Here is a 127,328-nt window from a genome sequence, read left to right as displayed (position 1 = left end):
GTTTGTAGAAACTTCTAACCAAAGCGGTCCATCAGTAACCTATGTGGGGCCCATAGACACACAAACAAGAAGTTTTTACAAATGCATCTGTCTTATTTCCATCTAGTTGGCATCACCTGTAAACTAGCAATACCTTGAAGGCAAATTGCTTAAATATAACAGAATTTCCTTCAATCATAAGAGACTTTACTGAAAAATCTACCATGCAAAGGTACTAATGTCCAAAACTTTAAAAGCTGTAAAGGCTGTGAATGAGGGAAGAAGGGGGGACTGAAAAACTTTGGTAATTTAAAACCACATCAGGGTTTGAAGCAAATAAGAATCTTTTACTACAGCGTTCACTTAAGTTAAACATCATAAGACTGTTTTTTTGCTTCTGCTTACCAGCCTCTGGGTTAGGTCATGATTTGGACAAATGTTTGTTTAGCTGCTTGGCAGCCATTTTGAAAAGTTAGTTGAAACCATTGTGAGTGAAAGGGGTGTCTTTCTCTTCTCTGGTTTAGTTAATGTGAAACCTCCCCCCCAGAACTGGTTTGAACCAACTGAGGGGGGCATAACACCTTTTTGTTCAATGAAGAGGGTGAAAAAAAAAACTTTATCCCGACTTAACAATCCAAGATTACTGAAAAAACAAAACAAAAGTTGTTGAAGAACCACCGTTAAAAAGAGGTTGTTTTTTTTTACATGTTCTTGTAGAATTTTTCTTTTGACTGACATGTATAAAGAAAATTAAGTTTAAAATTGCATTTCTGAGTACTTCTTTATTCAAATGGTTGTGAATCAGGAACAGATCCCCCAAAAAAAGCGCGTTTAAAAAAGATTGTATTTGCAATATAGAAGCGACAACTGTGGGCCACAAGCTCCCTGCTCTGCTCCATTCTGATGCATCCACTTGTAAACCAATACCTCTTCTGTTTTCCTCGGCTGAGCTGTCATCTTGTTCGAAACCCTACAGGTGGATAGCTCCAAAATTGCTTGCAATTTTTTTTGTACCAGTAATGTTAGGTTGGGGTTGTGAGGGGCTGTAAGCTAGCGGGAGAGAGTGTGTAAACAAAGGGACCATGGGAAATGGGGGCGGGGTTATTCTGGACAAGGGTCATACCTACAACTCAGAGGCAAATTTCTATTCAATTCAATTCAATTCAATTCAATTCAATTCAATTCAATACACTTCAATTCAATTCAATTCAATTCAATTCAATTTTATTTGTATAGCCCAAATTCACAACAACAGTCGTCTCGATGGGCTTCGTATCAGTAATTGAAAAAGTAAAACATAAAATCAAAAGGATCATGAGTACATAGAATTCAATGGGAAAATACCAAATTGAACTAACAAACTGACTAAGCCATACTGGCATCCCTGCCCTTAGACCCCCCTTCGCGGTAAGGAAGAACCCCCACAAAAAACGGATTCCGGAAAAAACGAAGAAACCCCAGGGTTGCTCACATGAAGGAAATGATCCTCCCCCAGGACAGACAGGCGATTTACCAGAACTCTTAGAGAAGAATTAACTTACTTAACTCTACAACTAAAGTCCAGCAGACAAGCTTCATCCAAATGGTGTTGGGGGGACAGTCGGGGGCGCGAGTCGAGCCGTAGACAGGATCCACAGCCAGGTGTAGGAGCGGGAGCAGAGACGAGGTAAACAGTCAGGAACAGGAGCACGGATGTGCCAACTTGAGTCTGGAAGCACTCCCACTCCCCAGGAGGGGAAAGAGGGAAAGAGGGACAATACATGAATCGCACTGCACCAAACAGAGGCATGGAGAACTAAATGATGAATAATGATCAAGAATAGAGAACAGAGAAAGGATAGAAGTAGATGAGAAAAGAGCACAGAACCCCAGTGCACCATAGTTACCCCAGCTTCAACTTCTAACAGCCTACTAACAACTAATTGTTATTGTCGCTCTGCAGAAACTATGTCCTAAAAAACAAAACAAGTTTTTATATTTTGATATAGACTGGGTGGTGGCGGTAATTCACTACAAAGCTGTCTGCCTTTTGCCATTAGGCAACAATAGAAAGATAAGTAGAGAGGGAGGGTTTATAAATTTGGAAAACTCTGGTCGGTAAAAGATAACATTAGCTTTTCCTCAAAAAAGCTCAGACTGGTCACTTGAACACATCACTTTTATTTGCAGGTTTAAAACATTGTTGCTTTAATCAATTCATTTTGAAATTCCTTTAAAGTCCTTCTATCTTGAAGCCTGACATTGTAAGGATGATGTGTAAACAGCTGAAATGGATGAAGAATTGGAAGCAAAACTTGAAAAGCTGATCAAGTTTTAAAAATTGGGAATGCTATTCGGGTAGTTCATGCAGCAGCTGGGAAAGGATCCAGAGAATTTATCATGAATACTGATGACTATGATGAGTTGCACGATTGCGTCCCCTTTTCCTCTTTACCAGGGTTTTTGTTTGAGCCCTCTTTGGTAAATGGTAAATGGCATATACTTATATAGCGCTTTTTAATCTAATGGAATCTTTAACCGATTCCATTTATTTCACGTCCGTTAACAAAATAAAACATCGTTTGGTAAATGCGAGTTTACCAAACTCATAAAGTTTTATGAGTTTCATAAACTGACGCAGATCTCTTGAATGTATGAAGGGTACACCACCATGTGACTAAAATGACTTTGCTTCAAAATGAAGTTTGAGTCTTTCAACCGGGAAGGGGAAAAAGAAAAAGCACATTTCGTTCTTCCACAGGCCTTGCTATTATTAATAAATGGAGCAGGAAAGAGCGGGCCAGCACATTACAGACCTGGTGAGCAGGTGGACTATTTTAGCCCACCTCATTTATCATTAAAACAAGCTACTGTATACGCAGACATGTCGAATGATCCGCTGATGGATGGGCGGACGGTGAGACAGCAAAGTGAAAGATGGCGAGCAGCCAGTTGGGTCCGTAATGAAACAAGATTTACAATGAAAAAGTTCAACAAGGTAAAGTTTTTCACTTTTGCCGGCCAAGCGGACACTCTTGCTGCTTTACAGCACACTGGCTCACTTGTTGTCACCTTATCATTAATGAATGATCGAGTCTGGCCAGGAGATGAGTGGAGTTAAAGCATCAGGTTCACACAGCCTGCATCCATTCCACTCATCTATAAACCATAGAAAGCCTCCCATTATCCACTGTATCCTGATTAATATTTCACCATCTATTTTGCACTCCCTCTCTAACTGACTGTCACAGGTCTTTCCCTGTGCTGCTGTGTGCCCGTGTCTGTGATGTACATGTTTTATACCATGGTTCAGGTGAATACTCGATTCTGATTGGCTGCTGGGTGTGCGTTAAAACCGGATAACTGCACGGTGAAAAAAAAAGTTCCGGTCACCTAGCTTAAATGTTTTGTATCACTGCGTCGGCTCCTTTAAAACAACCTTTTGCTTCATCATTTGGACAAAAACAAGCGGTAAGAGGTGCACTTTCTCTCTGAACTGATGCTTTATTCAACCCATCAAAAAGATCAGCATATATATATATCGCCGAATCTTGACTGCAGCGGTGGTGCGGCACGACGCAGACTATTTGTTACGTGATGCCGCGCATCGATCCAAATCGTAAAAAAAACAAGAATTAAGGACTAAAAATTGGTTAATAAGTATTGCTTTTGTTAGTGACCATGGTAAAAGTGGGTTAATGGCCTTCGAAGTGTGCGTTATTACTTTTTAATGCGCTTCGCGGAAGCATTAACTTCGAGTCGGACGGTTCAGGCTTCCACGGCGTGCGTTAAAAAGTAATAACGCACACTTCATCGGCCATTAACCCTTACATAATGCACGTTTTAATTAACCCATCAATTTACCAAACTCTCCAAACTCTGCTTTCTGGTGTGTTTGGTGTGACTACAGAGTTATCACACAGTGGATTGTTCTTTTTTACAGGCAAATGTCATCATGTGACACCCCAAGAGTCAGTCAGTCCCGTCCGTCAGAACCTGCCATATCCCTTTTGGGGTCACAGGGTTGATGGAACCACTACTGTGGGGGTGTTAAGGTGGGGTACACCCTGAACATGTCAAGCGCAAAAATAAATAAATAAAATAAAGAAATCACATTCAAGAAGGTTTAAGTTTTAAAATAAATCAATTGCAGGTCTTCAAGCATTTTATTAGTGAGAAAATCCATTTCCTAAAAATACATCACTGATTTATTCACATCATTCTCGGTGCACAAGTTTGTGGAGATATTTATATGTATGTGCCTATTTCTTGATCTTTTTTACTTTTTTATTTTCCATTCAATTCACGAATATTTTTCCTAAGTTTGATTTTTTTTTAACTCTTGTCTTCCTTTTTTGTTTTTGTTTTTAACCGATTGAAATAAACCAATGACGACTCCATGAACACGGTGGCCCTGAAGAGCAAATCACATCAAAATCACTCAGTGCAAATAGGAAAACAAGTAATACAACAAATAACATCACATTTCATTCATTTTCTGAACCCGTTTGAACCCTTATGGGGTCATGGGACCGCTGGAGCCTAACCCAGCCTCTGTGGGGCTGAGGGGGGGGGGCACCCTGGACAGGTCACCAGTCTGTTGCAGGGTCATAGTTTAGCAATCAAAGCTTCATTCCAGAAATCAAAAACACTATTCCAAAGAAAATAAAGCAAACTTTTCAGAAAATCACAGTAATTTCCAGAAATCAAGATGAAATGTTAAAAATGAACACAATAAGAAACTAAAAGAGGGAGGAATTATGGGATACCATTGATTGGATGATGATGTTTGTCCATCATGAAGCGATACTGGATATGCTCCGTACTAATTATTAGACTAATTAGTATGCAGATATTAAAGTCGCGTTTGAAAAAATTCAAACGTCATCATCCAGTCAGCAGTTTCCCATGGAACCAACTTTTTCCGGTTTCTGATTGTATTTTATTTTTAACGATTCATTTTGATTTCTGGAAATTACTTTGGTTTACTAAAACGTGTCATTTTTATCCGGTTTCCTTTTTTTTGGAATTGTATTTTGAATTCTGGAAATTTGTTTTGATTTTTAAAACATAATGTTCCTTTTTTTGTTCCTAGTCGATTTTAAACATCAAATGAATAAAACTGTAAAACTATCAAATGGATGAACTCAGTAGGGGTGGGATTTTATAAGCTTGCTTCTTCCCACTCCTTTCCAAGCAATAAATCAAACTCTACTTATACTTTAGTTAATGATCACTGTTTTTAATTAATTAAATTAAATTATTAAATTTAATCAAGTGCCATTTTTGTTTTGTTTTCTGTATTTTTAATCAATGCATTTCATTATTTCTGTAATGACTTTGAAAAATATGTGTAAATTCTTTATTGCTTTGACTGCAATGCTTGAAATAAATCAATAAATCAAATCAAATCAAAAATCAAACATGTTTTTATGTTGAGTGATTTGCACTCCTGGGCCCACCGTACATGAAGGTTTGAAAATGACTATATATGACATTTTTTGCAGTGTTTCTATTGATTAAATGTGCGACACAATCAGAGTTTAGACATGCAATCACATGCGATATGTAACTGAAATTGTTTATTCTTTAAAACAAACATTCAAAAATGTGTTTATCTCAAAAATAAACAAACAGAAAGACACAATGATTTTTTAACTTTTGTTTTGGCTTTAAGGATTTTTTAACACATGAGAAATGCAGTAGCCCATATAATCTTTTTTATTATCAAAGAAATGTAAGAAATACATAAACCATAATGTTACCTTAAGGGATTAACACACCACAGTGTGCATGTTTGTGTGTTAATCTCTATTACTGCCCTTGAAGGCTCCAGGGCATCATGTCACCCTAAAAGGTTGCTGTTTGAACATATGCTAACAACAACAAAAAAACATACATATTTATGATGACAGCATAAAATACAGAAATAACCCGGCTGCAAAATGCAAAACAGATTCATTCCAGTGAAGAAAGAAGCTCCATCTGACATTCTTAAGGCTTTACGTCTGAAACCAACATTTTCAAGTGTTTACCAGAACACTAATTCACATAAATATTGCAAACATGGATGAACAAAAATGGAGACAACCTTGTTTCGTTAAAACAAATCTTAGTCAAACCCCACAGAGTCACACATAATGCAATGGAGCCACTTTCAGCAGCAATGAAGAGATGATTTCTGACTGAGTTTAGCGTCGTTCATACAAAGAGCTCAGTTTTGTGATCATAAGCTGCGTTTCCATTGACTACGAAATTGCGCAAATTGGATTTGAGATATTAAATACGTCTAATGGAAACATAACAATTTCGGAAAAAAACTCGCATTTACCAGAAAACAAAGTTTCTGCTGTTGGATGAGGTGGTTCCTGAGGCTTATTAAAATTGAGATATATTTTGCAAGATGAGTCATGTGACCAACAACCGGATTGCGATGTGCTTCTTGGTAGGAACTGTCGGCCTTGGGCGCTGCACAGCGGGCGCCACCAGAGGTCCCAAAGCGTCACACAGCTCATCCAAAGTTGAGCGTGTCGTGTGCAATAGTTGAATCCACAGCTCCCCTCTAAAATCCCCAACCACCATTTCCCTAAATGGCTTCATCCGTAGCCCCTCCCACATGTAAGGAGCTCGCCGTTCCATGGCCTGAAGATGTCTCCTTTGATGGACGATGATGAGCGCTAGTGCCGTGGCAGAAATTTGAATGTATCTGCTGTCAATCAAAGTGTTGTTTACATCACTTTGATTGATGAGCCGCCATGATTTTGAATGTATTATGGCGTGATTTGGCTGTGTTTATTTGCATGATTATGATTTAATGGAAACAGTGTGATTGTGAAATTGTGTTTTTTTTTTTTTTTACATTTTTAGAATTTCAATAAAGTTTTGCGCATACGTGTCATGGAAACGTAGCTTCTTCAACGTCAGACCACATCATGTCAGGGCTGAACGTGGTGGCTTTCCTTCCTGCTTAGATCCTTTACAAATATTGATCAACCATAGAGGCGCATTCTTCTGCAAAGAGGAGCTTTTCTGGAGCAACTTTTACAAACAAGCCAAACTTTACTACTGTAAGCTTTTAAATCCAAACTAACCTCCTGATTTATTCGTCAAAAAATGTGTTTTTTTGTGCATTTTTTGAATAAAAAATAATAATAAGCCAGAGTAAATTGTGTCATGCTGTTCGATTAAAATCCACTTCATAACAAAGCATTTTATATTTAGCAAACCTTGAAACTGAAAACCCTAAATTTGATCAGAACAGTGTATGAACATCAATGCAGAAGAAAGAGGACATAAATACATGAGGATTTTACACACATTCTATACATAAAATCAGTCATTTGATATACAGTCTAAACCAGAAAAATGATAATGACATTATGCAGTCCATCAGGCAGCCCCCTGTAATTATCATTTAACTCATCTCAGAGATATTTCCCACGCATTACAGAGCTAATGTGCACAAATAGGATTTTATGGGTCAGGACGAGTTAAATATGCATGGAAAGGCTGTTGTCGCCATGCAAAGAAAGTGTTTTAAATATGATTATCATTAAAAGGGCACAGACCCAGGGAGACGCTAACTGAAGGACACAATCTGGTGAGTTAAAAGGGTGTGTGTGTGTGTGGGGGGGTCTAATAAGCCTGTAGTTTTATCAATCCAATGCATCGCATGAGGTTAAAAGGAAACCTGCACTGACTGCTGATCAGCAGCTGAGACGATGACTTTTACCCGTCGGAGAACAGACGGCAGAACAAAAACTCATTTTCAAGCCAAGCGGTTAAAATTTGTCTTTTAGTTATGATAGGTTCCACACAAAAAAAAAATAAACAAAAAGAAAAGTTGAGCATTTGGACTGGCAGCAATGTTTCTGTGCAGGTTGGTTTTTAGGACCCAGTGCACAGGATCAGTAAATCACAAGAACTCCACGAGGAAAACAAGGCAAATAAACTGGAGTGAGAGGTAAAATGACCTCGATCGAGTCATTATCCCAGTTGATACGCTTGTTTTCTGAGCCACTATAAGAAGCTGCAACCGACTTTACGTGACAGCAAGCAGGGGCTTCTTCATGGAGGAAAAACGGAAGCAAAACATTAACATGCTGTTCACACATCACTGTCCTCTGATTGATGGAGAGTTTCTGGGTGAAAACAGCAACTTTTCCCTAACGAATAAAGCAATTTAACGTGATACGAAGACGAATGAAGGCTCAGTAGAATTCATCTGGAAAAAAAGCACTCGGCTGGAGTTTGGGGCTGTAGCTGATGAAAAATAATGGGCTGATTTTCCGATTTGAGACAACATCTATGCCAGTAAATTGCAATAGAACTAAAATCTTTGGAATCAGTTATTGGACAGTTTTACTGCAGTTTGAGTAATAATGGTTGGTAAAGAAAACTGAAGCAGCTTCAAAAATCTATTGGGAAGCACAGAATTCCAACTTTTGCTATTTAAAAAACATTTTGTAACGTCTACAAATAATTTTACTTTTCGGTTTTTGTACAAATTTCTACAAACTAAACATCTTTAAAATCCCACCATTTTTTTTTACACACTAACCAATAAAAGCAACACAGTTGGGGTACATGTCTGCTTTATTTTTGTCAAAACTTTATTAATACAAAATAACATTTTTTATTAAATTTTTAATTATACATTATATTTTTTAAATATTTTTAACTTGGGTTCCACTTTAGAGACCCATTCCAATGAAAATGGAGTTTTAACATGGTCCTGTGGCATTTTTCTGATGGTGGAGGACATTTGTTTAAAGAAAATTAAGCTCAAAGTAGGAATTTAGAGTTTTTCTTTGTTCCAATCCTTGTGAAATATGAAATGAAGTTTGTCAAAGTTTGTATATGTGACGTAGAAACCTGGACAAGCTACAGGTTTAGTGCCATTCTGATGCATCAAGCAGACAAATGAACGTCTTTGGTTTCCTCATCTGAACTGGCATCTGGCTCAAAACTGCACAGCTGGATGGCTCTAATATTTGATTACCATTTTAGGTTAGGGGTGTGAGGGGCTGTAAGCTAGCGGGAGAGTGAGTAAACAGCGCTCAGTCCTGGGGGATGACGCCAATTTTTAATGAACTCCTGCTGCTCTGCAACAACTACTGTATGTCCTAGAAAAATACAGGTTTTTGGCTAAAAACGCCATAATGATAATTAAACGACCATAGGGAACGCTTTGATAATGGATCAAAAGATGGTAGGATATTTTGCTTTAAACATGACTAACTTTAAATCTGTCTGTTACACAGAGAACAGTAAAATGTTGGAGTTTGGGGTTCCAGCTTCAACAGGTTCATCATGGGTTTTCTTTTAGTAAATAGAAGTGGAATTTGAGCCACGGCGTGAATGATTGTTCTGTCTTGGAAGCTGTCAGTTTCATTTTCTCAGCTGGCCGCCTGATATTTGCACAGACAAGAAGTAAAATCCATGCTTCCTGGCTGTTTAATAACCGCATGCCCCCAATGATTACTGGTCTTTATCTTTGTACCGTCTCCTCATCTAATGTGAGCAGTTTTTTCCCCCAACAAAACATACTTTTGCAGACACATACAGAGCTCCCTCTGGTTTTTATGGTTTTTCTTCCAGCAGATGGCCATTATTACAGGAAGAAAAAAAAATATCAAAGAGCTGCTTCCAATATGAAGTAATCCTCTACTTCTGCTTTTTTTTTGCAGTCATTTTGTTTAAAACTTTTGGCTTTCTTTGACTTCTGGAGTTGATCTAAATATAATTTCTATATGATGGAGCAGTAAACTGTGAGGTTCCAACTTTTAAAGTGAACTTTACAAATTCTTGCCTGTACAGGAGTAGAAATGTGCCTCTTTATGATGCTTAGATGTCATTTAGAGTCCAATAGCAGCCTAAAAACAGTTGAATGAACTTGCTATAGTCATGAAAAGCCACAGTTTTATTTGTTCGCTGAAACTCTGCACAGATTTTTCTTCAAATCCCTGAACATTCCTGACACCTTTACTTTCTTTCTAAGGTAAAGTAGCTTTGATTTGCTGAAAAATGTTGTGAAATTACAAGAACAGGAGTAGATGCAGGACTATGATTCAATATCATATCACGGGTAACTGATCAATGAAATATTATTGTTCATCTGGGAGCATGACTTGTGGTAATACAAACAGGCAAAAACGCATGAAAAGGAATAGTTTGGATGTTTTAAAGCCACAATAAAAATGACAAAACTCCACTGCGGCCCAACATGGGAAATTCTGTTACCTTAAAGTTAAAAGGTGGAGAAAGTTCTTGTTATCTAATTAATTTGAAAGTTTAATTGCTCTTTTTTGGCATTTAACATATTTATAAACACCTTATTTGAGAAGCTGCACCAATTCAAAAAAGGTTATAAATATCAAACCCCACATTTCCAAAAAGAAAAATGCAGAACTGTACAAACAAAAAACTGAACATACTTTGGCTGCAGATAAAAAAATAAAATAGAGCCCTTTGGTTGAAATAACTTAACTCTTCATTACAGAAAAGGCAAGTAATACCTTTTTTTTAAAGTTTAGAGTAAAAAATTATATATATTAATATATATATATATTTTGGGGTGAAAAAAAAAAGAAATATTTGAAAGAAAACTGGCACATTTTGAACTAGAAAAAAGTATTTTTTTCTAACTTGACCTGCTCACAGTTTTTCCTTGTTTGATACACGTGTGCATTATTTTTCAGATTGATAGCCTGCATAGTTTCTATTCTCTGATGTATCGAAGGCCTCGACTAAGTGCAGGATGCCGATGGCAAAAATCTATTGCAGCTGCACACGAGGCGGCTGCGAAAACACCAAATGCACACAAACATGCGTACAAAGGGACTAGCACGCATGCTTCGCAACACAAGAACAGAGCTGTGGAAAAGGGGGCGGGGGGTCAGTCAAGCAGGAGATTCCAGAGGAGGGGCCTGCTGTTGTGGCCCTATTGCAAAAAACGTGGATCTGCTTTTACAGAGCTGCCAATTCCTTCCACAATTTCCCGTTTGCTGCCGCTCAGAATTATCACACAAAAGCTAAAAATATCAACTATTTTATCTGCCTCTTAGGGTCCACAGGAGAACGTATTTTGTCCTGTGGACTGCAGAAAAGATGCCGTTTGTTCAGGGGAATTTGTGGCTGGATGATGCTCGAGGGCAACACTTAAAAAAACACAATCCATTTGGCTTTGCTGCTTTTGGATTTGCACACAGGCTCCCTGAATGTGGCGATTTCTTCGGACTCAGCCGAGCTTCACTCGAGTGTCTCGACTGTAAAGCAGCACCTGGAGCAGAATGGCTCCATCAATCAGGATCTGGACGGATCCACACAGCCAGAACTGAACTGGGCTTTGGTTTGTTATGAAGTAGGTGGTCTTGAAGACGTCGCCAGCCGTCCACAGCAGCACCATCTTCACACTACACAAGAGAAACACAAAAAGACACAGAGATCAACAGTTTTCCCTCGTTTATCACAAGTCATATTCTAAAAATAACCCGTGAAATCCACAAATGTAATTAGTTTATTTTTTCAATTATTGCAGATCTTTTAAGGCAGTCGAACTTCTCATTTCTACACTTTCCTCAAACAGACAAACAATTTCACACTTTTCTCTCTTGTTTGAACTTAAAGTTCAAGCCGTCATAGGAAAAAAAAACGTGACAAACTGATCGGATTAATAGACAATGATCTATAACCAATCAGGATGCAGAACACAATACACTGTAAAAAAATAAAAATAAAAATCTGTTTTGCTTTCCTGAGCTGGTCACTGGCTCTAATCTGTATGGCTAGATAGCTCCAATACTGCTCGTCATTTCTGTTGCACCTGTAATGTCAGATTAGGGTTTTGAGGGGCTGTAAGCTAGTGGGAGATGGGAAGGGGGGGGGGGCGGGGTTGTTGCACACAAACAGTCCCGCCCCCAACTCACTCGTTGCCAACACTATGGCCAAGAAAACAACACAGGTTTTTTGATTTTCACTAAAAATGTCAATTATAATTTCAAACAAAAAACATTGGGAATGATTTGAAAATAGATAAAAACTCCATCTTCCTTCTAAATCAACCACAGATAATAATACTTGATATAAGATATGGACAACGTATAAGTAGGAAAATCTCTGGGAAAAAGATAATCCCATGAGAAAGAAATATCTAAGCAAAACACAAAACTGAGCCACCTTTGCTGACGGATTAACTTTGAGGGAATCAGTCAGATAAAAACTCACTGAATCTCCCAGACCAACATTTTTCTTAAAATATAATATCACAGAGTATTTTACACATTAAAAAAAGCCTGATATTGATAGAGTTGTGTAGAAGCAAACAAATGTCTGTAAAAAAAGGCTAAATAAATCGGGACGTCTATTGTGAGGAAGCAGCTTTCACTTCTGCTTTCAGAACCCAACAGGAGTCACTTTTTCCATTTAAAACCACAAAATCCCCTTTTTATGTGAAGCTTCAGATAAACTCTGGATTTTTTTAAGAAAAAAAAGTCATTCAAGAGAGCTCAGGCCAGGACCGGGCCATCTGCAGGATCCCACACCTGGATCTAGAGTGAATTCTCTGGATCCACTCCTTTCTTTGACTCATTTAGTGTCGTTTTGACTCTTTACACTGTTTTCTCTCCCTACTTTGCTGCTTCTTTTCTTCTCTCCAGCTCCCTGGGCAGTGAAATCCCACAGGCTTGAATGTAATATGAGTACATTCTTTTTATTAGAGCTGACTGAGCCTGGGGATGGAGCAGGACCATCATTCATCAGTGACACGTACTGTAAGGGTCAGAAGGCGGTGAGGGGGAAGGAACGAGCAGAGGGCTGAGACGGAGAATCTGCAGAGGACCGCATTTATCTGCCATGCAGCAAAAAGAGGGGCTGACGCAACCCGACCACCGAAGTGAACGGGGCGTCTGAATAGGAATGAGATTGCAGAGCATGATGGGTGTACATGAAGGGCAAAGGCAGCCTGATGAGCATCAGGGCAGCAGACCCTCAGTTGTCCTTCAGGAGTCACACTAAACTCCTCTGGGCTATCTTTCTGATGAGGAAATGAGACATTTTAGGACAAACTACCATAAAATAGCAGAATTTCATATTTACATGTGTGTAAAATGTTCTCCAACATGAGCCAAACAGAAAAAAGTTTACATCTAGATGTCTCCTCCAAGTAACAAGGTCGTCAGAAAACACAGAAAACAACGGACATGTTGATAAAGTTCAGTCTTTCATGATTCATGTGTGACATACGTCATCCATAAGTGGGTTTTTTTTTAGTTTCTCCAACAAACACGGATGTCCAACGAGGATTTCGGCCAACAGGTCTTTACATGAATTTGGTTTTTAGCTGTTTAGAATTTTTGGTCATTTGAGAATTATGCAGTTTATGCGTATTTTACGAAGTTCATTCCCTATTATTACACAAACCTTGTGCAATTGTATGTGATTTTTGCCACACGCTGGCACATGAGTGAAAAGTCCCTTAGACATACAGTACAGACCAAAAGTTTGATCTCACCTTCTCATTCAAAGATTTTTCTTTGTTTTCATGACTATGAAAATTGTAGATTCCCACTGAAACACTAAATGAAGTGCGGGTTTACATGAGTTACGTGTTCTTTGCCTCTTCTGTGTCTGTGCATACTTTTTATACCCTTGCAGCACAAATGAAATGATGTGCATTTATGACACATCTGTGAAAATTCCACATAAAGAACCACAACTTTTCTCACTTTTACCATGCATATTCATGTACGACCAGTTTTCATTCATGCAAAATGTATGTCGTGGTAGTGTGACACAGCCTTATGGCTAAGTCGTTTGCAGCTATGACGTACAGGTGATGCTGCCGTGCGGCGTCCTTACGTCACACTCTACTCATAATCAAGGTGTGACTACTGCCTCCTTACTGACTGCGAGCAAATCCTGCAGGTATGGGATGTGCAGGTGATACACAAGTGCTCATAGGCTACCTGTAGGACGTAAACATAAAATGCTCTGATTTTTCTAATTTCCTTATTTATAACAGTCAGCCTTCAAGCAAGGAGTGCACACTGTTCACAGCTCCGTGTGCAGTCTGCTGGATTCTTTTGGTTGAAAACATGAAACATTCCTATAACATGCCTGCGTCTCACCTACTTCACCCTTAAGTGTTCACTACGACATGTCGCTCCCAGCATGCCCATCACTAAAAAGGAAATGAACACATAAAGTGAAAACAGCACTATAACAGAAAACTATTTTTGTGAAAAATGCCAGCGCCGGGTATCGAACCAGCGAGCTTCTGAACCAAGGATTCCCGATGTCTTTCAATGGAGGGAAAAATCCTGGAATATCTTGAAAAGTTCGAGGATTTGAAGGACCAAAATTCGTAGGTGGAAAAAGCTTAAAGAGCTGAACACTTGAATAGTTGAATGGTTAAATAGCTGAAAAATTGTAGGAGGAGTTAAGCAGCAAAAAATGGTGGAAGATACTAGAATTAAGAAAGAGAAACAGCAAAACTTGATGGTGCTATGGTGCTGCGGGCTCAATAAGTCTATGATCTTAACATTTTAGGTAGGCTCACACACCTGCACCTTTTTCACCTGCATACAGCCCGTATCCACCCACAAGGGCAGTTGTTACTAAGTCCTAAAGCAGTGTTTTTCAACCGGTGTGCTGTGGGAGATGGTCAGGTGTGCCATGGGAAATTACCCATTTTCACCGATCTAAAAAAATGTACCATCTCCAGGATATCAGTTCTGTGTTCATCCAAACAGGTCCTGATAAAACACTGAGTAGTTAGGAATATGAAAGATCATAAAATACTTTTTTCTTTGTGTTTATTTGATTCTATTAAAGACATTTTGATAAGAATGCCGGTAACGCGATTTAGCCGCAGCTATAACTGTTTAAGGAAAAGTCCCACCCCTTTAACTGTTTCCACCAATCATTCTTGGAGGCTTAATCACACGTCATCAGTCTGACCAATCAGAAGTGGTTAAAGTCTTCACTTCCTTGTTCTGATTCTGCTCATATAGTCTCTCAGTTCCAACAATAATACCAGCTTAAGCTCGTCTTTAGCGGTGTAGCTTTTCACATAATCCGCTATCAGACCGTGGAAAAAGTGATGAAAACAATAAAGCTCAGAGACGCTAGTCTGTCTGCGTTTGGTGGCTGTTTGCACTACATCTCCCATGATGCATTGGGTTAAAGTGACAGTGTCTCAGCGCACAATGAGTCGTCCTTGTTAAATGTCTTCAAAACCACAACGAACACACGTCAAACAGTTTATAAATCTTCCAACTTAACTTTAATAACATCTTTTAGAAAAAACTGCTGCAACTTCAGCTTTTTCTGCCACAATTATTATAAAAATGCATGTGAGATTGTGGAGGGGCTGTAAATCAATACAGACTATGAGTTTCTCCTTTTTTTTAAATTTTTGGATGCTGGTGTGCCGCGGGATTTTAGTCAAGGATAAAGTGTGGCGTGGCTCAAAAAAGGTTGAAAAACACTGTCCTAAAGGACTAACCAGGAAGCAGCAGTAAAAAAATGCCTGTGCACACTTTTTATTCCCACACAGCACAAAATCCCATGGGACAAGTTTCGTGCGTTCAGCAGGTGAAGGTATTGTTCATTCACCTGGACTCATGAGTTTACCTGAAGATGCAGCATCTGGGCAGACAGTCTCTTTTCATCCCTGACTATGTGACCTGACAGGATTTTTGTGTGCTCAGTGTGTGTTGCTTTGAACATCTGGAGCAGCCCAACTGTACCGGGCTTAAACAATAGCTTCCTCAATGCCCCGAGTTAATTAGCTGCGCTGACACCCCTGCTAACACTTCCTTCTAATTCATCAACAGATCTTGTCAGACAAGATTAATCAATGCCTGCGGTGCACACTTTGTCTGAAACAAGAATGATCAACCAATGGCAAATCTTAATAAGTGTTTCCCCAATTTAATTCATAAATCACTTTTTAATTTATATGATTAATTTATGCTGTAAAACCAAACTGTGAAAGTCACTGAATAGAGTGCAGTCTGGCACAACCGTCCGCCTAAAGTTACTTCTAGATAAAAGGCAAACAGAAGATTTCATTACAGAAGTTTCTTACATAAATGCTAAAAGTTCAACATTTCACTCCTCAATTTACTTAATGTATTTATTTAGACAGTCATTAATCTTCTTTTGTCTCCTACAGCCTAGAACTGAAGGATTTACTCTTTAACCTCACGCAGATATGAATTTTGATCACACCTCCCTGGAACCGTCTAACCTTACCTCCCTGCTTTGTTCTGACACACCTCTGCCCTCCACCCCCACTCATCCTTCCACATCCATTCTTTTCTACGCTTAGAGACGGTAAACATTATAATTAGTTAGAGCCGTTCTCAGGGTTATTAAAAAATGTTTGGCAACAGAACAAAACAAAATTTAAAAATCAGTCCTCAGACGAGAACTGCAGGACGGCGAAAAAAAAAGTTGGGTAAAGCTTGAGGTATTGGTTTAATCTTTATGCTGTCACAGAAAATTAATGAGCACGATAATCATGGACGTCTCTACTGTGAGTCAATTGTTTTCTCATCTTTGGTAACTACATGCCAAAGTTATAGTCCTAGCTTTTTGGTCAAATCTGTGTTGTTACCTTAGGAACAGGACAAAATGGAATTTTCCTCTTATGTTTTAAAACATCGGCGGCAAATAGTCATAAATCATTTTCTTTGCATTAGATTTCCTGCCTCCTATTATACCTACAGCATGGTTCCTTATCTTCATTCAAAAAAGTTAAGATCAAACTGGAAGTTTCTGAGCTAAAATAGGAAAAAACCTGAACTGCAAAATATTGTTTTTAACATGTTTTTGTGACATTTTTCTTACAACGCAGGACATATAAACTGAAAAATAAGCTTAAAAATACATTTCTGAGTATTTATTCAAATCATGGTTAATCAAGAGCAGACGAAAAAATGCAGTTTCAAAAAGAGCTTATTTTGGTGTAGAAATTAAAGTATGCTGGAGAGCTCCAATATTACTCGCCATTGCACTGCCAATGTTAGATTGAGGATGGGATGAGGCTGTAAGATGGTGGGAGAGAGTGAAAACTAAATAAATGATGGGAAATGGGTCCGGGCTTACTCCACGCCAATGGTCCCAAAAAACAACGCAGGTTTTTTTTAAATCATGATGAAGAGACCACTGGGATCGCTTTGAAAACAGATCAGAAGATGATCTATTTTAAGTCCTAAACGGATCCAATGTGAACAGAGGGCTGCTTTCTTTATCCTAATCTGAAGAAAATCAGAAGTGTCCACATCCCTGTGTCCTTTATTGATTTATTTGCCCCACCCACTGCTCATTACCTGAATCAGGTGTATTCGGCCAATCCCAAAGTTTGTCTGAAAAAAAGCAGGATGATGGCTCACAATACATTCAAATTTAAAAAGTACTTGTATTTGCTGGATTTTATTCTATGAAGTGACTTAATTGTGTCACATTTGACCAGTTTTGTCTTTTTGTTGCATCAGCCACAATGCTTTATGTCTGGACCTCATTTACAGAAAGCTGTAATAAATCTTATTATGATGAATATTATTTTGGTATTAGACTAGTCGATTTTTTTTACATGATGAGTTAGTAATTATTGAAGCATCTGCTTCTTCTTCCCTGATCAAACCACATCTGTTTCTATGATGCAAATTTCTGTTCTTAAATGCAGCTCTGCAAACTAACCCACTCCAAACGTGTCCACGTCCTTCTATGGCACCATTTATTGCTTTTCAAACAAGATAACTAAAAAGATGGGCAAGTGTGTCTGAATATTAGGGTTGTTTTGGTGGCTTGCTCTTTGTGATGCAGAAATTAGACTACGGTCACATATCCCAAAATGCCACCTAAACGTTTTTCAGCAAATTCGGTAGGTGGTCACGCGGCTGCATTTGTAATCATTTTTACACGCCGCGCGTGTACGGTTTTAAGAAAAGGTTAGGTCACACGGTGGCAGGACAATGACAGGCAGGAAGGTAGCAGCGCCATAACTGAATGATAGGAGGGTCTCCAAGGCGCCCCAAATCGTCAAATGATTTAGAGTTGATTTCTACCTTCCAGCCAACCAACAATCGGACGGTGGTAGCGCGGACACTCGACGAGGGCTGTTGACAAGGGCCGGGACCCAGCGGTCATCGCCCAGCCACTGTGGGTCCTGCATATAAATGGGGAGGCGGCATTAATGCATTAACAGCAATTTAGAGATTTGCATCTGAACAAACTGCGGTTGATGGTGAGGAAATGATAAAAAAGAAGAATTTTTACAGAAAAACTTGATATAGACTTGATAAAGACGGCCGCCATCTGGAGACGCATAAGAGCTGCTACCAGCCAGCGATCCGGCTGCCACCGCCCTGTGGACGCCCAGCTGTCGCGCGATTTCGACTGACGCCTGATGGCCGTCGTCCACAGTCATGACCACGACAACGATTTTCAAAACCTCGGGCGGCGATGCCTCCCCATCACGCGGTGGCCGCTGTATTTGTGACCGTAGCAATAACTCTTCTGCAGGTTTTAAAAAGTCTTCTCACATCAGCCCTTTAGGGTTAAACGTGTCAATAACCCCATTTTGTAGCAAATCTCTGCAACTCATTGGACTATTAGGCTAAAACAAACAGAGGACATTAGATTCAATAACAAAAGATCCATTTTTGTTCAATTCTACTTTTTAAACATGTTTATCGTAACATGATGCAGACCAGCGTGTGCAACAGAAAAACCTTCATTCCACTGGCCTAAGTCTGCCTTTGGTGTTTCTCTGTAAAAAATAATCATCAAAATAAATGGTAACCATTTTTTATTCTTGACATTATCGATCATAACAACTGACTGCAGAAGATTTACCCTGACATAAAATGATGAACGAAGCCTGAGCCCCTTCATCTCTACTGTCCATACATCTTCCAGTTGTTAGGGAGTACATTTGTGCGGCAAACATGCAGTTCTTGATTATTAAAAGTCACATAAGAGATCAAGAAAATAATTCTCATACCAAATTAAGTTTGCCCTGTCCGGTGGAAGAGGAAAGTATTGATTTGGAATGAATAAGTGTGCAACATCTCACACACGGCAACTTCAAAATAATCCGAATCATGAGGAAAACTGCAGAAAAAGTTGTTAAGTGTACAAAGACAAATGACAAAGGGGTGCCTTTTCCTTGGTGCTCTCACTAAAGCCCACACAAACTGAAGACTCCGAAACACTGAGCTCAGCTGAGCCTGGACATGTTCCTCATTTATTACACTGACTTGACACCTTTATCTAAACTAAAAGGCCACAGATGAAGGAGAGCGAAGGGAAAGGATGAAAACGTGGAGGGATTTTTGAGAGAAGCAAACACTTAAATATGGCAGGATGGATGTTGAAAGGAAATGACAGAAGATGGATGAATATTCAAACAGGCAGTCGGATGATAAATTTAGAGAAGGTTCAGAAATGCTACGTCCAGAGAAGTAAGTGGGGGGGCCGACGCCAGTGCCATATGCAGTACAGACCAGAGGTTAGGACACACCTTCTCATTCAAAGAGTTTTCTTCATTTTCATGACTATGAAAATTGAAGATTCACAATGAAGGCATCAAAACTATGAATTAAGACATGTGGAATTATATACATAAAAAAGTGTGAAACAACTGAAAATATGTCATATTGTAGGTTCTTCATTGTAGCCACCTTTTGATTTGATCACTGCTTTGCACACTCTTGGCATTCTCTTGATGAGCTTCAAGAGGTAGTCACCTGGAATGGTCTTCACTTCACAGGTGTGCCCTGTCAGGTTTAATAAGTGTGATTTCTTGCCTTATAAATGTAGTTGGGACCATCAGTTGTGTTGTGCAAAAGTCAGGTGGATACACAGCTGATAGTCCTACTGAATAGACTGTTAGAGTTTGTATTATGGCAAGAGAAAAGCAGCTAAGTTCAGAAAAACGAGTGGCCATCGTTACTTTAAGAAATGAAGGTCAGTCCGTCTGAAAAATTGGGAAAACTTTGAAAGTGTCCCCAAGTGCAGTCACAAAAACCATCAAGTGCTCCAGAGAAACTGGCTCACATGCGGACCGCCCCAGGAAAGGAAGACCAAGAGTCTCCTCTGCTGCTGGGGATAAGTTCATCTGAGTCAGCAGCCTCAGAAATGGCCGGTTAACAGCAGCTCAGATTAGAGAGCAGGTCAATGGCACACAGAGTTCTAGCAGCAGACACATTTCTATAACAACAGTTCAAAGGAGACTGTGTGAATCAGGCATTCATGGTAGAATATCTGCTAGGAAACCCCTGCTAAAGAAAGGCAACAAACAGAAGAGACTTGTTTGGGCTAAAGAACACAAGGAATGGACATTTGACCAGAGGAAATCTGGGCTTTGGTCTGATGAGTCCAAATTGGAGATTTTTGGTTCCAACCAACGTGTCTTTGTGCCACGCAGAAAAGGTGAACGGATGGACTCTACATGCCTGGTTCCCACCGTGAAGCATGGTGGAGGAGGTGGGATGGTGTGGGGGTGCTTTGCTGGTGACACTTTTGGGGATTTATTCCAAATTGAAGGTATACTGAACCAGCATGGCTACCACAGCATCTTGCAGCAGCATGCTATTCCATCCGGTTTGCGTTTAGTTGGACCATTATTTATTTTTCAGCAGAACAATGACCCCAAACACACCTCCAGGCTGTGTGAGGGCTATTTGACCAAGAAGGAGAGTGATGGGGGGCTGCACCAGATGACCTGGCCTCCACAGTCACCGGACCTGAACCTAATCGAGATGGTTTGGGGTGAGCTGGACCGCAGAGTGAAGGCAAAAGGGCCAACAAGTGCTGAGCATTCTGGGAACTCCTTCAAGACTGTTGGAAGACCATTTCAGGTGACTACCTCTGGAAGCTCATCAGAAGAATGCCAAGAGTGTGCAAAGCAGTAATCAAATCAAAAGGTGGCTACATTGAAGAACCTACAATATGACATATTTTCTGTTGTTTCACACTTTTTTGTTATGTATGTAATTCCACATGTATTAGTTCATATTCACATGCCTTCAGTGTGAATCTACAATTTTCATATTCATGAAAATAAAGAAAAACTCTTTGAATGAGAAGGTGTGTCCAAACTTTTGGTCTGTAACGTATAAACTTTACATCTTGCCGTTTACTGGACAAATGGGAGCCGTTTTGCTTATATGATTTTGATTTCATGTATAAAACATTTACAAAGTTGTCTCGTAAATCCATAAATGTGCCTTCTTTGAGTCAATCCACAATTTGATTAACTTTAATTTTCTTGAAAACTAAATGAAATAGAGTAGTTTTTGGGCCGTTTCTAAATGTCCATATTTCCTACACTGATTACACTTCTTGTAGTCTAATTGTTCTCACTTCATGTATTTTGAACACACCTCACTCCTGTCATAGACACATTTTGGTTTAGGTTCTATGAAGTGAAAGCAATGGTAAGCTGGATCTGTGTGAAAGCCCAGAGCAATTTTGCCCAATTTTACTAAAACAAAAACGGTACAAAACATGTGCAAAACCAGATTCAATACAAAACTACGATTTCCTTGTGTATTTTTTTTCCACAATTTTGTGTGTCCAACCACCTGTAAGGTATTGCAGTTTGGTTACACACTAGCTTTAGGCGTCTAGAATAAAATCAAAGGTATCAGCTTGTCAATAAAGGCAGAATTCTTTTTGCAGAAGTATGAAAAGCTTAAAGTTTAGTGTCTTTGTTTTTTCTTTTTTCACGTGCTGAGCATTTCTATCACAGCTTCTTATTTATAAATCTCTAAATTGATTATTTTGTTCAGCAGAAAAGACCTGTGCACCTGCACACAAGTATGAAGTTAAACAATCCTGCAAACATGCCTCAACAAAAATGTTGATTTTAATGCAAAACTGTAAGAAAAAGACAGTTTTCCCCTCTTTGGTGAGTGCATTTGTCCCTTTCTAGATGAAAGCTTTTTTTCAAAGGTCGGGGTCCAAAGTGATTTCTGATCAACTAAACGTCAGTAGTTAAAAGAAATCTATTTTTTTTTAATAAATTAGGTGTATTATTCTATGACTTCATATTGTTTATGATTCATGTTTATTACACAACTACCGTTATAAAGCCCATTGAGACAACTATTGTTGTCATACTGGGCTACATAAATAAAATTGCATTGAAACATCCTTTAATTTAGTTGAGTTTTTTAACAGCCGCGATTAACACAAATCACATTGTGGTTAGCATCTATTATAGATCAAGTGTGCTTTTTACGTCCATCATGAAGGATGTGACGGCAGATTACGGGACATAACAACTGTTACAACAGGGGGTTCTGGATATTCTGAAACACAAGGTGTGTATTTGTACAAATCCCCTTTTGTAATTTAGGCTAAACTTTATTTAAATTGATAACATCCGTATCCTTTCTTTTTTTTGGAAGAAGAGGAAAGCAGGGAGGGATGTTGGAGACGGGGGGTAAGGGCACCCAAGAAAGGGGGAGAAGGGGAGGATAATTACAGAGTAGGTTTGTGTGTGTGTGTGTGTGGGGGGGGGGGGGGTAACAATCATTAAGAAACAAAATGCTGGAGGATTATCATCATTACTGTCAGGAGTCGATGTTAGTCAAAAGGGGCGGGGCCTGTCCACACACATACTCAAGTGTTACAAACAACATGTTGGCTCCACAAATCTTCACATACAATCATGTCAAGATGTACACAATGCAACTACAGTTCACACACATATGGATACAAACCAAACAGATGTGAAGCATTCAATCTGTCACACATACTATTGTATAGGTAAAGGTAAAGGTGAGCTGACACCTGTGCTCGGGTGGGCGTTTATGTTCTACCCAGGTGGATGATGGAATGCATGCCTGGCTGACCACACACCAAGACCCCCACCAAAGCGGTAGCGGTGGCCAGGGCCCCCTGACACCGGCATGGTATAGCAGATAGAGGGAATCGGCCCCATGGCCCCCAACGCCATAGAGCAGGGAGGCACAGGAGCATGGAGAGTGCAGGCTCCAGCCAGGACAATAGCCCTTCGCCCCGCCAGGGGGCCCAACACGGGACCCCACCTCCGGCAGGTCCCCCCCGCCCCAGACGAGCAACCCACCACCACCCGGGAGTTCCGGGCATCCCCCCTCCCCAGCTCCAGGCACAAGCCAGGGCCCTTCAAGGGAGACCTGCCCCAAGCTACAGGCCACCAGATTCAATGTTTCAAGGCAGGGGCCGCCCACCTCTGCATATGAGGAGGACACCCAAGAAAGGTGATTCACTGATTCTTTAAGGTTCATGGTCCTCACCTGCCACTGACAACGTCAGAAGAAGAAACACCCGAATGACTTAAGGAGAACTAAAACCGAAACCAGGATGTAGAAAACGCCAAATGAGACATGAGCACCTATTACTGTGTGCTGTTTAGAACCCAAATGCTTCAAAGGAAACAAAGCAAACCCAACTTTTAACAACTTTGTATAAAATCCAAGCAGTCCCGGACTTTTTCAACTATGACATAAAATCCCTGTAAGTCCTACTTTACTGATTAAATGTTTGAACTCTGTTCCTGAGAATACAAGAGTTACGTTTTGTTGTCAAACTAAAAATGAGACTTGCCCCCATCAGGGTCAGGGAGTCTACATAACGATCAGAGAACACAAAGCGCCATGGAAAAAGAGAGGGCGGAGCTTCACAGGGTGAGAGCAAATTCTTTTTCTTCGTATGACCGTGAACATTGGAGGGATGCATGTTTCCACATGTGCCGAATTCTGTGGGTGTACAATTGTTCTCCCTCCTGCATATAATGGCTGCATGCAAAGTGATTCCGCAGCAGGGCTGCAAATCTCCCTCGGGGGAGGGGGGGGGTGAAAATCAAAGGCCCCAGCAAAGAGAGAAGCTGTCTTAACCCACCAACTATGAATTATGCATGTTGTTCGATCGCACACAGCCAAACACTGAAAAGTTCCCAACCTGACAGAAAAAGATGGATTCTACATCACAAAACGAACCGAAAGGGAGGCAAGAAAGACTAATTCATAGAGATTGCCTCGGGTCAGTTCTCCAACTTCTATAAAGTTATTAAACTAGTCAGAACACATGACATCATCACGGCTACTGGAGAAATTGAAATTGATTTTTATGTAATGTAATGCATATAAAAAATATAAAATTTAAATGATATTAAACGGCAAAGATTTCCTATATTTTCTGAGACTTCCTTCAATTACTGAAAGTTGAGGACAACGCTGTAAAGAGTTTTAACAAACCGTGAAGGACTGCAAGATTAAGGAAATGACTGTAAATGTGTAAGAGGTCTAAATGAGTACAGGACTGCAATAGTCTGTAAAGGACTGACAATGACTGAACGATTGTAAAGGACAAAAAACTGTAAAGGACTTCAACAGTCTGTAAACGACTAAAAAGGACAGAAAAAAGACAAAAAAGGACTGTAGGGAGCTCTAAAAGACTGCAATGGACAGAAAGACAATAAATAACTGTAAAGGAATAGAAAAGGCTCTAGAAGACTGTAAAGGACTAGAAAATCTGTAAAGGACTGGAAAAAAACTAAAGAACTGAAAGGGACCGTAGAGAACTGTAAAAGTCCATTATAGACTGTAAAGGGGAAAAAGGACTGTAAAAAACTGTTTAAAAAATGGAAGAAAAAAAAGGAGTGTAGGGAGCTGTAAAAGACTGCAATGGACAAATAGACAATAGACAACTGTAAAGGACTGGAAAAGGCTCTAGAATACTGTAAAAGACTGTTGGAGGATTAAAAGACTGTCAAAGTCTAAAAAAGAATTGAAAAAGTCTACAAAAGGGCAGAAATTGTGGAAGTCCTATGCTGTGCAGTCTTTGTGCAATCCTTTCTATTTTACTGACCAATTTTGAACGTCTGGATCAAGGTCAGCTACTACCCCTTTTAATTGCTACTTTGGTATGGCAGAGGCTTGCTGCAAGGCAGTTGCCAAGGAGACAATGGCTAAGAAGGTATGTCGATAAATGATTATGACATATAGATTGTCAGGAAACAGTGTGAGAAGCTATGCATATCATGTTTTAAAGTTGTTCTAATGAGCCTGCATTCATCCGATTAATTTTCAGCGACTTGCTGGGTCTCATTGTTGCTCTGCCACTGTGTTTACATCCCGTAATGCCCGGCTACGGTGGTCGTTTTGGTTCAGTTGTTCCGCTCCGAGCGCAGAGGCTTTTTCAGACTGAGGAAGCGAACAGGAGCTCAGTCCGATTTGGAACAGAGGCCACGTCTAACGATGGGTCTGAGAGGGGCTCCTGGTCCGCTTGGTTGTAGTCAGACTGAAAATTTGTTCAAGATTATGGAAGGAAACAAACTCATTCAATTTAAGCGGACCAAATGTGTCCAGTCTGTACACCCTAAGGACCGTAAAGGTGGCTTTTGGTTCTATACAAATGTAGACATTTGCCCAAACACTTCAAAAGCAAGAACACGGGTTCCCTCCACAGTTGTTTTGGCCCCAGGGTTATGATTAGATCAGGAGAATGTGATGATTTAACTTAACTCAAAAACAGGGGACTCTCAAATCCACAGAAAATGAAGTTATAAACCCAGATGTGAAGGTTGTTTTACTCAATAATATAGTGTAGTCCTTCTCTGTCACGATGATGAACTATACAGAGAAAAAAAGTGTTGTAGCTCAATGCAAAGATAAAGGTCAAGGAGAGAATACAGAGACAAATGCAGCTCTTCACTGTTGACAACGTGGTTTAGTCGGTGGGGAAGGCTGAATCCGGTTTGCTCTGGATTTGACATAATCCTGGTTTTATCCCACAAAAAGAGATAACAGTATGACCTTGACATTTGATAAAAATGAATGTGTGTCCCAGTATTACTCTTAATCTCAGTCACCTCCAGAGCTATTAACACAAATTGATTCAATATCATTGCAATGCAAACTGAAGCAATAAAATTCAATGTCACTTACCTTCAGGTCCCTGTGAAAAGCACTGCACATGTAAAGGGTTATGTCATTTCTTTTGAGTATTATTTACTATTCTATGACGCTTATTGTGGCTCTTTTTGAATAAAAGATTCATCTAAACATTTGTGGCATTTTAAGTTTTTGAAAAAATGAAATGAATCATCTCTTACTTTGTTATTCAATGCATAGAGCTTCCTCTCTGTTTAATTCATTTATTCCAATAATTCATTAGAAGTGTGCGCCTGTAAAATGGACAAATGAAGGAGAAAGGTGTGGAGGAAAATGAACAACCATGCATGATTTCATTACTAAAGGTGGTGGGAACAGTGTATTTGAATGACGTGTGTGTTTGTGTGCACATGTAATACATGCCGTCTTATGCCCTTATTGAACGTTGCATCACTGGAAGACATCGGGGCTGAGCAGCCATTGACACCCTCACACTTGCAGCTTCTGCAGGGATGCCACTCTGCTCAACAACATGCTCGCAAATTGCTTGGTGGTGATCACACGTTCTGCATCACATCCCAAGAGTTCAGTCTCAAAAGGTAAAGGTGCCAGCAAGAAGCGCCTCGGGAAACTACCATTAGGCGGTCATAAAAGGGAGCGTTACCCTGACCTAAAAACAGAGGAGTGTTGGAGAGGTTTACTAAAAAAGGGAACAAGAGTTCAATTCCCAGTTCTTGTGGACATACTGCACTTTTTCTACTTGCCCCATTATTTTGGAGGGGCTGTTTAAATTTAGAAAAGCAGTAAGGACATAAAAAAAGAGGAATTTGCCGCCGTTTATGGTCAGTGTGACCATCAGACGGCCATCACCGCCATCCTTCACACCGTCCCTCAGTGAAACGCTGTGTCTGCGAGCGCTGGTGCATCAGAGAACTCCAGAAAAACCAAACATGCGAACTTTAATGAGAAGTAAAACAACAAAACTCCCCAGGCAGGGTGCCGAGCCCTCACCTGCACAAACATTGTTTGTGTATACAAACGTAACTATTCAAACGTTGCCTCCACCTGATAAATGATTGCCTCAAATGCAAACTGGTTTGAAACGATTTGGATGGAGTTTTCCCAAAGTCTGTGACTAAATATTGAGTTTGAGCTTCAACACACCAACAGAAATGACAGGAGACATCCACAGCCGTGGATGGCCGTGCCACTTTGTGCCATTTTCCACGAATTACATTTCCGTCGTTCATGACATTCACATGCGTCTATAAGTGAATTTGGATCTTGGTTGGTTGAGAATTACGCAGTTTATGCTTATTTTACCTAGTTTATAGGTAATAATGATGTAAATCTCCCGTACGACCAATTTTCTTCTGTGTAATATGCGTCAAATGTACATAGTGGCTGAGGGACGCGGCCTTCAATCATGCCTCTACATTTACTACAACCTTACATATGATTGTGTTCAATACCGTAAAAAACTAAAGTAAAACCCCTAAAGAAGCCTGTTATGTGATTAGGGGCCATGATTCGATTGAGACGACAGGAATCCACCATCCTGGTGTTTTCTGGTTCACTTTCCTCATTTGTCCCAATTTATCTTAGCAAATGGTCCAGGATTCAAATACTTACACTCTGTTTTCATAAACTAGAAGCTTCAAGACTTCATGTGGAGGAATTTGAGTTTCACAAAATCTGCTTTGCTGTTTGCCCAAGTGACAAACATTCACCTTTTCATTGGGCTACTAATGGACCACGTCAGTATCTGCATGCAGCATAAGATCCAGATCGCAGAGTTAAACTACCAACAATATGATTGTGTTTGAATCTCTGTTTGTACTGGGTATTTAACAGCCAGACAGACAGTCACCAAAAAAGAACAATAATACAACATTGAAATCTTTCAGGGCCATCAACTACTGATATAGGGCTGATATAGGGATGATACTGATAGGGCTGCACGGTGGCGCAGTGGTTAGCGCTCTTGCCTCACAGCAAGAAGGGCCCCTGGTTCAAGACCCGGCTGGGGGACATGAAAAATACATCAATTGGGGACCTTTCTGTGTGGAGTTTGCATGTTCTCCCTGTGCATGCGTGGGTTCTCTCCGGCTTCCTCCCACTGTCCAAAAACATGCTTCATAGGTTAATTGGCAACTCTAAATTGTCCATAGGTGTGAGTGTGAGAGCGAATGGATGTGTGATTGAGGATATTCTACCCTGCGATAGACTGGCGACCAGTCCAGGGCATCCCTTGCCTACGCCCAAGTAGCCGGGATAGGCTCCGGCAACCCCGTGACCCCGAAAGGGTACAGAGAGAAAATGAATGAACTACTGATATTTTTTGAAGACTTTGGTAATGCAGGAGCATCCCAGAGAAATACACCAACCAACACAAATACACAAACAGGCATCCATCCATCCATCCATTTTAGAGACACCTATGCAAAAAGTTCTGAGTTTGTAAAATAAACCCCCTGGGTTTAAAGATTCGGACTACGGAAACATTTCTGGACTAAATGGATGTAAATTGTTCTTTATTTGCTCGTAATAAACATTCATTATTATGCCACAATTTATTTTATTTATTTATTTATTTTTTTTAAATTATTATTTTAAAAAGACGTAAACTTTCTAGTCCATCGTAAATGAAGCTTGTTGGTACTTAAATGGTGGCTCACAAAGTCAAAATTTTATTCTTAACCTTAATTTCTAACCTTAACCTTGTATTTCAGATCTTTAAGTAGAGTGTGTTTTCTGGAAAAAATAAAGTTTTTTGTTGTGATCATTTTGTTCGTGTCTATTTATCCCACTGTCACTAAAATATGTCACTATGTTAAGAATTTTTCCCATTTTATTATTTTATTGGGTTGGTCAGATAATCTGGCTGCAGAAATAAACAGCCAGCACAAGAAATCTTTGACTGTCAGGGAAGCCCCCCCCCCCCAATCGCTCTAAAAAAAGGTTTATTCTAACTGGCGACCGTAGCAGTTACAGTTTTTCTTGTTTTAAGTTTTGATAAAAGATTTCTTCCACAATCCTGAACACTGTACAATTTCCATTAACAGACGATGATGTCGGGCGATATCTTGTCTGACGCCAGGTCCTTCTCATTTCCTTAGTGGCTCTTTGTTTACGCAAATATTCCATACTGTTGTGTTGTGATGTAAGAAAAGTTCAAATTCAAATTTGAAAAATAAAAAACAGTTTGAAACATCAAGATGTGCTGGAAGGACTGCTTATTGTGTGAAAAAAGTTAAACTATTAAATACAGCAGCTAAAATCCTAATCTTTTTCTTTCCCTTTTAACAGCAGTGTGGCTTATTTTTTCACAAAGTTGGTCAAACAGAATCGTTCTATGTTTTTTACTGTAATTGTTGCATTAATTTGAATCAACTGGGCGCTCATTCTCCACTGAAACCCAGATGCCAGAACCCTGAGGACACAATAAATGTGATATAATCCTGACAAATGACAGTACGGCCGAATGAAATCATTAGGTCACTTGAGAAAAAAAGGAGTTAAAAATAGATAAACTTCTAACTAAATATACAGAGAAAGAAGAACACGAGAAACTGACATGTCGCAAAGTGAACAGAAACACAGAGGTTCCTCCATCTTGGAGTTTCTTCATCATATACTGCATTGTTTTAATTGCATGACCTCCAATTAGTTAAATTTGACCTTCCACACAGAAAAACCTCATTTTACTGAAGAACACTTGACAGTCAGTGAGGAAATTTGAATCTTTTTAAAGCTTTTTTGTTACTTTAAAAAGCCAAACAGACATTTTTTTATTAAGGAAAACCTGCTTCCAAGAAAGGAAAAGTCTCCTTTTTATTTAGTTTCAGCTGGCTTTTCTTATATATCTGAGAATTAATGACCAGCAGAGCATGAAACTATCTATTTTCCAGGCTCACAGTTTTTCTGATAATAAAAGAGCGACCTAATGAGGAAAAAATTATAATTAGCATAGTTTTCTATGACATTATGGGGGTTTGATCTGACAATCACCTGTGTGGGAGGATAATCGCTACACATTGATCCTCGTGATGCAATCATAGAGAAAAACTGCTCCTGTTTCTGTCTTTAATCTGACTTCATCCTTGGTTATCTCAGACAGATTAATTCTTTATTGGAATCAATCTCCAGTCCCAGGATTTAAGAATTTTAAAACAATCCCTTTTTCATTTTTACGGGAAAGTGACATCTTTACCTCATTCCTTTGGTGGAGCGGTTGTTGAAGTTTTGCAGCAGCTGCGGCATGCCCAGCATGGCCTCGAACGTCACGGCGAGTAAACCCAGAGTCTCTACAAAAACGCCCGAGTCCATCAGCAGCAGGGAGACCACGGCACACAGGACGGTGAAGCCAAAACAGAAGAGCAGGTAGTCTTCAAACACGCTCCACTTCCAGAAGGAGCCAACATTCAGGTCTGGATGGGAGGAAGCACATGGACGCAAAAATAAGATTCGATTAACGTCCTACTTATCAGAGAAATTGGACGAGTGTCGATATGAGAAATTTGGGATCATGAGTGTGCGGGAAAAGGAATGGGGAGCCTGGCAGGATTATTGTACGGAAGGAATGATGAAATTAGGACACGGACACCATGTGTAAATGGAAACATCCTTGTGGTGATGACATTCAGGGAATGAAAGCTATAAAGTCAAGGCAGACAGAAAGAAAGAAAGAGAGGGGAACGCTTAGAGAAAGTCTGCAAGGCCAGCACTCCTGAATCAATTGGAGTCTCTGTGCATAAGTGGAAAAAATATAAATGCAATCCTGGAAAGCTTTTACCTTACTTATGCTTTGAAAAAAGGCCTGTCAGGTGCTGCGTGCTTTACTTTTGGTTCATTTCCATACTATGTGTCTACATTTGCTACAAAACATCAAAAACTAGGAAAAAAAACAAACAGTTTTATGTATTAAAACATCCAGAATCAAATTGATTGTGGATTTATTAGCAAATTTTAGAAAAGGAGACTATGAAGCTCTTCAGACAGAAAAAAAAGGCAAAAATTATGAGTGGCAATATTCTGTCTCTAACTTGTAAATTCCCATCAGCCATCTCTTCAGTGAAGCATAATATGAGAAGCCTGAATCTCTCATTGCCATGACCACTGAGCTGTGGAAAACTAGCTGACATTAGCTAAATGGGATTGATTTCTAAATAAAAGCACATTAGTTAGCGTGCCCACTCAACTACAAAGCACCCGGCTGCTTCAGAGACGATCCTGCTGCTGCATTTCACTAATGCGCTGCGTCCGTTAGACTTCGTTGAGGTTTCAGAGAATTTGTTTATGGGTTGGGGAAGCACTCCCAAAGGGTGGAGGTTGGACCACTCTGACACGGGTCTTTTTATTTTACAACCACTTAGATGTAAACATTGATCCAGGTCACTGTTGGTGCACAACAAGCCCAAATCATGAGCCCTCCGCCTCTGTGCTTGACAGCTGACGGGTGTTTCACAATACATCTAAAACATTCACCTGTAAATATTTACAAAGCATATTTGTACAATCTATTTTTTTTTGCTATAATGGAGCAATAACAGGTTTGTAAGATTCAAAGCCTTTGCCGTCATTGCCAAAACGTGCCGCTCTTCATTATGAAATCTAGATTAAAAAAAAAAAAAGATTAAATATATTGAACTATAAATTAGCATTTACTAAGTAATAGAACCAAGAAGCAGGAGATAAATAAGTTAAACTAAAAAAAAATCTGTTTCCAGCTCATTGTCTATCATTTTTTGTTTTGACAAAAATAAAATATCTTTAAGGCTCGACACTTTTTTATATAAACGTGTCTAGACGTCCTTGTTTTAGTGTTTTAGGCAAAGTGGAGAAATGTTGACTTTCTTCTTGTGTGAGGAACATCCAGATACACTTAAACTCAAAAGCAGATTGCTTAGGGCAGCTGTAACTAAAGCATAACCTGAATAGCCTCACCTGATTGAAGGTGAAAGGCATACTCTGGGCATTTCCAGGACAATTGGGGAATAAGCATAAATTAATCAGATGAACTTTTTAAAACACGTATTTTTATGATTAAATCTGCTGCAGAAGGGTTTGCAGGAAAGTCTGCAGCAGACTCTATTCCCCTCACATCATGTCCTTGCCGTTGCCGTGACCCACGTTGTGTATGTAATGGAAATATTCCTGCGAAGTACCGACGCTCACAGAGGACTGCGTTCCCTCTTCCACTCCGCTGAGCTGCATCCAAGACGGCCAGAGTGAGACATCTCGCAGCGAGTGTGGCATGTTTGTGGCAAACAGCAAATGTGATTAATGGCTTTATTACCCAGAGCCACAAAAGACGCGCCGCCCACAGCTGACAAGAAGCACGCCATGTGGAAACGGAGAGACACATCACAACATCTGTTGTCACAAACTATGACACGGACAGGAGCCAAACAGCTGCAGGGGAGCCTGGCACATTCAGCTACCAACAAGTAACCCCCCCCCCGACTACTGATGCCTTTTTACTACAAATCAACATCAGGCCTGAATCACAGCAGCCAATGGCAGGCAGGGGGAGGCTGCTCTCAGCCAGAACATGAAAGGTCATTCATTCCTCCCAGAAAGAGGGAACGGAAGGTAGCATGCAAAAAAAATAAAAAAAAGCCTTTTAGAGCCTCTCACATTTTCATCTTTAATTTGAAGCTCTGTTCTCTCTCCGTTCCCTCCCATTCTGCATCTTATCAGCAGCCCACACACTCTCAAACTCTGGGAACTTTTTCACAATCCCGTCTCTTCTCATAAATTACATTCTCACCAGCTTCCCCTCTTCCTAACCCTGCACTCCCACTACCCCGTCTCGTTTTTTATTTTGTACTTTATTATAGCATGGTGTTTTTACCTGACTAATTCAATTGTTTGGACCTGTGAAGAGATAAAGCCACACCTTATCATGAAGTTTTATGTTTGTCTGTGACACATGTCATAATTTGAATTTCCCCTCACACAGCAAAAACTGAATCATCAAAAGACCCTTCTTTTAAGAAAAAATGTCTTAGCTTTTGACTCGCAAGATAAATCTTATCTAGAGCAAAATAATCTTACTTTTACTTATTACTTAGAATTTTTTTTTCGCCTAAATAAAAATTCTTGGTAAGACCATTTTCCTTAACATATGGTAGAATTTTTTGCTACTATTTAAAGAAAATTTCTCAAATTGTATCCGAAGAAGATGAAAAATTCAGTTTGAAAAAGATCGTAGAAAATACGCTGGGCTCCAATCTCTCAGCAACTGGGGAGGTGGGGGGCGGAGTTTCTCTACGCCAACAGTCCTGCTCACAATTTAGAGGCACGTTTCTGATGAACTCCCGCCGCTCTGCAGAAACTATGTCCTAGAAAACGACACAGACTTTGGGATTTTGGCTGAAAACAGCATAATCATAACTAAAAGACCCCTGGGAACGCTTCGAACATTTTATTAGTTTCATTGACAGATTCTTTTAATCAACCAAAAAAAGAATATCCGGAGGCCCAACCCTTCACATTTGGTATCATTTGAAAGCCCCAAACGTCCTCTGTAGATACCAAATAAAGTTAATGCAATAATATGCAGAGGTTGGGAGAAAATTCAATTGTAGGACTGTCCTCTATAAAACGGAAAATTTGCATCGCTGGTATTCAGGAGGATATGAGAAGAAAAAAACAACTTTTATTCTATATTATTAAATATTATACCAGTGTCAAAAAAAAGGGGAGCTGGTTTTGGTTTTTAAAGTAACATCTGTAAAGTTTTCCACAAAGACTGGCCATATCCAACCAAGTTTTTGGAGTCTCGCCTGGAAAAAACTCTTAGTTTCCACATAATTCATTCTAGATCAAACATTCAATCACCACCACGGGCAGAGAAGACCCCCACAGAGAGCAGATACCTGTAGTGGATGCAGGCAGTTCTTCTAGCAGAATAAAGCCCTGACCTCATGCGAGTCCATTTCCATGACAGCCTCAGCAGGTATGGTTAAGGTACAGCACTACAAACACCTTAAATGGGGTGTTCAAACTTTGCAGCTGCTCTCATGCAAGCTGCACATATGAGGCAAGGGGTGATGAAAAATGAAGGAAGAGGTGGACGCATGGAGACTAAAAGAATAGCTCAGAGTGAGTCAGGAAGATGGAGAGCACAGAGGCGACGCTTGAGGCATTTCTCATCAGGCCAGGCAGAAAAAGAGAGACCCGACCTGAACGGAGACAGGCTCAGAGATCCAGATTAGGATTGACACTGACAGCTAGGCTCCATTGAGATATGCTGATTTAGCACTGTCAGTTTGCCAGAGGGGGAACTCAGCTCTGTGGAGTCTTCTCTTTGAATTAAGACAGAGGCAGAAGTTGTTGATTGGAATCGTGTGAGGCTGTTGGGTTGGTGTTCCTCTCACCGTCATCGACTGAGGACAATCTGAACGTGATGGAGGTCACCCGTGAGGTTTCTGGTTGTTTGAGAAAAGTGCGATGCTTTAAAGTTAGCCAGCAACAAAAAAATCGATGTCAAGTGGTGGTCCACAGCAGAAACTCATGTGGTGTGTGGATGACAGGTCCTTTGCATCTGCCGTTGTAAACATAAGCCGATATTTTTGTAAAATGTTTAAAAACTTTCTGTGTTTCATAAACTGAGCTCATCTGTGTGAGCCAAAAGAAAAGAAGCATCAGAGTCTCACTGACGGGGTTTTAATCGACTTCTTCATATTCAAAAACACGGAAACATGCCCTTGTCTAAAGTTCCAAACTCAAAAACATCTGCAGAAATCTTCAGGAAAAGCTAAACACGTTATTCTCTGTGCGTCTTAGAAAGATAACGTAGCTTTTTATAATTCTGCTCAGACCATTTCTGTCAACTGGGGCTTGTTTACAACTAGGTGACAGCATAAGTTGCTGTGAAAATTAAAAAATGAAAGGGGAAAAACTGTTGTTATCAAGGATTTATAATGGACAGCAGTTATAATACAAGTTAGAAGTCTAAAAGATAGGAGAGGATCTGACATAAAATGTTTTTTAGACTATGAAGCTTTGAAGTTACCAGTGTTGACGTCTGTCCTTTTTCTTCTTACGTACAGTCATGCATCCAAAAGGCCACAAGCTTTTGCTTCAAATAGATTATCCTATGAAGGCCTTCTGGTTGTAGTCTCTGTTTTTGGGTCTGTTTGTTGTGTTTTTTAGCGGAGGGGGTGGAACAGCTGAGGTGGATCAGCTGATTGAGGGGCTGTCACCAGGCAGCTGAGGTTGACGTGGATAAGAGAGGAGCGAGCGCACAACATTGTGACTTTTGAATGGCTGCAGTTGTCAAAACATAATAACCTTTGGTGGTGGTTTTCTCTTGATGCGTGTATGCATCAGTTTTCTTTTTCCAAACGAAAATCCCAATTTCCCTGACGTTTAGTCTTCTTGTTGCGTGCCGTTCAACTTTATTTGTGGACTAGAGTTTTGTTTCGTAATCATTGGGGGCTTGTCCGGGACAATCACTGTTGTTTAATTAAACATCAGAGCTTATGACGGTCATTTAATTTCTCTACTTTTTTGTCCTTCACCTCGGCTGTCTGTGCAGTGGTGACCTTTTCAGATTGACTGTCCATTTCTAATATATTGCCGAGCCGGTCGACTTCTGCCATGACAACCACCCGCTCTGCTCCCTGACCCATCAGGGACTACCCAACCACGTACTCCTTCACCCTCCTCTGAGTGTGTTCTGCTGATTTGTTTCTATTTCATTAACATTTGAGACCAGTTAAGGAATTGTTGCAGGTCTCCAATAAAGTTCAGTAGACCTTCTCTGTTAAAAATTATTGATATTTTTCCTAATAGAGCTGGTTCTGGGATACTAGAAGACCCACCTTCACTCCTTAACCCTAACCCTAAACTAAAATGATCAACCCAAGACCGAGTGGTTCATTCGTTAACATCATTTTAGTGAAGGCCGTCTGGAAGTGATGCGTTCAGAACGTTTATGGCATCATAAATGCAGATGTCACGGAGATTTATGGGAGCAGCAACAAAAATGCTGCACGCTGCGAGATTGAAAGGTAAAATGAACAACAGCTAGTACACTGACATGATTCCTATTAAAAGGAAAAAAATACCTTTAATTTGTAAAAAATAAAAATAAAAATTAAACCAACATTTATGTGTGACAGTCAACCGGGATTAAACAGAATATTTTCAATGTAAAAGCCTCTAGGTTTTTCCTCCCCATCTGTGTTGCATAAATAAATTTACTTAATATTATGAGAGAAAAAAACAACTGTGTGCTGCTGATCTGCATAAAAATAAAAAGATTTTCTTCAAAAATCTGGAATTCCTGGTCTGCAGCATGTGTTTTTATAAAAAAAAAATAAAAAAACACGAACGCAACAAACAGAATGAACAACTATGGCTACAACCAGAAGAAAGCGCACACAGATTAGGATACATAATTATCAGAGCTGCAAAAATACATATTATCTTTGGGAGAAAAAAATAAATGCTTTCGTTTTAAACATTTCTTTTTCTTTTTTTTTTTTTTTTTTTAACCAAGGCCAACTATTTTTTTAAAAACAATAATATATTTAAAAGCCAGAAACGGCTATAAGGACCCATCCAGGGATATCTGGAATCAAACTGAACAAAGCTGAATACAAAATTTCCCTCTATGCAGATGATGTGTTGTTATTTATAACAAAAACAGAGACATCTATTCCAATTCTATTTAATATTATTAAGCAATTCAGCCAAATTTCAGGGTACAAAATTAATTTTGACAAATCTGAAACCTTACCACTGGGGAGCCACAGGTTGGGAAGGGACCCTCCTACTAATTTTCCTTTTAGGTGGTCATATGAAGGTTTTTCATACTTAGGTTTAAGGATATCTGCAAACACCTCAGAGATGTATAAATTAAACTTTAAGATGGTCTTGTAATCAGCTAAGAGTGACCTAAATAGGTGGTTTGACCTCCCCCTATCATTTATGGGCAGGATAAGCTTGATAAAAATGAACATCCTTCCCAGGTTACTCTACCCCATGCAAATGTTGCCATTCAAGATTAACAAAAACACTTTTGCTGAGATTGAAAGTTTTTTGTCCAAATTTATATGGCATGGAAAGAAATCTAGGCTTAAGATGAGGGTTTTGCAGCTTACGGTTGATAGGGGTGTTCAGGCATTGCCTAACCTTCAGTACTACTGGGCATCTCATTTACAGATTATATCAGGATGGTTACACTCATTTTTGCATCAATCTGAACCGCATGTAGACAGTTGGTGTTATGAGCCTCTCTCACTACTGAGTCTATTATCCCTAGATCCAACTAAACTTCCAGTGGGGATAAAGAACAACACTATTCTTATTGTTACACTTAGAATTTGGAACAGCATCAGGAATCAAATCGGTTGAAAAAACGTTTCCAGTGCAATGCAGCCTCTTATTAGAAACGTAGCATTCTCCCCGGGCTTAGATTTTGGGATATTTAACAAATGGCATGATAAGGGTTTAAAACTTGTCTGCAAATTTTTTGAAAAAGGTGTTTTTCTGTCTTTTGGACGAATTCAAGATAAATTCAGGATATCACGCCAACATTTTTTAGGTTTCCTACAGGTGAGACACTTTGATCGGACCTCCTTCTCTTTCCCCGGTGACCAACCAATCCTACACCCACTAGAATGTTTTCTTTTGAAATTTAATGAAAATGCCACCTCCAAGAAGAAATTCCTTTCTCTCTGTTACGCACAATTAATGGCACTGAACCCTCTAACAAGTGAGAGATCTAAGTATCATTGGGAGACAGATTTGGGAATTGACCTTGATGTTGAAACTTGGTCAAATGCTTTTTTGTCTGCACAAAAAACATTTACATGCAAAAAACTCAGGGAAAACCAATGTCGAATTTTACACAGAACTCAATATACACCATGCAGAGGTTTTACATAGGATTCAACCACAGCGTTCACCTCTTTGTATAAAATGTAAAAAAAATTGTTGGATCTTACTACCACTGTGTTTGGCAGCATCTCCAGATTTTGGCAAAATGTTGATACGGAGCTCAGCTCAATTTTTCATAAATCTTTTTCCCTGGACCCTATTTTGTTTCTTTTTGGCCAGTCGGGGAGGTTGCCTGTGAACCCTGGACAGATGAGGTTGCTCCAAAAACTTTTACTCCTGGCTAGGAGATGTGTACTTCTACAATGGATACAAGTGCAACCTCCATCAGTTACACAGTGGTACAGAGAGACTTTTAAAGTTTTTCCAATGGAACGCCACAGTGCTCTGTTAAAGGGTAACTCCAACATTTTCAACAAGACGTGGCAGCCTTATCTGGATCACTTTCCTCGAAATTATCTGATATACTTTGTAAAGGAGGCTCACATTTTATATTTCTAAGTATTTAGTAACTGTTTTGAGAAAAAATCCCAACGTGTTATTGTAACCTATATTATGTGTGCACCTTTTACTGTTTGATGTCTGCTGTGCTGTGCTGGTTTGTGTTGTGTTCTTTTCTTGAAAAGTTAATAATGTATAATTTAAAAGCCAGAAGCACAATACCGTCCTCTTTTCTTTTTACAAGTAGAGAAACGGAAATTCTTAAAATTTTGATTGAAATTGGTCAAATAAAACATAAGAACTTGTTCAAATTTGACAACACTTTTGCAGCAGTCTAGATATCCCTGACCTGCTTGATGGCTGATTTGAAGTTTGTGAGACCCGATGAACACCACCCTGAAGTAGTTGTTGTTGTTGTTGTTTGGTGGGGGTGAAGGGTCGGTTCACACATGATGTTGGATATTTACTGTAAATCTTACTGTTTTGGTCCAGGCACTGATGTCACTAGACTTGACTTTCATACGGAATAATATAAACCTTACTTCACAAATGTACCTTAAAATTTTTTTTGGGTGTTATTAACATGCTCCTGTGGCATTTCTCTGATGATGAAGGACATATAAACAAAGAAATTAAGCTCAAAATTGCATTTCTGAGGAATTCTTTATTCAAATCGTTGTGAATCAGGGGCAGAAGAAAAAATGCAGTTTGAAAATAATTGTATTTTTGACGCAGAAAATGTGCTGGGTGGGCCACAAACTCCCTACTCCACTTCACTCTGCAACAGGAAAGGTAGCAGGGGCGGGGTTGCTTCACCCACAACTCTGAGGTGAATTTCTAATGAACTTCTGCCGCTCAACAGAAACGATCCTAGAAAACGTGTAGGTTTATGGATTTTGGCTAAATAAAAGAAAAAAATGGCATCATCATAATTAAAAGACCACTGAACGCTTTGAAAGTAGATCAAAAGATGATTTGAGTGGGACTTCAGTGCATTACAGAAAATGGAAAAAAGTTTGACTTCTGTCAAATTAAAAATATTGATTTAACCAAAGAGACTTTTGTTAAACATACAGGTACCCCCGGAGCAAAAGATGAATCATGGAACATTTAAGCAGGGTGATGCTCTGGACATGTCCTTTAGATGCTCAGCGGTTCTCATCAGAAGTGAAGGAAAACCTGCCTTTTTGACCAAAAGGTGAGACTAAAATTTAGGAGACATGAACCACAAATAAGCAAAATATGAGGTCCAGTTACCCACCATTTGAATTTTGGATCTAGGGCTGGTCTTCACTTTGATTTCTATCAGTTTCCCACAGAAATGTACTTCTTTTCATCACTTTTCCTTTGCTACACATCCCTGGAAGTTTCGTTTAGCGGAGATAATCAGAGCTAAAAAGCTTTTCTTTGACGTTGTCCTTCATTTGTCCTTATAGCCGCTCTATAAGCCTCCACATCTCAGCTTATCTGCCAATTTAAATGAACAAGATCTCTGCGAGATCACATGAGCGCACGTTTGTCTGTAGGTGGTTTTGCTTCAAGACATTTGAGAAAAAGTCCTTTGAAGTCTGCAGCTTGAACAGAATTTGCCATCTGCAGCAAAATGAAAGTTTGGGGTTTCAAAGAAAGCGCCGTTTCTCTCCTGTTTCATGCATACCTCAAAGGTAATGCAGCATAATGAGGGATGTGCTTCTCCAACCCTGATGGAATTATTTCCCTGAATCGCAGCATTCTTTATACTCCGAAATCTTTCTTCTGCGTTCTCATGCACTTGCTTGTTTGTACACTTAAAGATCCACAACAGATCTTCCTCTTTACCTCAATCGGCAGAATAACAGCTGGGATTCACTTTAACTTTCTCTTCCTTGCACACTGACGCTTAAAGTTAAGACTGGAGCCTCATGGCATTAAACTACAATGAGTACAGTGTGTGGGAGTTGAGGCCGTGTCACACAGCTACTAAGAAACCTCTGCTCATTTTGCACAAATGAAAATTGGTCATACATGAACAGACATTATAAAACAACAAAAACAAAAAACCTTTACTTGACATTTTCACAGATAAATCACTAATGAACTACGTTAAAACCACAAAAGAAGTATGAATAACCGACGCAAAGAACACGTAAACCCGCACTTGATTGAATTTCTCAGAGCACTGAGAGGAAATCGCAACGCTTCAGCACCACGGTCAGCTCCCACCATGGGCCCTCGTGATGCTTTGTTTTGAACACTCAGATTAATAATAATAGTAATAATATTGGATTACATTTATGTGCACTTTCCCAGACACTCAAAGCATCTAACAATGCATCCATAATTCATTCTCTCCTCATTTGGTGATGACCAGAGTCGACACCTTTCTTTCAATAAGTCACACAAGGTCAGCTGTCTTAATATCTATTATTAAGAGCTGGGCCATATGCCCAAAAGTCAAATCTCAGATTGTTTCACACCAAATTCCATTTTTGATTTTAGTCAATTTTTTTCTCCCTCCTTTTATTTTTCTTTAACAAATATTCCAAACGATGAACCATATCTATTAAAAGCTTTTTTGTTTCAACATCTCCTTTGAAAATTTGATATAAAAGTGCAATAAAAAAATAAAATCCAGATTTTCCACCAAAAGATCTTCTAAAACAACAACTTCAAATGAATCAATAACATTGATTTACAACCCTTCCCTGTATGTACTTGTCTTTGAATGAACCTTTATGCAAACAATGACAGTCATTTATGAAAGTATTTCTTTACTTTGGCTTAAAATATCATTACTGTGACTGAGCAAAGCATTTTGGCTTCCAGCCTGCTAAATGTTTACATTCATGCAAATTACAAGATCCACGTCTTCCTACATATAACACAAAATGTACAATTAGAATTCATATATTTCAGAAACTATAAAAACTTGTTGGCTCCTCACATTGAGGATGACTTCCTAATTGTGTTCATCAGCTCACATGACACAGTCTGACTTCTTTGTGGTTAATATTAACCGTCTCTAGCCGTGCAGAACGGCGGTGGATGTGTATGCTGAGATTACACAAACACTAAAATTTTCTGGCACTAAATGAGAGTCGGCTCCTTTATGCTTCAGACTTCAGATGAGAGGAAATGAAGCATTTGTATGCCGGCCACTGCCTGCGTGCAAGCTGAGGTGTTATTTCACTGCAATGTAATGAGCTTTTTGTTTTCATTTTACCTTTAACAGATTATGAAGAGTATTTGTGAAGAGTCTTGTATATCTGGTCCAGACTTGTTTCCACTCCACGTAAAAGCCAGGCAGACTTTGGGCTTACATAAGTTGTGGTGTTTATACACGGAAACATAAACACACACGTCACGCTACAAAACCAGACAGGCAGAAACAATCGATTAGAGCCTCACAGAAGTCCCTTCTCTCGACCGAAGACCCCAATTCATCTGACTCAGCTTTTGTGCAAATTATTTTTGTGCCACCCAAAACTATGAGTCACTTTAGCTGATCAGCTTGGTTTCTTATATTTCACTTCTGTCATTCAGTTTTTCTCTTAAACTTGTAAAGAGAAACTCATCTTGGTCACATGATTTCAATGTTGGGTGAATTTCCCTTTGTGAGGTTAATTCTATTCTATTCTCCTTTATTTTATTGTGCTGTATTTATTCTATTTGCTTTTTTATTCCATTTCATTTTTCTGCATCTATTCAAGTCTATTTCTTTTTATTTTTATTTTATTATACTCTGTTCTTTTCTTTTTTATTTTCTTCTATTCTTTTTTCCTCTTTTCTATTCCATTTTTTTCTTTTATTGTATTGAATTTATTCCATTTGCTTTTATTTTATTGTCTGCTATTTTCCCCCTTTTTTTTTTAATTCTAATATATTGTATTCTATTTGAAGTCTTATCCCAAACTGCCCTCATGGGTGGTCTGCAGGAGTGAAATTGTCAAACCGTAACCGTAATCTTGGTCGTAGACGTTCAGTGAACCCGTGGAGCAAAAACGTTCCTGTGCGTTCTTATTTCTTCTGTCATGCTGCAGGTCGTAGTGAACAATTATACAACACATCAGGGTAAGTAAGGGAGAAGGTGAGATGCAGACGTGTCGCATGAACTTCTTTTTCTTTTTGACCCACTTCAAATCACAGTTAGTGCCGTTTATGTAATAATGGATTTCAGATGAAACGGATTAAATAAAATGTACGGCCTCTCAACGCACTGTGAACGTTTCATCAGTTGAACTTTAACTAATCGAGGACTTGGATTTGGTCAGGACTTATGGGTTTGTGTCTGTTTTTAATTTACATCTTATTGAAAATTGATCAAGGATATTGCAGTAAACCTGCACCATAAATTGCAAATTTATCGTTATCGCGATAGCAAGACATTTGCAAGACGGCCAAAATCGCAATAAATGGTTACATTAAATGTGCTAGAACAATCTAATGACAGCTTTAAGTATTAAACCAATCAAATAAATCCATTAATGCATTTATGGAGCCCTTCGATGTTAGATTTTGGCTTAACATGTAGACTAGTTTCATTTAGAGTATAAGTTAAGGTATGTTGACTGACTCTTATTTAGACTAAACTGCAGTGAAATAGAAATTATTGTTTGGCTGTTTTGCTATTTGTTCATGCATCATCAGTTATATCGTCATCGCAATATTGATCACTAATATCGCATAAGGCGAATTTTCCTCATATCGTGCAGCCCTAACTTGCAGTTTGTGCCCGACTGGAATGATACCAAGTCTTTCGTATATCAGAATAGAGCTGAGAAAGAAACATCCTGGAGCAGGGTTCATCAGATTCATACCAAGCGTCTTCCAGTTGTCAGTACATGTGCTAGCATGGGGTTTGGATTGGGTCGTGTACCGAGAGGGCGTTCAAGAGTACAAGTTTAGCGTAGTTGAACGCGCATCACCTGCCGGGGGGGGGGGGGGGGGTGTAGCATTAGAAATTAGGAAATGATACAATCAGAGAGGAGTTTGTGTGGGTGTCCTGCAGGCGTCTTACGTCATCACGTTCACACCCCATGTGCGGTCAGTAGGGACATTGCATGAACGTCCATTAGCCTTCAGAGTGACACGACAGTGGTACGCTTCATTTTACCGACATTCCTAGAGGGAACATTCCTAGAGGGAACTGAAAGACATGCCTGCGCTCCCCTTAAGATGCAGCCGCACCTCCATGTCGTCCTCCACGGACCCGGACAACCCAGAAATCTGCAGCGCCTGTGCCAGTCAACCCCCGTATGAAGGGGCATGTGACTAAAACTTTAAGAAAGACACGTAAATGATTTGGCGGTCGTATTCATAAGAATAGATGCGGAACGCAACAATTGACCCTTCATCATGTTAAGATGTATAGAAAATTTCGAATTGGACACCAAAATCATCCGGTTTCACAGATTAATCTTAGAAATGTCAGTCAGGCAGAACTTCTGACACAATCACATGCCTTCATTGACGGCAGGCTCATTTGTCAGATGCTACTCTGGTCCAACAGCTCACCGAAGAACAAAGCGTTCCAGAGCCTCCTGGAACAGTTTGTGACTTCATCACTGCAGCTGCAGACAAAAGAGCAGCTCACAGAGACTAAACTGTGGTAAGAGCGGTTAGTAATGGATGACGAGCAGAAAGAGGTGCATGGCGAGGACCAGAGGAGGCGTGCATGGAGGTGAGGCATCACTGGAGCAGTGCTTCCACACTAGAACATGACACAGTTACAGAAGCAAAACATCAATTGACATTAACTTTGTTTCTTTCCGTCACTTTTGTGACTCTTTCTGTGCAGCAGAGAGGATTCCTGTGGTTTACATTCACTAACTTAAAAAAAAAGCTGGTTTTTGATGGTGGATCTTCCCTGATAACAAAGCTTCTGAATCGACAGAGCAGTCGGACAAGGACGTCGTAACACGTGGGACCACCAGGGTGGTATTTATTGGTCTACGAGGGCAAATGCCTCATCAGCAGGGAAACCTTCTTCCTACAGAGATAAGCAAATGTAAATGAGGCGGCTGTTCCTGCTGCAGCAGAATGTGCTTAAACATCTCCATGCCAGCAGTCCCGCCCACAACGCGTTTCTGACAAACTCCTACAATAATTAGGGCCTAAAAAAACGACACAAATTTTTTCTTTTTGGCTAAAACCAGCATAATCATAAATAAAAAAACAACTGGGAACGCTTTGAAAATAGATCAAAAGATGATGGGAGTGTCTCCTGTGATAAAGTTTACAGTGTTAAAAAGGACCAAAGGACTAGTGACCAAAATAAAACGAGGTAAGATGTGTTTGAAAAGATATATTTTTACTATTCATCTTTTTCAGTTCAAAGCACTGAGTCTGGTCTAACAAAACAGATCCATGGCTAATAAAAAACTTTTTTTTTCATTTCATGAGCATATATCCTGCTTTTTTAAGCCTTTCAGAGTAAACTTGTGACGATGTCACATTACGCTGATGTACAAAATGCATGTAGAAAAGAAATTCTAAACATAAGGTACAGTCCTGAATTTATATTTTGCCGCTGTTGAAAAATGTGGCTTCCTGTTTGTTCTTTTCTTCCTTTTGCAGTTCGCTGCCAGTGCAGACTCTTCCTGGAAGGGACGGTTCCTCACTTTGTGATGTCACAATGTGGGAAGCCGCTTGTTTTCGTGGATTGGGAGGGGCTGGCGCTCAGAGTGCAGGTTTTTTAGAGGAATACTCAGAAATGAGTAAGATGGATCAAAATACCACTTTGGGGTTGTTTTTTCGGTCTGGAATGAAAATTGTAATGCACTTAAAAGCTAAAAAATAAGGTGATTTTAAATGATGTAGGCCCTGTAAGAGAATAATGAGAACAAGTCAGGAGGACCAGACTGTAGGTGGGAAGTTAGAAGACTATTTTTAAACAGTAAAAAAAGAAAACTCCTACAAAATTAACCATTTTTGTAGGACATCATGACTTTTGTTTACAGTTTTTGCTGCTTTTAAGTTTGGTTTAAAAATTAGATGTAAGCTAGACTTTTGTCCTCTGGATAATTACCAAAAACAGTTTTCCCAACCCCAACAACGATGCTTTTATATGTTGGATACATTCTGTAGTTACTCACAAGAAAATAAACAGGTTTGCCTTTTTTTTTTCCCCTCGACTTCTCAGAGATGCTGCAATTTGTCTGGAGTTTTGTCACGGACCGACGGTTCAGTGGCATGTGCTCGGGTCTGTGGACAGTCTTGTTGGGAAGCACAGCCTGACATGTTGGAGACGAGACGTTTGTGCAAGTGTAGCGTCTCACAGAGTGCCCGGGGGGAGGCATCACTTCTCCAATTAGGAGAGCAGGCTCCCCTGCTGCATCCACCACTAAAGACACGGATTTAGGTTCCCAGTCTACTGCAAAATGGATCACCTCTGAATTTTGGATAGTCTAAAAACTTCTGTACCTGGAGAAGTTAAGTTGCTCAAAACTTGACAGCAGAAAAAGAAGCAAACATCCCCCTCTGACCTGTGCTTCACCATTTATCCGCAGACGTGAGGAAAGGGAACCAAAAGGAGTTTTATCACTGGAAGGTAGAAGGTTTCCCATATAGCAAGGGTATGTCTGGGTTGGTATGTGGGAGACAGTGTATAGGAAGCTTGTCACTAATGAGCAGGCCTAAGGGTTCCCAAAGTTTGACTTCATCCTATTCTCTGTGATCAGGGCTGATCAGAGCCAGACACATGGAGCAACAAAGCTATGAGAGGGGGGCGAAAACCCACCCCAGGTAAGCTCATTTCAGCTCCACCGAGTCTGGCAATAATGATCTCATCGCTTTCAGAGATCGGACTTTTGAACGCATCCCTGAGAGTGGAAAGTCAAGGACTAACCCACCGCGAATCGATGAAGCCAGTGGGGAGCTTTGCTCATAATTTACAAATCAATAAGGCGGTGTGAGAGTAAAACCACACACAACGTGTTCTCCTGACGCGTCGAGCAGCTTTCAGAATTAACGTATTCATGTCAGATTTTCACTTTACATCCCGGTAAACAATAACAATTTGAAGAATATCACCAAATTACTGGAAAAATATTAAAAAGATGCAAAGTTAGAGGAATTTTTCTCATTTGTTTCTCTCTTTAAAGTTTGTCGGGAAGTCCTATATTCTAAAGAAAGCATACGTTTGTGACTTCCTCACACACCACTGTCATGTTTTTAACGGTGCAGTAATTAGGATGCTCCTTGTCTGCAAACTGCTGCAGCATTTCTGGATCGAACTTCTGCTTCTGAAAGAAGTTAGTTAGTTTGACTGCTCAAAGTACTGGATTAAATCAGTATAGCGGTTTTAGGCACAGGCCATACGGGCAAATGCTCGGGGAGCAAATTTAAAGGGGGCTTAGGGCTGGGAGAAAAAACATCTGTGCCACTATTGGTTTATTATCTATTATAACACAGTTTTTAGCGGCCTGAAATCTACGAATTGCCCCCCCGCCCAGCTGCAGGAGCGCAGCCTCGATTGCGCAACACCTGGATCGTTGCGTGCCTTCAGATGACTCGGTTCATGCTAATGACGCCATTATTTATTCACCATTTATTAACCATTGTAGACATTTTTATTCTTTATTGTCCATCTAAAATGTTTTTTTTTACAGAGGCCTGTCGTTTAGTTGGTTTATGTCAGCCTGAAAACTGCTTTCATGCAGAATGAAATACAGTCGAGTCCGGATAAAAATCGAGTAAATAAAGCACACAAACACACACAGACATTGCAAACTCCCACCTGTCAGGTACTATGGGAGAGATGGACGATGATCTGTGGTGTCTGTGTGTCAGCTCCTCTTCCTTACTCTGGTCTAATGAGGCAGCACACTGCCCTGACTGACACATCCAGGTCAGCGGGGTCAAAGACCGCCTCATCAATTAATAACCCATATTCATAAATAACCACAAGGTATCAGGGGAGAACCTCAAAGACACACTCAGGAAATTAAACCAACATTTCTTTGTGGCCACAAATTAAAAGCAGGTTTATATTTGTTCAAACATTTTTGGGCAAAATCCTGATCCAAAGCCGACATCAAAGACATAAAAATGTTTTAAAAAATGTACCCAGAGTTTTCTTTTTTCCCCTCAGAGTTCTTCAAATCTTTTTCAAGACAACAGGTGCAACAGCGGGGAATGGGAGCCGTCTATCAAATCCAATCAGCTGCATATCCTGAAAATGGCTCCAATCGAGGGGAACGGACAGCCTCTTAAGGGTAAGAAAGCAAAATTGTTCAAACTGTGTCAGAAACTTTTCTCTAGGTGAAGGCCACCGTGCTGCAAAGCTCATCTTGACCTGCAGTTTGGAGCTGAAGAGAGAATCATGTGAACTAGTAGAAAAAATCATTTGTATAATTAGCCTGCAGGCTAAATCTAAAGTTTAACAGAACAAACGTTTTCTTTCAACAGTAAGAACATCAAATTATGAAGTTGATCCATAATTTGTATTAAACATGTTTAAAACTCTTAACTTGTTGTAAGCTCCGGCAGCCAGTCTTCCTGGCTGTCACCTGCTTCCTTGTTGCTGAAGCCTTAAAGCTGTGTTCGAACGCGATTCGTGCGGCAGACGCCATCTGCGGTCCTGCGGCGCAATTTAGGCATTGAGCACGCCGTTTTGACCTGACAGCAGTACAATCTGAGAGTCGCGGTGGGATTTGGGCGGCTCGCCTGCAGTTCAGAAATCTGAACTTTGGTGAAGACGCATTGCGTCAATCAATCGGGATTCAGCTCTGACATCTGATGAGTTGAAAGAGACGATCAGCTGGTGCAGTCCGACATCGTTCTAGTCTTGAACTTCATGAAAGCTTTCTTTTTTTTTTTTTGAATCGAGACAATAATAAAAAGATTGTCCAATTTTGTTCTTAGTTTGGTGTGAATGAAGGATCAGTCACATGGAGTTCACCTCTGTGGGTGGTGCATTTTTTTTTTTTGGGTTGTCCGAGTCCGTGGAGGGTCGTAGTGAGGAGCAGTTGGTTCAAGGCACATCTTACAGGGAGCATGAGGCTCATTGTAAATGAAACGTCTGATTGTCATCAGTGTAAAGTGCATCGTAATAGTGCATCATGAAGTATTAAGTTGCACGCACTTATGATGTAGCCTACGGGTTACACCACACTCTATCAGTGTTTTTCAACCTTTTTTGAGCCACGGCACACTTTAACCTTGTCAAAAATCCTGCGGCGCACCACCATCCAAGAATTAAAAAAAAAGGAGAAACTCATAGTCTGTATTGATGTACAGCTCCTCCACAATCTCACATGCATTTTTGTGATAATTGTGGCAGAAAAAGCTGGAAGGTGCAGCTGTTTTTTCTAAAAGATGTAATAAAAGTTAAGTTAGGAGATTTATAAACTGGTTGATGTGTGTTCGTTGTTGTTTCAAGATGTCAAAGGAAGACTCATTGTGCGCTGAGACGCTGTCCCTTTAACCCAATGCATCATGGGAGATGTAGTGGAAACAGCTGCTGAATGCAGACACTTTCTGAGTTTCATGGTTTTGTTCACTTGTTCCACGGTCTGACAGCGGATTCTGTGGAAAGCTACACCGCTAAAGACGAGCTTTAGCTGGTATTTCTGTTGGAACTGAGAGACTTTATAAACAGAATCAGAACAAGGAAGTGAAGACTTTAACCACTTCTGATTGGTCAGACTGATGACGTGTGATTAAACCTCCAAGAATGATTGGTGGAGACAGTTAAAGGGGCGGGACTTTCCCGAAAACAGCGGTACCGTCATTCTTATCAAAATGTCTTTAATAGAATCAAATAAACACGAAGAAAAAAGTATTTTATGATCTTTCATATTCCTAAATACTCATTGTTTTATCAGGGCCTGTTTGGATGAACACAGAGCTGATATCCTGGAGATGGGAAATGTTTTTAGATCAGTAAATGAGGACAATTTCCCACGGCACACCTGACCATCTCCCACGGCACACTAGTGTGCCGCGGCACACTGGTTGAAAAACACTGGTTTAGATTATAGTAAAGCATTCAGTCCCAAAACACAAGCTGATCGCAGGAGAAAATAGGCAAACTTAGCAACGCAAAGAGCACACAGTTTCATCATTGTGTAGTTCGTAGGGTTAAGAGGGTGAACGGACAGAAAAAATAAAGAAAAACTAATTCCTGCGTCTCGCCTACTGCACCCTTACTTCCCCTTGCGTGTTCCCTGTCGCGCGCAACGTGACCGTGGAAAAATGTGCATGAACATTTTCACAGAGCTGTCCACGGCTTTGATATCTTGCGTGGGCCACTGTACAGGTATCCACCCGTAAGGGCAGTTATGACTAATGCTTTAAATTCCTAGAATTCAAATAGAGTAAATGTGCAGAACTCAGCCTTCAGTCCAATACAAATATCCTCTAGTCTGTGTTCCCTCAGGTGTGTTCTTATTAAAACAGATGTTTGGTGAAAACTGTTTTTTTGTTCTGCTCCTGAACATTCTCAGCCCGCTCAACAGTCAGACAGAGCGGTCTTCACATCCAGTCTAATGTGAAATTCTCTGTTTTAGGTCTTCACAGCTTCTGCTCGGGTCCGTTGTTTCGAAAGAGCACGTCCTGCCCCTAAAGCTTCACCCAACCCAATCCCTGTTTTTTTTTGTCTGACTCTGAACCGAATCAAATTGAATTCAATTGACTTGCATGAAACATTAAAAATAACAAATACTATCAACACATCTGTTTGCTGGATTTGACAGAAAAGAAAACAGACTCGGCCTTTTTTCCTGCTTTAGCCAAAAGGCAGCAGATCCCTGTGCAGGTGGAATTAGACGCCCATGCAGCAGGAAAAGAAAAACAAATATTGGCAAAAGGAAATTAAAAAAGCTTATCACTGCAGTGGACGTTTTTTTCCCAATCAAACGTGACTCTGGAAGTTAACAAACAAAAAATGTTGCCCTGAGGCACGTCAATTTCCAATTATTAAATATGTTGCTCAGGTAATCCAATATGCTTGACTGCTAATAAATGTACCCCATTCATTTGACTTGCTAATTAAATGTTGCAGTTATCTGGAGTTTAATTAAAATGCTTTTCAGAGTGGTGTTGACGGAGAAGGAAAACAAACTCTGGTGTGCGTGCGGCTGCAGCGCCGTCAAGTGTTGCAGATAAGCGTGAACACATTGGCCGCGCCACACATGCTCAGTAGCTCTTGAAATTTAAGACATTTCAAATCATCTGGGGCCTCATTTATAAACGTTGCGTACGCACAAAAGAAGGCGTACGCCACTCTCTACGCAATAGTTGAGATTTATAAAAAGCAAACTTGACGGGAAAATGTGCGGTCCTTCACGCAAGCTCTGACCCAGGCGTACGCACAAAAACGGGTGAAATGAGAATCGGCGACACCGTCGGCAGATGGAAGAAACACGTGAAAGTGAAAATGACAATACTGCCTCTCAGAAATAACATGAAGACTTCACAAAGCAAGTCTTACAATTAACATCTACACAAACACCCGTTGGACCGATCAGCAGTGAAACAAACAAAAAAATCAAACGAAAATTACAACAGAAATTCAAATGAACACATATTTGCAAAAAGAAAAGTGAAATATGTTCTGCAATATTGGCATGTTGTGCAATTCATCCTCATAAATAATATATTTAACAGAACGAAATAATGTACAAAACTGACATTCTCGTCAATGTGTCCGTCTGGCGGAGCAGATATAGGTGCAATCAGACAGACAGATGGATAGATAGAGATGCATTAATTGTCCACTAGGGAAAGTTGTTTTCATAGTAAAACATTTCTTCATAAGCTACAGAATTATGGTATTCATGCATATGCCTTTAGTTTGTTTTATTTTTGATGAAACAATGTATGGCGTATGTCTCGACCATTCAGAAAGCAACAAGAAATTACATTTGCGCTGAACAATTTCCCATTTCCACGTCGATTATTACCGACATCTGCAGCTTGTCAGATGTAATTAAATGGAGGGAAATAAAATGCCCCATCACAATGCGTAATGACGCACAATGGCTGATCTTGCGCTCTTAGAAGATGTGGCAAATGGAAGAATTCGGAGTGAACGCATCTTTAGACAGCAAGAAGACTTGCTGGCAAACGAGGACGAGTGGCTTATGAGCCGGTTCCGACTTCCTCTGCGGGCTTTTGGGGGTGTGTCACCCCGTGCATCTGGCGCGTCGGTGTCCCCCAGCGCCTCAGTCACCACTCCACTTAAAAGGGATTCCCCAATTATTGCCGCCAGTCTCTCATCAGGAGGGGTCAGCTCCGGTGTCCCCCCCCCCCCCCCACACACACCCATGGCAGACACGGGTGTGTGTGTGTGGAGGGGGGGGGGGGGTCAGCGCTAGACGTTTTTTTGCCTTGACTTTGATGTCCGACCTTTTCTTTTTTATTTCGGCCACGGTCCGAGGTTGTGAGGCTACAGCATTTACAGCGTCTGCCCCCGTTTGCCACTCACGTGCCTTTTTGGCATTAGTAATGCCCACACTGTGCCCTCCAAACAACATTATTATCCTCTTTTCCACCTCGCCAACGATAACTTCTACTTCACATTGAGAGAAGTTACGTTTTTTTGATTTTCTCTCCGTGTTTGCCATGGTTTCGCAATCAATGAATATTCATTTGTGGGCGTTTCACGGACTATTTATGGGCAACTATAGGCGTGTCATGAAGCCGCAAAAGCTGCGCAGCATTTAGAATTGGTTGTGATTTATTAAGAGAAAGATGCGTAGGATGTGCGTGCGCACGGTTTTATAACTCCGAATATTTCTGTGCGTACGCACATCCTATGTTTCATCCGTACGCCACTTCTGACGCAAATCCTACGCAAAGTTTTATAAATGAGGCCCCAGGTGAGCAGGATGTGTTTCAAGGAGAGTGGCACCTGGCTGCAGACACCATGCCGTCCAAACATCATCAGCTGTAAAACAGAAATTCTGCAAGATTTCAGAACTGAAGCACCTTCTATTCAAACCTTTTAATGCGCAAGATGAGCTTAAAAATGGGGAACAAACTGTAACCGTTTTACTTCTTTCAAAGGATATTAACAAAAGTATAATTCATAAAAAGTTTTTTTTTAAATGATTCTCTTATCTCATCATTTATTTGGAACAAAAAAACACCCAGAATTAGAAAGGTTTTTTTGCAAAGACCAAAATTCTTGGGAGGATCAGGACTACCCAGCTTTAGTCTGTATTATTGGTCCTCTAATATTCGATGTATGTCCTTCTGGGACGGAAAAACCAGACCTGACTGGGAACGGTTGGAAAATCAAGCTTTCTACCCAAATACAGTAAAGTCACTGCTATATTGTACATCAGATCTTTCTAAATTGAAATGCCAGAACCCAGTTGTGTCTCAGTCCCTTAAAATTTGGTCCCACATAAGAAAACATTTTAAATGGAATTTTTGTTCAGTACAAATGCCATTGACCAACAATCAAGCTTATATATTACTATTACATGATACATTTAAACAATGGGGTTCTAAAGGGATCCACTTAGTAGCAGATTTGTTCATAAATAAGACCTTCTCTACATTTGACCAATTAAAACAAAAATATATAATCTTGATAACAAAGACTTTTTCAAATATTTACAGATTCGCGACCTTGTTAGGGCAATCTTTCCCACCTTTCCCAGTCAACCAGAAGAAAATGCAACGGATGAGATTTTACTCAATGACCCATTGAAAAAGGGCTAAATTTTGATAATAATACACAACCTTTTTAACATTGAATGTACCGCTACATTGGATCATCAGAGAGAAGCCTGGAGTTTGGACTTGAAAACAACAATTACGGAAGAACAGTGGATAAAAGCTCAGCAACGAGTTCACTCCTCATCAGTGTGCAGCAGACATGGTTTAATCCAGTTCAAAATCCTTCACAGACTTCACTTGTCCAGGAAAAAATGATCAAGAATGTTCTCAGGAGTGGACCCTTCATGTGAACGTTGTGGACATGTTTCTGCCTCACTGTCCCACACATTTTGGGACTGCAACAAAATCCTTCCTTATTAGACAATATTTGACTATATTTGACAAATATTTGAAATATTGTCTCCATATTTAAGGTTAAGTTTGCATTGGACCCTATAACAGGATTATTTGGAGTGCCAAACTACTGGAATTTGCTTAAACAGTAAACTAAAAAATGTCTTGAATTATGTTACCCTATTGGCTAAACGTCTAATCCTACTTAATTGGAAAAGCAAATTTCCCCCAACGTATCTTCATTTGGTAAGAAACATAATGCAATACTTAAATGTACAAAAGATTAAATTTTCATTGAGACAGCAAGAAAACCTTTTTTATGAAACATGGCAACCATTTATTGATTATTTCAACAGTATATAGACAAGTCAACCTCTATTTAAACCCGTAATAGTAAAATAGCAGGGTTTTTTCTTTTTTTTCTCTTCCCTTTATCTTCTTGTTTTTTTTGTTGCCCTATTTTGTTGTTCTTGTTGTTATGTCTGTATTGTTTGCTGAAAAAAAGAATTAAAAAAAAAAGGATATTAACAAAAGTATTCAGATTTTTAAAACCGGCTTTAGCTACAGTGTTTACATTCCTGCTCTCAAACGCCATTAATGTGAATCACCGCATTCTCTCGCAGAGAAAAGCGGCAAAGCGCTGGTATGCAACACTTTATATTAGTAATGTGTTGCATACTGGGGAAAAGCCACTTTTAAGTGTTGCTTACCAACGCCAACTGGATTAAAAGACTTATAACTGGCCACCCTAACGGTTTTGGACTCCCTAACGGGGTGATCAGTCTGAGTCAGTCTGTGTCAACGTTTCCATGGCAACCACTCTCACCAATCAGGAGTGTCGGAAAGCCACACCCCTACCACTTGAAAGCGGCCTACACAAAATCTGTCAAATGTTTTGAACATTGCACATGGGGGCCAGCAGGCTCCACCTACTTATATTCAACTCAACTCAACTCAACTTTATTTATAAAGCACTTTAAACAGAACAAGGTTCACCAAAGTGCTGAACAACACAAAAATTAATAAAAGCACATGAAAATATAAAGCATAAAACACATAAAATAGGTCCGGATTCCAACTCAGTTAAAAGCCAAAGTGAAAAAATATGTTTTAAGAGCAGATTTAAAAATACTGAGTGAGTTTATCTGTCTGAGGTACAGGGGCAATTCGTTCCAGATTTTTGGTCCGAAGACTGAGAAGGCTCGGTCACCTCTCAGTTTTCTCCTGGTCTTCGAGACGACCAGCTGTGTCTGATTTGTTGACCTAAGGGAGCGGGGGGGATTGTACACCTGAATCAGGTCAGACAAATATTTTGGGGCGAGTCCATGGAGACATTTAAAAACAAATAGGAGAATTTTAAAATCAATGCGTAAGCGAACTGGGAGCCAGTGAAGAGATGCTAAAATGGGAGTGATATGTTCTTGTTTCCGTGTACCAGTTAGAAGACGGGCAGCTGCATTTTGGACTAACTGCAAACGAGCAAGTAATTTCTGGGAAAGCCCAACATAGAGAGCATTACAGTAGTCCAAACGTGTTGAAATAAAAGCATGGATTAAAATCTCAAAGTCATGGCGGGAGAGGAGAGGTTTAACCTTGGCCAGTTGTCTCAGGTGAAAAAAACTGGATTTCACCACTGAGTTTATATGAGCATTAAAAGTTAAATTGCTATCCAGTTTCACACCTAGACTTGTTGCTGTCTGTTTCAGGTGATCATTTAAAACGCCTAAGTCGACATGTGCCTTAGAGACATCACTTGGACCAAATAGCAGAACCTCTTATATTGAGGCATCCGATTGGCCAGTTTATGACTTGAATAACTTGTACCATGGAAAACATTTTGTGAACAATAATAGGATTATCAAGAACATGTTTAACCCTTGTGCTATCTTAGATGACCCCACCCTTACATTGACGTGTTCTCCCTACCATGACAAAGCTGGATAAAGGTGGAAAGATTTCATGTAATCCATGGACACCAGTGAAGATCGCAAATCATTGAAGAAAAAAGGTTCAGAGCACTGTCTAGTGGGTCTAGATGACCCAACTCCCAATGGTAAAGTGCCTAGGTTAGCACAAGGGTTAAAGAAAAAAAAGGTACGCCAGGGGGGGAAGGGTTAAGATCAGAATTTTCTCTTCTTTTCTATAAGACCCGGAAACAATGTATTATGTTTCACTAAACTGTGATCCTTTTCAAATTTCTATAAAAAGGGGTATAAATGTTCAAAACACAGAATAAGTCAAATTCAATTTTTACCCTTTCTCTGTTTCTCCTAAATTCTGCTGGCACCTCTTTCACAGTTCCCTCCCGGTTTTACTACACCGAGCCTGAAGTCACAATCACCTTTCAAGCGACTTCTCCCTGCGCCCCCCCCCCATCAGGCTCCAAATCCCTCCATCGTAAGGTCAGAACTGTTAATGTGGCGCCCTGAGGCAGCCACTGGAAGTCACGGCAAAGTCAGAGCAGAAAGCAAAGACGCCGCTGTGGTCCACTTTAGTCTGAAGTCATTTACGTTTGGCTTTTTATTTAACCACATGCAGGATCCTCACAGAGTTTTACAGTATTGCTGAAATGAGCATCATAATAACGTGGATGTAAATTTGAAAAAAGGCTTTGTTCAGATGACCTTTAGCGCAGTGCTGCTGCATTACACATGCATTAAATGCAAAGAAATAGCTACTTTAAAGCCACACTATGAAATAAAACATATCAGAGGGCCTAAAAAAAAAAAAAAGTCCAATAATGACGATTATGAATGAGCTTAAAGGAAAGCGGGACTTCAGATGTGGGAAACATTTTCAAACCAATCTCATCTACTTATATTTACATAAAATCATTATCATTGCTCATATTTGAATTTCCCACTTTTTTATTTTTAAACACACCAGCTCAGTCTTTGCTAAGAACATAAAACAGAAACTAGTTCAGAAGCTGTGAGAGCTGCAGTCATGCATGATTGAGGTTCTGGTGAGCAAACAAGCATCTAGAAAAACTGAACCACAAACGGCAAAACCAGCTGAAAAGGCTCTGCAGGAGACGCGGCTCCACGTGACTCAAATTAGACTTCAGCCCAACCAACAGGGACTCACTAGTGGAGCAGACATCTGTTACTGAAAATGGGAGCTCACATGTTTGGGGATTCCTTCTGAAGGACCAGAAAAGAAACAACAACAGAAATTTAAAATCTCTCCGAAAAACACAATATTTAGTGAACTTTTCCCTGCAAGACACCCTGCAAGAAGAGAAAAAGAAATTTGAAAAAGCTGGAAAGAAAATGAAGACTTTAGAAATGTTGGGGCTGAACGTCTTTAAAAAACAAAAACTAACTGCTGCTTCAAATGGGGGCGGAGAAGAGGTTGGAATGGAGAGCTGTTCAAATCTGTGTCTGTCCGACCCCTCCACCCATCCAACACACCGCCTTTCTGTGTGAACAGACATCTGGACTGACCTCAGAAAACGACCTGTGCACCTTTAATCAACAGCTTATTAGGTTTTGTCCAAATTCCTTCCCTACCTTTTAAATGTTTTATTTTTAATAAACCATCAATAAAGTGTGTGTGTGTGTGTGTGTGGAAGGGGGGGGAGGGGGTCCAGAAACCCAGAGCACTGACGAATTGGTGTTTTAAACATGTTCTTGTAGCACTTTTCTGATTATGGAGGACATTTATGAAGAAAATGATGCTTAAAATTACATTTCTAATATCTATTTCTAGTATTTTTTTCTTCAAATTGTTGTGCATCAGGAGCAAGCGGAAAAAAAGGGCCTTTTGAAAAAGATCAAAAAGGCATAATCATAATTAAAAGACCACTGGGAACGCTTTGAAATCACATCAAAGGATGATGGGAGTGGGACTTTAAAGGTGTGTAAGTGACGGAAAAACAAACGCAAAGCAAGGATGATGGTGAACAGTTTTCATAATTCATGTTTTCATAAAAGTTTGAACGTATTTCCATTGTTTGAGGTCTCTCGGGTGTCATTTGACTTCAGTATAAAGTGACCATGGACAAAAATGTAAAACAGTAACAGAGCAGGAGGCTTCCCTTTAACCAAAAAAGGCACTGAATGCCACATCTTCCTCTACATGCTCAGTGTTAGAAATAAAAACATTGTGTTTGTTAAAGCTTTGCTATAAATCAAATATTTTATTTTTTTAACTAGCAGATAAATGCGTATTCTGCTAAATTTAAGTTTAAAGCAGAAGAAAAACATTAAAATGTTGTCAAATTGAAAAAGTCAATTGCAGCTAAAGCTCACTTCCTAAAAATGAGTCACTTTAACAGCGATTTTCTCAAAACTCGTAATTATTTTCCTGAAAGCTCATCCAACCAAAGATGAAACCAGCCCAGACGTAGCTTCAGCCTCAGACACAAATCCCCAAATCAATACCAGCTGTACCAAAAATGTTCGTATTTTACATAATAAGAGGCAGAATGAAGCAAAAACACCCTCAACTAATTCAGAATACAAAAAAACTTGATGTGGTGCTGGTGTAACTCCTTCACCTGTAGGAGGTCTTATTATAATTTATGACTCAACTGTCACTACTGCATAGCGGAATTCTGGTTTCTTTGACTTATTACTCACAAAGAGACACAATCTGATCTTTCAGTATAAAAAGAAGGGACTCAAAGTTCAAGGGATCAAAAGTATTTCAAAGAGAGCAGTTCTGGTATTTTCATTGTTCAGATGGCTCCCTCTTTTGGTCAGAAGTAGGAGGAGCATCAGAAGACAACAGAACTGCTGACTCTGACAGTTACTGCCCGGTTCTGAATCCTGACTGTGCTGCTCTGCGTCGTACGTTGTTCCCTCAGGTGTTTCTGACGCGACGCGCCGCTTACCTGTGATCCGATGCTGCTTGGTGCTCACTCGGTTGGAGTTCTGGACAGCGCAGCAGAGGTGGAGCATGGCGAACATGGTGAGGATCATCACCACACTCTGAAGCAGCAAAGTCACCTCAAACTGCTTCCCAATCCTAGGGGATTCAAGCCAAAAGAGATGCTGGAGAAAAACGACTTGTGACGAATTTAAATGCACAGATTAAAAAAACAAAAAAAACTAGAAGGAGCTGCATTTCCAGAAACAAAAAATGCCGGGTTGAAAAGACATGATAGAAAGAAAGAAATGATCAAAGTAGACCACAAATAAAGTGAAAACAGCCACAAAAAAATAAGTTTTTGTGGAAAATGCCAGAGACGGGTATTGAACCAGCGAGGTTCTGCACCAAGGATTCCCCACGTATTTCAATGGAGGGAGAATTCCTGGAATATCTTGAAAAGTTCAAGGATTTGAAGGACCAAAAGTCTGTAGCTGGAAAAAGCTGAAAGAACTGAACACTAGAATAGTTGAATGGTTAAAATAGCTGAAATATTGTAGAGCGGTTAAGCGGCAAAAAATGGCGGAAGATACTAGAATTAAGAAAGAGAAACAGGAAAACAATGGATTAAATGCTTGATATCATCTCATCCTCACCAGAAGAAAATGCGCAGGATGTTGGCAATGAGCAGCACCAGGCAGACTCTGGTGGAGAAACCCTCTGTGTTGCCGCTTCTCTGGATCTCCTGGTACTGTGGGACGTAGGGCAGAGCTCCCCCAAACACCATGAGGAGGGACGCCAGCAGGGACAGCAGTGTCCATGAACCCTGAACGGCTTCCTCCTGCAGAATCATCTCCTCATCCATCGCGCCAAAAGGGACCTCAACCGGCGGAAGTCTCAGAAAAAACACCCGGGGAGGTGGCAGGAACTGGGTCACTGTCGGCCTCAACGCAGCGGAGGCATTTAGACACCTTCAGCCGAGCCTGAAACAAACATTTAACAAAAAAACCCCATCACATTTAACTGTCTAAGTATGTCCAAACAAGTGGGCCTTCAGATTTAAATGCAACTCTTTACATTTATCTTCTCTTCGTTTTTCTGTATGTGTGACCTGCAAATTTAAGTTGGAGTTCAGTCGGTGTAGCCGTGTGACTCTGGTTGGGTATCAGTCATCAACAGCTCCCCGCCATCGTCTAATGTCCTGGATAATCCTTTCCGGCTTCCTCCAGGTGTGAAGTGTCTACTTGACGTCGGCCTCCAGGGGGGTATTCCAGGAAGCATGTTTAAATTACCCTGACTTTAACCCTGAACTCTGGCTGAAACCTGCCTGAACTTGCTTACTCTGGGTATGTCGGTTTCAAAAGACCGGATATGAGTTAGCGTAATTACGCTCCACTTGGTAACCCTGGGTTATATAAATTCATTTAGGAATTTTCCGACACTGACATTACAGCAGTTGATGGTAGTGGTGCTATTTAAACTCATCATCCTCTCCCTCCCTCTCACTCATGGTGCAGAGACTTAAGCATAGTAGGACAAAATAACTCGGCAAAACACAGTAAAACAGCTAAACAACTAAACATGTTTGGTCAAAAACAGACACTTAAACCCAAATCCGTCCAGACAAGCAAAGGTAATGGTATCCCACAATCCCTTGCGGTGCCAATCTAACAGCAGCACCAAAGTTACACCTACTTAATTGAATTAATTTGAATGAAAGGAAAATAACTGTCTGAAAACTACTACTACTACTTTTTAGCTGACTTAACAAAAAAAACGATTTATGTGAGAGAAACTTTATTTCGGTTATGTTAAACAAACAAACTTAAAAACATCAACATAAACATTGACACTGATCAATGTCAACATAAACATTGAAAATAATAATAATAATAATAAATAAATAAACATAACATAAACATTGAACAAAATTAACCGAAAAAGGTGTTGGGTGAAGCCAAGGCTTATTTCCCCAACCCTGAATACAAACATTACATCTACCTACAAACTGTTAGAACCTTAAATCAGAAAAGAAAAAAGATGAAAAAAACAAAAAACAAAAACAAAACAAACACTTCTCAAAATGACCTCACAACCACCAAAGTCTCTCAGTCCAGAAGGTATTTTTGAAACATTTTAACTTTATACATTTTCTTAAAGTGCAGTATGGATTTTGCATTTTTCAGTTCGTCTGATAATAAATTCCACATGTTGACCCCCTGAACAAAAACACTATTTCTTAATGCGTTAGTTCTGACCACTTTCTTTTTAAACATATCTTTACCTCGAAAATCATAATTATCAACTTTTATTTCGAACAAACTCAGTATTTTGGCAGGTACACATTGTTTTTTAACTTTAAACATAAAAATTCCAGTACTAAGATAAACTAAATCATAAAATTTTATTGCCCTTAATTTAGGAAATATTTGTTTTGTGGATTGATTGTATGAAGAGTGGTTTACAATTCTAATTGCTTTTTTTTGCAGAATAAAAATAGGTTTTGTATTTGACTTGTAACTATGCCCCCAGATTTCTAAACAATAGGTCAAATACGAATCATGAAGGAACAATATAGAATATACAATGTAGCTGTGTTTAAAAAATATTTGACTTTATGTAAGATGGCTAATGATTTGGACAATTTAGAGAGAATATAAGTTATGTGTGGTTTCCATGATAATGTATGATTCAAGATTACTCCCAGAAATTTTATTTCATTTACTCTTTCAAGAACAACATCCTCAATTTTTAACTCAGAGATGTTTTCCCGTTTTCTATAGCCAAATATAATGTACTTGGTTTTATTTTGATTTAAAGACAGTTTGTTTGAATCAAACCATTGTTTGATTATGGATAATTCTTTTATGTCTGAAAGAAGCTTTTCCAGGTTATCTCCAGATAAATACAAAGTAGTGTCGTCAGCATATAAAACACAATTTAACAAATCAGAAACTTTACAAAGGTCGTTTATGTATAAAATAAATAATATAGGACCCAATAGGGACCCCTGGGGTACTCCACATGTAACAGGACACATATCAGATTTTTCGTTATTGAAATAAACACACTGACATCTGTTAATAAGATAACTTTCTAACCAGGAATATGCTATTCCTCTAAAACCATATTTCTGTAACCTACTAAGTAACATAGTGTGATTTAATGTATCAAATGCTTTTTGAAGATCAACAAAAACGCCTACAGTAAATTTCTTCTTCTCTATCGAGGAAGAAATATGATCAACTAGATGCATTATCGCCATTGAAGTAGATCTACCAGCCCTAAAACCATATTGATCCTCATGCAATAAATTAAACTTTCCAATAAAATTGTTCATTCTTTTAACAAAAAGTTTTTCTAATATCTTGGAGAATTGGGATAATAATAAAATTGGTCTGTAATTTGTAAATATATGGCGATCTCCATTTTTAAAAATGGGAATAATTTTTGCTATTTTCATGTTATTTGGAAAAATGCCCTCCCTAAAGGACATGTTAAATATATGAGTTAATGGTTCAACAATGAACTCAATTGTGTTTTTAATTAACGACATATCAATGTCATTCCAATCTTTGGATCTTTTATTTTGAAATGTTCTTACAATTTCTAGTATTTCATTTGAACTAACCTCAGACAGAAACATTGAGAACTTGTTTGATTGGATACTAAGTTCTTTCAACTTCTTTATTGGCTCTTTTATTTCCATTGCAAGTTTATTTCCAAAATTAGCAAAGTATTCATTTAATTCACTTGCAATAAGCATTGGGTTTCTGATCTGAATATCATTTTTTTTAAAATAACTTGGATACTCTTGTTTCTTATTGCTTTTTTTGGTTAATTTGTTTATTATTTTCCAAGTCTCTTGCATGTGTAATTTGTGTTGCTCAATTAACTTATGATAATACTGTTTTTTAGAATTTCTTATTATATTCACCAATTTATTTTTATAATTTTTATATGTATTTTCTGCTTCTTTACTTTTTTCTTTTACAAACTGTCTGTATAGTGCAGTTTTCTTTTTACAAGCCTTTTCAATACCTTTGGTTATCCAAGGCTTTTCGTTATTTTTTTATGACTAATTTTAATTTTTGGACAGTTTAAATTATAAAGCTCTATGTATCGATGCAGAAAGGCATCATAAGCTTCATTCACATTGATAGAAGCATAGATTTCATTCCATGTTTGATTACATAGAGCCCTCCTAAATGAATCAATGTTATCAGAACTGCAACACCTTATCCATTTTCCCTGGGTCTGTGTATACATTTTCTTTGAAGATACATTTTTCAACACTGCAAACACAGGCAAGTGATCAGTAATATCACAAAACAAAAGGCCTCCCAAAATTTCTTTATCAGTTCTATTTGTGAATATGTTATCTAGCAACGTTGCTGATTCTGTGGTTATACGTGTAGGCTTATTAATTATTGGGCATAAACAGTTGCCATACATTGAGTTGATAAACTCTCTTGTTTGATTTAAACCAGTTGGATTGATTAAATCTATGTTAAAGTCACCACATACTATTTTTATTTTATTTGTGCCCATAGTATTTAAAACTTCAGACATTTTTTCATTGAAGTTGGCCATATTTGTTCCCGGTGGTCTATACACACAACTAATCCATATCTTTTTTGAAAGACCATCTTCTATTTCTACTGTGATACATTCCAGAACATTATCAATAGTGTAAGATAATTCATCGACAATTTTGCTATTTATTGTTTGTTCAATGTATAGAGCCACTCCTCCACCTTTTCTTTTATTTCTATTGGTAGTATAAAGCTCGTACCCCTCAAGGTTGACTTCCACCATCTTGTTATCATCAAGCCAAGTTTCTGATACAGCAATCACATTAAATCTTTTTAAAGATTTAAGAAACAATTCTATAGAAGAAAAATTCTTATATAAACTTCTGCTGTTGAAGTGAATAACTGATAAGCCTTCTTGAATGTCCACATTGCTGTTAAACTGTTCCACTGTATAATAATTACAACTAATTTCAAGATCCTTATAATAGTTTGAGTCCGGGTCAATGTCATTTTCAAAGTCATGCTCTGTGTTTTCAGATTGATCTTGGATGTATGAATCAGACTGATTTTCTGTACACAGCAATAAGTGATCCTTTGTAGCTGAGTTAACTTTGCAACTTGTTTTATTTTTCATTGTATTGTCTGTCATAATTATCAGGCATCCAGTCCAGTTTGAACAGTCCCAAACCCGATCCCAGCATACCTTCTTATGTCAGTCATTTGAAGCGGTCCAGTTCTTTCATGTTCCTTATCATCATTGAGCGTGTAGATTCCACCCCGTTGGGTCTGATGTAAATTTTCCCATTCCTGGTCCAAGTTGCTTGAATTTTGTTTTGCTTCTTTAGCAGTCGAGCACATCTTGCTATTTCTGCATTTTTTTTGTAAGACTTTCGTTTATGTAAACTCCAGAGCCTTTTAATTTTTTTGATTGTCTCAGTAGCTCAATTTTTTGCTTTACAGAGATTACCTGCACAACAACAGAGGATTTGATTTTAGGATTTTTGTTTGGAATCGTGTAGCAGCTGGAGATGTTTTGCTTTTCCAGAGTGATATTCTTGGTGTTCAGAAATTGCAGGAGTTGTTGTTCCAGTGACTTTAATTCCTCTGTAGGAGCGTCCTCACCTTCATCCACTCCAGATGCTACTTTGGCATAACTGCGATGTTTAGTTTCAAATCCTGTGATGATAACATCTTTGTTTTTTGCTAGTTGTTCCAGATCATCAATCCTTTGCTCCAGGAGTTCAATCTTGTGGTCTTTTTGAATAATTATTTCTTTCAGTTGCCTGATATCCTCAGGGAGATCCATGAGACTTTTTTGCTGAGTCACAACTTTACTTATCTCAGAACTCATAAAGGATAGTGATTTTTTAATTTCCTCCATCTCTTCTGACAATTTTTTGGTTGCCATTGTTTTTTACAGTCCAAACTACTCACACGTGTCCAAGTTAGTTGGTAGATTTGGTGAGGCTGCTTTGTCTTGATGGTTCAGGTGTTCTTCAGGCTGAACAGGCCTGTGAATTGATTCCCCAATATTCCACCGAATATCCAGCTTTAACTCGGAATATTCTTCAGATATTTTAAGAGTTTGTAGATTAGGCACTTGAAGGCTGTAGATCAGTGTAATTCCATTGGATCATGTAGATTTTAGTGGGATCGTAGGCCATTTAGCAGCAGCAAGCAGCAGCAGGCAGCAGCAAGCAGCAGCAGCAGACAAGTTCCATATTTATCTTAACTGAAGCAAATAATTAAGTTAGATCAAAGTAAAAAGTTTATCTTTCCAACATCCATATGTGGTCTTATCACCCTCTCATGGTGGAAAAAGTATTATCTGAGCTTCTTCATCCACTAAATCATCTTCAAATGGACACGCCATGCTGCTTCACCTCTCTGAAAACAAACTAACCTTCAACTAAACCTGCTCCAGACCAGGTTATGTTCAGAGCATGAGTTGCTATGGCAACTTGACATGTCCTGAAACATACCTCCATTTTTGGAACCAAAAGCTGAGGTTATCAACTTCCTTAGCCTCAAACTTATCGTGGGAGATAGCATAACCTGCTTTCTGGAATACCCCCCAGGTTCCTTCTCCGCATGTTTTTTGGTCTCTTCCCCTGGGGATGCAGGTCAGGGCCTGACGGGTGATGCTGGATGGTGGTTTCTTCAGGATGAGGCTGACCCAACCCCAGCTTGTTCTTTGCCAGAGGTCTTTGCTGCTGATGGTTTCCAATCACTGAATCTTGAGGATTCTTCTCAGAGAGGAATTGATCAATTATGGGAATTTACCTTCAGACCTTAAGTCCGTCATTCTAAAAAACTGTATCAATCACTAGTTTAAAAGATCTTTGCCTTTACTGGTTATGAAACTGATAAATCTATTGGAACACAATGGCTTCCTGATTCCAGAGTACATTTAGACCTCAGGGTTCAGCTAATTCAGCGCCTGACTGAGGTTATGGAACAGAACAAAGCCACCTTTCAGTTCATGCAGAAACACATCTATCGGCTAAGATGTATGTCAGTGTAACAAATACAACTTTTTTATCTTTTTTTTCATTATTAAAGCAGACAAAAATATAACGTAATTGAGCATGGGTTACTGTTGTTGCTCTGTAAAGTAATTATTTTTATGCAGATAGTTTAAATGTTTTTTTTAATCTAATTTTTACTAGTTTATGAACAATTGTGTTAAATAACTACATCAGGTCAAATTTAAAGGACAGCGTCCACACCATCATGTGATCCTCATATTCCCTTTAATCTTGTTTTATTCCTTTTTCATAACTACCTAAAACACGAACAACGACATACAGTAAATTGTGTAACACTGACATGAAAAACATTCAAGTGTAGTGTGACATTATAAAAATGTGCAAAACCAACACATGTTGGGTTGTTAAAGACCCACTTTGATGAAAATGGGTTTTTTGGTGTTTATAACATGTTCTTGTTGCACTTTTCTCATGATGATGGACGCATATAAAGATCTCTGCTTAAATGTCTTTGTCAGTGTGTCCAACAACCCAAAAGGTATCTTATTTGCTAAATATACAACTTTTTATTATGTTGGTAATAATTTAGGAGAAATGGAAGAGGTGATTAAAGCAGAATTAGAAAACACATATTAAATTGATTAAATACTGAAGGAAATTACATTTGAAGAAATTGAAGAAATCCTATTGCTAATATTAAAACAGGAATTAGCAAGAGAGTTTGGAATTCTCTACAGTATAAAGTCAAGACAACTATGGACAGCAGAGCTCTGTCTGTATTCATTATATGACTCCTAAATTGTTCCACATATGAACTACTGCATTGAATTATGGGGAAACACATCTTTGTCATATACAAATTCAATTTTCATTTCACAAAAAAAAAAGTAGTACGAATAATTAATATCTGGCAGTCACTGTAGAGATCCATCTAATCCATTGTTCAGTAAATTGAAAATATTAAAATTGAATGACTCAGTTAACCTAAAATTAATGTACAAAGCTCATCAAAACTGTAAAAAATACAAAAAAGGTTTACAGTAATTACAACCTAAAAGGTTATGAGGTTAAGTCGTTGCCAAAATTCAGGACAAAAATGAAGAAAAAGATCTATTTCAATTCAAGGGGTTCGCATATGGAAAGATCTGAACCAATTGAAAGAAATTGAATATTCGATCACATTCAAAAAACTTGTCAAAGAAGAATTTCTACAAAAATATAACTAATGATGCAGTTTTTTTAGTTACTCTACTGGTGTAGAAAAGTAAAAAGAACCAAGTTATTGATGTTTATATACTGAGTTATTGTATTGCTTCAATTTATTTGTTTTCTTGTGAAAATGAAATAAAATAGAAAAGAAAAAAGCTTGTAATGGCATTTCTGACTATTTCTTTATTCAAATCATTATGAATCTGGAGAAAATGAAAAAAAAAACATGTTTGAAAGATATCAAATTTTTGACGTTAAAAACATGCTGGTCGGGTCACAAGCTCCCTGTTACGCTCTTTTCTGATGCATCCACCTGTAGAAAAAATAGATCTATGAACGTCTTTGTTTTCCTCGTCTGAGCTGGAATCTGGATCTAAACTGGACGGCTCCAATATTGCTCGCCAGTTTTGTTGCAGCTGTAATGTTTGGGTATGGATGTGAGGGACTGTAAGCTAGGGGGAGAGCGAGTAAACAGAGATCTCAGCTCCAGGGCGGTGGAGGAGGTGTTGTCCCTTCACTTTAACCTTCCTGCCCACAACTCAGATGGGAATTTCTAATGAACTCCTGCTGCTCTGCAGGAAACATGTCCTAGAAAAAGACACAGGTTTTTGGGGGATTCTGGCTAAAAACGGCATAATCATAAATGAAAAACCACTGGGTACGCTTTGATAAATAAATCAAACAGTGATTAGAGCGGGACTTTAAATTTAAATGTAATTGTAATTAATTAATTTAAATTAGCTGCAGTAGAGAAAATTAGTGCAAAGGTGTCCATTTTCATGTGAGTTTTAATCACTTCTGCGTTCATGAAGAAATCAGCTTTAATTTCTACAAATCCAATGTGCGTTACAAGATCATCTCCACATTGAATCAGGTTTGGAACTCACACACACATGACGGAAAAAAGAAATATTCAACACTGACATTCCTACACAGCAGAAATGTGGCTCTCTAAGGGAGGGGTCTGCCAGTCTGCAGATAAGTTTAAACTGCAGACAGCATCTCGTCTTACTAACAGTTTCACTGCAGCTGCTGTGGACACCGATAGTTGAGTTACACAGATGACCTGCCTGCTTTCAAAACACCCTTAAAGCTTTAGCTCCATACAGCGTACCCAGGGACTTTCTCCCTTGTGTTGTGCCTACAAAAGCATGAGGTGCGCATGCCAAGAAAATACAGGGAGGTTACAAAGGAGGTGGGAACATTTTTTTAAAGTATAACTTGACAAAGATTTCATTCAGAAAATCGTGCCAAACTCAGCTAAGACGTCACCACTGCTGTAACTTAAGCAGCGCTTAATTTTGAAAAGACAAGAACAGCAGCAAGACATTAAACACCAAACCTCAGCATTATGGCAGGAGTTTGAAGAGCAAAAGTCACGTCTAAGTTACATATAAAGCTCAGTAATTGTTTGCTTCTGATAAAAAAAGTTACAGGTTATAATCAGTTAGACTAGGCACAAGCCTGGAGGAAGTTAAAACCCGTTCTAAGGGAACCTTTGCACAATTTATTCAGTACTGTGAGGCTTCTGCTATTTCCTTTTGTTTATGTGTTGAAAGTAAACACTAACAATGGAAGCTGAAATGTACCGAAGCTTCTTAAAAGAGGAAACTCAATGTTATGTAAGCGGAGCATATTTTCACGGGGTAGGGCCAGCAGTGCCTGCTTCTTCATGTCACTCAGGACTTCCACACACATCCATGCCGGAGCTGCTGCTCCTTTGGGACAAACTCAATACAGCTGCAGTCTCGTTAAAAAAAATAAAACTTCAAGAATGATGCATAAAAACCACGTGGTAAGCCTGAGTTTAAAGCAACCGTGAAGTTTCAGCCTATTGCACGCGTGCGTAAATCTGAACTTTACGCAAACAGCCGCATTTCTGATGCACAACAGCACCGTCAGTTTTCTGCTTTACTCACCGATCGCCTTCAGTCCAACAGAACTTTGCCGTCTCCCGCAGTGAATTCGGCGTGAAAACCCGCCGAGTTATCCCGCAGCTCCAACTTTCAAATCCCAACTCGCTGAGGAGGAGGAGAGACGTGTGCGCGCATCCCCACACACACACGGCTGCGCATAAACACACACAGGTCTAGAATTTCCGCTTCAATCTTACAGCTTCATGTTTTTCTTTTCATCTAAACATAAGAACGTCAACTGATTTTTCAAATGTGTTATTATTTTATAAATATACATACAACCTAATGTTTGTCGTCAATCCACAGCATTATTTGTATCGAAGGGTTCTGCAAATTCACCGATCTCAGCCCATGAGCAAATCTCGCGAGACTTGCCGTGTTGTGGCACAGCTGACTCTCCCGTGGGTGGTACAGGCGAGCAGAACCTTGAGGCTAAATAATCGAATATAAAGCGCCTTAAATTTAACCGCCGTGAAGGTCCGGACATACAGTTTTATTCACACCATGGCTGAAACAGATCCCAAATCAGTGCAGGACCTTACTAACGTGGTGAGTTTGGACCGTCAAGCTAGCTAGGACTAGCTATATGGATGTAGCTAGCAATGCTAACTATACTGCTAACAAATCAAATGCAGGTTGCATCTAAAGGAGTATTAAGTTTGATTCCTTTTTGCCTTTTCCCCCTTTGTTTTACCACTTGACACCTAAATTCTGATCGATCTCACTAAATATTTATTAGTTTATCACCATATAAAAGACATTGTTAGCTGATTAGCACTTCATCCTGACTAATTTAATTTACATAAATCTTCTTTAATCAGCATTTTCAATAACAAGTATATGAATTTACATTTTTATTGTAATAATAATAATCAGCAGTTCTCGCAACACCCAGGTTACTTCTGTTGGTGTGGATACCAATAGTGTTGCCATGGAAATGAACCAAAACTAAAGGTCTAAGTTGCACCTCTACCTACTAAATCACAGACTGTATTCGATTCTTCTGAAACATTAGGTGTTGATTAGTGTGTTGACTGGAAGATGAAGGTCTTAGCTCCTTTTTAGTGGTTTTTCTCTCACATGCAGCTATGTCCAGAGTGGGGTATGTGAGGAGGGGACTGAGAGGGCGGGAAGCGCTTTTGGGCCGCTCACAGCTTGATCTTGTACTGTTTCTTGTTGGGTTTGACAGATTAAAGTTTGTGGCCTTCTTTTGTTTTTCTAAAGGTCCAGACGCTCCTGCAGCAAATGCAAGACAAGTTCCAGACAATGTCAGACCAGATCATCGGGAGGAATATCCTTTTTTGAAAGCCAGAGCTCTGATGGTCGTCTTTACATTTCTCATACTCTACATCAAATGTCCCGGTGTCTTTTTCTACAGGACTCCAGTTTGCTTAGAAAAAAAAAAGATTTGCCTTAACAGTGTCCACTTGATGAGATGAGCACACGAATCGATGACCTGGAGAAAAACATTGCTGACCTGATGACCCAGGCTGGTGTGGAGGAGGCCGAGGCGACACCAGAGAAGCCGAAGGAGAGCCAAGGATCATCATGAAGGTGAAGAAAAACGGTCTACCCCTGTAGAATTTCTTTGTTCTGGTAGATTTCCTAATCAGCTTTATTTTCTGTCTGTCCCACAGGGTCAGAAATGATGTGAAGTCAAAGTTCTTTACCGATGACTTCTGATTTGGTGTGAAATGCTTTTTTTAAATATATATATATATAAAATGGTTTAACGGTTTACAGTTATGTCATGATGTGAGAAGTGGAGTAGTAGTAATCTGAATTAGTGTGACCTGCCCTTCAGAATTGTGTATTTGGTGCCCTGACCTGGACGTTCGAGCCGCCAGCGTCGGTTCTTCTCTCCGGTCCGTGCTTGGTAACGGGCCAGCAGAACCTCATCCCAACACGATGAACCGCGAACACCCGGAGCTCGCAGCGCAGCACTGTTGGCAACGAGATGCAGAATGCATTCCATTTCTGATTTTCTATTAAAGCGATGTACGGAGCAGTTTCTCCTTTTTGACCAGGTGCTGATAAATAGACCACGGTGCTAAGAGTTTCTACATTTTCTCTTATGAGGCAGAGTCGTCTGATGCCACAGACCTTTCATAACTACTGAATTCATCCGATCTGCAGGTTCAATGCTCTTTGTTGTTCATGAATTTGTTGGATTCTGACGTGAAATGAGCAGAATTGGAAATGTGCCACTTAACGAGTGTATAACTAAGATTTTGCCAAATTGAATGATTAAAACATCCCTTATTTTACCGCATGGTAGGAACCTTTATTCAAGTGTATGCAAACAAAATGTAACAGACCGTCTTCAAACCAAAAGTAGCAGTAAACATCCATTAAAGTGCAGCTTGATTATTGAACTGCAGTAGTAGAACCTCAGCACTTCATAAACATCCCCTCAATACAATATTCATTTACTCTACATGGGATAAAGCAAAAGGTCCCTGAGCTGCCACTTGGTGTGAGTTTATACGTCTGTGGAAGTTCAGTTTCAGAACTCGAAGTCGTCCTCCGTCATGTCGATGGCCCAGGCGAACTTTTCCCGTTGGGTTTTGTTGTAGATTTTTTCTATAGGCACCTCCATGTTCTTACACCTGATTAAAAACAAGAACAGAAAAGCGTTCAACCACAAACAACTGAGTATTACAACTGCAGAAGAAAAGTCTTAAACATACAATGGGGTGAAGAGAAACCTTGAGTTTATCGTCCTGAACGTTTTTCAAGCCAAACTTCACCAAATCGTTGCAGAAGAAGCATTTCTCATCTCTGGTTTAGCACCAAACCCCACTTTCCTTTGGTACAAGCAGCATTTCTATGAATTCTGAAGTCTTGGAACAATTGGCTGATCTCTATAGAAATCAGGTCGGTCACATGGTGAAACGTCAGATCAGTAAACTGGAGGATCTGTTGTCTGAATGAGATCAAGTGACCACAGATCCTAAGAGCCCAGAATCAAAGTTAACGGATGGAATCTGGACATTTCAACACTGCAGCCTAAACCAGAAACTTAACAAAATGTGTTCTTTACAATAAAAATCTATTAAAACATTTCTGTTTTTGGGTGTGTGTACGAGCTGGATTCGCAGTAAAATAAGGGTTTGAGTGACGGGGCTGTTCTGCCCACTCAGACGTTTCTGAGGATCGCTGACGACCATCAGACCGAGCTGGAGGTCTCAAGAGAAGAACCGCAGCAGCGGTGGAACTCTGCCGTCGGGGTGAAGATGGCGTTTACCAAGCCACAGATATCCGAGGGTCCAGATAGTTGAGCTTTGAGGTTCCCAGAGCAATCTGCTTGTTCTCCTCTCGGTCAGTCGCCTGGACCTCCATCTTCAGCAGATGCTCCTCACAGCGCTTCACCGCCGCCTTCTTTCGCTCCACTAAACTAACGAGACGCAAACAAACGGGGGTTCAGTCCAACAGCCAAGGCTGTGATCCAATCGTGTAGTTTCAGACTGGATGGGGATCAGATGTATCATCAAGATGCCTTTGCCTAGTGACTCAGTCCTACCAAATTAATTCATGTAGGGCATAAAATAAAGATCTCACATGAAAAGCTTTTATAATTTCAAAACCTACAACTTAACTTAATTGGGCTCAGTTTAGGCTCTCGAGCACCGTTTCAGCTGCATGTTTTCTCTAATTAAACATTTGTGTCTTTAAAAAAAAAAAAAAAAGGTAGCAGCTGTTTTTATTTTGACGTTCATTCAACCAGGAAGTTTATTTTTCTTAACATTCTCTAAAAATCACAGAATCAATATCTGTGAAAAAACAGATCCTAAAGCAGCATTACTCTGGAGAAGGCTAAATGATTATTTTTTCCCATCATGCCCTCTTTCTGCATCCCTGTTACGCCTTTCACTCACGCCTGCAGCTTGATGTCCGAGTTCCCTTTGTCCTTGGCCTCCTTCTTCGCCTGCTTCAACTCAGACTTTGCCAAAGCCAGCTGTTCCTTCCGTGCGTCAATCTAAAAGGGAAAACTTAGACTGGTTTGACTTTATTGAAGAACTACGCAGATTACAGAAATTCTCTGTTAAATTTAAAGTTAGGTCTGAAATCATCAAAGTAGTCCTTTCGTCAGACAGTCAAATAAAGACGCTCTTACCTTGGCCTGGAGGTTCGCCATCGATTGCTCAAAGGTCTTCGGCGGCGCCCGCTGGTGGTTACAGAGAATAGCGACGGCTCTGTTGGCACGGTTGTAGGACAGCAGTTTTTCTGCCACATTGTCAGACTCTGGAGAGAAAAAAAATGTAGATGTATAATTAAAAAAATAAAATTTAGCTTAGGCCAAATATTTCAAAAGAGTTTGGCATGAAACGTAACGACAACAAAAATCCCGTTGACATGATTATGACCTACTCATTAAGAGTAGTGAAGAACCTAAAAGCATTGATGGCATAATGTGCACTTTTGATAAAAAAGTCACTTTAAGGGTTTTAAACTTGGGGTCTGCAACCTGAGGCTCCAGTCACTTCTAGCTCTTTAATTCCTCTACTGTGACTCTTGGCTTTGAAGAAAAACACTAATAATTTGAAAAAAACAACGGGTTTGTATTTTTGGTTTAATTTTTTTTAAATAAGTTAGGTTTTGTCATTACATTTTTCAAATGTCAGGTCACTCAGAAAAGTGCTGGTAAAAGGTTTAATCTGTTATCTTAAAGTACATAATCTGATGCTCTGCTGTACAACAGTGTCTGGTTGCTGTTCAGAGACAAAGCTCTTATAGTATAGAATTGCATTTACATGTATAGATTTCTGCAGCAATGTTGTCACATTAATTACAGTAAAGAATGACAAAACACCACAAAAAGGCATTTTTATCTGCTATAGCAGGAAGATCTTATTTGAAACAGGGGGCATTTTATTTTGAAGGAACTTGTATGTGCTACTATCAAAGGTAAAAGAAGTTAAAATGGATATGACACGACTATAATTCGATTATTGTCAATATTGTAAATGTAAGGTTTTTTTTAAGCGGTGAGTTGGGACTTTGTAAGTCTCTATGGGTTTTGGTCAGAAACAAACGGGTCCAAATGGCTCTTTCAGCGATAAATGTTGCAGACCTCTGTTCTAAATGAAAGGAAACAGTGAGAGGAGAAGCATGTGACGAATGAGCCTTCAGAAAGTGCCGTTAAAGGTTTTTTTAAACACTTTTCCGGTCTTATGGCTAAAGCATCGACTGTGACATGAGAACATGAGTGACTCCTCCCCCCTGGCGTCACAAACAGGAAGTACCCACTGGCTCCAAAGAGCTAAAATCCCATAAACTTCTATGAAGAAATAAACAGCTGTTAGTCAGTTAATCTGATTGTCAGAAGAACAATTCTTGCTCTGATATCTTTAACATGTTTTTGATAATTCTATTTTTTTTTCCATTATATTTTTTCTTTTATGGAGTTTATTAACTGACCAATCAGATGCCTCAATAAAAGCAGGGGGAGCCTGCTGGCCCCCACGTCCAAAGTTATAAAAACTTGACAGATTTTGTGTAGCCAACTTTAAAGTGGTAGGAGTGTAGTCGCCCAACAAGCTAACTTCTGATTGGCCAGAGTGGCTGTCATAGAAACGTTGACTCAGACTGACCCAAACCAATCACTGCTGACCGATGTCTGGTTTTAATACGGCGACGTCCATAACACGAAAAAATGGTGACGAATTGGCTAACTTTGATTGGAGCTGGAAGTAAACCATTGTCTCTGGGTGACATCACACACACTCACTCGCTCCAATTCGCGGTACAATCAATGATTAAAGTCATGGATGTGACTTACTGTTTGAGAGCTCCTTAAGTTGCTGCTGCAGGGTGATTGACGCATTGTACGTCCTGAAGACCTTGGCAGTCAGACCAGGCATCAGAGAGCTCAGGTGTTTGTTCAGAAGACTCGTCTGGATTGGGAAAAGGACAGGAAAGGTGCTGAGATTAAAGCACAAAACTAAAGCCTTACATCGACCACTAGGTGGTACTGTGGTACTGTTACTCAGAAGGAGAAAAGCATTTCTTTGCCTTTAACAAACCCCCCTACGGCAGAGATAATTAGTAAGACCATGGTAGAATTCCCCCTTTGGCCTATCAGACAAAGTTAGAGTTTTCTCAGATAAGATGGATATTAGATACCCTAAAGTGACGGTTTGAGCAGGACAGCAGAGATGAAACAGAATGAATAGAGTGAAGCCAAACAAGGACGAGTCAAAGCTGCATCAGAACATTTGCTGCACGCTTTTCTGCAGACATCCAATACATGTCCAAACTTTCACCTGAACCAAAGGTCTGTTTTCTGATCAAACCTGGAATTAAAGTGGCTGCGGTGATGAAACCAGACTTTCTGAGACCACAGACTCCGCCGCCACATGTCTCACCCAAGACACTCATTAGAGACAAAACGAGCTGTTTTTATGTAAACGGTTTGCGTGCTGGACTCCACGCAGGCGGACATTTGCTGCTGGCCCTAACGAGCTGCTAAACTGCAACGCAGACAGCCAAGCCTCGACACATGTGAACCTCCTCTGAACCACAGCCGCCACTGTGCCGCCACCGCACGTGTATGTCAACCACTACAGGTGTGCAGTTTCTGCCGCGGACGCCCTCTTCATTTCTGTCGAGTTTCTGATGGAAAGATTCAAACCTGAAGGAATCTGCAAACCCAAAAACGACTACAGGAACCGATGGTGGAGTTAACTCAACGGGGCTCCTGATGGAGATAAAAGAAAGGAACATTGAGAGGTTGCAGACAACAGAAAGCAGCAGAAAGCGTACGGTAGTGTAATAATGAGGACTCCGGAGGACGCTTTCAGACAAACAGTGAATGTAGTGGTGATGCGTGTCTGTAAGCTCCTATAGATGAGTTCCACTGTTCTCTCTGCCTTGTCTTTACTGCAATCGGACGGTTAGAACAATTAATGCTTTGAGGCCGAAAAGCTTTCAGCTCCTGAGAATTGTTTGGTTACAAAAGAATCTAGAGCTTAACTGACAAAAATGCAAAAATATTTGGAGTAAATCGTCATTTTATGAACTATGCAGATTGTTTGGTTGAAATGAATACAAGACGTTTTAATGAGTTTCTTATTCACATTCAGTTGAACTGCATGTGGGAGATGAAGCCATCATTCACTGCAGCTTCACGTTTTTCCACCGGCCAGTTTTAAGACGGTTAAAGAAAAGTTTCATCTTAATCCATCTTGTAAATAAATGATTTTCATTGGTGTTTCCATTAAAACTGCTTGAACATGACAACAGGAACCTGAACCAGCCAGGTGTCTATTAAAAATGCACATTTAAAAAAAGAGAGAAATGAGTTTGTTCCACCGTCCACTGCTGAACAACAGGATTGAGATGCTGCTGCTGCTTTAAGGAAATGCAATTTAACTCTCATTACTGATCATTGATAAACGTGCATCAGATTACAGAGGACATGGTAAATACGGGAATACATAAGATAAAGCGGCTTCTAAGGGATTCAATGATAAAAGTGGAAAAAACTAGGTGAAAGACTTCTTTTTGGGCCATCGAAAACATTTTCTTTCCCATTAAAAAAAAGAACATTTTGGGTTCCTTACAGACTGAAACACTAAATCATGTGTCTTCTATTCCAAATCCAATTCTGACCAAATGGATGGAATAGTCACAGTTTAAATCTTACAGAAAAGCAGGTCAGGATGGCTGTAGGCAGGTAAATTTGAGTTCAGCGTTCTTGCTGCTTGAACTGAATGAGTAACTTCATTAAATGTGACCCTTTAAGGGTAATTGACCCTTTAACATCAGAGCTTTAGCTCTAAAGTTGACATCAATCGGATTCCTGTAACTCTTCAAACCGTTTCTCATATTTCCAGCAGCCTTGCGCTGATATGCAACACTCTATGTCCGTTATGGGTTGTGTGTCGGTTCAAAGCCGATATGAAAAGCCGTGTTTCCCTGCGTCAGAATTAGCTCATTCGTGTTGATCGTGCAACGGTTGAAGAGTTATGGTATGTCAAACTGACAACAGTGTTTCCAGCAGAAAACTAGTTTTATTAACAAACTTTTTTCATCTTTTGTGGAAAAACCAAGACTTTAAATAAAGATTTTGACGAGTTCTAGTGCAACTTCACCATGCTAGCAATCATATGACGTCACTTCATTAATCAGGAATTTTTTTGTGATATTCTTAATGTCATTCCCATTCTGTGCTGTGATTCAAATAGTCTAAAACAAAACGTTTTTTTCAGAATTTATTTTACTAAACTGAACTTGAATTAGAATTTTTTTCTATCTACAAAAACCTTTGATGGTTTTAATTTGAAAATGACAACTTTCTTTGAAGATTTATTTGCTTCCGGTGACAGCGTAAATGTTTAGTATACTTAAACTTAAATTCCAACACTATTCTGTAATGTAAAAATACATTACGTGAAGTGTACTTTTACAACACCATTCAATAATTATAAAGATCGTGAATCAGCGACATATTCTCAATAGGCTCCGTGCACGAAAGTAAGGAGTTCTACTTCCGCCGCCTTGAGTGTGAGGCCGACCATTTCCGGCTTGCGACTTCTATAGCAGCGACACGGCAGATTTTGATTGCGAAAGATGGTATATTTCACCCGTTTTCAACAAACAAGGTCTCCCGAAAATCGACGTGAACGACATCTACGGGATTGTCGACCAGTGCGTGGTTACGGGCAAAATATTGTGTCGAAAATACCGAAAAGGAAATGTGTCCCGTTGTAAACAAACCTTTGCTGTCACATTTATGCAGCAGCTCGGTAATATACGAGGCGATCTTCCAAACGTGCTTTTATTAATTTTATGAATATTATGAAGTGCCTGTTCGCTCTCATTTTATATTTAATCCTTGTGGTCAGTGCTTTTTTTGTGGAAGAAGAACAGAACTGAAGAACAACCCAGTGTTAGGAGAGGCTAACAACACGGGCTAACAACATTAGCCTTTATTTGTCGGGGCACAATTAGAAGCACAATTCCATGTGTCGTGATTTTTTGAACAGTTTCTAAGGACTGAGCGGCATTTCTGCTCTGAAAAGCTCACACACTGCCCCGTGACGGCTGTGTAAGCTGGCCGCTCGAGCTCTGCTCTGTCCTCGCGAGTCTGGCAGCCGCTAACCCAGAGCGGCGGCTCGGCTCGCAGTCCGAATTCTCACACGTAACAAAGCACCCTCCCCTCAAACACATTAATAAATCCAGCTGCTCTGCTCATTCAGAGAGGTTCACTCGGTCCACTGGCTCCGGAGCCCGAACGCAGAGCTCGGATGCCGGGTCCAGACGTCAGTGAGCACGCATCCCCCCCCGCATCTCCCTCGTGAGGGGTGAAAGAGACGGGAGACCCAGCGGGGCGAGAGCGGAGCGGGGCTTTACGCGGGGCGTCCGCAGAGCCGCTGGTCGGTCCCGTATGAGCTCACAAGCTTTCTCTCAGCGAAACACCGTTTATGCATGATGTAACCCAGATCAATAGTGACACACGATCGGAATGACCGTTTACATGAACAACGATCGGTATACCCAGCTATCTCGATCGGAAAGAAATTTTGATCCGAACGAGTCTGACCGGGGCAAAGTATTCCGAACGGCGTGTTTACATGACGCATTTTCTTTCCGATTGCTGCAAATACGAAACACGACTCGTCTTGCTTGGGGTGAAGTCCTCCCGCCGTGTTCACCATCCATTCGGCTCTCTCACCGACACATCTACTGGAAAGCTATGAAAGCTTATATTAGTACTGTTGTACTTTGACAAATTCGCACACGGGTACACAACAGTGTTGTGATGTCATTGTCACGCGTTGAAACACCAAACGCCTCTCTTTTACCCGAAATCCGCTCCTATTTACTCAAAACTAGCAACTCAACAAAACTCCCCACAACAATAACACGACCAACAGGAAGTTGTCGGCCTCACACTCGAAACACGGAAGTTAACCGGAAGTTCTGTCGTGCACGTAGTCTATAGATTGCAACTGTGATAGATAGAATACGTCAGGCCTGGCACAAACAACCATGACACCCCCACAGGAAAGCCTGTTCAGAGACGGGCTGTTCTCATTTCACCTTCTGCAGCATCACATCTTGCCTTTCCTCAGTCTAAATGCAGCCACATGTCCTAATCTTCAATGAGCATGCCCGTCTGTCTCAGCTCCTCCAAGGAAACACTCATCTGCAGCACAAGTTCCCACCTAAAACCATCTTCTTCCAAGGTTGCATAATATAAGGAATTTGCAATGAGTGTACTTAACCTACGGCCTCCAGACTGTGAGCCTCTGCACGGCCACAAACTGTTCGGAGTAAATGAGAATGTGTCTCCTCAACAGGACCAACTTGTTAACCTGGGTTCCCATCTCAATTTGACATAAAGTTGCTCTATATAAACAGCAAGTGCAGCCTAATAAACCCAGATTTCTCCCGCGGTGAAGAAGCAGCAAGTGGACCACGGCGTTGTGCGTGGCCTCGCCGCCTGCAGCTACAGGAGCGGCTGACGGGATGCCAGGTTTCATGTGTGGAAATGCATCCACCAGTGTGTTCGGTCAGGAGTTTTAGCCACACACAGTAACATCTGCCACAGTGCGTCCCTTCTCCCTTTGAAACATCTCCCTGAGTTCAATCCCTCACTTTCCAATATTATTTTTCTTCCCGGTCACTGCTTTTTCTTTTCCTACAGCTTTCTGTCTATTGAGAAAAAAAAAAAAACTCATTCTCTTTTACCTTAACCAGGTTTTAAACATGTATGCACCACAGGGACATTTCTAAAGAAGCAAGAATAAAAGTCAAAATATGTTTCCTTCACCAGTTCAGAATTTACACGTTAAAAATAACAAATGTTTCTACATTTAACAACAGCGTTCAAGTGGAAAAGAAGAGGAAGAAACATAATGAGGGACTCACATTTAGGCGATCAAAGAGTTCATCTCCAGGTTCCTTGTTATCCATAAAACGTTTAAGACTCTTAAAAACCTGCAGAAACAAAAATGGATTCAATAGACCTGGATGTTCTAACAGATCTAAACTTTACCAATCAACACTTTGGGATCTTGTATTGGTTTTTTTTTAATCTGCGGCGGCTGGTTTTTCAAAACGGGATCATACACCAGCTGTAAGAGGACTGTAATCTTAGAAACACATGAATGAGGAGGAATTCAACAAAGTATCATCATTCAAAAGGAAAATAAAAAGAAATTAATCGACTAGGTTATCCTCAGATGAAGTGGAAACCAAAAAAATATCCCGATAACTAGGGTGGAGCCCCTAAAGCAGTGTGCTTCTCAATTATTTTTTGCCAGGCCCCCCCTACGAAAAAGAAAATGTTTCGTAACATGTTGTTCTGAGACTTTTTTATTATTATTATTATTTTAAAAAGTTTACTTCCGGCTCTAACTAAATTAAGTCAATACAGCCTTTATTTCGCCATGTTAGAGCCAGAATTCGTAAATAAGCAGTAATTGGTCCAAGTTGGTCAGGGTTTATTTTATGTTAACCACTCTGAAGTGTGGTGTCAAGAATTGTTCTTCTGTCCAATAGAAGAACAATTTTCTATGGGATTTTGGATTCTTGGAGCCAGCGGGTACTTCCCGTTTGGAACGCCAAGGAGGAGGAGTCACTCAGTCTAGCTCTCGGACAGTCAATGGTCCAAACATAGGAACAGCCAAAACAGTTAATGCAGTGCAGATCAAAGAAGTGGAAGGGAAGAAGAAGCTTTTTGGCATTTTACAAACATGACCCGATTCTTCCGTTTCATCGATTGTCAATGGTTTTAATGTTTTGGCGCTCGCACTTTACCTTTAGTCTCAGCGGCTTCAGACATTTCAGAATTTAGAAATCCCCTTCCTCCGTTCTTGTTCCATTTTATTCCAAGTGACATTTAACTGCAATCACACTGATTTGCAAGGGAATTGATGATGCTAAAATATGCAGGAACTAATTAATTCTAGCTAATGTGATGCTTTTGAATGCACTCATTTGAATAATTATATGTTCTGCCAAGAAACAAAACACTTTGGCTGTCAGGTGTTAACATTTCTCTCTCCATCTCTGGAATAGACAATAGCACAGGTCGACGCCAGAAGAGGGCTATGAAATTTACATACGTATACATGCAGACACACGCTAATGTGACGGCTGCTTGACAGACTGTAGACACTTCATCAAGATTTTTTTTTTAAAGTTTTCTGGCATTTTCCCCTCTCTCAAGCCTAATTAGGCCAGTCACTATTAATATGTTGTTTTCTTAATATCTCTCGGCTGATCCATATTCACTGAGAGACCTTTTCCGACATACAAGGACTGTAAATGTGTAAAGCTTTGAACCTAAAGTCTGCCGGTTACAACCCTGTATGTCCTTTACCATGGTCTATGCATAGTTAAAACATATTAGGAGAAGATATAGTCTGTTAAAACCCCCATGAACCGATGCTATCAGAGGTTTCCTAAATGTTTTGCACGACATAAATTTGGCATAACCCATAACTCCTTTGCTGCATACTTGTATTCAGTGCACAAAACCCTCGAAAATTAACTCCTGTTTACATTTTGATCAAATCAAAGTCATTAATGACACTCTTCCTTTATTGCATCAAATTTACGAGTTACCTCACATTGGTCAAAAACTGAAAAGAAAGACTGCACAGGATGGAAATTGGCTAAAAAAAGGGCAGAAGTCATCTTAGCAAATGTTTCTACAGAAAGATACAGTTTAAAGTTTCAAAAACTAAAAGTTAGGATAAAAAGCTCAAATCTTTCTGGCCTTTTGTGTGTGCAGTCAATTCAAATTTTCAGTTTTGTTTTGGCCATTTGTGTCAAAGCAAGTTACTTTCTTTACACGGACTCTTAAATCTTAAAGTAAACATTTTTATGAATTTAAAGGTGTATGAATTTCCTGTTTTTGTTTGTTCTACATGATAAGAATGGATCATTTTTACCAAACAGGCGAGTTATTCTGCGCTCACAACGAATGCGATCCGCATGGCAACATCCCATCCTCTGCTTCGGTTTTTGGCGCCCATCAAATTGGCTGCTGGGCGATTGAAGTGTATTCATAAACCTGATGTTTCCACCATGTAGGAGGAGCTACTGTCAAACGTTTTTAGGGTGATCGCTACATGGAAGGCGATTGTTGTCCCGTAGTCCAAGGAGGGAAAAATATCAAACTATATTCCTGGAACTTTTTATTTTCATCATGTCTATACAAATAAGAAAAATAGCAAACTCCTGACTGGTTGACGTGACGGGAATTCTTGGCCAAAGTTCAGATATCTGAACCTTGAAAACTTTGAAGCACATCAGAATTTTTGATGTGCGCCACAATAAGCAAGTGCTGCACGTCCGGCACTCAAAACACACTGAAGAACCTCTGATCATGTCTGTAACTGTATTGGTGAACTGGACTAAACTAACCCCTCCCCCTGGCGTTCCAAACAGGAAGTACCCGCTAGTTCCAAGAAGCCAAAATCCCATAGACTTATATAGAGAAATAAACAGCTGTTAATCAGTCATTCTATTAGTCAGAATAACCATTAATGCTCTAATACCATTATTTTTTACTTGTTCTTCATTATCCTTATTTTTGTCATGTTATGCTTTTTTCCCAAGTTATAAACTGACCAATCAGATGCCTCAATTCATAAGAGTCTGTAATCTCTTTGCTCAAAGGAGACACAGGTTTGACGGATTTCATGTAGCTCACCTTCACTGGTAGGGGTGTAGCCTTCCAACAAGCTCACTCCTGATTGTGGAGTGGTTGCCGTAGAAACGCAGACGTAGACCGACACAGACCAATCGCTGCTTACTGACGTCATCTGCCTCCGACATGAGCGCATTGCTAACAATTGGCGACTACATTGACTTCATTTTATTTGAGATGTAAATAGGCCATTTTCTATTGGTGATGTCACACTCGCTCCAGTTATCATATACATTAAATGCACTACCATTGATTGGACGGCCCTGCCAGGTGAACTGTGTTGGGTGCGAACGCAGCCTTTTCGTTACCTTGCTGATGACTGGGACCTTGTTGTAGTAGCGGATGGAGTCTTTACCCAGGAAGTCGAACTCCACCACACATTTGTTCCCATCCAGCTGCTCATGCAGGGTGATGTGCTCGACACGCAGCGAGCAGCAGCCAACTGTGTCGGCTGTCTCTCCCTCTTCTTTTTCATTACCAGCCCTCAGTGCCAGCTTTTTTTAGATCATAAGAAACACAAGATCACATTAATATCAAGCACACACTCGAAGCATTGCTTTAATGTCACCTACACACTAGATATAGAGATGGGGAACACTCCAGATTAGGGAGACGTACTTGGAATTTATAATCCCACAGAAAACAAAACTGAATTTTAAAGGTAATGAATAAACCAGGCAGCATTTCGTGTACGTGCAGACTGAGAAGGTCTGGTTTAAGTATGAAAGGACTCGAAACGGACCTTGTCTATGAAGTACAGGGCCACAGCTCTTTGTCTTGTGACCATCTCTCTGGACTTGAGATCCCCGAGGTACGTGTTACGAATGTCGTCCACACATGACTTCAGTTTCCGAGCAATCTCGTATTTCTCCCAATCCTTCTCGCCCTGGATTTTCCAACCAAAACAAAAGCCAAAACAAACAAGATGTGAGAAATTTTAGATTCATAAAAAAGAGAAAAGCAGCATTTAGCCTACATACAGCAATACATTAGTCACAATATGAAAACAAACATTTATTATGTTTAGTGTGGTATAAATTCAGGCTTCAGCACAAAAACGCACAAAGACAACATTTTTAATCATCGACTGTTTGTTGAACTTGATAACCTGCAGCAAAAACAATTAGACCCATTGACAGTCAACACAGCCACATCGTCATGGAGACAAACAGAGGAATAACTTAACCTTTCAACACAAAAGATGAAGGGCTGAGCAAACATGAGGGGGACAAAAGTTTTAAAGGTTTAGCTGCTTAAAGATCAGATTTAATTTGTTATTTAACTTCTTTCGTGGAATTGGTTTTAACATTTTTTCCAGAGTAATTAAAATCAACCATTTTTGGACAATTCCTTTATTATTTCTGTTGTGTTGACCTTGTATAAACAGTCAAATAACTAAAGTTGATGGATATTTAAGCAGAGATTATCATTGAGCACCAATGGCAGATCTGAAAGAAGAAAATAATGTCGAAACCACACAGCTAGACGTTTTTTAAACCCCACAACCAAGACAATAAGTGCAGGAGTGCTTTGTTCTCAAGATCAATGCTCATCAAGCCTCCTTCAAGCAAAATGATGGATTTTGTCATGTGAAATCGAAGACAAAGTGTCCTTTTAGAGTCAGTGAATACAGAACCCGCACCATTCTCCGGAAAGGCAATCTCCTCCTGACACTGTGCTGCAGATGAGACACCAGGAAGATTTTGGCTGGTTACAGTCTTAATTATCAAAAGTTTGCAAGTCATTCCTCAAAATGCATAAATATTGAATGTGGAATCCAACAAGGGTCGATATTGGGCCTTATTCCATTTCTTTTATATACAAATAACATTTGTGAAGTCTCAAATGTATTGAAACTTGTTCTGCTTTTGCTGATGACACGACAATTTCTTGTTCAGGAAAGAGTTTAAAACGTTTATTAGAGGATATTCAAATTAAACAGGTTAAACTTAAATATTGGTTTAATAACATATTGAATTCGCAAAATACTAAGTTTATGGTTTTTACAAACAAAAAAAACAGGTAAAACTATGCAATAATGGAGTAACAATCAGAAAATGTCCGTTTAGATTACTTGAGGTTTATTATTTTTGCTGTATTATTTATGCTGTGATGTACTGAGACTGTTATATTGTTCAATTATTCTGCCTTATTTCAATTGCTGTGTTGAAGTGTGGGGTAACACATATAAAACCAATTTAATGCCATTACATTTACAGCAAAAAGAGTTACTTGAATAATTCACAAAGTTAGATTTAGGGAACATATAAATGTTTTATTGATCAAGTCAAGATGGTTGAAATGTGAAGATTTAGTAAAACAGCTAAATTTGTTAGGCATCCTGCAAAGTTAGAAACAGAGATGGCCTAAAAAAAAACTAATTGTTTTATCTCTAAAGATGAGAGTCACAGGATTTTAAGTTTCAAGTTAATCGTACAGCAAATACTGAAAGGGGATACTAATAATCTTCTTTTTACAAAAAGAATTTATCAAGAAGAAACTTGAGGAAGATGTAATTTGTAGTTAGTGTGGTGGCAGGCGGAAAAGGCCGTGTAGGATTGTCTTTTTTCCCCCCCTTTCCTTTTAGGGGCAGAAAAAATCATTTTTGTTCTTCTCACTGCTTATTTCCAGTGATGGAGATGTGTGTGGACTTATGTCGTGTCCTGAATCTGTTAATGTAATGTGATGTTCTTCATGAAGGGAATAAAAACAAACAAACAAAAGATGGAATCTTTGTTAATGTTCATCTCTTACAGGCCTTCCACTCCACATTTATACCTGCTCCTGGAACCTGTATGGCAGGGGTCGGGAACCTTTTTGGCCAAGAGAGCCATAAACGCCACATATTTTGAAATGTAATTTCGAAAGAGCCATACAATAATGTGGTGTCCTTTTCCCACACTGAGACTTAACCTCTTTTAAGGTTCTTTATTCTGGTTAATGCTGGCTGTAACAAATGCCGTAAATTAATTCAGCAACTCCTGGATCTCTCCCGCCGAGACGAGAGCGCTTCTCCCAATTTTATATTCCCCTGCTCCCGCTCCAGCCCTCCCATTTCTCTTATTCGGCCCATTGCTGAACCCCATTGGTCCAAACTACCTAACAACAGGCTGAGCGACAGAACTGGGGGCCAATCAGATCACTGCATGATGCGTTCATTGAACTCCAGAACTTATAACGCGGCCCAACAGCCACCCAGTTAAACTCAAGCCGCGACAATATGTTTAAAACTAAATATACAAGTGAATGTGTGCATTTGATGTAATTTCAACACTTCTAAAGTACAATAAGTCTGTGGATTCTTTTTAATAATATCGTTATGCTGTTGCTAATAAATGATGAGTATTTCTCGCGGTAGTTCTGCTGATGGTCTAGTCTGGTTGATACGTGGTGAGTTTCTGCTTCACGCAGGCGTTGAGACTTTAAACGTCATCGTAGGTCTGAATGTTCTGTAGATGTGAGACAGACTGCTCACATGCAGACGGGGAGCCAAACACACACTCACACACTGCAGTGAGTGACGGGCAGCGGGTTTTACGTTTTTACAATCCCTGAATCCCTCCTGAAGAACAAATGCTCCAGAATTCTCAAGTTCATCATCACAGAGCCACCTCTCCTGTAAAAGGTCTGCCTTGGTTGTGTGTGAGTTGAGGATGGCTTCTGTGAAGAGAGATAATAGATAGATGTTTAAAGGAAACTGATGTGTACCTTCAGTGCCTGGTAATAGGGTGCTGTCCACAGTGACCTGCTCAGATTGTTTATCCATTACCAGAAGCTGGCACTGAAGTCCAGTCCTGCTTTGGTTCCTTGGAGCACCTATTACTAAGTGGGATGTTAATAAAAGGTAACGCATGTTTAAGATCAGTTGCTTCAGAGGAAACACAGTTGGTCCCTTTGAAGCAGTTCCAGAAAAGGGTAAACACCCAAGCGGAGGGGGATCAGGGACTCTGGCCTCATGGCCACCAATGCAAACATGAATCTCGACAGGCTGCAGGCCAGGTGTTTCAAAATGAGCCATGAAGCCGTCACTCAGGTCTAGAAAGTCCTTTTCTGCAGATTCGTCCTGCTCCTGCCTTCTGGCTTGGGCAGGAAAAACTTCAGGACGTTTCCCAACCAAATCAGAAACCTGATTAACAGAGACGGGATCATCATGTTGGTTTATCAGGGCTTGGTCGTCAGCCAGATCATTTGTTTTCCTGATAAATCCACCATCACCTCCACAAACCTCAGGCTCAAGTGCATATGCATGTAGCACCTCAGCCTTCACCCTGTCATAGTCCAGACTCTCAGTGGCTGGCAAGGACACCACTGCTTCTTGTGCCTTCCCAGTAAGGACTCTCCGCAGCAAAAGTGACCAGACAGTTTTAGGCCACTGCAACACCCTAGCAGCATTCTCAAACAGAGCAAAATACTCATTAATGTCCCTGTCACCTAGTGGAGGTACAGATTTAACACATTCGTCCACATCAAATGGTGTCACACAAAAGGAAGGAGGTGGTGCAACCGAGGTGGCTTGTTGCAACTCGAGCTCCTTTAGGCAGATTTGCCTGTAGTTTTCCTCCTTAATTTTTCTGAGCTCAAACTCATAACAAACTTCCTTCTTTTTGATTTTCAAACGGAGCAGTTCAACCTCAAGCTCCTTAAGACGGAGAGACGTAGAAGCTTTGCTGTCTGGCAAACTCATCTTCCCAAACAAAATACCTCCAACTGGAGCAACAAAATTTCACTCAGGTCAAAACAGCAGACCCTCAGTCAACTGACAGGCAGGGGCTTAACAAAGGAGTAAGAGAGAGGTAAAAAACCGAAGCAGAAGATTACACAAAAACCACAAACTGGTGTCCAAAGATGTGCAAATAAACAAATCTACACAAATGAGCAAATAAGCCCAAACAAAGTGTCAGCACGAGGCACAAAAAAAAACACCCCAAAACGGAGAGCTAACACGAGTCACAAATGCGCATTCCAGCACCCCAAAACCCTGGGCAGATGACAAAGACAATACAGGCTGTATAAAGACAGACCTCCAAATAAGTATTGCCAACACAAAAACTGCCACTGGTCAAGCGGGATAAAGCTTTAAGGACGAGCCCCCAAACATGTTACGGCCCCCGACAGGCAAACCTGTCCCAGTCTAGGGGTAAATCAAAAAGGGGGCCAAAACATATGGACGATGGACACCAAAGTTTAGGAACACAGTTTATTAGATGGTAGAAATAACCTGTGTCCTGTAAAACAGAAAGCAATAATTACTGTGCTGGTCCCAACAATAGACAAAACAAAGGGATTGGAGCCTTGGCCAAACAGAAAATAATTCAGGGAGACAACTGACCCAGCCACGTTGACCGTCGGAGTCAGCAGCTCCCTGCTAAGGCTGCCTAACAAAATGTAACTATTGAAACAAAATAAACAAAGCCCGCAAATAAGGACTACCAAGGTCCAACCCCAAACTAAAATAACAAAACCCAGCAGTATAAGACTGCTGAGGACCAAGAGGGAATCAAAAATGGAAACAAATCAGCACAGCTCCAACTCAACCCACTGCTCCTCAGCCTCCTGCTCTGCTCTCTGTGCATGCCTCCCTCCTGGTTATGGCCTCCTCTGATTTAAAAACCTGGCAGGTGCTGATCAAGATCATTGGCTTCACCTGCCAGGTGAGCAGAATGACAGGGAATGCAGCAAAGCAGAAGCAGCAAGACATAACAGCGATTCACCTGCTGTCCCCACAACCCCACCCTCACCCTCTGCTTTCTCCCTCACACATCCCGTCCCCGCTACTGCGCGCTCTTTCTCAGAGACGGGAGCGCGCAGTTTTAGGCACGGCAATTCACAGGTTTCCGGGTGGTACAAACTCTGTGAAATAATAGATAATAGTAAACTGATAATGCTGGCGCAGATCCTTCTCTCCAAGCACCGCTACTACTGCGCGCCTCTGGCATCGCATCGCGCCCGAGAAGGACTGGTCTGATGAATAAAAAAAAATTGAAGATTTGTCTGCGAGCCACATGTGACCATCAAAAGAGCCATATATGGCTCGCGAGCCATAGTTTCCCGACCCCTGCTGTATGGACCATTTCAGGTCCAACTCTACCGGAGACTTCAAACAGTTTTTGTTATACAGTACAGACCCAAAGTTTGGTTTGTGTCCAAACTTTGGTCCTTAAACTACCTTCTCAAAGTCCACTTCTATTTCCCCAAACGAAGATCCATCATTGCTTACTACTATGAATGGATGCTACATGAATAAATAATATAACTGAATAATGAGTAAGGACCAACCCATCAATGAAAGCTCTGCTGAGACACACAATGCAGTAAAAATGGGGCAATACAGAAGCCTGCATTCAGGCACAACAAGGGGGCACAGGAAAAATCCACTCAACAGGAGAACCAAGGCTCAGCAAACACCTCTTCCACCTTCTTCCAAACAACTCTAAAAATAAAACAAAACTAAGCCACTAGGAGCACTGTGGGGTTCAGTGTCTTGTCCAATAACTGTTTGAGTCACCAACTACTCCCACCAATCAGGAGTGAGTTTCAGCTCTCATATACAGTCAATGGTCTTTTCTAAGGACATTTTGACACAGGGTCAGGGACCTGCAACCAGAGTTTAACCACCATCTTATCTCCACAGTCATCTCTGGGGGAAAGTCTCCTAAAGTCCAAAGCTCCTAAAGTTCTACAATTTTAGTTTTTAACTATAGAAACATCTGAGATTAGTGATTTTTTGTAGTTCACAAATCTGAAATCTGTTGTGTTCCATTGCCAAAAACAATAGGACTGCAAGTAAAAAAGAATTAGCATAATCATGAAGTTATTTTAAAAAAAATCAACTTTGCTCCAGAGTTATCAATAACATAATCATGATTTTTTTTTTCACCCAGTATGGAGCAGATCATCTACCGTACCTTAAGTTTGGAATTTGCATTGAGCATGATGTATTTGATGGAACCCTGGATGTTTTCCGTCCAACTGGCCAACCAAGTCACAGTGTTGTCATGTCGCACCTCCTTCCAGTGGTGGCCAGGAGGCGGGTCGGGGATGCGGGCATCTCTGTCAGAGCAAAGCTTAGAGAGTGTCGTGGTGTGGATAGACTCGGTTCACTAAGCAGTTCTACCTTCTACTCACTTGCTGCAGTTGATGATGACATCCTCCGGTTGTATCCTTTTTTTCAGCATTCCCTGTTTCGGGTGCTCACCTCTACCTCGGAACAAACCTGGAGGTTCAATCTTGAAGTTGCCGATACGTTCCTTATGGTGGTCCAGCAGACAGTAACCATATTGATCCACGATTTTTTGATTTGCTTCTTTCAAGGTCTACCATAAAAACCAAAAGTTAGGTTAGGTTGGGTGGGTGGGCTCGGGCTGCGCGGGTCCCAACACAACATGTAACAAATAAATTAAAAAAAAAAAAAAAAAAAAATCATAAAAAAAAACAGAAAGGGGTTTATACAAATTTACACCCTGGTTATCCGAAGCTTCATAACCTCTTTTTGTAAAAATAAAACCTGTCCAACACAAAAGGCTTCAGCTCTCATCCGTTTGCTCAGTTGTTGGACAGAACAAGTTAAAAAGAAAAAGTTAAACTTTTCCTGAAAACAGAGGTCAACAGAGAAGCAAAGCTTTACCTGTTTCTCCTCCTTGGTCATATTTTTTCTTGCCTCCACTTTGGTTTTATGCATAGCATGGATTTCACCAAAGTCGCACTTGTTAAGATCTTGAATCACTGACCTTTCCTCAGGAGTCATTTCCTAGACAAGAACAAGATACAAAAAATTTATTTTTATTTATATATAAATATATTTTTTATCTTTATAAAACAGACACACTTTGATTTAAAAAAAAAAACTTAAAGTAGCAGCAACCGTTCTCAGAATCCCCGCAAAATATATTTTCATGCGTTGGATGCCGACATGCTTGCAGGAATGCCAAAGCCTAGTCAATTCTAACTAGTGCACAAACAGCTGTAACTTAGCATATGGGACTTAAAGTTCTCACTTTCTAAGACTGCAGGTTGCTAGATCAAAGTAGTCCCAACCAGACACCAACACAGTGACTGCAGAGTGTCACAAGCTTTTGATTTCTTCTGCTGTCTACAGATGAAAGAAGTGCTCCAACAACTTCAATTCATTCTGATGAAAATAGTGTTTTAACGTGTTCATATAGAGTTGTTTTGATGATTGAGTACATGTATACAGTAAACGCTTGTTTTTCGCGGGGGTTACGTTCCCCCGCGAAAAAGAACCCGTGATAGGCAAAATCCGTGAAGTAGAAACCTTTTTTTCTTTTACAATTATTATACAATTAAATACTCTATTATACATTGAAAAGAAAGATCAAACCATTTTTCACAAATACAAGTACTTTAGAAACATTTTTTTCAACAAATAACTTCTGTACTGTACTGTCAAATAATAATTTTAATCATCAATGTGAACAGAAGGCTTCAAATTGCAGAGATTAGCCCCGCCCACCGCGACCCGAGTAATGGGATTAAACGGGAGGAAATATAAAACAATAATGAAAAAAATACAAAGTACAGTGGGACAAATATTGACTTAGGTGTATTTCACTGCTCTACAGACTGAGCTGCTGCATACTGACTCCGCTCTGTAATGTTTTCTTCTGAAGCCCGCGGTGCAGCTGTGTTTGTTCGGAAGAAGAGAATATTGTTTTTGGCAGTTGTTGTCGCTCATTTTCTATGGGTTTTAGAGAAACTCGAAATTGCAAGAGAATTTGCACTTACTTATTGTAAATTTTGCAAGCAGATTTACGTACGTGTACAAATTAAACTGCAACGTTATTGACGCTCAGGTAGAGAAGAAGCGGAGTGACTTTTTAGCCAATCAGAATGCAGAACAAAATACACTATGCAAATCCGTGAAGTAGCGAAACCGTGATATGTAAACCGCGTTATAGCAAGGGATCACTGTAATGAAAATGGCATTTCTGAGTATTTCTTTGTTGAAATCGTTGTGAATTAGGAGCAGATAAAAAAAAAGTGACGTAGAAATACGCTGGGTGGGCCACAAGCTCCCGCCCACCACTCAGAGGGGAATTTTTAATGAACTTCTGCCGCTCTACAGAAACTAGCTCCTAGAAAACAACAGAGGTTTTCGATTTTGACTAAACAATATAATAATTGAAAGACCATTTTAAAAAGATATTTGGAGTAAGACTTTGCCAAATGTGTTCATATAAAAGATGCAAAAAAACGTTAGTTTTGGGTCTTGAGTAGGAGACGCACGCCTGACTAGTGTGAGCAAAACCAGTCGACAATCAGTTTTATACCTTTTTAAAACGGCTTATTCATTCATTTATTCCTCTTCTAAACCCGTTTGTTCCCTTTCGGGGTCACGGGGCTGCCAGAGCCTATCCAGCCACGCATGGGCGACAGCAGGGGACATCCTGGACAGGTCGCCAGTCTGTCTCAGGGCCACACCCATGCACACTATTCACATTCACACCTAAGGAAAATTTAGAGAAACCTATTAACCTATGAAGCAAGTTTCTGCACAGTGCGAGGAAGCCAAAGTCTCCGGAGAAAACTCAGGTGTGCACGGGAAGAACATGCAAACTCCACACAGAAAGGTCCCACGTTGGTCTTCTGTTTCCCTCAGTCGGGACTTGAACCGGGGGGCTGTGTGGCAAGAGTGCTGGCCACTGAAAACGGCCCATTACTTTAGTAATTCAAGAATTGGTAATCTAACAGGAAAAATGAATAGTAATAATAATGCTGAAAAGCATTTAATCACCAGGAATCTATGCAGTGCAAAAGCAAAGCTCTTGGCAAACATTCAGCCCCAGAATTACCTTTCTAGAAATCCTGATTTTACAGACATGCAGTCAGTCTGTGAGCCTGAGCATGAATGACACCCGACAGTAGGCGGGCATGGAGGGCAGTGAAGCGAGGAGGCTTTTTCCAGCTATAATAAAACTGTTTAATTGGATTTGTTCAAATGCATAGCAGCTAGTTGTCTGGATTAGCATATCAATGCTTTCACATAAATCGTATTTTCAAGAGCATTGAGCACTAAGCAGCGCAAAATTAATTCTGTAATTTTGCATGATATGCTTGAAGCTTGGAACAATGTTTTTCTTTATATAGAGGACACTCTGATAGACACCAATAAGTATGTACAAGTCCTCAACACATCCTGCATTTCTACAGATGGGATGTGGACAGAGACATGCAGCCGCCAACTCCACGGCTTTTCTTTGGAATGATGCTCAGGGTCTGCAGCAGATCAGGGGACCAATCACCTGCATTTAATCACAAGCTAAAAATAGATGCTTTTATCATTGTACCTTCCTCCAGTCTTTGAAGAAATTCTCCCGAAAGACCTTCTTTGTGGTATATTCATGGTCCAGCATCTGCGCAAAGAAAAGTGCCACCTCCTCAGCTGCCACGCTCAGTTTCATCTTCTTACCTAGAAAAGCAGGAACTTGTCACTTCACAGAGAATGATTCAAAATGACACACTCCACTGCTCTGGCTTTTAATGCTTTATAAGGCTTTTTATTTTATAACCCGAGTTAAAAGACAAGTATTTCACCTTCACACATGAGCCTTTGAAGGCTACGATTTCAAACTTTCTACATGCAGCACCACCTGCCTCTGCTCCTCACAGGGGATCCTGCAGAATCCTAGATTTTATTAAAGAAGTATTCTGCTGTGTTAAGTATAAAGAGATCTACAGGCAAAGCCTACAATCACAGAAACAACAGATCAAACCAATTCTGAGAGACAGTAGCATAAAACACCATAGAAACCAGGAAAATCCTTCTTTAGAGCAACCAGATTTAAGAGGTATCAAGTATCTAATGCCTTCATCACAACTGCCCTCATTGGTGCATTAGGGCTGTTTGGGGGATGAAAGAATGGGAAAACCTGTACGGAGGGCTGTAAAAAAACGAGAAGCCACTCAGGGAGCCCATAGAGAAAACAGTTTATGCACAATTTTTCCCAACGTGAATGCTGCGAGCGCCAGGTCCTAGCGAACACAACACACAAGGGTAAAGTAAAGGGGAAGTGCAGAGGCCTGAAACGCACAAATAAACTTTTTTATTAAAAGCCTACAGCACTTACAGGGCACCGTACGACAGCATCACCCATACGTCACTAGAGCGTTTAACTTCCACTAGTCTTACGAATACTTCACAATACACATACCACACAGACAACAATGGTACATTCCGGAGTTTTGAGGTGGAGTCTCATGGGAACTGCAAGACTCACCTGCACTCCCCTTAAGACCCAGACAACCCCAACACCCAAGATGTACAGATGAATGTGACTATGGCTTAATAGGGGTGCGTAAATAGCAAAAATAAATATACATCTGCTACACCTAAAATACTTAAAATGCGAAATGTATCAATCCCACCATGTTCAATTTCTAGGAGTAACGTTCATATCAAGACAAAAGTATGGCTTTAAATGTTTGATGCTGAAACAACAAATAAAGTCAATTATTTATTTCAAATATTCTTTCTGATGCAACAGACCTTTGTCATTTTAAAACATGAGCATTAAGAAGAAGCAGGTCCGCTTACAGCACCAGTGATCAAAGTCAACGAAAGCCTTGTAGAGAAAAGACACCACAGCAAAAGTTTCCCACTATCAAACCACCACCTACAGTTCCTCTGAGAACTTTTCACAGGCCAGCCAGATAACAAGAAACATGCCAGAAGATACAATCATAACCACATCATTGAGCTCCTTACATAGCTGTAAAGCTTTGGTCATGAAAAAGCTGAAACCACACTGGGATTTATGTGGCCTAGTTTAAAAATACCAAAGATGGAGCATATGTACTCTTTATTTCCACTGACCATCATAGTAGAAGTGCACGTCGTCAGGCAAGGGCTGGTATTCAGGTGGGAAGTAAGGACCATTGTGTTCCAAAGACTTCCACTTCACTCCGTCTTCATACTTTTCTTCTTCCCACCTTAAAAAAGCCGAAAATTTTAGAAAGAAGCGGGTAAAAGAAAGGCACATATGCAGCATTTCCCCCACCATCTCCAGCGATTCTTCTCCTCCTCCTCCTTCTTTTGTATCTTCAGCTTCTTTGCTTCCTCGATCTCCTCTTTGGTCCTTTTTGGTTTTTTGGGCAAAGGGTGATCTCCTTCCTCTTTTTTAATAGACTGTGTGAAGAAAAATACTCAAGAAGCAGATTCCAGCTCACATTGCAAATTGATTTTCTACTAATTTAAGATTTAATCCAATAAATTGAAGCAGATTACTGAGGGAGAAGCAGACTTGCCTTTTCTATTCTCTTTTTTGAGTTTCTTTCATGAGCTTCCTCTTCACTTTCATCAGGCTGATCGGTTTTTATCTTTAAACTAAAGGTGGTTAACATTTCATATCACAGCATACAGCATAAATGAATGCAAAAATAGATGTAGAAGTGTCAAAAACATTCATACAAATGTCAGTGCTGTTCGTACAAGAAACTAACTTGAAAGCAAAAGTTCAAAAACGTACCGAGGTGAAACCGAGAGTGACGGGCCATCCTTGGGTTCATCTTTCACTCTTTTCCTTTTCAAGCTTTTCTTCTTTGTAGCAAAATCCTCCACGGACTCTTCTTTCAAAGCATCACTAAAACTCAAAAGAAAGAAAGAATAATTTCCCCCCTCTAATCAGACATGAATCCCTTTTAAAGTATTCATGAATCAGAAAACTAAATTTTACCCAGATATATAAAAATAAAAGCACCAATAAAAGGACTAGACTGTATAACATATTACTGGATGATTTATGTGCGACATCTACCTTAGAAAATGCCTCGCCTCCCGTTCCAACCAAATGAAGTCAATTCAGTTGCCATTTTTTCGCAATATGTCCTTTACCATGTTGGAGGTAGATGTCCTCAGTAAGCCATGATTGGCTCGTCTACAGTTCTATAGCAGTCACTCTCTCCAATCAGGAGTGATCAGGTTAGAAAGCCACACCCCCACCACTGAAAGCGGGCTTGGGAGAATCAAATGCGTTGAACGCTCGATATGAGGCCACATACTTTTTTTCTTTTGAGGCATCTGGTCAGTTTATAACTTGAATAACTAAAAATAGCATGAAAATAATTTAGGACTAGCAAGAACAAGTTAGTAAAAGGTAATGGAGCAAGAATTTTTCGTCTGACAAACATAATGACTGAGTAATAGCTGTTTATTTCTCCATAGAAGTCTATGGGATTTCTTCTTTTAGGAATCAGCAGGTACTTCCTGTTTGGAACGCCGGGGGGACGGGTTGTTTAATCCAGTTCTTATTTTACTATAAATGGGACCTAGCCCCTTTCTGGAATGGGACTGCATCCATTTCATGTGATAAAGACAAGGACTAAACCGAGTATCCAAAAACTCTGAGATTCTCAACCCGTTATCGAAATAAAATAAAGTACAAATATTTGTGATGTCCAAGATTGCCGATTCCTGAGCTATACAAATATAGCCAAGTAAAAATACACTTAAGGCAATGTAATTTTTGCTCTAAAATTGCAGGAATACATTTTATTTAGAGTATATGAACTAAACAAATCTTCAAATTAAAGAGCTGGTAAAGCAAAACTATCAAGTGTTTTTATAGATGGGGAAAATGAGACGGAAATTCAGTTATTGAAATGAAAAAACTATTTTATTTTAAATAATTGACAATTTGAATTAAAGAAATATGAATCCAAAACTAAGAATATAACAAAAATCTGGTAATCCATTGTGTCTGCTAGTTTTCTGTAGAAAATGTACCGGAGGAATCTGAAACATGTTTATCTAAAGTTTTGGGAGTTTTTTGTCATTTCCTCCTAAGATTAAAAAAAAAGTCAGTTACTAAAACATGTTTTCTGCTGCAAACACTGTTGTAAGTTTAGATGAAAGGACTGCGAGTGTTTTCTAGTTATTCCATTTTTTTTTTTTAGGTATTCCTGTGTCGTCATTTTCTGTCTGTCATCCATCTACTAGAACTGTAGTAAACTAAACTTTGAGGATAAGTAACTGTGGAGAACATTTTTAGGATTTGTTGTTACAGTGTTCCCCGTTTATTTAAAGATTTTTAAAGGAGTCACGTGACTCCTTCGGTTAATCCCAAAAACTCAGCTCAAGATGCTTGTATGAGACTTTTGATTCAGATTAACAAGAGCTAATAGGAGGTAGTGGAGCAAGAGTAGTTAGTCTGACAAACATGAGGGGGGCAGAGATGAAGACCACGCCGGCCCATCAGCTTCTTTGCCGGCTGCTACGGAATATTTCACGGACATTTCCACCAGTTCAAGAATCGCTAGAACCAAAGATTGTGCTCCTGCACGGAGAAATTCAATTCAATTTTATTTGTATAGCCCAAAATCACAACAACAGTCGTCTCAATGGGCTTCGTACCGGTAATTGTAAGGTAAACATACGATCAAAAAGGATTATAAACGCATAGAGTTTAATAGGATAATACTAAACTTTGACTAAACAGACTAAACTAAACTGGCATCCCTGCAGTTAGGCCCTCCTTCTTGATAAGGAAAAACTAAAAAAAAAACGGATTCCGGAAAAAACGAAGAAACCTCAGGGGTGCCCACATGAAGGAGGGATTCTCCCCCAGTGTCAGCTGGTCTCAGCAATGGTATCAGCTGACTCAGAAGCGGTCGGAAAATATCCTTGAACGCTGAGGAAGATAATCGCGGAGACTAATCATCAACCGTATAAATGAATGATGGATGAAACTGGCCTCTTCTGGAAGAAGATGACCTCTTGCACTTAACTGAATAAGGAGGAAGCACGTACTCCTGGTTTGCACTGTTTGCACTACTTATTATATTTATTGTTCTGACCATTGTGTCATTTTTTTATTTTGCTTACTGTTGTTCATTTTTTCTATTCTTAAGCGTTTTATGTTGCACATTAGCACCGCAGCAAATTCCAATTCTGTGAAACTGCCCTGTTCACCGAAAATGGCAATAAAAAAAAATCCTTGAATCCTTGAGTGACAAGAGTGACTCTCCTAATGTGCGTTATAAAGTACGCTAAAGTCTATTGCTCTCAATTAAAAAAATATATATATGTTGAGCTATATTCCAATGTTCTTGAATAAATGTTTTACCAAGCATCAGAAATGTTTCAGAAGCTTTTTAAATGGCGAAAGATCGGCGAGAGACAATCGGCTGCGAGGTGGCGGGTGGTTCTCCGTCTCTGTCCCTAACCCCATGAATATGGGGGGGAATACTATAAATAACCCAAAACAACAGAGATGTTTCAGTTTTGTTTACTGCTGAAGGTAACGGAAAGACTTTTGATTGTGACATTGTTTAACCCCTTGATGCAAATAAGCACCAAACTACTTCAGCTCAAAACATTTAGCTTATACTCGAAAACAGAAGTGAGATTTTCTTTTTTCTAGCTGGAAGTAAATTTAGGCATAAAGAGGTGAAAGAGATAAATACATTTATGTCCTTCAAAATCTGCCGAATCTGATCTCCTGTTCTAAATAGAAGTATAGATGATGGTGTTTAAATATATACACTTTTCCCAGTAAAAAACACGTCCACTTAGCAATCATTCAAACGTAATATGTGAAATGGTAAAAATCTTAGCTTGATTCCTTGATCTTGATTCAAGAATTAAATTCCCACTCAAGTATCGATCCACAGCCCAAGTAAAGCTTTTTATAGACCAACTTCAACTAGTGCTGAACAAACACATTCTTGAATCATTCATGGAAGCTGCTCGCATATTTTCAATCTGATTTCCTTTTTTAGATTTTATTCAGTAAAACAGAAAAACAACTGAGCAGATGGAGAGTTTAACAAAGACACAGAACAAAGAATAGAAATACACACAATAACATGCTCCTGACCACAAGCAATCCACATATTGGGGTAATTATAAAACGTACACAAAACAATAACTATTATGACATAATTAGAGCAGTTGGAAAGAAAAAATAATTACACAGCTGCGAGCTTTACTCCACAGCATCCCTGCAGGAGAGGACAGGAAAATGGCCGACTTTAAATTAGCGCCTCTGCTGCCAATAAATAACTGCTCTTTTTTCATATAGGAGTTTGTCAACCCTCAGGACATGAGGCACTTCCTAAACATTGGAACACATGTGGGTTTTTTCCCCTTTGCTCTGTGCAAACATAAATATGTCCAGGTTCTGCTTGGTGTTTGGTCATGGTGCATTCTGAGAAAGGATACTTTAAAAGTGATTTACTAAACCTCAGAAACAAGCTAGAATGGCAGCAACAACGAAGCAGACTTGCTAAGTCGACGCAGTCCTTGTGTGCTGCCAAAGTGTGACCTGATGACTGCAGATAGGAGGCAATTAGCCTTTCCTGCCCTGTAACTCCATCTGGTCTTTGCTGCATTCTAAATGAGATCAGCATTAAACATCTAAAAAGACGATGCATTTACAGCTAAAGAAAATAGGCTTCCAATACACTGAAAATATAAAAAAGATTATACACACACACACATTTCTTTTAAACTTTGGGACATGCTGCGAGGGTAAAACATTGAAAGGAACTAATGCCATTAGCTGGTTTAGTGTTGGGCTACTGGTGCTGTACAGGACTGCAATCACAATATCATTCTTTTCATTTGATTCACACAAGTCAGATTTAATGTTGGCATGATTTCATGTTTTCTTTTCTGTCTGAAATGGTGAGTCAGAAAAGGGATCTTCTGGTTTTTTCTTCTTCAGCAAAGCTAGCAATTAAAAAAAATAACATCCAAGATTTAGCTTAACAAAGATGGTCAAATTGAGGATAACATATGTCTGCAACTAAAATGTATAGACTTAAAATGACACAAATGTGGCGACATTAACTAAATCAATTACAAAAGGGTTCCATTGTGTATGAATCCATATTGGCTCCCTTGAGGGATGGAGAGATTTGGAGAGTGAGAAGTAAATATGAATCTTTAAGACCAACAGTTATCACAGCGCGTCACATTCACATTCAATCCCAGGAAAATTACCGTCACATCAATGTTCCTAAGTTCTATGAAAGGCCAAACGCTTGCAAGACAAGAACTTTTAGTGACACAAAAGCTGAAACACAGGAGGAGGCCTTTTCTACGTTATTATGCTTTTAATTAACTACACAAATTCAAGAGAAAAGCAGCTGAGCTACGATGCTCTGTGGGGGGAGAAGAGGTGGAGTTCCACAAGACTTTTATTTTAATTGTCTGAACTGTACTACTGACCAAGATCCATAAAACGCTAAGACTTGTAGGTCAGCGAGTTCATTGACATTTACGCTCCATGGTTCTATTAGCCTTATGTTTCTTACACGAGTCTGCTGCAAGGCCCCAACTGTCCAGCTGCACTAAGTGTGCAAAACCCAGTTATCGGCTAACCCTTTAAAAAAATCTTTTAAAGGCGTCATTTTCGTATTATAGATTACCGTATTTTCCGGACTATAAGTCGCCATTTTTTTCATAGTTTGGCAAGGGGTGCGACTTATACTCTGCAGCGACTTATTTTAGAAATAAATTGAAATAAATACATTGTTAACCCTCCTGTTATGTTCATTTGTGAGGAACAGAGATGATGTTTCTGGGTCAATCTGATGTATGAGGTATGTTAAGTGTTAAGAGTATGTTAAGTGACTCAGAGAATCAGCAAACTTTTTTTTACAGTAAGATCTTGAAGGCTAAAAACACAATATTCTATTTTCCAATGATTTCATAGATTCAGAAATGCAATAAAAATGACAACTGTTTCTACAAATACAGGATGAAAACAAGAGTATTAGTTGGCCAATGATGCTTCATGAAAGGAATAAATAAATATGAGAAAGAATTACTGTGAAATTATGAGATAAACAGTCTGCTATGATTGTGTCATATGAGTTTGTGCAAGTTATTATATCTTGGTCTCAGATTTTGTCAAATAAATTTTCAGTCAAAATGCGACTTATAGTCCAGTGCGACTTATCTGTGTTTTTTTCTACTTTATAATGCATTTTTGGGCTGGTGCGACTTATACTTCGCAGCGATTTATAGTCCGGAAAATACGGTATATAAAAAGGATTGAGGGTAAATTAAAACAAATTTATTTTCCTTTCTGTGTCATATTTATGCACAGAAACACATGCAGGTGGGGGTAGGTTTGTCAACACAGAAAAGACTGGAATTGGAAAACAATCTACCTTTTTGCCAGATTTACACTGGTCCATTTCTATATTCTGATGCGTTGCGTCTCCCTTTGGTTGTGCTGGGAGTCCATCTCGTACCAATCAGTTGCAATGTCTCTGTTGTGTCTTTGGTCCGCCCCCCTACCCCTTGGCCCCCAGTGGAGTGCTTTGTCCTGCCACCCCAGTGGCAAGTAGGTCATCCAAAACTTAGGGGATGTCAGGCCCCAATGTCCTCTCCTTCCTCAGTAAGTCCTTGTTTTGTGTCAAAAATGATGTCATGTTTTTGTACTTCCAAAATTAAACTTTTGTCATTCATGGTGAAAATGGACAACTGTATTATCCATTGTGTTAATGTATGTAGTCGCACGGGCTCATCGCCTTAAAAAAATTCTTTTTATAAATTCTTATTTAAAGTACAACGGCTTTTATCATGAAATGGATGCGTCAACGGACTGGAAATAAAACTTTTGCTCAACGCTTGCATTGCGGAGGGACGGCTGTCAGATGCAGACATGACGGAGGTGATGTTAATGTTCTGATTGATTAATGAGCGTTTTCATTTTTGTCAACTCAACAGAGACGCATCGCAGGCGGACAAGTGTAAATCAGCCTTTAGTAAATGTCCCCCTACTACCATAACGAGTCAGCCAACTGCAGAACAGTGTTGTAAAAAGAAGAAAGCTTTGCAGGATTGCTTAATCCTTTAACGCCAGAGTCTCAGCTGCAGTGTCAACATTCTTCGAATAATCCTAAATTTAAAACAGTTTGCGCAATTAACAAAATTCCAGTGGTTTCTGAAGCAGAGAAAAGTAGATTTACACTGATAGGCAACACTATACAGTACTGAAATGTTTCCGCAACATAAACCCGCTAATTCTAACAAAAGGAAAGTGCCTTTGCAGCCAACGAAATGTGTTGCATAACGGCACAAAGTCGCTTCTCTCGACATCAGAATCCATTAGGATTGCGTAAATTGAATTTGCCTTAACTGCTGTTGATTACCTGGATCCGATGTGTTTAGCCAATAAGGAGTTGTCTGGTTGGAAAACATGTAGGACACCGGCCCTCAAAGTCTAGACTTGGGCACCCCTGGTGTAAACTGTAGTTCAAAGCGCACGCGTTAGTTTGGATGGGACTCGTTGGTTAAGAGGATTGCTTGTGTTTTCCTTGTAGGACAAATCTGTCTTCCATTAGCTGGTGGAAACAACGCATATACAACCACATTGAAGCCCATCGAGACAACTGTTGCTGTGATTTTGGGCTATACAAATAAAATTGAATTGAATTGAATTTCTATCTGTGGAAATTAAACTGCATCCAATGCCATTGGTATAAAAAGCTTTTTGAGAATGAGAAACAACTCATCTTTTATAGCTGAAATCTTTTTGAGCATCTTGATGAATCCATTAAGTTGTGCAGCTACTTCCTCTATTCCTTTATCATTTATGTTTATCACAATGGTAACACTAACATAAATACAAATCAGTGTCTTATTTTTCTAAAGTTTGACTCTGTGGCTCCTTCTGGGTTGTGGTCAGCGAGAAATCGACCCAAATGGCTGGTGAAGGATTTATAAAGGAGCATAACATTCAACTTCGAACCCTCAACCCTCTGCCTAACCTTTTACTGCATAAAGCAGTGGCAGGCGCGGCTCATCACAGTTCAAGATTTCCTGACATTTGAGGTTCTGAATGTCATCCCAAACCCAAATCAAAACCAGGTTCTTCCTGGAGGAGCCACACTTAAAAGTTAAGATATTTTACATTTGGACTGTTTTTGTTCCAAAAATAATATTGAAACCCAGAATCTTTTTTTAAATGTCTCCTCAGAAATGACTGAGCCAAATCTACATCTAAGGTATAATCCATTTGCAACAGCATGAAAACACTTGCTGTGAGACAGATTACACTCAGCAGGCCTTCAGCCACCGTCTGCCATGGAGGCAACTTCCTGCTGCTCATCCAACCACTGAAACAATGCATGCTCATTTATTACCCTACTGACAAGCTTCCTATAGTCGTGCTCTGTATAGACTCAAATTCATTTTCAGGGATGGCTTAACAAAATTTATCAAGTAAAAGACTTCGGGCCGAAGCCTCAAGACCATAAGACAAAAGAAAAGCATTTTAACATCACAAAGAATACAGAAAAGCAAAACCAAACAAAAAACTTGTCAGTTTGCGGTCCTTCTCATCCATTATAACATCTTCTGGCAAACTTCCGATTGTTCCTACCTGGAAATGCCGACTTGCTGGATTTCCGTCTTTGGCGTCTTTACCTATGAGAGGACAATCCAGTTAATTCCAAAACACTGTAGTTTTGGAATTAACTTCAAATGAAAAATCAACTGGCCAATGAAAGATTAACCAAAAACAGTTTTGTGACTCGTTTCCACACTTTTTAGGGTGTTTGAAGTCACATAAATGCAACCATTAACACCAACTGTCTAATATGCTTGAAATATGCAGAATTGTTATATTTTTAGTTGATTGGGAATTCTCTGCCAATAGTTTTAATTCAAAAGTACTTGGCACAATCACGTCAACAGGATGACATCACTCTAGCACTTCATTAACCCTTAGTGATTATCCCACACTTGTCGTTCTGCCCAATTTTGCACGAATAGTAAATGTTATATAAGAAGCGTGGTTCTCTGACTGGATCAGATTTGACTTAATGAGGCCATGAAACATAAACATTTCTGTAAATACTGCCAAACAGGGAAAACCCTTTAGGACCACGGAATTATTTGTACACGGCTGTTTGCACGTTTGTTATTATTACAGATTAAGGAAGGTATTTTACAATTTAATTTATCTCCAATGAAACTGATAAAAACCATTAAATGTTTAGGAAAAAACATCAAGATAAAACTCGATACACGAGTTTTACCAGAGGTAGTCAAAGTGGCTACAAACTTTATCCATTTGGCTGCTGCGTCTCATCATTTTGAATCATTTTTTGGTGACTACCAGTATTATTTCCACCAGTACCACCAACATTGAAGAAGGCCAGTCATTTTAAAAGTTTCATGCTTATACTTTGCACTTTTAGCGTCAAACACAGACATGACCTTTTTGTGATCAGTCTTTAAGGTGAAAAAAGTGCTTCCTAGAACTTAAATGAAAAAAGCGTTTTAGGTCTCTTTAACAGATTACCAACGTAATGCAAATCAGTGTAAGGCTGCTTTTCTCAGGTTAATTGCATAAACGGTAGTCGAAAGAATCTCAATACTTGAGCTAAAGTTCTGGTGTTAAAGGGGTGAATAAACGGTTAAGAATTGCGAAAGTGACACTGCACTCAGACTGGGTAAAAACTCACAACTTCAAGTTGTTTTCTCATTCATACAACTGCTAAAGTGTAGCTTTAGCACTTCAGTAACAAAGTAACACACCAGCTTGACATCTCATACTTGGAAGGTAAAAGGTTGGCCTTAAAGAACAAGTTTTACCTTCTTTTGAGACTTTTCATTGTTCGCCTCTTCTGTGAGTTTAATGGGTTTTGTGCTTTCAAGAAAATGAAGAAAAAAGAACAAAATGAGAAAAATTCAAGTTATGTTAGGTCAGCAATATGCAAGAACACAAATAGGCAAGTCATTACCACTAAAAAAAAAAGAAGCTTTTTTTTCTCTATAGACAAAGAGTGAACCATAAATGTTTCTTTTTAGACTCAACAACTCAACTTTCAGAAAATCAGTCAGAGCTGTTTGTCTATAAGCAGGCATTGCAAATAAAAATATCAGGCATGCCAGGTCAGGCATAACAGAAAAAAACCAATAAAAGCTGATTTATTCTCAGAGCTGAATGTTTAATACAGTTCAAATCAGACATTTGCATTTTTATCAAAAGCGCAACACAAAAGTTCAATTATTGTTTTGAAATAGCGTTTCCGTGCAAGAAGGCGTATCAGGTGTTATCCTACAACGGCGTAACTTGAAGCAGGTAGCTTCATTTTCCAACGAATGCCAAGTGACACCAAACAAGAATTTAAATTTGAGCTATTTTAAAATCGGACTCCTTGAATGCAACAAACAAGCTAAACACACATCTGACTTGTTAGGCTCATTCGGTTCCAGCTATGCACCAAAATGTCACCAAACAGACAAGTATTTCCCCAAACATATTTCTTCTCAGCCTGACCTTTCCATCCGTCAAGCTAAAAAAAAGTCATAAGCAGCAATTTCTTCTCCTTTATGCACTTTTTCAGAATACAGAAATATCAACTTCAATCATCTGAGTGAGGACATACTTGGTTAGGAAAAAAATACAAAAATTAAAAAGTTCCAGGACTCTTGTGGCCGAGGACGACGATGATGATGATGATGATGATGATGATGATGAGTTTATCCTTAATCACTAATTCAGTCAGTGTGCCATGAAATAACATGAGGCCATCTCTCACAGACAGCAACGTGCTCTGCTGCCACTGGCACTTACAGGTGTCTACTCATCTCCCCGCTTTCATCAATTACACAAGCCAATGACAGATGCCTCCACATTCATTTGTCTGCTCATATATGCATGGTAATAAACGCATCAGATATCAAAGTAAATTAATTTATTCATATGAAGATGGAGTGCCCACTGTACTCTGAAATGAATGCATGCACTCAATGCCACTAACCTGCCTAACAGCTCAGCCAGTGGAGCGGTTTTATTCTCCATCTTTGGTTTGGTGGCGCACATATTTAAATGTTTCTTCGTGATATTGTTTAATACTCCTGCTTTTGCAAGAGTCAAAGTTATCAGATGATGGATGAGCTGCAATTGGGTCAGACTACCGAACCGATTCCCCCTTCTCTCTCTCTCTCTCTGTCTCAATTCCCACCCTAATCCCTAACTACTAAAAAAAAACTATATAGTGCGGCACTAAAGCAATTCTGACACCATGCTCACTACTTTTTTTCTTTTAAACTGCGGACATGACGTTCAATTTCATGAAGTTAAATCGAATTGATGAGCCTTTTGCGACAATTACTTATGAGTCCACCGTCATCTGAAGATAAAAAAGTTGTTCCGACGCAATGCATTGTGGTCTATATTCGCCGATCTTGTGAGCATCGATGCACACTGGTTTTTCGCAGAGACTTCTGGGAAATTTCTAGGTCACTCGATTTTGGAATTGTAGATTCGGACAACACTATGAAATGGAAAACGCGCTACATAGTGCACTGTGTAGTTAGTAGGGAAGGAATTCAGACACACCTCATCAGAAAGTGAGCTGAAGTGCATATTTTCGGAGGACCGCCATGTTTGTTTCCCCGCATCACTCACCTGTGATTGATCAGATCTCCAAAGGCACCTGCGCTCTCGCCGCCATCCAGCTTCTTCAGCTTTCTGCCTTTGGCCTTCTCTTCTCCTTTCACACACTTCTCTCTTCCCATCTTTCAAACCTAAGAGAAGTGAAGACGGTCACCATAGAAGAAGAACACACACAACAAATTGAAAAAGCCTAACCGTAAAGTTTGCTAGCGCGCGGTAAAAGTTATAACCTTCGAGGAAGCAATCAGTACACGAAGAAGATTTGATGAGGAAAAAAAAACATTGAACCATTTGAGATTCTTCAGAACGTTTAAACTCTCACCGCTATTTTTGCTGAAAACTGAGACGTTTCTTTAAAATCTGCAGCTTTATTCCGAACTCCGGTGCTAGACAGAGGTTTCCGCCGCGCGCGCTGGTTTACTGCTGCAGACTGGAGCTTGCGTCATCCAAAGCTGCATTCTGATTGGCTAGAACAAACGTTTCCAGGTGTTTGAACATTTTGTGTATCCCCTCTGAATATAAAACCGTTACCTTCAGTAAAATTTTTGTAGAACGGATTGTTGCTAAATAAATAAATGTATTGAAAACAAAACATTACAATAACACCACGTGGTTCAGTTACGGAGCCCAAAATAGGTCCGAAAATAAGTCGATGATATTCTGTGCTGAGTGTAAATATTAACCAACTTCCTCCTACAGATGAGAAAATGTACTGCACTCTTTTTCAGAAACTCAATCAGCACAATGAGATCATTTTTATAATGAATTTATTCTTATTTCTGGTGAAATCATATATTAAAAAATGTAAATGTAATCATAAAACATCATGAATACCATGAACACTTGAATTTCTCCTTTGGGAGATTAATACAGTGTCTGTCTGTCTGTCTGTCTGTCTGTCTGTCTGCCTGCCTGCCTGCCTGCCTGCCTGCCTGGCTGTCTGTCTGTCTATCTAAATGATGCTTAAAATAGCATTTATGAGTATTTCTTTGTTCAAATTGTGTTAAATTAGGAGCTAAAACATACCTTTGAAAAAAAAACTTGTTGTGACGTAAAAGCTACAGTTGGTGGCGAGCTCCCAGCTCCGCTCCATTTCTGAATCATCTGTAGACACCTAAATGTATGTACATCTTTGTTTTCTTTGTCTGAGCTGGCATCTGACTCAAAACTACAGCTGGACAGCTCCAATATATTCCATACCCAATAATTTACCACTTATATTTAATTTCATGTAAATGTTGATTTGATTTTAAATAAATCTTGTGCTACTACTATAGTGCTCGCTATTTTTGTTGCACCCGTAACGTTAGGTTGGGGTTGTGAGGGACCATAGGCGAGAAGGAGAGTGTGTAAACAGATAGATGTCAGGAAGGAGTTCTAATAAACTACTGCCATTCTGCAAAAACTATGGTCTTTACACTGTATACCGCATTTGTTCTCTTGTTGTATACTTGCACTCTGATAAATAAAGCTGAAAAAACCCTGACCCGACCCATACGCTACACACACATCAAGGGATGATCTAATCCCACTTCAACCACATGTATATTTTCACTCCAGATCCCGCCTGCACTAAAATCTATCCACCTTTTGATCACAGGTCAACTGCTGTCCTACTGGACAACAGCCAATGATGGGAAATTAAAGAAGATGAACCAAGATCCATTGACGCGATATGCAATATTAGTGGTCAATATTGCGATGACGATAGAATTTGTGATACATGAACAAATAGCAAAACAATCAAAGACATAATTTCCATTTCGCTGCAACAGTTTAGTTTAAATAAGGGTCAACCCTAGTCTACATAGGAGGCCAACATCTGATATAAAAGAGCTCCATACGTTTGGTCTACAACGTGAAGGCGTCCATCTGATTGGTCAGAAGCATAAAAGGATTTATTTAATTTGGTAAACACTTCAAGCTGCTATAAGATTGTTTTAGCACATTTAAGGTAACCATTTATTCAAATTTTGTCATCTTTTACAATGTGCATATTCCATAGCTTGATATTGGGATAGCAATACATTTGGGATTTATTGTGCAGGCCTAGTCTAGACCTATCCAGATTACTGAGGTAGTTAAGAATAAAAAATACATACATACACACAAACTGATAAAAAAACTCAATTCAGTATTGAATTAATTGCAAAGTTGACTTTATTTAGTTGTTTATTTGCATATCTCACATAATTTACCAACACATTTTTCTGGCTGGTTTATACAACTGTTTAAATGATCAAAACCAACTCTTTGTACAATTGCACTAGAATGTTGGAACAGCGGAAAGTAGGAAACACAAATACAGTAACATAAAGTCTATACACAAAATAAAAAAGAAATACAGTATTTCAAAAGGGGGGCATAACCAGTGTGAATTTTTTATTGTATTGACTACAATGCTTGAAGTCGATCAATCAATCAATCAATCAATCAATCAAGCTTTTCTTAGTCACATTGAATCCTGTTACAAATTCTTGTAAGATATATTCATCTCCGTGTCTGCTGCTATGACAACCAAACTGTCTCTTTAAGAGAACCGGAAGTGATTGCAAGCTATCCGACCCTTATATCTGGCAGCTCACGCGGTCCTGCGATGATACCTCACCGAGCGATTCACGCTGTTCGTGGCAGCGTGAGGTGCTGGCGTCACAGGGCTGTCTTTAAAGTTTCCCGGGAGGCCTCGGCCGTCGGCGCTTGTCGCCGCTTCTCTGTCCGTGTTCGCGCGTCGGGGATGGAGGAGATCCTGGCGAGGGTTGTCGTGCCTTTACCTTCCTACGAAACGAGAGATAAATCCCCGCCTCCCCCCGAGTCCAACAGCTTGGAGTTTATGCACTTCTACAGAAGTTTAGACAAAGTTGAAAAAGCTGAGTTCCTGACGAAGCTGTCTCGAGACCACGGAGTGGACCACAAAGGCGTCTCGGAGCTGGCTGTGAAGCTGCTGGACACTCAGCAGCGCGACCTGGCAACCATCTTGCAGGTCGAAGACCGGCTCCGTTACAGTCTGACGCCCCGTTACAAGCAGCTGCTTTGTCACATAAGCAGGGTCGAAGGTGGTGTGAAGTTTCTGGTGGACCTCCGAGCTGACGTCCTTGAATTGATCGCATCCAAAGTCAGCGAAAGTCCGCAGATCAGGGTAACTTGTTTGTTTACATTTTCTACGGGTGCTCGCGTGGCTCAGTTGGAGAACGCGCTATTTCGGATTGACGTCACAGTCCTGCATTCTTTCCTTGAGATTGTATTTAGTTGGATGTTTGGAGTGGCTGAGCTCAGCTGCCTGCATAGCTAACCTTCATGAGTAGCCCCCCCCCCCCCCCCCCACCCATGGTTCATATTGCATCACGGGTGTTGATGACCTTTACTCCAGTTTACAGGCTTACCCCATAAAATGTGCTGAATTTGGTTATTTTGGTTCCTCCTGACATCGCTTGTTGAGCTCATGACATGGATCATGGATTTTTGCAGAATATTTTTAAAACATAATCCCCCCCCCCCCCCCCCCCCCCCCCCCCCCCCCCCCGCCATCCAAACATCCCATCCAAACAGTAAAACAGACACGGCTTGTCTAAACTGCCTTTCATAAAAGCTGTTAGTTACTAGAAAGATCTCCAGTAAAAAGATATTTATGCAGAAGCTCCTATTCTGAAACCACAAACCGAAAGCGTGTAAAACTGAAGAGGTTATAAGTATTTAGTCTTTTCCATTCAAAGTGATGGAAAGAAAGTTTGTGGCACGATTGCTGTGGTAGTTGCCCTTCTCGTTACGTTTTCTTAAAGACCCACCTAGATGAAAATTGTGTTTTTAACATGCTCTTGGGGCATGGAGGACAAATATTAAGAAAATTGGGCTTAAATTAGCATTTCTGAGTATTTCTTTATTCAAATTGTTGTGAATCAGGAGCGGCCAAAAAAAATGCTGTTTGAAAAAGAGCCTATTTGTGTCAAAGAAAAGACGCTGGGCTCCCTGCTCTGCTCCATTCTGATGCATCCACCTGGAGACGACTAGATCCATGTACGTCTCTGTTTTCCTTGTCCGAGCTGGAATCTGACTCAAAGCTGTACGGCTGGATGGCTCAGATATTGCTCACATTTTTTAATTTTTTATTTTTTGGACCGGTAACGTATGGTGGGGGGTAAGAGGGGCTGTAAGCTAGCAAGAGAGAGTGTAAACAGATGGATGTCGGGAAGTAGGGGTGGGGTTTCTCCACGGCAACAGTCCCGCCCACAACCAGAAGCAAATTTTGAATGAACCTCTGCTGCTCTGAAGAAACTGTGTCCTAGAAACCTAAAGTTATTTTTTAAATGTTGGCTAAAAACTGTAGATTCATAATTAAAAGAGCACTGGGAACACTCTGTGTGGGGTTTTAAAAACGTGGCCATTCCCTTGTACCTCATTGTTCAGTGAAATATAATTACTGTTTTTTCTAATCCAATCTGATCCTGGAGTGTAGCAGCATTCATTTTCCAGGTAGCATGCTTACTAGCTTTTTATTCCATGTACCTGGTGCATACAGATGAGCACAACTCTGCTGCATGTGGCAGTCTCTTTACTTTAGATTATAATTAGATTTATAAATCCAACATTGGCTCGGTATAATTCTGTGTTTGGAATAATTGCTTTTATGTGTCACAGAGGCCTTCAGCGGCTCTTTAATTGTAATTATTATTGTAATTAGCCGAAAGCTCCTGCGGTGTGACAATGCAGATGCATTCCAGAACTCAAAAGTTCCTATTTTGTATTGGAAAAATGCAAACAGTCTGTTTTTTTTGCAGAAAAAACAAAACAAAACACACTTTCTTTAAAAAATCCTATGTGTAATGCAGTCTGCTGAGTAATTTACTAATTAAAATGGAAAAGCAAATGTTTCTGCCATCAGTAAGTGATAAAAAAACTTGTCCTCTCTGCTCAGGAATATAAATCTGCCAGCTGCTTTTGTAGCAAATTGATTTCTAGTAAAAAAAATATCCTGTTAAATTTGTAAATATATTTCTGAAACACAGTTTCTTCGAACCTAAAGTGTTTATGCAGCTGAAGTTGGCTTTGACAGAACCAGACTGAGTGCCTCCTTCTCGTATCTTTATGTAGTTTTTTGGTTTCCTGCGGTGAGGTGGTTCAGATGCTTTTAATCTCACTGCCTCATGCCCACTGAGAGCTTGTATAGCTTGCAAAGGTCCAGGCTTCCTACAGAGCCCTTGTGCTCCACCGTGACCACCTTGCTCTGGGCGAAGCCCCGCCTGCAGCCTTGGCTTGTTGTTGTTGCCGGAATTGATTGAGCTGAAAAATGAGGAAAAGGTCACTGTAAATATGAAGCTTTTAGAAATTGAGGGTATGCGCAAACCGGCAGGAGGACGAGCTTGGCCATCAAAGGAGGGGGATTGTCGAACTGAAGGAGAGACGGAAGGTTCTGGCGCTCAGGAAGTTGGAATTTTAGTGGTTCTTTGAAGAAATGAATCTAGAGTTTTGCAGCAGACTACAGTTTCTCCTGTTCAGGCATTCTATTTTTGATTACCGTCTTGCTCAGCCGATCTGATGTGTGCATGATCGGAAGACAGGTTAAGACGCTGGGAAGAATTTCTGTTTTTATTTTGCGCAGCGGTCCCAGATTACTTTCTCAATCATGCTTTGTTTCTGGCTGATTAGAGCAAACAATTTCACGTTACCCTATTGAAAAACGTGCCAAAGTTTGCAGACTAGATGACATCACAGTGGAAGAATGGAGCCAAAATCTCTATTCGGGCTAGAAAAAAGATTCAAAATCTACAAACAAATCCAAAAGTCGTTTCAGGTGTTTTTTTTTTGTATTCCAGATAAAAAAAACTTGCTGTGATTGTCCATTTTCGGGGCTGGTAGCTGAGTAAAAGTTTAGTTTTTTCACCTGGAGACACTTGGTTGGTGGTCATTTGGCCTCCTGAGGACTCCAGCTGCCGCCACCTAAACCATTCAGCTTAGTCTCACAATAACTGCAGCCGAATGCAAAGAAGGTCTTTGTAACAGAGGTTGGGTGTCATCTAACAGCATTATCGCCTCACTTCGTTGCTACAGCTACAGTGTCAAAAAGTGCCGCTTGATTTAATGGAGTGCAGGGTTTCCAGTTTTGGCTCCCGCCTCCTTCGCTGGCCCCGGATCCTCACCTTGGGCCTCGGAGGACTTCATCTTCTGCGGGGTCAATGGAATACATATCTGTGTTTGATCTTCCCTTTGTGTGGCGGAGAGTTAGCTTCCCGGGGCTTCTGCTGCTCTATTCTCTAACCGCCGGTCCTTTTCTACATCAATAACAGCTGCGGATTATCAGAGATTATTTCCCTCCAGGCACTTTTGAGGAATACAAATGCTTCATCACAAAAGCGGCGATGGAAGTTTTGCTAAACTTTTTTTTTTACTTTTGATTTGCTTTTTTGCTTTGAAGAATTTTGCAGCGTGTCTGAGCTGGAAGGTTTGAAGTATGTTTGAGGTGATGGAGCTCAAATTTAGTTAGTTTTGGATCTGATAAATCCACACTGAAAAGTGGCTTTATTTATTTATTTATGTTTTCTAACTACGGCCATCATTGTGCTTGTTTATATTAGTTATTATAATGATTGACAAGCTGGCATTAAAGTCAGCCTGAAGAGAAATGATTTGGTTGGAAGGAGCCAATAAGAGCTGTATTTATGTTCTGGAGTGTGTGGTCGACACGCGCTTGTTTGTCTGTTTGCAAGAGATTTGCTTGAAATGAAGTCTGACCTTAGCTTGGAGGAAAAGGCCTGCTTTGAAATGGCAAGGTGTTTATTGAAGTGCCCCCTCTACGCCCATCGCAAACTCCAGCAAATCACTATTCATAATGTGAAAACATTCAAACGGCACACAAAGAGCAGGGGACCCACAGCCGGCACACTGTGTAAGATAAGAGGCCGGAATTGTTCATTTTCTGCAGATAATCGGAAGCAGCTTCGCTGTCCCTCAGTAAAAACGCAGCTTTTGATCTCTTTCAGTAGAAGTGCTGTTAACAGTTTTCTATTTCTGCTGTAAAGTGGCATTCTGTGCAGTCCTTATATAGTGACCTTCCTGTTCTTTCTTATCTTTTTTTTTCTTCATCTGCATGTGTTTGCATCGTTTTAAAATGTCCTTTTTTTCTTCTTTCTTTTCCAGGACCTTAGCGGCACTTTGAAGAGCCTGCTGTCTGAGTGGTTCTCAGTCGGTCTGCTCAGGCTGGAGAGGATCACCTGGCAGTCTCCATGCGAGATCCTGCAGAAGATCAGCCAGTACGGACATTCATGCACCACTCAAACGGCCTTTCCCTCTGCCTGTCTGAGCTCTGTTTTTTTAGTTACAATCTTAAATCACTTGGTCAGTTACCATAAGAACATCTTACCTGCTGCTACTTGTGTTTCTGTGCAAAACCCGGAACGGAAATCACTCTAAATTCAAGTTGATATGTTAAGATGAATTTTAAGACAAAAAACACAAAATTATTAATAAAAGCGATGAACCCTTTTTAGAGACCCACTCTGATCATCTTCTGAACTATTTTCAGTATTTTAATTATGATGATGCTGATTTTAGCCCAAACCAAAAAACCCTGTGCTGTTTTCTAGAACACAGTTTCTGCAGGAGTTCTTTAGAAATTCACCTCTAAATTGTGGGCGGGACCGTTGGTGCAGAGCATCCCACCCCCCCTTTCACACCCCCGACCTTACATTACCGGTGCACCAAAAATGGCGAGCAATAGTTAGCCGTACAGTTTAGATCTTTATCAAACTGCATTTTTTTTTTCCCATCTGCCCCTGATTTATTATAGTTTGAACAAAGGAATACTCAGAAATGCAACTTTGATGTTAATAATATGTCCTCCAGCATCAGAGAAAACTGCTACAAGAACATGTTAACATATTAATAAATGCCATTAACAGTGTTATTTCTGGTCCTTTAGAGGCCAAAATGTATATCTAAATCCACTCTCTCATTGCTATTTTTAGCAGAGATGGGTCAAGGGTCAAGGATTTGCATTGCCACCCAAAAAAAAAAGTTTCCCTAAAATTAAGTTTTCAGAAGCTGCTGTCAAATTATCTTCCATTTATCTAAAGCAATTACCACCTAAAATAAGCAGTTAGTTTATCTGTTGAGGTTCAAAGACGTTAATCCTGATTTACAAACAAGCTCGAAGCAATTTTGCAGCATTTGATTAAATACTTCTACTATGTTGAATAATTTCATCTTCCTCCAGCCTCCCCCACATCATCAATAAACACTAAAAGCAGAAATGTAGAATTTGATTCACTTATGTAACAACCTGTCAATTAGGCGGCACTCAGTGTTCCTGCTTTGTCTTCACTTCTGCTTCTTAAGTGCACTGCTGCCGTTTCCATAGTTCTGCAGCTTCCAAACCTCTGAAGTCAAGTACGAACCTGTAACTGGCTCCATTGATTAAGGAATAATGAAGCAATGGCTCGCACCTGTCTACAGAACAGCTTTTTAGTCAACTGTCCAAATGCATTAAAGGCCTGTAATTTCCCTTCGTTTGTGCCAAAACAGCAGCTCGGATTAGTCAGAAACCTGGTCCACCACCTGAGCCACAGTTGCTCCGCTTTAGCACGACCATGATGTGGAGTAAATACCCAATTATTTTTTAAAAAATGTAAAAAGTGTGGGCGCTACTTTTGAACCATGATCAATATTCATGTACATAAAAGACAGAGCAGAGAAATGAATTCACTTCATGCATTTATTAAGAATTGTATGTGAGATTTTTCCTCCTGAAGTTATTCAGGTCCAGACTAAAACCAGTCTTGAGTTAAGTGGTTCATTCTCAACAGAGAGAATATTTTCGATGATTATTAAAGCAAATGAAACCTTAACCTTCGTCTAAATGGAAGAACCAGATTATTAACATTTGCATGCTGTTACAATTCACGGGAGATTACGTCCAAATTAAAAGTTTTTAATTAATTCTTAAACACAAATAGTGGTGGGATAATAAAACATACTGTAATTTGGAGGATAAGAGGATGGGAATTGCTGATTCCTAATGTTAACAAATCCAAAAAGCCAAAAAGGATTTAGGCTTTACCAAAGTGTCAAAGAGTAAGAGCATGGACCGGTCCTTCTGACGCTGATGGTGCTTCTCTGAAGAAAAACTTCTCAGATCAGTTCTATACACGATTCTTCTAAATAAGGAACTTTTCTTTAACGTGACTTAGTTCATAAGAAACTAAAAAAAACATTCAAGTTTGGATGCTAAAGACACACAAGAAAGTTTAAGCAGTAAGAACTGTTACACTAAAAACCTTTTTACAACATCTGTTCATTAAATTCCTTAGTATTCCTCAGTTCTCCATAAACTGTGCAACTCAACATCCTAAATAATACATTAATAATAATGAAACGGTGTACAATTGGTTGAGTTTGCTTCACTAGAACTTTATTTCATGCTCTCAGTTTTCATGTAAAATAAAAACACAAGCTTTTTAAGCTCTGATCCTCAAGCATCAATCAAATTATGTCTGTTTATCATCAAAAGGATCCCCCCTGAAAGAATGATCCAATTACCTAATGCACTTTTTTATTCTGCAATAATAAAAACACCACATGCATGTGTCATAATTATAATTCAGAAAGTGACCCATATTAGGAGATGAAATGCATGGAACATTTTACGGAAAACAATTGGATTGAAAACCCAGTTTCCTCTTTGTAGTAGTAATTAAATGACCTACATTGTTTTTTCAAAGTTGTTGCTTCTCTGTTTAAAAACATTTCTGTCTAAAGTTTTAAAATACTTTGTACTAAACCTATGAGGTCCTGGTTTTAAACTGATGCCCTTTGGTAGCTCTTTAAAGGCTGTGTCGGATGAAAATTGGTCTTACGTAAATATATGTGGAAAAAGAGAGAAAAGTTGTGGTTCTTTATGTGAAATTTTCATAGATGTATCAAGAATGAACCGTGTTAATACCACAAAGGAAGTACGAAGAAACTACACAAAGAACACATAAACCCGCTCTTCATTACATTTTTTCACTTTAACGTTCACAGCACTGGGAGAAAAAAAAAACCCACATCGCGTCAGTACCATGGTCAGCTCCCGGCGCAGGCCCTCACCCTGTTTTAATGCAGCTGTCGGATTCCTCTGATCCACACTAGTTCTCAGTCAGCTGCTAGGCAGAGGCAGCCTGCTGAGACGGCGGACCCCCCCGTGGAAGCCACGGCTGGGGAGATCCGTGAGAAGGGCATGGCGCCGGTCTAGAGTGGCTTTACGCAAAAGACTAGCGGGAGACCCGATCTTCCACAAAGTATAAGTTATACGTTGGTGTACATGCGGGAAAAGCCCAATAGACATACTGTACGTGGAAGCAACAAGATTGCATATGCATCTCGCAGAATTCACGCACAATTGCAGAAGATTTATCCAATAATTGCGTATAAACTATGTAAAATGCTCATAATCTGAGTAATTCTGAACTAAACAAAAATTAGGAACAGCTCAAAACTGATTTCAGGTAAACCTGTCGGCCAGAACCCTTGTCGGACATCTGCACAAATAGAGGCATGACGAACGCAAGAAGCACTTATGAATCACGTTTATCACGCATGTATCCCGAAAGACTGAAATTTCATCCGTGAACAGTGCGCAAAATGTACGTATTTGCTGTGTGACACGGCCTAAAGGCTGGAGTGACCCCTGGGACCTTACTCTTTAACCTAAATGGATGCAAACCCACTTTTTTTGTAAACTTCAGATAATGTAACAAAACCATTTAAGAAAATGACAAACTCAAACCGTCAACAATGTCCCCTCTGCCAGGTATGAGGCGGTGCATCCTGTGAGGAACTGGACTGACCTGAAACGCCGGGTGGGTCCATATCGGCGTTGTTATGCCTTCACCCACGCTGCCATGCCAGGGGAACCCTTGGTGGTGCTCCATGTGGCGCTGACGGAGGAAATCTCCAATAATATTCAGGTCTGAGGCCATAACCCCAAGCTGCTGTTGTTTTTTTCTGCTGCTTATGTTGCCTCGTCATTTTGAGGTTTGTTGAGATTTTTCTGTGTGGAAAAACAACAGGAACCGCTTTAAACTGCACGTCCCCGTGGGAGCAGCCCTCAATTCTTTTTCTTTTGGTTTTGTGTGAGAAAACTGCTCTGTTTCACAACGCTGATATTTGATAATATTTCAAAGTATGAAACTTTCCTGCTTTCTTGTGCCAGGAGCTCTGAAACAATTCATGTGTAACTATTTCCAGCTTCAGCGCTGCAGCCTAGAAATGGGTTTGTGTCGAGATGCTGGGTTTATTTTGGTCACTCAGCAAAGGTGTGCTTGTTCCCTCAGAGTATTGTCCGTGAGTTTGCTACCCTGGACTCAGAAGAGGATGTCAACAAGATAAATTCTGCCATCTTTTATTCCATCTCCTCAACCCAGGCGGGTCTGCAAGGAGTGGAGCTTGGCAACTACCTCATCAAGAAGGTGGTGCGCGAACTGCAGGTGTGTAAAAGGAGGCTAAAGCAATGAACTGGAGAACCAAACAGGAGCTCCATTTGCAAACCTTTTGGTTTTTTTCAAGTAGCTTTATGGATTGTAGAAACAAGATAAAATGTATCTTAACTTTAAAGCTTAAAATCAAAGGTCACTCTAGTATTTCTATTGTCAAATACTAAAATATCTGTGTGGAATTGCGATTTTAATTGGAACGTAACTGTGAAAGGAGATGCTTTATCTCCGTTTTCATTAACTTTCCTTGTGTTTTTAAGTTCCAAATTCATGCAGGCATGTGCAAACATCTGCATTCCCTTATGAATCAAAACCTGACTTTAGTTCTGAGCAAACCTCAGTCATTTAAAAACACAAAATCACATTTATGTCTGTAACGCTTGAATATTAGCTCTATCGAACGTATTGGGTCAAATTTGGGTGTTGTTGTTGTTGTTGTTTTTTCTTTTAGATTTTAATTATTTTCTTCCTTTTTGCATATTTATCTTGCTATTTTTGCCACTGTTAGTTGCTGCTACCCATAAATACATAAACAAAAGAAATGTCAAATTAAGTTGAAAAACCCAGAAGGAAATTGTTTTAGGGTTTTTTCCAGGGTTGGGAGGGCTGACGCAATGAAACGAATTGGTGTTTGCCATTCCTGAATGTGGTTAAAACAATAAAATTACAAACAAAAACAATTCCTAAAGTTCCATGGTTGCAAAAAGAGCCCAAATGATTACCACTCCACCACCATGCTTGATAATTGGGATTATTGGGAAAGAAAAGCTGCTTTGAATTTGGGCCAAACTACTCCACTTTGGTCTCGCTGTCGGTGAAACAATCTTCAAAAGGTCATTTGGTTTGTTCAGAGGCCATCCTTTTTTTTGTGCCAAACAGAATAGAATTTCTTCAGGTGACATAAACTGTAATTATTTGGTCTTTTTGCTCCTGTGGACTTTGACATAAACATGCTCAGGGAAGCTTGTTGGGTCTGAACTACACTTCAGAGATTGGGGAACTTGCTGTGACATCAGTTCTTCGAAAGAATGGTAACTTCCTTGAATGCTGCTTCCTTCTGAGTAATCTTCAGAATACAGAACTGTGGAAACAGTTTTTAAAATCCTATGTTTACGCCTTTCTCTCCTGCCATGTTGAAACACACCTGAAGGCTCAAATCTTCTTTTAAATCTTTCGTTTTTTCGTCAATATTTTTATTAAATGAATTCATCCGAGGTTCTTTGTCCTACAAAAAAGATGTGCTATGACTGGATGGTTTAATTATGCTTTAATATAAGGCTAAAGTGGGAGTCTGAACTTTTGCAGATTACTGTACACAAAAGCAAAACCCGCACTCAGCAGACAGCCAGCAATGACATTTATTGCATCTCTCTCAATAAGAACACAAGGGCCCTTCATTCTGGGCCACTTCACCCTGCACTTGTTAATGATTGGAACCCTGAATGAAGCATTATAAGCCACTCTACCCAACAGATGGGGAAAAACACTTTACAGCATATCCTCGTAAAATCAGCTTTAGGCCGCTTCAGCTTTATTTATTCACATAACAGGACTATTTGGATTGCTGTCAGTGGCTTACCTAGTGTCATTTTTACTAATGAAAACAAGCTGTCTTCCATGTTTTGTGCTTAAAATTGAATATATGTAAATTAAAAGCTTTACAAATGCCTTTTTTAATCACGTCTTGATGAAAGAATTCAGAAAATAGCTAAGTGACCTTAGATTAAAAACTCTAAAATGTGATGCGAGCTTCCTTTTTGCTTCTCTCTCTCCATGTGGAAGAGTAAAGCAGAATTTCCATTCGCTGGTGTTAAAAAATATGTGGTAGATTTTAGCTGTAACAGTCAGAAAAATGTCACGCCTTCATTCTATGAAAATATTTCTGCCGGATTGCTGTAATGTCAAAACCGTCTGATCCATTTGACATTAAAAGCAGCAATCTAAGGAGTAAAGTACATTTTTATCTGCAAGCACGTATTAATCCTGGAAGGAGAGAACATTTTGTTGACATTTAAAAAATAAATGGCCTGCAGACATGATCAGGTAAAAATATGGGCCGACACCTTAAATGAAACGCTCCGCAAATGGTTTCCATCCTTCTGTAACCTGAAATTTCACTTTTTGGCCAAATCTACAAACAAATCTTTAAGGCAAATTTAGTAATTGTTTAACAGCTTGAATACATCTAATACATTTATTTGATCAATTGATGTGCATCTGTGTCAGAATGGGATCTTGCAGCTTTTTGTGGATCTTCGTGTGTCTCTTATTTTTTTTTTTAAGTAATCTGAGGTAAACTCTTATTTTAGCACTTTTGAGCACATTGCATCTACATCGGGCCTGCCTAATTATATGTGGAGTTTGCTGATTCAGTACAAACTTGTGGATAAGGCACAGGAAGGTTGTTCTGCCCTGTCTCTACGCTGTGTCACACCGCCGCTACGTACATTTGGCACGTATTGCAAAAAAATTTGTCATGCGTGAATATACATGGAAAAGGTGAGAAAAGTTGTGGTTCTTCATGTGAAATTTTCATAGATGTAGCATGAAAGACTCACGTTAAATCACAATAGAAGTATGATCTAACCATGCAAAGAACACGTAAACTCGTGCTTAATTGAATTTCCTTACTTTGACATTCAGAGCACTAAGCCGAAATCACTTTGCATCAGCACCATGGTCAGCAAGAATCATGCACAGTTGCGTATAATTTCTGTATAAATTGTGTATGAAAAACGTAAACTATGCATGAAATGCATAATTCTCAACAGACAGAAAAATTTTGAACAGCTTAAAACCAAAATTTACGTAAGGCCCCGTTGGCCAAGATCCTCAACGAACATCTGCACACATCAATGAATGATGATCGCAAGAACATATATCACACATGTATCACATAAGACGGAAATTTCATACGTGGGCAATGCGCAAATTGTACATAGTGTTAGTGTGACACAGCCTTCAAGAGGGGAGTTTGGATTATGATGTGGCCAAAGCTACACTAAAAGGCCATAAAGTAATTTAGGGGCTTGTCCGGGATCTGAACCTCTCACATTGTGTCAGTCAGAAATCCATCCTTTAGGATTTTGAAGCAGACTTATTGTAGTCCAGGTGACATCTGCCTCACTTGATGCCACCTGGCACTTTCAGAAGCACCAATGTCCCTGTTAGCTTTAGGGCTTGTTTGATGAAAATGTTTTTTCAAATGCCAATTTTAGTTCTCTGTTCAACTTTAAACCTGTTTTTGTTTTGTTTTTACCTTGATTTAGCAGTGTTGAGCATTAATGCAGACATTTGTTCAGGACCTAAAGGGAATTGTACGTCTAACCTCGCCATTGTCAGTGCTGTTTTTTTTTTACTTGAAAGCTACATTTATAAATACTTGTAACCTTTAGAGGTCCAGCGTTTTTTTCTCCAGAGCTTTACCTCACATAAAGGAAAAGAGAGGAACATTGCTGCCACAGAAAGATCACTGTAATGACGGACAGATGATAAAGTGGGAATGAAAAGGTCAAAGTCGTGATTTAAGGTGAAGAAAAGATTTCTTGCCTTCCTGTGCAGATTAGGCCCTGAAGCACAGTTCAGGCGCTGTTAGTCCTCCTTCGGGGCCTTCCCTCCTGTTTCTCTTAACACCTTTGTGCAGTCTTCATACTCATTCCCACCACTCTCTTTCCTGTTGACCCTTCGTACTCCGAAGAGCTCGGGGCGAGGATGGTAAAATCTGCCATGATGGAGTGAGGAGAAGCACAATGTAGCGAGCCAGCAGGACACGAAAAGTGAGACAGCACGCTTTTTGAGATGACGGCAGGGTGAAATCAAAGAGGAAGAGAGGCAAACAATGTTGCAGTGCCAGGCAGACGGTGGCGTATTCCACCCGGGGTTGTCTGACACTTCCACTTTCATCTTCTGCCTTTTACTTTTCTACCTGCCGCGCTCTTCCATCACTTATCAACACAGACACTGAAGCCCGAATATGAGCCTTGGAGAGGAGTGTGAATGTTTTTTTTTTTGGCTTTGAGAGAAAAAGGACAGTGAGTTCATGAAGCGGGTGAGTGGATGACACGTTGATGTGTGGGCCGGGAAGAAAAGATGGAGATGCAGAGGGAGAAAGGCATGACAACAAGGGATGGATTGGGGCCCCATCCATCTCCATCAGCAGAGAAAAGATTAGGAAGCAGTGGAGTTGATTTGTAATGAAATCCCTGTCAGAGGACCTAAAGGGTCGAGCTGGAGCACAAACAAGAAAATGTAGTTTGTGTTTTGACACTTTGGCTGAGCCTTTGTATGCCGTATTTCCACTGCAGCAGACTCCTCGTCGACCCTCTCAGAGTCCTCCCCCCAGCGGCGGGGGGTTCCTGGATCTCCCTGCTCATGAATGCAAAAGTCAGCGACTGGGTTCTTGTAAAAAAAAAAAAAAAAAAATAGTACCTGACCCTAAAATGTGTGGTAAAATTTCATTTATATTTGCAAGCACTTTTATATTTAGCATCTTGGGATTTTTTATTTCTAAAATGTCTTTTTATGTAAGAACATAATGATTACTCTGCTTTAAACTTCTACTGTCCAGGAGCCATCCCGGCCTAAAGGGATCAAATCCCCCTTCATTCACTCCCGCCACATACTAAAAAATTCACTAAAATTTGAACACACCTAGTACCCATGAATATTTTTGAAATAGTGACCCCCCACCCCCCAAAAAAATGAAGGCATCACAGCGGGACAAACAGTCAAAAGATGAAATTGGGAAAACGTTTCTAATAGGGTTTAAAAAATATATTTCAAAATCCACTAATGAAAACAAAACATACGTATCCGGGACATCCAAAGGGACGTTATGAAATTATTATGGGATGGCCACAGGAGATACAGCTGAAGGCCATTTTGTGACAAAGTGTGATATTCCCCAATTGTCCCATTTTCACACCAAAAAATAAAACGTTTGTTCGAGTGATCTGTACAAAATTTCCCACAGCAGCTTAAGTCTACAACCACAACCAAAGTCTTTGACCTCGGAACGAGGCAGCCACCTTAAACTTTTTAAAAAAAAATCCCCTTAGGCTACAAATAAAACTCCTGTAGGCATTTCGATCTATCACTTTTTAACTCCTCGAGCATCATTGGGAAGCTACTTTGGAAAGAAAATGTTGGTTTTAAAGTTTGTAGATTTTAAACGGCGTTAGCATTGAGAGCTGGCAAAAGTGGCGTTCCCCTGTTAGTCACAGGTTTTTTACTGGGTTCTTGGGAAAATAAAAAAATGGATATGACATATAATGTAGATGTATCAGGAATACTTAACAAAAGAGCTCAGGTAGCAAGGTTATCCAAAAGTTTGCTTTTGCAGATTCTTCTACAAATGACACACATCTGTTCGTTACCATCAGGCGACCAAAAGATAAAACGGTTGCTATGGAGATAAAACCAAAAGAAAGGCCGCCAGTCGCTCAGCCAGTGAGGCTGGGTCAGGGGCGGGGCTATGGAGGCGGGTAGCGCCTATGGGCCATAAAAAGGTGTTCAAGGCTTTAATGTTTTCCATCCACAACTGCTCATGAAGCATGTGTTTCTGTTGTTCCGGTTACCAACTGGCATTTGGACCAGTGCAATAATATAGAAGAGTCAAGCAATTTGACTGGAACTTATTTCATAGTTGTCTTTTATCACTTTTTAATGGACACCCTGCAGCCAATCAGAATTGTCTTTTGTGTAACTGTAACTAAACCTTAAGGACTTTTGCTTAACTCACCCGACAGCTAAATTTCACCTCATTACCTCTGACACTGCGATGACAACTCTTTTCTGCTACTTCAGCATCTCGTATTTTACAATCTTGCCTAAAATCTAAACTTACTTTGGTAGCGCTTTATAATAAGTGTCCTTAAAATAGTATTTATAAGACATTAACAAGCACTACTAATGTTTTATTAAGCTGCTTATAAGTACATTAATTAGCATTTGTAAATGTCCTACAACTGACTTACCAGTTTAAAAGCTGTTTATAAATACATTAAGATATTCCTTAATAAACTACTTATAAGACATTAACAACCATGAGAAATGTGGTATTAATCTGCTTATAAAGACATTTATAAGTTTAAATAAGCTGTTTGTAAATACAAAAAATTGGCGTTACCCTAACTTTTTTATTTGATAGAGTTTTTGTCGCAATGGCCTTCAGCTTTCCTTAGTCAGTTCAGTCTGGGTTGAGTTTGTAATTCATGTAGAACTTCTCTTATTCTGTTTCAGAGCGAGTTCCCTCACATGGCTCAGTTCTCCAGTCTGTCTCCCATCCCGGGCTTCTCTGTTTGGCTTCAGGGCCTCTTGAATCAGTACAGGAAGGACAACAGGGGCACGGACCTGCTGTCCGAGCACGAGTGGAAGGAGGTGGAGCAGGCCACGGACTCGAGTCCGGGGAGCCAGGCCACCGAGGCGCTCCGTAAACTCATCAGCAGCGGAGAGTGGATGCGCTCAGAGAGGCTAAGCGGTGTGCTGGAGCCCGTCCTGATGCGTCTTTGCGCCTGGTACCTGTACGGGGAAAAGAGGCGGGGCTACGCTCTCAACCCGGTGGCCAACTTCCACCTGCAGAACGGGGCCACCATGTGGCGGCTTAACTGGCGCGCTGACACCAGCCCCAGAGGCGTGGCCAACTCTTGTGGGATCATGGTGAACTATCGTTATTTCCTGAACGAGACATCCAAGAACAGCGCCCTCTACCTTCAAAACAAAGTGGTCACGGCTTCAGAACAGGTGCTGGGACTGGTCTCCCAGTTTCAGAAGAACAGCAAACTGTGACAAAAACAAGAGCCGTTTTTGGGTTGCAGCATAGATTGCACATGTTGTAAATACCTGATTGATGTTTAATATGTCGTTGATTTTTGCCCTCATATCAGAAGGAGCTTCTGCATCCAAAGAAGAACTACAGAATTTAACCTAAAGTGTTATTTTGAAACCAAATGAAAGCAATTCCCTCATGATGTAACTCATCCCATCTGCTTTTTGCTTCATTAGTTTTTAGCCGGAGTTGTATATTATCAAGTGAGAGCTTCGCAGGACAGACTTCCGCTAATGAAGCTCAAGGCATCTGTCAATGCCAGAGCACGCTCACGGGTAACAGTGTGTGTGATGTTGAAGCCGGAGTGAAGGCACCTCCTGGAATAAATGATATTGAGATTCTTTCATCTTGCATTCCTCTGGGTTTGTCTACACCTGCACTAAACACGAAGACGTGAACTTACAAAGACCCTGTATGACTAAACATGAATTCTTTTCATGTTTGTGTTTCATAAGCGGCTCGTTTTATGCAGTTGCTCACGCCGACCCTGGACTGTAATGTTTTTTAACGTTTTTGCCCCGGCAGACGCCCACACGTGTTAGCACCCCCTCAGGAGAGCCATCCCGGATGTCCTAACTGCTCTGTACAGGTGCCAAGCAGAACTCATATCAGCCCATTGTTGTGAAATAATATATCACAGCAAGTTGACTGTGAAATTACATTTTATCTCTCCAAGGAGCCAAACTTTCTTTCCATTTTTTTTCTCAACCTCTCCACCACCCTCCCTCATTTTTTTCCCACTCTTTGCGCCGCTCTGTGTCCTAGAAACTAATGGAGTGAGAAATAAAGTTAAAGTAAATGGCTAGATTGATGGTGTTCAGTTGTGAAGTGGGGGGTAGAGGGGGGGGGGGGGGTGCGTGGTGGGGGAATAAAGAGGCATAAAGAGGACGGTTGATTAAAGGATGCCCTTGAGAGACGCATGTGAGCATCTCTGGAGATGCTGGCGACAAAAAAAGGGACATGCATCTTTGTGAGCAGACATGTACAGATCAGCGTCAGCGCATGCCTTTCACAATGCATGGGATGGACACAGTGGTATGGGTTGCCATGGAAACAACACTGATGCAAAAATGCCTGTTTTTCCTCACCCTACTGAACAACAATGGACGTGGATCTGTCTGGTTTCTAAGGCCACAGGCTTTTTTTATTATTATTTTCTTTTATCATAAATTCCTTTTGTGGATTTTGTTTTATTGTAAAAGAAAGAACTTCTATTTGTTCAGGCCCATGTTTCCCCTTGAAATAGAAATAGAAATTGCTCATGGTGGGCAGTTGTAGCATTAAAATCTGATTCTCTCTTTATTGAAAGCTGCGTCTGTCCTCCATGAACAAGCCAGAAGCTGATAAAATCTGTTTCCCCACCTTATAGGCTCAGGATTTTAAAAAAAAAAGAGAAGAAAAGTAATGTATGAAATAGTAGTCCAGTCTACTTTCTAAGTGTTTAACAAGTTTAATTTAAAGCAGGCTTTGAAAATGAATGTGGCCGGATCTTATAAGATAACACGGCAGAGAAAGGCAGCGGTTGACTTGATTAAAGATCAGTGATCAAACATGAATAAAAGGTAGAACTGGATGGAAAAATGAGAAAGTCTTTGGATCCCTGAAGATTTGGAGACCAGTCTCGGTTTTCATCTCATCAGATTGCGGCTTTGTCATATTCCCCGGTTGTGCGTGCGGCTGATAACGGCTTCAGAGCCAACTTCAATATCTTGCTACTTTTCAAAGAACCGCAGAAGACCTAATTACGATTGATTGCAAACTCTCGGCAGCAGAAAGTCATGCTTCGTTTTGAAAATAATTCACAGACAATCCTAATTTTGCAAGACATTACACGTGAGAGGGTTTGGTAGTGGTGCATTTCGTTGGGAAAAATTGCTTAAAAGAAGCTAATGCGTTTGCACAGATCAAAGCAACCAGAGATGCTGAGAGCAGAGGCTTTTCCAAAATAACATCCCTGCTGGTGAGGCCAGAGATTTAAACACCCTTCATCCTCATGAGTAATATTAGCTTTAACCCTTATGTGGTGTTCGGGTCTGTGGGACCCGTTTTCATTTTTTATCAAAAGAAAAATGATACAATTAATTAATTTTTCAAACTCAGACTCACTGGCCTTGGCTCATTTTCTGTGAAGAACATATATCAGAATACATTTTTAATGACCACACACCGTATACCCCCCCAACACATTTCTATTACATATAAGATGTTCGGGTCCACTGGACCCGGGGCTAATAGAAGTGTGGAAATTGATGTTTTATGTACCTACACTCTGTCCTCCACCTGTCTGGGCCTGCTGTGTGTGGGTGTGTGTGGGTGTGTGTGGGTGTGTGTGGGTGTGTGTGGGTGTGTGTGTGTGTGTGTGTGGGTGTGTGTGTGTGTGACCAGTGAGAAAGAGAGAGAGAGAGTGGCAGAGAGAGAAAGATTCACTGTAAATGTGAGTTCTGTTTCTGCACCTGCGGTTCCCGCACAAGGTTACAACATTGTTAGAATAATTCAAGAATCAACTCTGTTTGCTCTCGTTCTTCCGCACATTTGACCATTTGACTTTCTTGCGGGAATCTTTAATATCTCGCTCTTTATTTGCTACAAATTGGAGGCGGGACACTATAAATATAGCTTTGCCAGTGTGGTTTCTTATCACAACTGATCAAAATGGCCAAAAGATTTCAGAATTAGAGGATCACATTTCTGAAAATTCAGAGTCTGACAGTGACTCTGAAGAAGATGATTAGATTGGGGCGGCCGTGGAGCAGCGGTAGGTCGGTCGGCCCATGATCGTAAGATTGCAGGTTCAATTCCTGCCTTGCACGCCCATGAGTCGAAATGTCCTTGGGCAAGACACTGAACCCCACCTTGCCTCTGGTGGTAGGCAGGCGCCTGTGTTTGGCAGCGGAGCCGCCACCAGTGTCTGAATGTGTGAGTGAATGTGTGTGTGACTGGGTGAATGGGACTGTGACTGTAAAGCGCTTTGTCCTTTTTGGAAGAAAGGCGCTATATAAATATACGCAATTTACCATTTACCATTTGATTGAGCATCAGCCAGTTCCAAAACGAAGCCATCAGCACCCAGCCACAGGACCAGGCCATCAGCAGCCAGGACCATGTGTTGTACAGGCTAGTGGCTAGAAGGCCATGTGTTCAATGGGGCTGATGTGTTGTCTTGACTAATAGGTTTAGTCTATGTGTTCAGCTTGTGTTGTGCACCTGAATGGGTTCAGTTTCTGTGTTCAAATAAATAAAAGTCAGTAGTTTTGAAAACCCTTGCTTCACTTGAAAATTTGTTTCCACTCAAATCTTGATTTTAATTGATTTTCTTTATCACGTTTTAAATAATGAGTTATGAATGTGATCTAACAAAGGTAGAGGGCAAATATTAACCAAATATACTGATTGTAAATGGATGAGGTAAACATCTGTCAAGTATTTTAACATCAAAGTGTTTGATTGTGAGGCATTAAAAACCACAACATGCAACGGGTCCACCAGACCCACGAACACTGGCTGAGTAACAACAATATGAACACCACACAAGGGTTAAGGAAAAAAAAAACGTAAACTTTAGATTTTTAGTAAATTAAAGGAACACTCAAAACCTAATAAAAATAGCAGTAAATGATTGTTATTGAACAAATATAAACAAAACTTAAAAACTTGATCAAATCTTGGGAATCCACTTTTTTCCAAATGTTTTGATGTGATGTGTCAGAGGCGTCTGATTACATTAAATGCTGTGAAGCGTGCTTCACCAAATCGATAGCAAAGTCATTCTGCTTCCATGACGTCCAATATTTGATATGTTTTTCTCTAAGAGAAGAAAGTGCTGCCATGTCACATCTGATTGATCCTCAAAGACATCATCAAAGGCAGTTTGGGACCGACTTCAGCACTGAGAAAAAAAGCTGTTGTGAGCTGGAGCTTTCAGTTCTTCAGTCCTAATTTGACTGAATA

At 39.9% G+C, this 127,328-nt stretch overlaps 4 protein-coding genes across 9 annotated transcripts; 2 read left to right on the top strand and 2 right to left on the bottom strand.

The window, feature by feature from the left end:
* Positions 1-9,634: 9,634 nt before the first annotated feature.
* LOC101175396 (PQ-loop repeat-containing protein 1) lies at positions 9,635-68,312 on the bottom strand. The gene is made up of 5 exons (XM_023956067.1): positions 68,052-68,312; positions 58,556-58,882; positions 57,925-58,058; positions 30,064-30,280; positions 9,635-11,372 (listed from the first exon to the last, which is right to left on the bottom strand). The coding sequence occupies exons 2-5, from the start codon at positions 58,762-58,764 to the stop codon at positions 11,198-11,200; spliced, it is 735 nt and encodes a 244-aa protein (XP_023811835.1). The 5' UTR covers positions 58,765-58,882; positions 68,052-68,312; the 3' UTR covers positions 9,635-11,197.
* Positions 68,313-68,434: 122 nt separating this feature from the next.
* Positions 68,435-71,111, top strand: hsbp1 (heat shock factor binding protein 1). 2 transcript variants are annotated; one of them, XR_002290451.2, is made up of 5 exons: positions 68,435-68,597; positions 69,273-69,339; positions 69,476-69,602; positions 69,686-69,735; positions 69,853-71,111. XR_002290451.2 is itself a non-coding variant. In XM_004069840.4 (4 exons), the coding sequence occupies exons 1-3, from the start codon at positions 68,553-68,555 to the stop codon at positions 69,598-69,600; spliced, it is 237 nt and encodes a 78-aa protein (XP_004069888.1). In that variant the 5' UTR covers positions 68,436-68,552; the 3' UTR covers positions 69,601-69,602; positions 69,686-71,111. The 2 variants fall into 2 exon arrangements, 1 of the variants encoding a protein (XP_004069888.1); XM_004069840.4 differs by having other exon boundaries at positions 68,436-68,597; positions 69,686-71,111.
* Positions 70,308-105,560, bottom strand: LOC101159011 (DNA topoisomerase I, mitochondrial). Of its 5 annotated transcripts, none has more exons than XM_023956062.1 (20): positions 105,418-105,560; positions 105,108-105,226; positions 103,286-103,340; positions 102,069-102,112; positions 94,200-94,319; positions 93,979-94,057; positions 93,732-93,859; positions 93,548-93,663; positions 92,022-92,143; positions 89,342-89,464; positions 88,843-89,030; positions 88,623-88,767; positions 82,460-82,603; positions 82,026-82,211; positions 78,927-78,995; positions 73,831-73,945; positions 72,166-72,293; positions 71,927-72,027; positions 71,296-71,445; positions 70,308-70,657 (listed from the first exon to the last, which is right to left on the bottom strand). In XM_023956062.1, the coding sequence occupies exons 2-20, from the start codon at positions 105,215-105,217 to the stop codon at positions 70,555-70,557; spliced, it is 2,226 nt and encodes a 741-aa protein (XP_023811830.1). In that variant the 5' UTR covers positions 105,218-105,226; positions 105,418-105,560; the 3' UTR covers positions 70,308-70,554. The 5 variants fall into 5 exon arrangements, with proteins under 5 accessions (XP_023811830.1, XP_023811833.1, XP_023811831.1 ...); XM_023956065.1 differs by having other exon boundaries at positions 94,200-94,313; XM_023956063.1 differs by having other exon boundaries at positions 105,108-105,217.
* A 2,063-nt stretch (positions 105,561-107,623) lies between these two features.
* On the top strand, positions 107,624-123,726 carry mlycd (malonyl-CoA decarboxylase). The gene is made up of 5 exons (XM_023956061.1): positions 107,624-108,231; positions 112,224-112,336; positions 115,873-116,029; positions 116,396-116,548; positions 122,795-123,726. Exons 1-5 carry the CDS (start codon positions 107,692-107,694, stop codon positions 123,338-123,340), a joined length of 1,509 nt encoding a protein of 502 aa, XP_023811829.1. The 5' UTR covers positions 107,624-107,691; the 3' UTR covers positions 123,341-123,726.
* The last annotated feature ends 3,602 nt before the right edge of the window (positions 123,727-127,328 follow it).

Source organism: Oryzias latipes, chromosome 6 (assembly GCF_002234675.1).
Source record: "Oryzias latipes chromosome 6, ASM223467v1".
Classification (NCBI taxonomy): Eukaryota; Metazoa; Chordata; class Actinopteri; order Beloniformes; family Adrianichthyidae; genus Oryzias; species Oryzias latipes.
Note: the sequence above shows the minus strand (reverse complement) of the source record. Positions and strands in the feature narration are given on the sequence as shown.

Bases quoted from the DNA above. Each gene is read 5' to 3' on its own strand.
- LOC101175396 (XM_023956067.1), bottom strand. From the start codon at position 58,764: ATGGATGAGGAGATGATTCTGCAGGAGGAAGCCGTTCAGGGTTCATGG. The intron at 30,281-57,924 runs GTAAGCGGCGCG...CCTCCCATCCAG, and splicing joins CAAGCAGCATCGGATCACAG to ACCTGAATGTTGGCTCCTTC. The intron at 11,373-30,063 runs GTAAAGATGTCA...TCTCTTGTGTAG, and splicing joins CGCTCCACCAAAGGAATGAG to TGTGAAGATGGTGCTGCTGT.
- LOC101159011 (XM_023956062.1), bottom strand. From the start codon at position 105,217: ATGGGAAGAGAGAAGTGTGTGAAAGGAGAAGAGAAGGCCAAAGGCAGA. The intron at 89,031-89,341 runs GTAAAGCTTTGC...TTTTTATGGTAG, and splicing joins TGACCAAGGAGGAGAAACAG to ACCTTGAAAGAAGCAAATCA. The intron at 70,658-71,295 runs GTAAACGCCATC...GTTTTTAATCAG, and splicing joins CCTCGGATATCTGTGGCTTG to GTGTAAGAACATGGAGGTGC.
- hsbp1 (XM_004069840.4), top strand. From the start codon at position 68,553: ATGGCTGAAACAGATCCCAAATCAGTGCAGGACCTTACTAACGTG. The intron at 68,598-69,272 runs GTGAGTTTGGAC...GTTTTTCTAAAG, and splicing joins TGCAGGACCTTACTAACGTG to GTCCAGACGCTCCTGCAGCA. The intron at 69,340-69,475 runs ATATCCTTTTTT...AACAGTGTCCAC, and splicing joins AGACCAGATCATCGGGAGGA to TTGATGAGATGAGCACACGA.
- mlycd (XM_023956061.1), top strand. From the start codon at position 107,692: ATGATACCTCACCGAGCGATTCACGCTGTTCGTGGCAGCGTGAGGTGC. The intron at 108,232-112,223 runs GTAACTTGTTTG...TTTCTTTTCCAG, and splicing joins GCGAAAGTCCGCAGATCAGG to GACCTTAGCGGCACTTTGAA. The intron at 116,030-116,395 runs GTCTGAGGCCAT...TTGTTCCCTCAG, and splicing joins AAATCTCCAATAATATTCAG to AGTATTGTCCGTGAGTTTGC.